General features: G+C 49.7%; 4 protein-coding genes and 1 non-coding gene across 8 annotated transcripts; 4 read left to right on the top strand and 1 right to left on the bottom strand.

Annotated features, from left to right (window-relative positions):
* Positions 1–660: 660 nt before the first annotated feature.
* Positions 661–49063, top strand: ZCCHC14 (zinc finger CCHC-type containing 14). The gene is made up of 13 exons (XM_032195654.1): positions 661–1253; positions 13975–14098; positions 34915–34988; positions 37755–37826; positions 38036–38145; positions 39751–39845; positions 39943–39997; positions 41082–41352; positions 42735–42826; positions 44684–44811; positions 45219–45359; positions 45454–46926; positions 48048–49063. Exons 1-13 carry the CDS (start codon positions 690–692, stop codon positions 48101–48103), a joined length of 3255 nt encoding a protein of 1084 aa, XP_032051545.1. The 5' UTR covers positions 661–689; the 3' UTR covers positions 48104–49063.
* A 3780-nt stretch (positions 49064–52843) lies between these two features.
* On the bottom strand, positions 52844–61166 carry MAP1LC3B (microtubule associated protein 1 light chain 3 beta). The gene is made up of 4 exons (XM_032195648.1): positions 61053–61166; positions 58803–58858; positions 56425–56531; positions 52844–54631 (listed from the first exon to the last, which is right to left on the bottom strand). The coding sequence occupies exons 1-4, from the start codon at positions 61090–61092 to the stop codon at positions 54457–54459; spliced, it is 378 nt and encodes a 125-aa protein (XP_032051539.1). The 5' UTR covers positions 61093–61166; the 3' UTR covers positions 52844–54456.
* A 7515-nt stretch (positions 61167–68681) lies between these two features.
* Positions 68682–68754, top strand: TRNAM-CAU. The gene has a single exon. It is a non-coding gene; the product is annotated as a tRNA-Met (tRNA).
* A 401-nt stretch (positions 68755–69155) lies between these two features.
* Positions 69156–92836, top strand: FBXO31 (F-box protein 31). 2 transcript variants are annotated; one of them, XM_032195345.1, is made up of 10 exons: positions 69156–69531; positions 75985–76056; positions 77816–77902; positions 81769–81845; positions 83174–83341; positions 84029–84103; positions 85353–85462; positions 86225–86378; positions 86945–87312; positions 88483–92836. In XM_032195345.1, the coding sequence occupies exons 1-10, from the start codon at positions 69156–69158 to the stop codon at positions 88703–88705; spliced, it is 1710 nt and encodes a 569-aa protein (XP_032051236.1). In that variant the 3' UTR covers positions 88706–92836. The 2 variants fall into 2 exon arrangements, with proteins under 2 accessions (XP_032051236.1, XP_032051237.1); XM_032195346.1 differs by lacking the exon at positions 77816–77902.
* Positions 92837–101586: 8750 nt separating this feature from the next.
* Positions 101587–114083, top strand: KIAA0513 (KIAA0513 ortholog). Of its 3 annotated transcripts, none has more exons than XM_032195680.1 (13): positions 101587–101632; positions 107422–107861; positions 108231–108330; positions 108688–108761; positions 108866–108936; positions 109041–109248; positions 109531–109571; positions 109863–109941; positions 110141–110218; positions 111146–111175; positions 113185–113265; positions 113533–113627; positions 113720–114083. In XM_032195680.1, exons 2-13 carry the CDS (start codon positions 107533–107535, stop codon positions 113767–113769), a joined length of 1236 nt encoding a protein of 411 aa, XP_032051571.1. In that variant the 5' UTR covers positions 101587–101632; positions 107422–107532; the 3' UTR covers positions 113770–114083. The 3 variants fall into 3 exon arrangements, with proteins under 3 accessions (XP_032051571.1, XP_032051570.1, XP_032051572.1); XM_032195679.1 differs by lacking the exon at positions 101587–101632 and adding an exon at positions 104010–104131; XM_032195681.1 differs by lacking the exons at positions 101587–101632; positions 111146–111175 and adding an exon at positions 104010–104131.
* Positions 114084–115952: the final 1869 nt, after the last annotated feature.

Below are 115952 nucleotides of genomic sequence, written 5' to 3'. Positions count from 1 at the left end.
GTCCATTCCCGCCCCTCCCCTATTTAACGGCCCCTCCAGCCAATCAACGCCGGGAGGCGGGGCCAAACCCCTCCGCTCCACCCCCTCACGGGCCGGGAGGCGGGGACGAGCGTGCCCACCCACCAATCGCCGCCCGCGAGTAGCGCCCTCATCCAATGGGCGGCGCCGGTGGGCGGGGCCGGGCGGCGGGGTCAGGCCGGGAGTGGAGGCGCTCCGCCGCTCCTTTCTCTCTCTCCCCTTCCCTCCAGCTCCGCTGCCGGCCGGGGCCTGCTCACCGCGGGATCCCTCCGCCGCGGCCCGGCGGGGCGTGCGCGTGCTGCGGCCGCCCCCCCCCACACCCTTTCGGAGGTACACCTCCGCCCGCTCGCTGCCTCACCGGCCGGGGACTACTTCCCTTGGCCGCCACCCTGCGGGACGGGGCCGGGCCCGGCCGGGGGATGGCGGCGAGCGGCTGAGGCCCCGCGAGGGATCAGCAACGGGCGGCGGAGCCCCTCTCCGGGCCCTACCTCAGCCTCCAACCCCGAGGCCTCAAGCGCTGAGGAGCCCGGCCCGGCCCGGCCCTGCCCGCCGCCGGGGGCTGCCCCTCAGCGCCGGGCCCCCGGGGCCCCCTTCGGCGAGGAGGGGGCCGGGCGGGGGCCTCGGGCTTGCGGTTTGCCTCGGGGGCTTTGGCCGGGGCCCGGAGGAGCACGATGGTGGAGAAGCGGTGCCCGCGGTTGCAGCGGGACGGGGTGTACCGCTGGTTCTCCGAGCTGCCGTCGCCTCAGCGCGTGGAGTTCCTGTGCGGCCTGCTGGACCTCTGCATCCCCCTGGAGCTGCGCTTCCTCGGGGCCTGCCTGGAGGACCTGGCCCGCAAGGACTACCACTCGCTGCGGGATTCCGAGATCAAAGCCAACAACCCGGCCGACCTGGGCAGCCTGACCAACCTGACGGACGAGGTGGTGCGCAGCAAGCTGCTGGTTTCCCTCGCCCTGCTGGGTTCTGCCCACCGTGAGGCGGCCGGGGTGCTGTTCCGCACCCTGACGCACATCGACTCGGTCATCAACAACTACGGGCTGCAGCTCAACGAGGGCCGCACGGGGGACGAGTTCCTGTTGCTCTTCACCATGGCCTCCAACCACCCGGCTTTCAGCTTCCACCAGAAGCAGGTGCTGAGGCAGGAGCTCACCCAGATCCAGAACATCATGGCCAGCACCAGCAAGAACCCCAGCACCTCCGCCCTCAACGCCGTGGCGACCTACCCGGGCTGCCACAAGGTGGGTGTCCGGCTGGCCCCGTGCCTGCTCGGAGCCTTCGGCTGGGATTTTAAACCTCCCTTCTTCCTCCTGGGGCAGGCGTTTGGGTAGTAAATGGCAGCCCGGGAGGCTGGCAGAGGTTGCTCGCCTGGATGGTGATGGGGGCGGTGGGCTGCGGGTGAAATACAAGGGGTGCGTGGAGTTTTTTGCAGGCTCGTGGCACTCGGTGGGAAAGGGTTCCCAAAATGATGGCCAGGCAGCAGCATGAGCATGAACTGACTGCTGCTGGTCGTGCTGAGGGGGCTGCCCTGCCACTTGTGTGGAAGACCAGCAGTTTATTAGGGGAAAGCCACATCTAATGTCTCTGGACGTTGGAGCAAGCGTCTGGTTAAAACCATTCCCCTCAAGGAAGCTGGAAGGGAGAGGCAGCTTGGGAAGTAGCTGTCCAGGGGCAAAGGCGTCTTGGTGGGGCTGGGTTTTGGTTAGGGGAATGTGATGGCCAACGGTTAGGGTTTGATGCTGAACTTCATGAAATGTGATGGTCGTCTGTCATCACGGGGCTCCCCGTTATTGATCCTGGTGTCAGTGGTTCGCCACCATTAACTTGCTGTTCGCTCATTCAATTGCCAGCAATTAAGCGAGGCAGTAACGAGATATGTTACTGACCACTTAAGTGCTCCTCGCCTGCTACCAATTAGGGAGCCAAACCGGCTCATTGACTGAATTTAACCTGCTTTAAAGTTCAAACCAAGTCCCAAGGCAGTGGGTGCGTGTGAGCAGCTAACGGGCTGCAGCTTTTGAGGATGTCCTGACTCAGCCAGCAAATAACCAGTTGCCCTTCTGTTGGGAAAGGTGCTGCATACCTGGGGGCTACAAAAATCCCCATATTGTAGTAATATCCTAAATAAAGCTGTTGCTGAGGGCTCGGTGTGGGTTCCATTCAAGTTGAGCATCAAATCTGCCTGAGACAAATTTATGCTTCCCCGAATACAATTTTTCTTCCATTTTATGTTTTTTTGGTGCTGCTGCTTTAAGTTTAAACTTTGGATGAGTGTTATTAAACTCACCGTTTCTCCTTTTATCTTCCCCTCCTGCGTCTTTAAGCAGTGCTTGTTTCTGACCCTGTCTTTTAAGGGGAAGGAAGAAGAGGGCATGGGAATGCCTCTCTGTTCAGTTTAAGCCTGCATGCGAATAAAATATAGATGGAAAGACTGCTTCATGCAGGACGTAAAAGGGTATAATTAAAACCAGAGCGAGCTTCCTTACAGACAGCTAACTAACTGCAACTTCCCTAATTCAAAAGATGCGTGGACCCTGGGTCTGAAAGGGAAGGTTGTAAATCACTTCGGAGTTCTCCCAAAATAAAATGAGAAAAAAAAAAAAAAAGATGAAACTGCACGGGCAGCAACGCTTTTTTGGAGTATCCTTTCAAAGCTTCCCAAGCAGCGCTCGTTCTGCGCGGCTGAAAAACTCCGGCGCTATTTAAGTCAATCTAAGATGGACGGAGAATCCATCCTACCATTTCTCCTGCCAGCAGGAAAGTGCACGGTACAGTCACTTGCTTGTTTTTTCTTCCAAGCACGTTGAAGGGTTGTCTCTTAAACACACATTTTTATTTTTTTTTTTTTTAGAAGCTGGTTTTGAAGAAAACCGGTAGCTAAATATAGACCGAGTTCAGAGGGAAGCAGAAAAGGTGATTTTGCTTTCCCTCTCCTGAATGTGCGCTTTGTTTGCACAGATGCAGATTTCCCTCCTTAAAGGTTGTTGAACTTTGTAGATGTTGATAGCTGGGTGATTTGGCTGCTTTTGGAGTAAGTAGTTGGCTTAAAACGCGACTTGGATGAAGTAAGTGGAAAAAAACAATGTCTTTCTCCATTCAGCCCTGCTTAAATATGCACAAATAAATTCCAGCGCCGTGCGCTTGGATCTTGTGATGTTCCCAAGTTCTGTTGTGACAATACTTGTGTTGTAACAGCACCTAGAGAAAAACAATGCAGATGTCAAGAGAAAGTGAGCTGCCCTGGGCTGCCGCCTGCCAAGTCCCGCGCTCTTCGTCCTCGTCAGAGCTGGAGGAGAATTTCTTCCCTGGAGCCAGCGCTTTCTCGTCACTCTTGCTGCTTTACTACAGCTCGAGCTGTGCTGAGCTGATCCCCGCAGCCAGCGCTGTGTGAAGGCTGCTCCTGAATTTTTGAGCGTGAGTCTGTTTGAGCTCAGCCTTTGGAAAGGAGCTGAAGTGGTCCTGAGAAACTCTGGGGAGCTGGATGTGCAATGGCATGCGGATAGGGAGCTCTTTGTGACCGGGGCTGCTCATCCTTCAGCATTTCCCTTGGGCTGAGTGTGGGAATAGGGACTGGTGTGTGTGTGATTACCTGTATCTGTGTAACTAGAGGTCTGATCAAATTCATCAAGAATTTGATCAGACCTCTTGATGAATTACTTGTAACTTCTTTGTTGTTTTTTTTTTTTTTTCAGGGAGAAGTGACAAAAAAGTAGTTAGGTCATTGAACAGTGCTTTTTGTTGACTTTACAGACACAAACGGAAATGTTCTCCTCCTGTGCAGTCCATCCCATTAAAATCTGTCCCAGCTTGGTGTGAGCTACAGCTTTTTTCCAAAGGATTGCAGCTTGCAATCCTCCTTCCATCTCTCAGCTCTCTCGAATATAACAGTAACCTCTCTCCAAAAATACTGTGTATAAGGTAGTCAACTGTGACCCATTGATACAAAATTACTGCACAAATCTCATGATTCAAGTTGCTTTTGGGGTAGGTAACAGCCCTTCGAGTTGGTTAGCGATACAAATCGCTGCTTTTTTGTTGCCTGACTGCTGCAGGTGCTGAACGCAAGGAGACTGGAAACAGCTGCCTTCAATTTTGGGTTTAACTTTTGATTTAACTGCACAGGAGAACATGGCTCTAAGTAGGTCAGTAATTATTAGATTCACGGTTTCTGCTTGATAGTACGAAGTGAACGTGAAGTTTCCCCGAAGTAGGGAGAACACTGCCCTCTGTGCAACAGAGAGCAGCTTTAGTCTGTGTCAGAAAATGACAGCTGCTGCCCCTTGCCCCGTATTTTCTCTTGGTTTTGGGTGGTGTTAATGCTTGCGTGACTTGAGGCGTGGATTCCTCAGACTACGTCTATGTAGGCATAAAATCCAAGGCTGCTGTATGTTTTTTAAAAACTGAAATGGTGCAAATTGCCTTCAGATGCAGCCCAGGCATACATCTCAAGCACCTTTTAAACCCTTTGTTCCTATGATTAACCGTCATGGGTTTATTTTTTAACCGAAAATGATGCAACTGAGAGTGTTCAGGCCGTTCCTGTGCCTCAGAATGTCTTTATTCAGCTGTCTTTGATACCTTTGCCACAAAGGCAGAGTGCTTTTCTTGTCGGCAGTCAAAGCCCAGCATCTGAAGGCTCTCTTCTGCGTGGTGCTGTGGGTGCCTGCTCTCTTCGTAGAGCTGGAGCTGGGCTCGTTGGAGCAAATCACAACCAGGAGCCAAACGTCTCCTGCCACACGTGTGTGCATCCAGCCGCACGGCACATGGTTGCTGCTGAGTTGGTGCCCCACAAAGAGGGGAGAAGTCTCAAAGCTGTCTCCAAACATCTCGAGCCACCCATTCAGATTTTTACCCTGTACAACTTGTCAATGAACGCCTTATTTTTTAACTGTGGGTGAAAATGGAGGGTTTATTCATTCTTGGTTGGTTTTGGGGCTTTAGCAATGCTGTCTTTACACAACCCCTTGCTCTTGTCTTGTAGATAATGATCACCAGGACCTGCCTGGACTCTGGAACTCCTCTAGACATGAGATGAATCTCTGCATGGGCTGATGTTTTCTGTGAGGTCTAGGATCAGCTAGTAACGCTCTGGACATCCCCAGAAAAAAAGAGGGGAAGTGATTTGTGAATCTGCCACCGTGTGTTGCTTAATCCACTCAGTAAGGCCGTTGTGTAAAGCAAGGGAAATAAGATGAAGCTTTGGCCCCTTAGCTCCTGCTCTGCTGGCTGTGAGCTCCCCAGTGCAGTCAGGCAGCGGTCTGGTTGTGGCTTCGGCTGCAGAAGCAGGGTCATAAATAGCAGGAGGTCGGAGTGCTTGTTTGCAGCTGAGAGGAAACAGGAGTCAGTGACACTGCACTTCAGGGCTGTTTCGGGTTGAGGGCTTGTGAATGGGAAGAGGGGCTCCTGCCCAGTCAGCTTCCAAATACTGCACCCACGTCTATTTCCAGTTTATAGCATAAGATGCTATTTTTCTCCTCTGTTAATTCCGTAGGCTCATCTAAAACCTAGAAATAACTGAAGGGTGGGGACTGGAGCTGTGTAGAGCTGGTGGTCTGTTCCCTGTTACCTTTGCTGTTTTCTCGGCACCGTTTGCTGCTGGTGATTCAAGTTCCATCTTCAAAAATCCCCGGATTCCTATTTCATCTGTGGAATGATGAGCTGGAAAAATACTACTTGGTAGGTCGGAGCAGAGTCCTTACAGCCCTCACAGAGTAAGCGATCCAGCTGTTAAGTGATCTGTCAAGTGCCATTATGGCTTTTGTGCTGGCTTTGTAGGGATGGAACAAATTATGGAAAAACTCAATTTTAGCTTCCTGAGCAAGAGAAGGTATTTCACAGCTTTAGTAGATTACCACGTTAATAGCAATTGCTGGCTAGATCTAGGTGTTTATTCATTGATACTGGTGGTTGCTCTCTTAGGAATGATTGCATTTTCAGAAAGAGGTGAAAATCAACCTGGGGAGCTGCAGAGGCAGCTTGCAGCTGGTGGTGGGTCCCAATCCTTCCTGGGTATTTAGTGTTCTGGGTACTTGAGGCAACGTGGATCACACACACCAACTGATCCTCCAGTTAAGGAACGTGAGGTTTCCAGTTCTGGCTCCTTTCTCACCAGTACCCTTGTTTGGAAGTTGGATCCAGCTTGGTTGAAGTGGTTCGGTCTTGGACCCGCGATGATTTCAGGAATGAGCTCAAAATATAAGGGAATCCTTGGAAGACGGGGGTCTCGTGCAGTAACGGTATTCATTACCACCAAATTAATTTTCCATAATCATACGATGTTGTATGATGGACTTGATTTTGAGAATCTAAATGAGCGTGCTTGGAAAATGGACTTCACATCCAAACAGCAGGGACAGAGCAGCCAAAAAACCCCCACCACGCTTGTGTTGAGCTAATAATGTTTTTTTCCGTGAGCTGTTTTCCCTTTTTTTTTTTTCTCAGGCTGAATGAAGTTTTGTTTCAGGCGAGCGTTCCACTTCACTTCTTATTGACTCTTCTCTAGTAATGGCCTGGTGAGTGTCAGTCGTCAACCAGACGATGCTGAAGTAGGCCTCATCTCTTCTGCAACAGAAAAAATGCCTACCAGGAGGTGCTGTGCGCCTTGAACCTAATTGAATCGGCGCACAGGCTGTGTGCGGATCCTGCTGGGAGAAGCAGAGCCAGCAGCAGCTAACCACACCTAACAGGCGTTCCAGTGTCTGACTTCAAAGGTGCTGAACAGCATCCTTGTTTGGGAGTATTAAACCGTATGGTTTAGGGTGTGTTTTTTTTTTTTTTAAAAAAAGCTTGAATTGCTAAAGCTGAGATCCTGTGATCCTTTAGGTAGTTACTAGGTACAGGCAGTGCCTGTTTCCAGCAGGCTGGAGCTCTGCTTGTTCCTTGGGACTTCTCGGTGCTGCTGTACCTGTGATACTTCTCTTAAATCTGCTGTGGCGAGGAGCAATTTAGTCCCATTGCTATGATTATCCCCTAATAAGTGTTTGAAGGGATAAACTTTTTAACAGGTGTGCAGGCCAACATGCTGTTTCAGGCTTTTTGCAAATAGCTCCCGTAGTCCAAAAATAAGATCAATTGCTTAATTAAAATGAAGCTCTTACTCTTAGAGACCTGCCAAATGATGATGATAAATAGTAAAAGTGATCGCTTCTCGTGTGTAATATGAATTCTTGTCTGTGAGCAGTTTTATTATTTAGGTGGATGCTGAGGAGGGGAAGGAGAGAAAACAAATTGCTTCTGCCAACCTCGTTAATTTGGTGATGCTGCAGAGGAGATCGGGGTGGCGATGAAAGTTCTACCGGGGAAATGCTTATGGCCTCGTTGCTTGGACTGCAGTCCTGCAGATCTTAGAATTGCCTCCACCTGTCCCTTTTCCTCCAAATATATGTCCTGGCCCTGTGGTGGCAGCTTCCCATCCCTGCAACGGCAACAGGAGGTCAGCAAGCTCCAAGTCAGCAGTGTTGACATTGTAAAGGTTCATGGCATCAAGGACAGAGGATGTGTGCAGCAGGTTCTGAATCCTTGGGAAGTTTAAGGTAATCTTCCCTTCTGGCGACTGCTTTTAGCTTTTGGGAGTGTTCAGATGAAGAGGCAGGGAGGTACTGGTACGTCAGGGCTGGGATGCCGAGCAGGATGGGTTCTCAGGGCTGACCGTAAGGAGCTCTGTGTTTTGGTTTTGAGGTCTTTTTGATGGTTGCTTGGCTTGTAAGATTCAAATTTGAATTGTTTTCCTTCAAAGCAACAAAGAAAACACCTATCTTGTCATCTGTCTCTTCTGAAATAGGCGAGGTGTGCCCCAGGGCTAGAATTGAAGAGCCCTGTGCTAGCGGTGTGGGTGAGCTGCTTGCACTCACGTCCTGCCCAGTCAGTTACAGCAAACCGTGGAAGATCAGGTAGATGAAACAGGCTGTTTTGTAGCTTACTAAACTAGTTCTTTTTTAAAGTTTTCTCTGAGTTTTTCCCACCAGAGTTGAAGCTTGAACTCACAGAGCATCTCTTCAGCAGGAAATCCCCCGTACTCTGCCTGTTTGGCAAGCTGCTGTGGTTAACTGTTGGAGATTGCACGGGGGTAGCGAAAAATGCTGCATTAGCTAAAAGTAAAGAGTTCTGAAACTACACTGCGCTGCTTTGTTTGTTTGGCTGACGGGGTAAATGCTCATCTTTGCACAAAATAGTTGCCAGGTGTCTTAAGTGTTCCTTATGGCTGCCTCAAATGGCATTCAAACACAGCACAATGTGATTCAAGTCCAGTTACCGTGCAGCAGATTTATAGTCCTAGTATTAAAGTGTTCATAATTCTTTAAGCAAAGGATTTTTTTAGCAGAGCTCAGTCTATAAAGCACAATTCAGACTTTTTCGGTCCATCTGCTCTCGTGAATTTGTAGCGGAGCCTTGTAGCAGGTGCGTGATTATCCTGTAGTATTTAAGTACTGCATGCCTCATTTCATCCCAGTAATAGTCTCATAGGACAAAAGCAACCAATCTATTATCCTGTTTTATTGTGAAGAGCCTCTTCACCCTTTAGAATTCAAAGATGGATACCTTTTTTAACCAGCTTCCTGTAGGAATAGGTGCAGGACCTTTTGTTTCTGTCGAAAATCAGGGACGCGTCTGACCTGATGGCGCCTGGTGCTGCTTTTTTGATGGACACCCTCAGAACTGCATGAATTTCCAGCACTTCGAGCTCTATTTAGGTTCAACAAAGCAACAAAACGCATCCAAATCTGTGTCGAGGACTTCACGAGGTGTGTGAAAAGTTAGGGATGTCTGTGGGAGCTCCTTAAACATTCTTGGGAAGATCAGTAGGACCCTGGAAAAGGCGAATTCCTTAAAATTTTGTGAATTCTGGTGTGAGAGCACACAGGTATTTCTACACAGAAGTAGAAGCAGAACCGGTGCCTGAGGCTATGCTTTCACAGGCAGCTGGGCACACTAATGGCTTGTTGCTGCTCCATCCTGCTCCTTCTGGTTTTGCAGTCTTGCTGTTGGGCTGCACATCCCCGTGTTGCTTGCTGTGCTTTCTGGCTCAGCCTTAATCTATCGAACAGTCTCTTGCGCTGGCAGACTGATGCTGGAGTGTTAGCAATGCAGGTTTGTTTTTTCAGATGGTTTGGGAACCCGAGTTACAGATCTTGGGTTGGCAAATAGCTTATCTGCCTAAGCATGCAGGGGCTGTATCCTTGCCATCAAGCTGGAGCGTTAAAGACCTTGGTGTTAACCTCAAACTAAGCTGCTGTTAATGCTCGCTAATATGAGACTTGCAGGAGTCAGTGGAGTCGACTGTTTTCTCCCTAGCATTCAGTATTCCAACTCCTGGGTGCACTCTTGCGTGTTACCTGCTCCAGCCTCAAACACGAGGGCCAATGTCAACCGTGAAAAACATTTTTGGAAGGGGAATTCCAGTGGCAAGCAGTGGCAGAAGCACCTCTGTTGGACTTCCCCAGTACTTCGCTGGCCATTTTTGAAATCCGAGCACCACGTGAACAACTTTTCCTGCACATTGAATTGGAAAATGTGTTCCTGCGTGGCTTTCAGCTGCAGCCATAACATCTTGCTTAGCTGACTTTGTTCTTAAACCTTGTTCACTCTTTTCCTGTGTAACGCATGACCTAAATTTCATGCCTAAATAGGTATAGAAAACGGTATTTTATCCCACTTAATTTTTTTTGAGCGAGTTCTGCGCTCGGATCCTATATCATTGTTTCCTTGAATTATAGGTCAGGTTACATTGTAGGTAGCAAGCCATGTTGGTTTGTTAGCGTTGGCTCCATTTCAAACTAAGTCAGCAAATACTTTGCTATTAAACCATATATTTTCTGCGTTCTGTTTAGTTATCCTTAAAAGGAACGCCTAATTGTTGTTTTGCTTTAAAAAAAAATAATTCTCACCGCATTAAGTTTGACCTCTATCAATCCTGTTCTTTTTATGAAAGGCTTTCCTGTATTAAATAGCTGCTAGGCGCTGTCCCTGGGGAGCACAGCTGATGCTTCCTGAGTCTGGCTTCAGAGATTTTGCATTTTTTGTATTGACTTCAGCTGTCCTGCTGTCTTGCTGGTGGCAGAGCCCAGTTGAGGCAGCAGTCACTGAAAGAGAAACGGCACCTGCTGAGGTGGCTGCTCCTGGTCGTTTTTGTTATGTGGCCTTTGCTGCCGGCTTTCTGCTGGGTGAAGGATTTAGGAGAGCTTTCCAGAACCTGTTTTCTCTTTCCAGAACCTGCTTTGTCTTTCCGAAGAAAAATCTGTGCCTGTTGGTGCGTCTGATGCCGAGGAGGAAATCGCTGCGCTCCGCCGAGAAGGGCGTTTGGCAGTTAAAAAGGGAAAAGTGTGATAATGGTTGAAAGTCTGGCCGTGACTTCTTGACATATTTGATATCCTCAGCCTGCGAGTCCACAGCAGTCATTTCTGGTCCTGGCTAACTGCTGGGGGCCTTGGGGGCGATGTGATCTGGGGTGTGTGGTGGGAAGGATGCGCTCATCGTAGCTGATTTTGCTAACTTCACTAGTACGGAGCATGAGGCACAGAAGAATTTGGGCTGAACCTCAGCCAGTCATTGGGGATGATGAATTTTCTGTGTTATTTTTGAGCGTGGCTACTGCTTTCTCTTGAAATTCAAGAGGCAAGCTAGCTTTTTTAATCTGGAAAATCAAAATTTATCTGTGAGCCAGGTGCTTTGCTATGGAGAGAGAAGGCACAACCTTAGAGCTGAGTAGAAAAAGGTGCGAGAATCTCTTCTGCACCCATTTGAGTGCATCTTCTGGGTGAGCCCACGGGCCACTGATGTTGAGATAAGCCGTGAATAACCTAATGAAGAAGAGGATGTGTGCGTCACGGGGCTCTTCTCCCCATCCCTTCACAAAACACAGGGCAAAATTTGGAAATAGGTGTAATGAAGAATCTTTTATTGCTTTATCTCTCCAGGATTGCTGTTGTATTTGGTAAGTCTTCGTGTCCCGTTTCTGCTAATGAGCTCAAAAAGAATTTAGTTTGAAAATCTAGAGTCTTCTCTTCAAATGCCTGATGCTGTGACCCCTTAGACCTTGAACGATTTGCGACTGTTTCTGCTTTTATAGGATGTCACTTCTGTAGTTTGTGAGGATATACAGCCTGCCTATTTCTGTCTTCTGTGAAAGTTAGTGCCTTACTGCGGACTCTTACCGCTCGAGAAAACAAGCCTGTAGCAGTTCTGGACCAGCAGATCCTTATTCTTTAATGGCATCCTGCCTTTCTTCAGAGATATTAGATCCTAAAAGGTCCAAAGCTCAAACCCCGAAGCTCACCGGAATGCCTTGCTTTATTTAGAAACTAGTTCCTTGTTAGAAATTCTGTTTTTAATCAGGAGCTGGTGCGCAGCCCAAGGCAGGGGTTACAGCAGCGTTTAGATATGGTGAATATTCCTCCTAGAAGCTGTCTGAAATTGAGTTTGTGCAGCTTGGTTCGGTGAAGTCCTTCCTGGGCATCTACTGTTAATCTTTCACAAGTGTTTCTCCCGGCCCTCCAAGGACAGTAACTTCAGCAGTTCACAGCTGATGGATTGTTCCCGTGTTTTTTTTGGCCTCCTCGTATAAAAAGGCTGTTGCATCTTTGGAAATAAATCTCTGATTTGCGAAATATGTTTCATGAATTCACTTTTCGCAAACAAATCCAAAGCTTTGCGATATTGGTGTGTTTAAGTCAGTGGAAAAAATGATTTGCAGCCTGGAACAAAAGTTCTGAGCAGGCGGAGATTCGCTTGGTTATAACACCATTCAGCTCGCTAACGAAGGGCTCCATTTGGAACTAATCAGAGCTTTGTGATTGTTCTAGGCCAATTTGAAGCTGCTTCGCTTTGATGTGCGCCTGAATCCGAAAGTATATGAGCTCAGTCAGGACATATGGGCTAAATTAATCTCTACCGAGCATACAAAAAATTAAATCTTCGTGGAAAGAATGGGAGGTTATTTATAAACAACATGCAGATTTCCAGCTGCACGTGATGCTTATTGTAGGGACAGTGGAGAGAAGGGAACACAAGATATTTGATAATATATTGGGATGAAAAGTGCTTGTTTAGAGACTTTTCCTGAAACCACGTGGCTATGTTCTTATCCACTTTCAGGTATAATTTCTATGTGCTGGTAGTTCTGAATGCTTGGAATCTGGTTATTTAGGATAACAGAGTCTTGCATGAATCTTAATTTTGAGCTTTCTCCGATATTTAGTTGCCCTTCTGAATCCTTCCCTTGCTGGGAGGACGGTGGTGACATTGCTCAGCCCGCTGGAACTTCCTCTCAGCAGCAATCCGCTGGAGTGAGTTTAATGAGCTCCAGGAAAGAACCAGTGTGAGATAAGCTCTTTGGAAAAGGCTGACTTTGGCAAGGAGACTTAAATTATCTCCCCATTCCTTCAAGCTTAACGTTTAATTGGTCGTCTTTTTAATGCGCAAGCTTGATGCTAGGTTTTTCTTATTGGTGAAAAACTGCTAGAGAAGTGTACAAATAAACTTTTTGGATCAGAAAGCAGACTGAAAGTGCTGAAGGGGGTCAGGTGCTTGTCGTCCTGCTTTCTCCTGACGCTCATCTGTCTTTCTGGATTGATTTCTTTGGTGCACATGTAAGCTATTTTATGAATGCAAGTGTACCAAACCCTCCACTTGTGCCACTGCCTTAAAATGTGCATACAAGTCTATAAATGTCAGCCTTTCAATGGAGCTTACAATAGCTAATTGTATAAAATTAGGAGATGCTATTTTTGACTCGCATTGTGCATTCTGACTGATGTCGATCTGTAAGGCTAATGGCAGGGCGAGGATTGTTTTAAGTGTACATTGTCCCAGCTCCTGATGCTGCCTCAATTAATCAGGGGCTGAGCGAGCCGGGTTGGATGCAGGGAACTAGTCTTGGTCTTAGTTACCATCAGCGAAGGGCAGTTAAATCAAGATGCACTCTTCCTCCTGTGATTTGTGAAAGGCCAAAATCACTGTTTGCTTCTGATCAGAGCTCTACGTACTGCAGGATTTTACATTAATTTGAAATGTGGCAATTGAAATGCAAGCAGTGCATTAGTACGAGTGCTGTTAGTAGCCTTAACTACCTCTTTACAGCACATTTCCCTCTTTCAGCTGCTTACACCCTCCCGTTCGGCGCTGCTAATGTAACTGTTCATCCACTTCTGCTTTTCATTACCTAGAAAACAAGAGAGTAATTGCCTTGCTTATGAGGCAGGCGGTGAATGTTTTGCCACAAGTAATAGATGTTGTTGTGTTGCTGCATAATTGTGAATGGCCTTGTGGACAGCAGCTAAAGTGGGCAGTGTTCAGTTCTGCTTTTTCTAGTGACTTGTGTTTGTTTCTGTATTTTAAGTAACGGTGGGAATAGGTTTCTTATGGTAAACACAGTTTATAAGGTACGTATCAGGCTGTGAAGTCTGTTTTGATGATGCAGCCTGCTGCCCGGGCATCCTTTGTGCAGTTCTTCGTTGAAATCTGATCGTGATAGCAGTCTTTCAAATGGCAAAGACAAGAATTAGCTTTTCTCTAAATTGGACTTTGTTCCTCGCAATCCATGTGGAAACACTTTGAAATGCCTTCAGTCTGCATCTGTGCAGTTGGATGACATAACATGAAAATGACGGCTGCTTTTCAAGAGCCCTTTTTTCCCCAAGTTTTCTTGCCGAAGAGTTAAAAACTGCAGCGCCGAGAGGTTAATGGCCCTGCAATATCTCCGCGATTGACTGCTGTGTGACTATTGTTTAAAAAAGAATTATACTTTAAGTAGCTTTATAGATTATCTTGGCTAATCTAGATTTGTGAATAGCTGCTGACTAAAACAACTTCCCTGAACTGTTACTTGTGGAATATCAATAGTGACGCCGCTGGGTTTTGGAGGCATACATCTCACCGCCTTCAAAGCAGCCCTGTTCACCCTGGAGGAGCGTGCGGGGTGTTTGAGCACCTCAGTTTATTAAACTGGATTTTTGTTTTTCTTTCCAGGTCACTCCAAGGTCCGAGACCCCCATAAACAGTGTCAGTAACAGTTTGGAAAACGTCCTACATACATCAACACATTCCATTGAGGAGTCATTACCCAAGAGGCCTTCAGGGAAACACTCCAAAGGTGTGTCCTTTTCTGCATGCCTGCTTCCCACGGGGGAAAAAATTCTCTCTTTATGGCAACTGGCATTTCTTTAATCAATTGGAGACGAGTTTTGCTACTGTAATTCTGGCTTGGGTTGAGCGAAGGAAGGCAGAAGGGCAGCTTTTAGGAAGTGTTGCAGCACGGGTGAGAGACAAGTATGCTTATTCTGCTGGGAAATAAGCAGGAATGTTGCTTGTGGGTTGAAATACCAGCTGACCTCTCACCAAGTGTTATATTCTCAGAGTGAATCTCTGCCACTCCATCTCTCATCCTCGTCGTAGCAGGTTATATCTTGGATGAAGTGTAGGGCGATGCGTTGTGTTACTGAAGAGAAGGTGTCAAGGCAACAACTAGGCTGCCACTTGTTGCTTCTTTACTCTTGGTTCCCAAGAACGTTTAAATAAGAAACTGGGGGAAGAAGAGGGGAGTATAGCAGAGCTCAAGCCTTTCTCAGCACGCTTTTGCCTCCTTACTTCCAACCTCGAAACCCTGAATGTTGGTACACAAGAAGTTTTTTATTTTTGACATGTTACGTTGCTTACTGACCTGGCTAAAAACGGGGCTTAAATTTGAGTTAAGAAGTATGCATTCGGTTTATACACTCTGAGCTGTGATTACAAATATTAAAACATCTAGGTTAAACAAAAATGCTCTTAGTCACATCGTCATGCATTCAAAAGGCACCGTTCAGTGAGGATGTTGTTGAAACTGCAAGCTGCTCTTTGTGCAGTTGAGCTTCTGTGAACTCTTGGTAGGGTTAATAAAAATAGCTCTATGGTAGAATTAATGCAGGTGAAATCCACCATCACATCAGCACTAGTACTTTGCCTTCAAATGTCATTATAAATGTTGTCACAGAGCACATAAATTGTTCTTAGATTTACGGTTAGTTTTCAGCGTTTTGCTTCCTCGTCTGCCACTGGCTTGCTGCATAACCTTGCAAATAAAAATAGCTTACTACAACTTATGCCTTGAAATTCTTGATCATAATTTGTCTTCCACTTCGTGTGGAAGCAGAGGATCTGATAGGGTTTGGAAACAGTTAAACATCCCAAGGGAATGTCATTAACTTGCCTCCGCTGGACCTCCTTTTGTGACACACTCAACTATAATCCCAATAGCTGTAAGTAGCAATCATTTTTTTTACAGCAGAATAATGCTGTAAGTAGCTGTTTCTCCAGCTGTAAAAGCTATCAGGATAGGAAAAAAAAATGCAACACTAAGCAGAAGCATGGCTAGGATGGTGGCTTTCATCTGATAAAAATAGGACAAGGTTCAACACTGTTTTCATTTGTACTCAGTGATTGCTGTTCCAGTACTATATATGCCAAGATTAGTCATGGTACGCTGTGAAAATTAATTATGTTTTCCTCTGATCTGTTTTTCCCTTATAGGATACCTGCTTAGTTTTCAGGGACCGTAGTTTTTTTAATTTAGAGATTGCCCTGGTGGTAGCTGGTAAAAGGAGCCATGGAACAAATACGGTTGTTTTTACTGCCTGATATTCTGCTTTCTGGTCCACCGGCAGCAAAAATTACTTTTGAGTTCTCCTGGATCTATGATAATCTGTATGGTGGCTCTTCTTAAGGCTGGAGTACAACTGAGGATTACTTGTCAGCCTGGGGCCACCACGGAGCTTCTCCGTATTTCTAATTCTCTTAGCAAATAGCAATCTCTTAATTTAGTAGGATCTGCTAATTTTTTAACCTGGAGTGCATGAAACTCTATTACAAGAATAGGGGTTGGACAGATTGCTCGACCAGTTGCATAATTCCAAAACAAGACTCACTGGCAAATATCAACACATCTTGAGAAGACATTTTCTTGTTTGTGGCCAGAAATAGCGAGCTGCTTGGGTTTGTTGTTCTTGGCCAAGTACTAGAGCTGGAGGTGTCTCGGTTAAAAAGGCTGTGGCTGAAGCAGAAGAAAAATGAGAGGTCTCACTGAAGATGCACTCTCCGTTGCGTTGGATTAGAGACAGAGGTTGCATTAATCCGATGAATGGTTTTAATCCTGACGTGTGGAAATTCAGTGCTATCACTTCCTGTAGCAGAGCAGTGAGTAGCCTTGTAGTAGGCAAGGCACGAAAGCCATCAGTGCTGTATTTTCCCTAATCCACACCTTGAAACTACTTTTTAGGTTCACGTATTTCATCTTTTGCCATGGGAAAGAGCTGGGGAACAGAGTATACTGCTGAGAACCCTAACAAACTGGTGTAGGTCTGCCTGCACGTGTTTGCGTTAAGTGGCTGGCTGGAAACATTCACACGTGTTTCACCTCGAAACTTGTCAAATACTCAACTTCTGAATAATCACACCATCCGATCTGCACAGAGTATTGCTGCCTTGGGAAACAAATATTTAAAATGAGCAGCAGGCTGGGAGCCCATATCCTGCACCTTTCATCTCGAGGCCCCTCTTTGGGATCGCTGTCGGGCATTGGGGTGCTGGTGGGGTTTTGGGACTGGTGGCCCCTATATGGCAAAAGTCACTGATTTCTCTCTGCTGCTCATTCGGTCTCAGCAAAAGCCATTTACTCTTCTGTGCCTTTTGAGATAAGCACGGCAGCAATCTGCTCTATCTGGATTTCATAAAATCAAGTTGAAGGATTGAGCCTGTGCAAGTTGCATCAGTGCAGATGGGCATTGGCGTACAGTGGCGTAGGTCTTAGGAAGGCAATTTGTTGAAATTTGCAGTAGCAATGTGCTTTTTTTCTTATTTATGGTCAGTGACTGGATCATTTGAATTCGTTTTCACAGATGTGGAAGTAATCTTAACTGGAGGTAGCTTTGGGAAGTGGAGCCCTTCAGTCCTCACAGGGACTTATCGCTTTTGTGCTTGTAAGCTGCAGGCAGGTTTATTTACAGGCTTGAAGCTATTGACAGGTCTCACTGGGCAAGGAGAAGTGAGGCAAATACGGATAGACTCTTGTGTTACGTGTTATTGGAATTTCAGCAGGGATGTGCTGCTAGCTCTTTCTCTTTTCCCCGGTTTCCAGATTGCAGTGAGGTTTTAAATGCGCCTTTAACGCTGATCCAAGGGAAGCAAGCAGATCCAAATGCAAGTCGGGCATTTTTTGCATACTGGGCGAGCAGTGCCACGCCGTCCTCCTCGTGTAGCCTGAGGCTTTTCTCTCCGAGACTACAAGAACTGAAGTGGTGCAAACGTAGCTGCAGAAGGTGTCGATGTCTGCTTGATTCCAGTTCCAAAGATGAGATTTCATGCTTGAAATTGCTTGCCTGGTGGGCATGTACGTTCAGCAGCAGTGCAGCTGTGCAGGGATGGGCCTTTCTGTAGGCAGCCTTGTGTTGCTGAGCACAGTGCAATGAAGTAAGTGTTCATGGAGGGATTCTGACAAAAGCACCAAAGCTTGCCTTAAATTCAGGATTTTATTTCCCTTTTTATAGGGAGCTACCTTAAAGCTTCTCTCCGAGTAGCAAGTGACCCAGGTGACTGAAGGAGGTCACTGGTTGAAAATAGGATATTAACGAGCAGCTTTTGTTTTGCAGCCAATCCTGCTACGGTAGGGAATTTCAGTCCCTAAGCCAAAGTCCAGAAAGAGCTCGTTTGACCTATGGGAAGTCCCATTCACAGAGCTAATTTGTAACAAGCCTATGGATCTAAAGTTCTGACCTCCCGCAGTCGTTCCCGAAGGAGAGTAGTTACGGTAATCAAATCTGAATGGAAAATTCAGCTTTAAAAAAAAAAAAAAAAAAGGCAATAGTAATTTCCTGTACACCAGAGATGTTATTAATTACTTGCTGTAATGTTCCGAGCAGAGCGATTTGGCCATTACATGGATAGCACTGTAGGCAAGTAATACTTGGTGCATGTGACATTTCAGCAATGTATTAAACATGGTCAGTGACCACAGCATATTTTCCAAAGGCACAGTGGAATAAAGTACATTACACCAGATGTTGAAGTGCAGAACAAAAGAATCTTTATTAGAAAGGCGACGTAAGCTGTGCAGCGTTACAGTACGGAGACTGCAATCTAGGGATGCAATTCCTCCTAACACGGGGTGAAATTTTGATTTGTCACAGCCCCTGTTCTGAATTTTCTGCAGTGAAAGTTCTCTGTTGGTGTTTTTAAGATGTTCATTACTGTTACGAGGCTTTGCAGGTGGCAGTTACCACCGTTTTCTTCCACAAAACAGACTGGGAGATGGTTTCCTTGACTGAACCAGCCTAATTTTTGTGTGAAGTGACAAAAATTCCCCCATTCTTGCTTCCTGTCGGTTTAAATTATCTTTCCTTTCTGCCGTTGCCGCACAAAACCTCAGAATTGTCTCCGAGCCAGTCTGCTTTCAAATGAAGCAACTGTTGAAACACGATCCTTGTACAGTGAAGCTGAATCAAAATTCTTGCACCACATGCATCTAATGATAGGCACAAACTGCTTTCTGGGGATGGGGAGGAGTCGAGCTTTGGGATGTGAAGTGGGTACAGTGGGCTCTGTGCTCCAATCCCTCCTCCATTTAGGAGTTCTGCTGAGCACAGAAAAACTTCTCATTTAATTGAAGTCGTGCTCCCCGGCCACATCAGGGATCCTGCAGAGCCTTAGCAGTGACCCAGGCTACAATAAATGCACATGGCTAAAAGGAGGAAAAACCAAACTTTCTCCAAATTGCATCTCGCTGATGTATTGATCTAATTTGGGATTAATTTGGTGATGTACAGTGTGTGCTTGCTTGCACTAATCCTCTTGACCTCAGGTGGTGTGAGTTGCAGGTAGGTTAAGCTGCTTGTTAGGTGCAACAAGCTGTGTTATCCAAACTGTTCAATTAAAATAGTTGGCAGAGACGTGTGGTGTAAGCAGTCCAGAACCTCTTACAACTCCTCTACTACCTAATTTATTTCCCTCAGCAAAATGTATTTGATTCTCTTTGTCTCCCACTTCCTTGACTCATCCTTTTTCCACAAGAAACTCAACCGCAGGAGCTCTTAGTAAATGACAGTCAACAGTCTTTTCCTCCAGAAATGTTTGACGCCAGTTGTTCAGCCTATTGGGGGCAGAATGAAGATATTTGGGGTAGGGGAAGCCCTGAGATCCTTTTGGTCCAGGGTCCAGACTTAGCAGTGCTTTGTTCTGTCTGCTGTGTAGCTGGGCAGTTCTATTTTTAAGTGCATGCATCATCTCCAACAATACTGGGTCAACCACTGGTAGGGTAGGGCTTATAGAAATATTTAGGCTATGGTAATCCTTCAGGAAAAATCTCCCTGGACCAACTGTATATAATTTTTCACCTGTTTGTGTATGTCCTCGTTCGTTTCATCGTTGAGGTAGAGCAAGCTCCATTTCTAAACCACAGCAACGTAGTTGGTGCTAGAGCACACGCAAGGCATCCCATCCCCGACTTCTGTCTCTACACTGGTTTAGAGGATCAAGAATTTTGAGTTAATTCTAGCAGTCAAGCCCAAGAATTAGTGTACTTGGGAAAAAAACAAGTTTAGCTGTTGCATATTTTTCCCCGCTGCCTGAAGATGGCTGCATAAATCTTGCAGCTTGCTCTTCTGCCGTTGGAGTTTGACGAAGTTTGGAGGTTTGACTTTGGAATAAAGGAAATAATCGTGTTTTAATTTAGTCTAAAAAAAAATAAATAAATAATATTGCGTTTTGTCATAAGCTTTTGGTGATTGTGCCTTTGTAGTTGTGTGCCTCTCAGGCAGGCAGGCACAAAAACCCACCAAAAACCTTCAGAGGCAGGGCCAAGTGAAGGAGCTCACCCTGTGGCTGCGTCAGAGCTGGGAGCAGGGCTCTGAACTCCTGGGGCTGTGCTTGGGCATGGTAAATTTATGCTGTTAACCATTAATAAGTTAACTTTTTCACCCTAGAGGCTGGAGGCAGTATCTGTCTTCCTTGTTGCCTCCCTTTCCCCATAGCAGGATGTGTCAGGGGATTGAAATTTCAAAACTTCTCATGAGGTGGGGAATAAACGAGTCATGTAGGACTTAAAGAAGACAAAAGTGAGTATAACTGCTGGGTCTGGTTTCCTGGCAATTCCTGCTGCCATCTCATGGCAAGGAGCTCTCTGGGAGAAGACGTTTGTCTGTGCCACTTGAAGACTGAGCAAGGGATGTGTGAAATGCTCAGAAATGCTCAGCTGTTCATCACAGCTCTTTAGAAGTTACCACCCTTTAACATCTGGAAATGTCTGATTGAGTTCACTTATCCCGCTGCTGTGTTAAACAGCGATACAAGAATTAAAAATAATTGGCTTGCTTATTCTAGGTTTATGTTTTCCCTAAACTAAATTGGATTAAAAAATCAATTCAGCGGAGAAAATAGTAATGGTTCACCTGCGTTCTTGAAAAGCAGTCTTCTTGCCTATTTTTTTCTCTCATCGGTGTACAAATATCTGAATAACAATGTTCTATCAACAGGTAGCTGGAGGCTTTAGAGGTACGTGCATATACAAATTAGAGATGTTAACTCTCAGATTTTTGAGTCCAGAACTGAAAATGCATAAGAACTTCAGATTTCAGAGGTTTCTTGTCTTTTGCTATCAGTGTTAGAGCTCTCGTGCTGGAGCATTCTTCTGCGGATGTGGGAGGCTGGCAATTTTCGGAGGAATCTGCCACCACTGCAAGGAAAAGAGAGCAGATACTGCAGGACTTGAGATAACGTTCCAGAAGTCGGTGGTGTGGGGAACTGGAAACAATAAATCCTGGTTTCAGGCAGGGCAGCAAGTCCCAGGAGGAGATGCGTTCGTTCTCCTTGGTACGGAGCAGTGACGTGACACACTGGTCTGGTTTGAAAGCAAGAAGGTGGGTGGAAAGGAAGGATGAGAACATTTCACTAAGTTGTTTACTTTGCCAGCAATTTTCTTTGCTTCCTCTGCTATTACTGCAAATATTTCTCTGCTCTGCTTCCGTTCCCTTTCATATGAAAGTGACCTTATTTTGTACATGACAACGCTGTATTTTCATAGAAGTGATCATGATTTCTCACATTTAGTACTTGGCATGAGGGAACAGATGGACTGCAGGAAAGAAACAACTAATGTAATACTCGAGCTAGGGAGAGACCTTTTGCAAATGGTAGCTGAAGGACATGGGCAGCAAGGGAAAGAAACTGGCTGTGTTGTTTTGTTTTTTTTTTTTTTTTAAATAATCAGAGTTCTGCACTTTGGCTACCAGCTTCATAGGTCAGAAGACAGCGGGTGATTTCTTTTTTAGACTGTAGCTTCAAACTCAAGAGTTGATGCCCCGAGGCCTTTGGGGATTCCTGTGCAAGAGGAATTTTTCTGGGAGAAAACACTTGGCTTTGTTTTTTGTGTGGTCAGACAGGTTCTCTGGCCATGCTTTGTAGATTCAAACAAGTTCCTCCCCGTTGTTTTGCTTGAGTCCTTAAATATTTGTTTCTTAAATATGCCTTCAACTCAAGTCTCCATTAACCGGTAAACAAATGAAAAAATAGTGATACTGACATTTGGTTTGTTTTTGAGAGAAACAAGAAAGAATAAAGCTGAGAACAATCAAAACAGTGCAATTCTGGGTGTTGGGGTGGCCTCAAATTGGGTTCCTCGGTTCAATGCAGGCTTTTCACAAAGTGCATCTGTTGAAAAATGCCAGAGCAGCGCCAGATATTGACACCTGGCTTAAAAGATTTGACAGCTGTATGGGCAGCAAAGGCCTCTAGAGTCGTGTGTGGGTTGATGGCGAAGAAGGAATTTGAGAATAAGATCTCCTTTAGGGATTGCAGATAGTGGAAACGAGGAGAACTGTGGGGTCACTCCGTCCCGGAGCCGTGTGCTGCAGGGCATCTTGTGCTTTCCTTGAGCATTTGGTGCCAGTGCTGCAGGATGCATTCCTGGGATTAGGGGAGCCGTGGCTCCCATCCATATGGTGTATCTGTTACTGTGTCACACCAGGAGCAGAGGAGACAAATGGTCAGCTTTGGCATTGCTGAGATGCTTTGTCAGATTGCACTTCTGATTCCGTTTTCTCTTGTTCTTTTATGCTGGGTAATCACAGGTTGAAACCATGCAAAACAAAGGTTTTAATTAAAGTAAATTGCGTTTCTTTGGTGCGAGGAAACGCGAAGCCAAAAGGTTAATGCTTCTTTTATTTTTTTCCCCGACTTGTTCTCTTATCTCTGGAAAGAAGCAGCGGACTCGCTGCGTTACTGCACCGCCGAGAGTGGATGCATTTCATCAGCGTATGGCGCAGCTGCTATTTTTAGCAGTAACTCAAAGGGGTAGCCCTGCTAAAATTACATCATTAATATACACAGCTGAAGGGAAATGGCACGAAGCACGACAGTGCCTTAGCAGCTTCTCCATTGTGTCTTCCACTTGCAGGGATGAATTATTCAATGGGCAGCGTTCGAGCAGAGGTACGGTTGGGTTTCGTGCTCACAAAGCAAACACTCCTGTGGCATAGGTGAATTTGGTCTGCGAAAACATAGGTATGGAGTAAGTATTAGTGGCTTGGAGAGGTCAGAGTCTGTGTTCCTTCCTTCCTTTCCCTGCTGTGAAACTGTTCCAGGATTTGCTAGATACCCTGCGATTGTGCAAGATGGCAGGCAGCTACAACACGAACTGTGTTTTGTTTCCTTCGGTTCTTCAAATTGAAAAACCTCGTGGCAAGCGTTGGAGAGTCGCAGCTTCAAGATGTTGAGGATTTCAGTGGTTGGGGGTTTTGTTTCTGTTCTTTCTGCTTCAGTTCCTGTGCATTCTCACTGGCTTGGCAAATACTAATAAAAATCTTCTTTGGTCTTCTCTTCCCTTTTGTATTTGCTTCATAGATGTGTTACTGTACAAGTATTACACAATTGTTTTTGTATCTCAAAATAAGCCTAAATGCTGAATTAGAACTTTATTCTGTCTTTGAATCGCTGGTCAGACCCTGTCTGGGATCCAAAACGAAGGAACAATGTGTTGTACCAGAGTGAAAGGAAAGCAGAATATTAAAGCCTAGGACCAGAGACCTGAAAATGTACAAGGACGTAATTGCCAGCAAAAGGAGAACCTCTCCAAAGTGGTTGTGCAGAGGGATATTTTTCTCACCGAACTTAGCACTTGAATGCATTTGTGTGGCTCTTGGCAAGACTGCGTGTACTCAGGGCTCTGCCTCTTCCAGATCAGCCCCTTGCTCTGGTGTTTTTACATAGTATGCTAACAGGGTTTTTAGCGCTGTTAGCATGGTTTTTGTCCTGTAATTCTTTGAGAAAACAACAGCAAAAAATGAAGCCGATACCAAATGACTTTGTCCTTGCTGCTCGTGCTTGTTATTGCTGCCTCAGTCATGAGTTTCGAGATACAGATGCTGCCTTCAAAAATGCAGAAGGGAGCACGTGCCTGTTTATGGGGCTGGAGCAGCTGTGTTCCCCCATAAAACTCCCCGCCTGTATTTGCGTCCCGGTTTGAAACGCAGCCTTCTGCGGCGTGGACGGAGCCGAAATCATTCGGCAAAGGTTGGAGCAGCCGGCCATCTGATCCCGGCGTCCTGGTGCTTTATCACCAGATTGCCCTTCAAGCCAGGGCATGCTGGCTGAGCAGCTGCTCTGCTGGAATCCCACTGACAGGGGCTCTGCTGGATATATGGTTACACCCTGCAGCCCACAGACCTGTAGGAAAAAATGTGTAGGATATGTAATGAGGAAAAAAAAAATAATAATAATGATCAGGTCCCGACTTGCTGATTTTTAAGCTCGAAACCTTGCTGGGGAAATCCTCATCGGATGCAGTTGTGCCTGATTACAGCTGGTATGCAGTAGGGAGTGGGTCCCTAAGAAAGAATTAATAATAGATTGTAATTAAAATATGACACGTATTTAAATAAATAACAGAAACGTATTTAAATAAATAACAAAATGGTGTGAGATGAAGAAAATAATGTGTAGTAGGGATCTTAACACCTCCTCACGGCTCCCCTCTTTGCTCCCATTCTCTTCTTTTCCCCCCCTGATGGTTTGTCATCAGCTGAGGTTGCTCCAAGATGGCATCTTGTGTTATTAGATGGCATCTTCTTGTTTTATTCTCTGGTGGGTCTGGTGCGTTGGTGTGAGGCTCAATTTGTCCATCTGTATTTAGGACCCGGCTCAAAACTTCAAAGCAAATGCCAGCTCAGAAAGATTCCCAGCCGTGCTGACTACCTGAATGTGTCATGGTTTTTCCCCATCTGGTTTCCTTTCCCTTTCTAAGCTCAGCATGCATCTGGTCTGTGTAGACGGACGAACTTCAAAGGCTTCAGCTGTGTTAGTTTTGTTTCCTCTGGTGGTGTTTGAGAGTTGGTGAAGCCTGGGTTTTGGGATTTTAGCACAAACTGAGTAGGGAAGGGGTTTTCTGCAACACCAAAAATGTTTTTCCATGGAAAACCATCTTTGCATCATTGTAGACAAATAAAACATTCAGCTTAGAAATATCTGGCTTGTCTTGAGTTTGGGGGGCTTCAGTGAACCAGCTGCCGGAGAAAATCATTTCTAGGGAAAAATAAACCAGCATGACACTTCTCTGGGGTGAATTAAACTCCTTTTAAAAAATTAGAAACAAAGCCAAGATTTGTTTAAAAGCAATCTCTTAAAGAACAGCATATAAAATAATCAGTTGGTCAGATAAAACCAGACTAAATATACAACTGTGTATTATTTATCCAGTAAGTAAAAATATTTATATGCAAGGTTGAACGTCTCTCTTGATTGCGGAGATATTTTTACTAGCGTGGACTACATAATTAGATATAGACAGCCTGTTTATTTTAATTGCCTAGAGAAGAATATATGCTGGTGGTTACCGAAGCTGCCTCCAAGCCCAGCGTTTGTGCTTATGGTCACTTTTGCAGATGTACTCCTCCAAATGAGCCGCACATTCCTCTGCGAATCTACTCCGGGTACATTGGAGAGGATGAGTCACTGGGCCAGATTTTGAAGTAAAGGGATCCGTAACTTGCACGTGCTTCTCTCGGTTGTATGAAAATAGTTAATCAGATGCAGTTACATGTAGAGTTTACCAGCTCGGGGAATTAGGCAGTAAGGAGGTTTTACAAATTAAAATCTGGAGCTCTTTGAAAATAAGCGGTCTTCCACCCGTCAAGCAACAAAATCTGAGCGCATGCTTCGTCTCAGGCATGGTGACGACTGCCTCCAAATTTGCTGCAGGATACCTCCAAGCCTTCAATGCTTACCTAAATTTGTATCTGGAAATGCCGGGGTGTTTCCATGGCATTAAAAAAATGTAGTTAAGGATTCCTTCTGGATGTGCTCTGCCTGTCGTAAGGAGATGCACCTTCACTTTTAGAGCTACTCATTCAAAACCAAATTACAGAATACATTTTACCTATTGCTAAACTGGCCTTAATGTCACTCTTACAGCCTTTTTTTGTCTCTGCATCATAGCTCTCTTCCTGTCCAGAGCTCTATTATATATATTTCAACAGCATATCCCTGGGAAGTGTGTGTTTCAAGGAACAGCACCTGCCTAGTGCCATGCGTTGGCGTTCAGATTTAGTAAGGCAGCAGAGCTGTTACACAAATATGGCCAATACAGCAGCCCTTCCTGAATAATTTATTCCTTAAAAGTCCTTTCTGGCGTTAGAAAAGAAGAAAAGCATCGTGTAAGGCGGTTTTCAACCCGGTGTCCGTGGCAGACAGTTCAGCAGCAGCAATACAAAAGTTAGCGCTCTTGGCCTAAAGGACTCGGTAAGAAAAACCTTCAAATTAGTGTCTGAAGCTGCATCTCGATTCCGAAAGCAGCTGGCTGATTCTTCTGGGCTTTGCATTTTCCTGTCCAGATGGGAGTCTTCTCCAGCCTGCAGTGCAGACAGCTTTTTGTTTTATTTAAGCTTTTCAATCCAGTGAAGTTGCGAAACCATTCTTTAGGTTGATTGGCTTTTGTGGCCAGCTGAAGTGCTGACAGTTATCATTCAGCATTACCCAAAACAATGCATGAAGTCAATTAAAAATTTAAAAGCGAAGATATACAGATATTTTTTTTTTAGTCTGTCCTTTTTTGGGAGAAACATAAGGTTCCTTAGCTGGCAAGTTAAAGAAGCCAAATTGAGGAAATAGCAGTAACATGAAAACTACTAGTTTGGGGGTGAGCTGTACAGTCGCAGTGTATTATGCTTCCTCAGTGCTGCCAAATGCAAGCTAATGTTCTTGATTTTCTTAAAAAAAAAGCTGTGTAATTATTTCCTGTGGAATATTACAGTTCATAGTCCCCAGTCTTTATAATGCAGTAAAGTGACTTATCGCTTAAACTCGTGTTTTAAGTCTGTTGGTTTTGATATTTAATACTCTTTATGTTGGAAGAAGCCTCCTTTCTTATAAATAAATGCCAGTTTGAAGAGCATTTCTTCCACTTAATGTCCCTCTGTGACACAGCTGCTGTTACAATCCTTTTGTTCTGTCCATAAAGCTTTGATTTCCAATGCTGTCCTGTCCACATTTGTATGGGCAGCAGCCACCCAGAAGACTTGCCTTGAAGCTAGCAAAACTTCTGTTTTGACTTCTGCTGTGACTCTTTTTAAGCAGACATCATGGAAAAGCTGCTGTCTGTTCTTTTACTCATAGTTTTGGGGAATACCAACAGAAAAACAGGCAGTGAGTCCTGTTACGAGGCTGAATTGGGTCCTAAGAAGTCTGCTGGACCTTAAATTTCGGTGTTCTTTTTCCTCCTTGTCACAAAACCACCCGTCTTAGAGGGAAAGCTCATCCTGACTGATAAGGAATCACAAAATGCTGATCTTAAAAGTAAGGACCAACAAGTGGAAGTGCAAGGAGCAGTGAGGGATGCGCCGTGCTTCCTAACTGCTGGCCGCTGCTGGACCCTGCTCCATCAGCCTCAGGTGCTGGGGATGGGGAAAGGGAGAGGCCCCTCCTGGTTCCTTGCTAAATATTCACTCCTTTGTTCTGGTAAATGAAAGCTGTGATGCTAATTGGTCCTGTCTCCTCTGAATTCGTTACCGAGGCAGAATTAATTCCTGCAGGATGCTGCGTATGACTGGCTTGGTGATAATCACAATGACTGCTCCGGTTGGGGTGCTTAAACTCAGAGCATCCAGATTAGGCTTGTTCCTACCACTCCAGGGGGTACTTCCCTGCTCTGCAGAGGCTCTTTCTATCTACTTTTCCTGATTAAAAAATAAAAAAAAAAATTAACCCAGGTTCAAAAGACATTATCAAAGTGAGCAAGGAATGTGTTGCTGCTCCATGCTCATCAGCTTACTGTGAGATTGTTTAGATTAAATGCTGTTGATGAAACTATATTTATCCCAAGTTCAGCTTGAAGAAAGCATTATGGCTTGGTGTTTATCTGCTGAAGCAGTTCTCCCAGGTAATGATATCCAGGGAGGCCTTGTAGTAGAAGTCTGAAGGAAAGGTGTGACTTTCAGTAGTGTTTTCAATGATGTCTGCATTGCTGTGGTCATTGCTAGGTGTCAGTACTGTAAATACACTGGTCTTGCTGGGATAGCCTTTGATTTTCTGGACAGCTCAGACTTCACAGAAGCTTGGAGGTACCTAGTCTGGGACAAAATAAAAACCTTGTTGTGCTTTCATATGAGCCACAGGTCTTCAGCATCCTTTTGGAGAAGGGATGTAAACTGGATGTAACGGATGGTTCGATTTAGGTCTTTCTCAGTAAGAAGGGGCTTTATGCTTGCATAAAGGCTTTGGGATCCCTGAAGTGTCCCTATTATATCTCTTCAGATGATGTTTTCTTAATCCCGAACTGCTGCATTATGTGGGAACAGGCTAACCTCTTAATAAACAACACTGATGAGTTCTGAGAGCGAGATGCCTCATGTCTCTCATTGCAAAAATGATAACGAAAGGTTGATCCTACGTGACAGATCAGGATAGTTAACTGTGAAGAATTGCTTCACCCTTTTCCACATTTGATTTTTTTCTAGAAATAGTAAAGATCATTCTTTGAAGAGAAGCACTCGTTTCCTTATGTCTTCCCTCACTTCCAAGGAATACTCGGAGCGGGTCTCGATGCTCTCAGATGGCAGCAGCTTTCCCCCTGCTATAGCTATAAATAGACAAGCTGAGTGATGTGTGCCTGTCACTTAAGTTAAATTCAACTCTTGATGCTTTTTAATTGTTTAATGTACTTGCATTTGAAGAACACAGCATATAACCTGCCTCTTCATGGCCTTTCCCTCCCCGGGAGCAGAGCAGCTGTAAGTACAGACCTTGCTTTGCATCTCCTCTCTGCGTGATTTGCACTCTGGCCCGTCAATGTTTTGATGCAGATTGGATGTCTTAAGAGGGATAGTTAATGTGTCATGAAGCAGTGCAAGGTGTGCTCTTGCTGGCTGCTGAACAGACCAAAGTTCAGGCTGGATGGTTTCTGTGTCATCCTCTTAGTGCCTGGTGATTCACAGCCAGCTAGGTCCCAGCCCAAAAGCCAAGGGACACTCTGGGACACCCTCCCTTCCTTCAGCCTTCCTCTGGAGACGTTTCAGACAGATCTACAACACCAGCTCTTCCTCACCTTTAAGGACAGAACCATTTCAAGCTGTAGTACTCCAATTTGTTGAAAGGGCTTGTGTTAAATAAACATGAGACTGACCCAACGTGAAGTTCTGGGGCACACAAATAGCAGAACGATGCTGGCCAACACCTGGGTTACTTTGCTCCCTTCTCCCCAATTCCAGCTTGCTGTTCATCTTACAGACTGGGGCCAGCAGTTTCTATATGTGCTTTGAAAATCTAACGTTTGATTCCGCAGGTGCTCTTTGGGCCTGCAGCATTGTACTTAATGCATAATTTAAGCGCTGAAAGGTAGGAGGTAAGTGAAATAAAATGCATTTAGTTGATTAGGAAGCTTAGTCTTGCGTGCTTGTTGCAGAAGACGATCAATGGATTTGCTGGTGAGAGGCAGAATGTATCTTAGTTTTTTCCTACTCCATCACAGCCTAGACAAAAAGCTTTCCAAAAGATCAGATCTGCAAAGGCAGGAAGCTTTCAGGGAAAAAGCAGAGAAAATGCCCTCTTACGCTGATACTTGTGAGCAGTTTCTCAGCTCCCATTCAATCGATCAGTTGTATCACCTCGTTTCGTCTGCCTCGTTGCCAGAAATGTTGTGCAACGAGCAAACAGCTCAGCTCTTTCCCCTGCTTTCCCCTCGCTTTTGCCCGTGTATGTATGAGAGTAAATACTGGTGGCTTTGTGGATTGGGTAAGGCAGCTTCGTGGATTTTAGATCCGAGTTTTTGTGGAGTCACTTGGGATTACTTTGTCTCATGAGCAACAGTAACTTGAGTAACTCTGCTTTCGGAGGCATTGCTTTATTTTCGAAAAACAAGAGGAGATGGCATGTGAAACTCTTGGTGTTGCATTTTTGGTTACCACTTCTGTATAAATAAGGATGTAGAATGAATTTTACTAGTTGTTGGTTTTAGATAGAACTTTTCAGCAAAAATTCAGTGGGTTGTTTATGGTTTTTTTTTTGCTTCTTTCCATAAGAGAACTTCATCAATGAAAATAAATCTGTAGGTGCAGAAGCACCAGTTAGGATTAGCTACTTGGCTGCCTATATAACACAACATGTAGGTTATTTATGATTTTTTCCTGTTTAATTTTGTAGACTTTTTTTTTTTTTTTTCAAGTATCGTATTTTGAGAGCTGCCTGGGCTCAACCCGGTCTCTTGACAGTTAAATTTTACCATCTGAATTCCAGAGAACAATGCTTACCTTTGCACCGCGTGAACTCAACCTACATGCAGTGATTTAGTAAAGGAAAACAAGGAGCTGTTTATGTACGGAACAGAAATCGCTTGCAGAGTGTAGTAAAGTCTTCTTAGGGGTTTCGATGTCTTTAACCCAGTTACTCATCCTGGCGTGCTGGGGTTAGTGCTGAAATACTGGGTATTAAAATGAGTTAGCTTTAAATCAACACCCGTTGATTTAAATTCTGTTGAATTTATCTCATTTTTGGGGTGGAACACACATTCTTAGTCTGGATTGAGACAATCTGTCTGGTCTTTTCACCAATTAAGTGGCATTCTCCAGAAGTTTAAAAAGGGTGGTACAGGTAACAACACCCCTACAATGGTATATCCCTACAAAGGACTACCAAGGTGACTTCTAAGCTCACATCTTCCCAGCTCTTGCCCATGTCCACTGCCTGTTTCATGCTGTCCTTGACCCGCTAGGAGTGCCCGGCTAATCCTACAGCGCCTGAATCCCTTTCCCCTTGCTGTAGCTGCTGCCTGGGGAGGAGAAGGGCTGAGATCACCCTCGCAGAGAGAGAGGCCAGCAGGGACTGGAGTCCTGAAGCTGAGGTTTGGTACGGGGTCTGCAGGGGGAAGGAGGCGGCTGGATTTCTGCCTTCGTGGGAGCATTCAGCCGATCAGATGACGGTGCACTAACCTGCAGCCAAATGGGGTAAAAGTCTCAGGAAAACAGAACTAAATAAAAATGTCTTCAGACGTCTTAGATCTGTTTTACCTGTAACGTGTGGTACAAGGGAAAAGTACCCTTTGGAAAGGTAGAAAGAAGACTTGGGAATCATACCCATACCGTGGAGGAGCGGCTGTTAAGATCTAAGCTGAGCTTTTATAAACTGGCTTTCAGTTTACCTCTGTTTTGTTGTGTGTTAGCATACAAAGTTGGAGTACGTGGGTACACACATGGAGTAAGAGCCTGAGAAATGGTGTGCTATGTACCCCCTCGGTCTGCTCCAGCCCTGTATTGCTCCAGTCTCAAACTGGATGAGCTGGGAAGGGGAGGTTGCGATGCTGGCGTTCGTTTTAACTTCCTTGGGACCCAATCAATCCAAATTGTGTGCTGCTGCTTAGCCTGTTTGCACTGACAATCAGTAGCATACCTCAACCAGCAACGGCGTGCTCACGATTCTGGAGGGCTCCTCAAGACGTGGCTGGGAGCTGGTGGCAGAGATCTTTTCTCTTGCAGGCTGTGGTGTGGTAGAAACTGGAGCATGGCAATACAGCATCTCCTCGGGTCCTGGGCTTCCAGATTTGTGACCACCCTGCGAGCCCTCGTGAGCTGGGAAGCTCCTGTCTTATCTCCCTGGCTGTGTTAACAGCTGTGCTGGCAGGACCTGGCTGTGTGACATGATTCCCACTGCATCGTAACCAAGTGTAAAGGATGTGGACTTAATCGCAGAGCGGTATTTGCTTTGGCCTCGGCGATAGCATTTCGAATGCAAGCTTCAATAACTGATGCAATTCTGGGTGCAGTTGGTAGCCACACGAAGAACATTTCTCATTTGTGTTCAGAGGAAAGTAGCAAAGTAAAACAATCTCCCCCCAAACGCCCGAGGAAATTTGATTGCAGTAAATCTCTGCTAGAGAATGAAGATGTTTCATTCTGTCGGCTGCCCTTTCAAAGCAGAGTTCAGGAAAAGACAAAGGTTTGTGTCGTTCAAAATTAGATTTCGAGTAACTGTGAGTATGTGGGAAGGGCTGTGTGGGTATGTCCCCGTACTCTGCGCTCTTCTGAATGAGACCACAGAAGTCGTACGCAGCCACAGCCTCGATGGGAGCACCTCCTGCAAACCTCCTTTGTCTTTTTTTTTTATCCCTTTTGTGTTTCATTTGTGACTTCATCCAAATCTGTTTTACTTGCCTGTTGTAGTTTCCCAGATAACTGTGGATATAGCTCCATCACAAGGTCTTCTGTGCCCCCTTCCTCGAGCAGGTCAGAAAGCCTAGCAGTGGGTGAGATGCGTCCACACGCACACAAGCACTTCTGTTAGCTCATTTTACAGAGAAGTGCTGGAAGAAAGGAGCAGACAAAAAGGAAAGTATGCCTCCCACAGATCCCCATGTATGACAGTAGACACCCTTCCAAGCTGCTCTGGCTGGTTCCTGCCCCATGCACAACACCTGATGTGAGAGTGGACCCATGGTACTCATGAATGAGTTCCCAGTGATTATTTCCAGACCAGAAGCTTGGATTTAAGGTAGTGCAAACATGCTTGCCCTGGCTATCTCCTGAAATAGAAATATCGACTGTTTTTTTTATACCTTGGATGGGGAAGCTTGAGCCTTGCTGAATTCAGCATCCTGAAAATGCACCAGCCTTTTGGGTCCTGAAGTCTCTTTGGTTTTTCTGGTCGTGGAATCATTCACAGTGACATTGGGTAGAGTCAGCTCTTTGCACAGTTTCCCATGGTTTTGAAATGAATACAGTAAAAATGTTTCTTTTTTTTTTTTTTTTTTTTTTTCCATTTTTAGACAATTTGTTAGACAGCAAATTTAAAATCCACCGGCTCCTGCTGGGTACATGGCAGCTTTTTCTTCCTGAGTTTTGTCTGATTGATTTTTCTGAATAAAGTTAAGCTGCATGGTAAGTTCAGAAAGGCTATTTAATAAAATCAACCACCAGTTAAATAACAATAATAAAAAAAAATTCAAGATCCCACATAACAAAAACATCTGATAACAAATTAAGTGAAAACTTAATTATAAGACTAATTATACATTTTGTATCATTAGCTACTTGGGGCATTTTTGCAGGTCATTAGAAACAGTTTGGACAATTGTCCCTAGCAGCACGTTGCAGCTGCACGATGAACTACATTTCATGCTCTGGAGCAGACCTCATCGTACAAGATTCAGTGCAGGGTCACTGCAGAAACGTGTACCTAATGCTTCACCTTGCTAATTGCAATCATTTTCCAGAGGATAAACTCACTGCAGCAGATGATATTAACTGGGTAAGCTCAGGCAGAACTTTAGCACGCAGAGGTCACGTAACCATCAGCACAACAAAATCTAGGAGTTGAGTTAAAGTTTGTTATTAACCCACAGAGTAAACCAGAAATAGCTCCATTTTATATCGGCAGGTAATCCTGCGTTGCTTGAATTACTGTAGAGGAGTAATGAATAGATAAAAGAGATGGTGTTTGGAAAATGTAGAAAATACAAATAATAAAAAAGTTTCAATAAAGCAACGCTGGATTTACTGTAACTGGCAAGTGCTGAGTAACGTTTGCCACCTTCCTGGCTTTCTTTGTCCTACTCCAAAGCATACTTTGCTGCAGTTGATGCCAGTCTTTTGACGTTTCATTTCCTTGCTCATCCTTCAGCAGTTTCACCAGCAGCATGGCGATACCCCACACAACATCCACCCTACCATTTCTCTTTAATTATAACCCCAAAATGCATATTCCAATCGATATTTTCTATATTTTAACTGATATATTTAACATCACAATTAAGGGTGCCCTGAATTCTCTTAAATCAGTATATTAAGGTGTAGATTTTTCTTAAAATTGCAGGAAAACCTCTGAACTATGTGCATGCTTAAATCTCCGTGCTATCCAGATAGCTCATCAGTATCTGGCATGCCACAGACGTGTTCCCGTGTAACAGCGTGGTAGTACTGTGAAAGCAGCTCGGAAACGCCAGAGGAATCCACTGAAAGCTTTAAGGGGAGCAAATCTCAACAAAAAGGATAAGATAGAGGAGAAAGTAGTAAGTAGTAAATTGCCGTTCTTCGTAAGCATAGGGATTTGTGTCATTGTAATTGGGAATTAGGTGAAGAAGGAATGGCTGAGGATCCTAAAGGGAGTGCTAATTCTGGGTATCAAAGAGCAGCATAAACATCTGCACATCTATTTAAAACTTGGTAGTTCTAAAGATTTTAACTGCAAATAAATAAAACTCAAAGAGGAGGTCGGTTAAACAGCCAAGAGCTAGGTGGTAACGTTTTTAAATGACAAAACACAACAAAAAAAAGTTTAATGGACAAGGTAAAGCCTTGGGATTATTTCATGGGGAGGAAAATCGAGCCCTGGGTTGGAGATGGAGCGCCTTGGCCTTGGGAGTAGGCTGCTTATGTTATCAGGGAAGAGAAAGATATATGTGATAAACGCACCTCTGAGTCATACAGGTGACATAATGCATAAATAGTCTTGAAAACAAGTAAAAACGTTGTCGATTGTAGTTCCCCAGAAACAAAATGTCAGGCTCTGGCTTTCGCTCCTTTGAACTGCTGCGTGGAAATGTAACGCGCACAGCGTGCGGCCCTCCCGGCACCTGTTGTTGGCAGCTAACGTTCCTGTGACTGGTTTTGTCTAATTGCTTTTGAATTTTTAAGCCGATGCAATTGAGATTTTATGAAAAAAAAATAATAATAATACGTGTATCCCCACGGGTGCAGGCACGAGACAGGAGGAATTACAGGAGCAGCAGAAAGGCGGTAAAATAACCTTGGTAATGGTTAGCACGGTGAGAGCTTTGATGTGTGTGGGAAACGAGAGGCTGCAAGGAGGTGGCATTTCAAAGATCTGACGCCGAGGGCTGTGTCTGTAAAGGTTGCACACACGTGGAGATGGAGGCAGCGGGGTCTGGGCTGTGCAGCCCTGCCCTCTGGAAGATCCTGGTTTTGCTTACAACTTCCACAAATAGCAATAATTGAGGCCGAAGTTTCCCGTCAACCTGCACTCAAGGAGGAGCCCTGATGTCAACGGAGCAATAAAAAAGCACTAAACTTGTAAAACCAGCCCCTGAAAACACGGTTTTCGCCGGCGGTGCGTCAGGTTCCCCGTAGCGGGATGCTGTTTGCTACGTGACGTTGCTCAGACAAACCCATCCCCTTGTGTCGGGTCTGGTGGCGTGCCAGCGAGTGCTGTCATACGGCCAGGAGGAAATGAAGAGCTTTGCACTTGGTCTATTGTTTGGGTGGTGGTGGAAATTAAGCCTTTCTAAAGCTGGAATGGAAAGCAGGTTCAATGGGTATCACCTTCCCTATCTGCCCTCCAGTGTGCACCTGAAGCACTGCCGCCAGCCGAGTTCTGGCCCTAGCTCGATTAATCCCTTCTGCATGCAGCTAAAAACATCCTCCTCATCCTTCTTATCTCTTTGCTTTTCCACAGTGAGTGTTGAAAAAGTGGAGCTAAAGGGACTGGCACACAAGAAGAATGAGAGAAATGTTGAATATTCCTTTGAGGTAAGTTCTGCTGATTGTTTTTGTGATTTTTTATTTTTTTTTTCCTTTGAAAGAAGGGAGGATAACACTTAAAAAGGAGTTAAAGCAATTCTCAAACATTGTTAGATCCCAGAAATTGGCCCTCAAGGATAGGTGCTTAGTCATTTTTTTTTAATCAGTGATTTGTAAGTAGTCGTAAATTGCTGTTGATTAGCATATGTAGATGTCACAGAGATTGACTGGTAAGTGGGACACAGGCAAAGAAATAAATCACTCTAATGCAGCCAGTTGTGGCAAATGTATATTTTTAGGAAAAAATCACGCCACACTTGCAGAAAATGGTATCTGTGTCCTGGAATGCAGAAGCTAGCAAGAATGTGAGTCTTAATCTGGACAAACGAGAGAAGTCAGGCACTCAGGGCAGTTGTGCGGGTATGGGAAAAGAGGCAGAATGACCATTTATCTCCGTATTCAGCAGCGAGAGGAGTGTGAGACTGTGACATATGTTTCAGACGTTGCTGGTTTTAAAAGGGGTGTTGTAGAGTACAGAAAATAGCTATGGAAATTATTCAAGGCTTGAGGAAAATGCCATGCAGCGAGAGACTTAAAGAATTCCACCGAAAGATGACTTGAGCATCATAGAAGAGTGTTTTTAAAGGGAAGAAAATATTTTATGGTAAAGGAGTTGTTAATGTAGCAGGAAAAAAAAAAAAAAAAAAGCATAACAGGAACCGTTGTCTGAAAATTGAAGCCAGACGAATTCAGACTGGAAATGAGAATAGTTCTGCTGGAATGAGAGTGGTTAGCCACAGGCTGCTAGGAGAAGTGGCTTTTCCCCTTTTTGACGCAGCTTTTGGGGCTTCAGTTGTTGCTCACGGTTCCTGTGGGCCTATGATTTCATTCAGTGAAACCCTGTGTTCGTAGCGGAGAGCTGTCAAGAAAGAATGACAAAATGCTTTTGTCCCCTCCAGTCTGAAGAACGTATTCCAAAATTCAGAACGCAAAGCCCAGAAAATGTCTTTGGCTTACTTAATGAGGCATCAAAGCCAAACAGTTGGTGAGAAAGGGAAAACCTGAAAGAAAAAGGACAGTTGAATTTCAATTATCTACAACTTTCACTAAAAAGAAAAGTTTCTTTCAAACTGAGACCCAAGCCAGAGCGCCCGTTTGGCGTCTTCGTGTGATGTTGACAGCATTAACCTCTGCTTGTCTCAATTCAGGGATAATGACTGTGACTGGTCCAAGTGTCATCAATATTAGAAAGGGTTTTTGATTTTTTTTAACATCCTTCTGAACAATATCGTCGTCTGGACTCCAGTTGCGTACTCGTATTTTGTGGAACGTCTTTTCCTATCATAAATTCTTCTATAAATACCAGAAATGACTTTTATCGGTGACAACATTTCACTCGACGGCTTGTAACTCAAAGAGCCGTCCATAGTTTGGCTGAGCTAATAAATTGCTCTTTGCTTGGTTAGAAACCTAACTGCTAAATGTTTTGTTGAGGAGCTTGGGACCAGAAGGTCAATAGATAGAGCAGTTTTCAGCCTTTCTTGGCGTTGCTGTTGTTCCCTGGATTTACAGCTCATGTTACTGTTTTGTACGTATTGGAAGATAACGAGATAGCAAAACACCACTTCTAACAAATGTCAGGTTTTTACAAAACTAGAAGGAAAGAGAAATATCTCCTGTATTTCCTGAAGCTTCTCACCAATCTTAAAAAGGTATTAATTCATCGCAAACCTTAAAAAAAAGAGGAGAAAAGGCTTTGCAAAACCAGAAACTGCTCAAGTTTTCTTTCTTCTTTTCTTTTTTCTTTACTTTTGTGTAACAGCTCTGCAGAGAGGAAATTCCTCCATTATGTAATCTATTTTGAAATCCTCTCACCAGTCTTTTTGGCTGCATTCTGGAGGCTGGAAAAACTGTGTGTATGTTTTCAGTTGTCATTGAGACTAGCGTCATGTGAGAAGATGGCTTCCTGCTTCTCAAACACATAAACCCAGCTTCTTCCCATATGTAGCTGCTGAAGACTCGAGTACCTGCCAAACCCTTTGAATTGGGGATATTATGGTTGAGGGGGCTTGCTAGTTTGCTAGCAATGCTGGCCACTTGCATCCGACCGTCTTCGTGCCAAAAAGCCCTGTATTTTGGCTCGTATTAATAACCCACCACCCAATAAATGCCTCTGCATTGAAGAATGTGATGATTTAACGCAGGGAGCCTACAGGAAGAGATACCGAACTGCTTCCTTTTGCTAGGGCTTGTACAAAATGGTGCTGTCCGAAAAGCATAGCTAGGTAACTCCAGGTTTCGTGCTAAACGTTTTGCTTTTTGGCAGCAGGATGGTTTGCTGCCACCTTCAATTCTTCATAGGATATGGAGTAGGTTAGCTCTAGGTAGGCACTGTTGTGAGGAGTTGCTCGTGTTGCCCATCAGCTCGCCCAGAGCAGCTGTTTTCTGTAACCATCACAAGGAAAAAAAGTTCCATTAGTGAGCAGTCTGTTCTAATGCTGGATGTCTGCAGCGTGCCGGGGCTGTGTAAACTCCAAAGTGCTTTTTTAAGAATTCAGAGTAGTTGTTAAGTGTAATAACAGCGCGCCTTGGGCAGCGAGGGAGGACTGAGTAATAGTTACTTGTGCACAGAAAGTTTTTCCTCGCTGATGTCACAGCAACAGGGATGTTTCTTGCAGCCTGTGGCAGTCATCTGATGCCCGTTAGGGATCTTCTGAAAGCAGACTGAAATCCCTGACTGCTAGTTACTAAACTGGATGCTTTTTACTCCTCCAGGTCCTGTGGTCTGATTCTTCAGTGACGTTGGTAACCAAATCATCCACTGAAGTGACTGAATTTATTTCAAAGGTAAAGGCGATACGAGCAACGCTTTGAAACGAAGCAATGTTTTGTCTGAATGTGTAATTTCATTCAGAGACATTTTCGAAAATGTGCTGAAATAATACAGATAAGTTGAATGCCATAAAACGTTTGACTTCTAAATTGCTGTGCCTTGTATCTCATCCGAGTAATGAGTCTTCTTTTCACTTACTATTTTTAATATCCTCCACCTTTAGCTGTCTCAGCTATATCCAGATGAAAACTTGGAGAAATTCATTCCTTGCCTAGCTGGTCCAGATTCATTTTACCTAGAACGGAACCACATGGACCTGGAATCGGACCTTAGGTATGCTGCTTTGTTTGGTTTTCATCTTGATACATGGCCTTTTTTCACCAAATGGAAGAAAGAATATAGATATATTACGTTTATATTCTGAATTACTCTGAAGAAATTCAGGCTTGATCTTAAACATTATTTCTTGATGATTTACCAATGTTTGAGATTGTTGTTGTGTTTGTTTTCCTTCTGTTTCAGAAAGGTAGATATGCTTTTATAAAATGCCTTGTGTATATTTGTAATGGCCGTTAAATTGTTGGAAGTCATTAACAGAAATTTCCAAAGCCCTACATGGTACCTCTGTACATTACCACAAATCACCTGGCTATTATCTAATCTAAAACACCATTTTAAAGATCACCATCTGTGGCAGTTCACATCGGTTCTCTCTTTTTTAAATCCTGAAATAGTTTTGCTCGGAGAATTCAAAGGGCTGAAGGTATTTGCAGCTACAACTGTCTTTACCTATAATAAATATTAGATGACATATTAAAATACTAATTAACTTTTCTTAGAGCTTCTGCTGAACACCTATTTTCCTACATCCAGACAGACTTTTGTCCACCACGGGTAGAGCCCCAGTGGCTATTTTTCTCTAGTGAGAGCCAGCAGGTGCATGCCTAGATTATTTTTCATGGCAAACAGCGTTCACATTTCAAACAATCCCCTCCGCGCTTCGAGAATCACAGCCTACCGAGGAGAATTTGGTAGGGTAAGAGGGAAAGCATGTTGCTGCTGCTGCTGTTTAGCTAGCAACAGTCTCTACAAATCTAGGTTAATAGAGCAGCAATCTGCGTTTACACAGCAACGGCTGTCTGTGGAGCAGAAAAAGAAGCTGTTTTGCTCAGTGCTGCATATTTGAAAGATTCAGAAAGGAACTGGGATTTTTCAAGGTGGAAAGCACATTCATGTGTCTGTAGTTGAATTAATTTTTTACTCAAAGGCTTTAAAAATGAGAAATCCAAAGTACAGTCAAAATGATCTCTATTTTGACACCTCTTTATACATTTGCAAATCATTGGAAGGCTTGGAAAAAGGCAATCAAGCTTGCATAACAATAAGAAAGCTAGTCACGTTGACAGAAGACACTTCATACATTACAAAGTTTTGGGAAACTGCCTTTTTTTTCTCCCCTGAAGAAGCACAGCAATCCCAGGGAAAATGTGACATAAGTTTTAGAGCCTTTTTCCTCTGCACTGCCAGAATCTACATCTGCTGTTTATTTCGAGGAGGAGAAAATTAAATAACCGTAGATACGTCTATATTTTCTGGTCTTTGGTTTCAGGTTTTTGAAAGGAAATTTTCACGTTTGTACTTAGAAACGTGTGTTGAGTGTTCCAGTCAGATGTAATTCTAAATTAAGCATATTTGACTGAAACATTAAACAGAGGGAAAGAAACACAAAACGGTGACATGGGTGTAAGACGTTTTAAGGATGAGGATCTGTGTGTGTTCCAAGGCTGCTTTGAGACAGAATTTCACGTTAATTTGAAAGGGCTTTTATGTTCCTTAGCATCAATTTCAAAATTTCATGTGCATGTCATAAGATTAAATAGACAGCTGGAAATCAATTGTAACAAAACGGGGTTTTATTTGTTTTTGATGAACATGCAGGTATTTGGCACCATTACCTTCCCATGTGGTGAAAAACGACCACGTTAGAAAGTTTTTCAGCACTTCATCTCCTTCACAGCAACTTCAGAGTTCAAGTAAGTTTTAAAAAAAGATTTTATTTTATTTTTATTTTTTTACTGATATGCATTTCATAACTCGATATTATTTTTAACTTCGATTCCTTGTTTTTAGATCCTGGCAACCCCTCCCTTTATAAAGTAGGAACTACGCTGGGAACATCTGGAAGGTGAAATGTTTATTTTGACTATGTTCATTCTGTTTAGTTGTAAAAACCTGTTCTATTAGTAATTATTTGTCTTCCCTTGGAGATTTATTTGAGCTTTTATAGTCAGCTGTAGAAGACTGTCAGAAATTCTATCCTTAGCGTGTGGTCAGCCCAAAAGAGTTTTGAAATCAGCAGTGGCTATCTCATCTTAAGAAATGTGTGTGTTCAAAGACAAACGTAGAGAAGCCTTTTGGCCGGCATTACCTGAGAGATTAGATCAGATGATTGCAGGATTCCTGCTGGCAGTTCAATCTACAAACACATTCTAAGCAGTGTTTCTGAGAATGTTTTAAACTAATAATTGGCATCAGCACTTCAATGTTGAGCTGCAATGTTGGATGACTTTTCTGTGATCTGCTGCTTACTACGTAAGTCATATTGGTCTCAATTATGTATTTAAAGGGAGTGATGATTGTTGAATTGTAGGCACAGATCTGGTCATCCCTAGCGTGAATATTTGTGGACAAAGGGAGAGTAGAGCATCTCTGTCTACAGCACATTTAAACGTTTCCTTGTATAGCAGTTTGTCTGCCAGAGGGAGAAAGGAGAGTGACCTCTTCCAAGTCAGACTTGGGAAAAGAGGAAGAGAAATATTCTAGCCTTTTGTTAGGAAACTCAGAACCCTACTCATTCTTTTAAGAGGCAATTTTCATTTTCTTCAACAAAAAACAGAGAACACGTCAAGGAGCCAGCATTGTGGGTTATTTAGCCACATCCACATGTTAAAAAAAAAACAATTCCATATATTAGATTTGTCAAAGCTGAACCATGGCCATTCTTTCTAGACCTTTTTTTTTTTTTCAGTCACAGAGAGGTGGTAGAACATGTACCATTTAGGATTATGGAAGGAAATGTGCTAAGCTTTTAATGGGTGCGATAGACTTCACGGCTTTTATTCTGCTGTTGTACAGCATAGTTACAAACCTTTAACTTGGATCGAACAGCACAGGTTGTACCAGAACTCTTGCAAGTGGTAGATTTATATTGCCAAAGTAGCTGAACGAAGATTCAGTGTGCTAAATCAAATTCTGTTTGTGTTTTGCAGACCTGTATGTGGCGTGGCTGGCATTCAGTCTTCTCAGAATCATGTCCAGCACCCAGCTGCTGCCCCCGTTGCACTACCCCACTGTTCCCATTCAGGAGGTACTGGCTCATCACTGGCCTATCGCAACCAGATGGACTCCTCTTCACCCATGTTAATGTCTTCCAGTCCGCAGACCCCTCAGACACAGGAACAAAACGGGATCTTAGACTGGCTCAGGAAACTGCGGTTGCACAAATACTATCCTGTCTTCAAACAGCTCACGATGGAAAAGGTAGGGCTGTGTGTTGGGTAAGAAAAGGGAATCAGCTTTTAACTAATATTCTGTAGTGTGGAAGGAGAGGCAGCAAACATCTGCGTTTAGAATCGCAGCAGTTACCAGCAAACGCTGTGAAGGTTTGCAGTCTCTCGAAGCAGTCATATTGTGATGAAATCCTTCTTCCTATTTTTGATCGGCGTGGTGCCCAGGGCCTGGGATGTTAGACAGCTGCTGTATTTCAGAATTCTTTATTGAATGCTTGAAGATCCAATTGCGTGCTGACTTAGGGGCTCTGCTTTGGCTCCCTGTTCATCCCTTTGATGTGCAGTAACAAAAATCTGTTGTTTTTTGTGTGTTTTTTCTGCTTCTTCACTGTTGTTTTTTTTTCCCAAAAATATTTGGTTATCGTTCTTTTTCAAAATAAATCCAGAGAGACTTCTGACATGAATATTGATGTGGGTGTGTACCTGCGAGTGAATGCTAATTTTTTTTCGTCAAAAATCTTTTGGAAAAATAAACGTTTATTTATTTGCATAGTAAGACTCCTGAAAGATCCTAATGTCTGCTGGATTTCAACTGAACAGTTACAAGTACTGTTACAGTATTTATCCAGCTCCAGCTGTAAGGGCTGTTTAAGATTCATGTCCTCTTACTGTATTTTAGCCTTGAACGCCCTCCGGTGGACAAAGTGCTTAGGTTGAGTCAGGTCTAAATTGGGAGAGCTTTGTGAAGGTTATAGTATGGTGTGTGTATTTAACTATAATCTCTTACCAGAGTTTTCTGGTTTGATGTTCTTCATTATGTGAGGGGATATATACTGTGCGTTTTTCTTCAATCAAGTAGGAAAACTATGGATATTTTAGTGTGCTGGCATTTTCCTGTTTAAATGAAAGCATATATAATTATGCCTACTTTGCTGGCTTTCATTTTTATTTATATCATAAATGTATATATTGATTTATCCTATATATTTTATTATAAAATTAACTTCAGAGTGTGTTTTCAAATAAACCGAAGAGATGATTGCACATCGATTTCTGTTTTAACTGACATAACTGGGAAAACTAGAGTGATTTTTAAGAGAACTAGATCCTTAAACTCATATATAGCACAAAGTCCTATTTTCATAAGTATGCAGATTGCTTTGTCTTTATAGTGAATAGTTACTATAAGCACATACCTAATTAAATTTAACCTGCAGATGTTCTTTTTTTCATTCAAGTCCCCCACGCTTTTATTCTACACTGATTCTATAATTTAAAACTGGACTTAAGTTTCCTTAAATTAACATAGATTATAAATGTCTTTAAAGCTGCTTTTCAGAATTGATGATTACTGAAAATTGTAAATAAGAATATTTCAGGCTGTAAAACTAACCACATGTTTTTCTTTCCAAGTTTTTGAGTCTTACAGAGGAAGATCTGAATAAGTTTGAATCGCTCACTATGGGAGCAAAGAAGAAGCTCAAGACCCAGCTAGAGTTGGAAAAGTAAGTGAGGAAAAAATTGTTTTATTAAGGTCATAAGTTATCCAATAAAAGTTTTACAATGGCCTTTTCTTCCAGACCATAAATCTACCAGGATTCCCACCTGTAAATATGGATAATGATTTTTTTTCCCTTAATCTGCAGTAGCGATAGTTGCTTGAAAAGCTCTTGAAGCAGAGGTTTACTAGACCATATTTTATACTCACTGTTCTACTGTTGCCTGATCAGGGTTGTATAAGGATAACCAAACATAAAGAATTTGTAAATTCCATTTTAAGAGGCCATGGCAACCCAACTGTAACAGATATGCATGGTGACAGCTCTTTAAGGAGGGGAACATTTCTGAAATAATTTACAAAAGATACGTGCAGTTACACAGGATTTTTTAAATTTTCTCTAACAGATACTGTAAAGCAGATGCACAAACCACATTTTATATTTAGTCGAGTTCCATTTGAACCATGCCTTAGAAAGTCTTATGAGCTCAGAGCAAAATCATGTCAGTGGAAGGTGGAAGACTGTATATAGTCTAAGCTGAACTTAGGATCACAGAACAGCCCGACACCCTTCTCACCTTCAGGATTTCAGCTCTGTTTCTTTCCCTTCCCCTCGGTTTCTCTGCTCAGTTGTTTGCTTTCTCTGTCATTTCTTCCCTGCGAGTAATTATCAAGTCTTTGTGCCCATGGAACCCTCTCATGTTTTGTCAGATTTAATGATTTGTGCATAAATATTTCTTAGTAACAGTACTGCAGCCGTGACGGTATACACAAAGCCGTGCCTGTGGGAGGGAGATTCAGTATTTTTTATTGGGTTGCTGCTATTAGAGACAAAGACAGGCAAACTTACTGGGAACATAAACCTCTCTTCAGTACTTTTTGGTCTTGTTTTTAATAAATAGCTGATATAACGAAGCGTCCTCATAGGGTGGGAGGGAATCAGGAAGGCAAGTCTCCAGGCTGTCGACTTCGCAGGTTCAGGTGGAGTTGCCAGATGACACGTACACAGAAAATCAGGATGCCCAGCAGGATTTTTTCTTGCTAAGACCTGACAATTTTTTGGCTCCCAGTCAGCTGGGATGAAGCACAGCTACTTCAAGAGCTTTCTCGGTGTCCTGCGGTGACCCGCGCCAGCTGTGGCAGCTGCAGGCGCTCAGGACTCTGCTGCCTGCTGGAGCGGGGCTGCACGTTGCCAGATGAATGCCTGGAGAATTCGGGCTTCTAACACGCTTCTGGGACAAAGGCAGGGCTGTTGCAGTTTTATGAGCACAGCAGTTGTTTTATGTCGTGAAGGTTATACAAAGAAAGGCAGTGCTCTGTGAAATACTACCAGCAACTTGGGGAAACTGATGGAAGAAATTGTCCGTGTTTTTGATATCTCTGCTTAGAGGGAAATGTTTGTTCTGAAGCCGCTGCAGTTACTTAAAAAGCAATTAAAAATCCAAATCCATGCCCATTTATCAAAGCTCCTACACAACATTTTTTACCAGTCTTAGATTTTCTGGCATTTGCAACATTAGAGGTTTGAATCACATTTGGCTTTTCTTTGATTTTGGTGTGCCTGGCTATGTCTGAGACATGCCTACATAACATGTGATAGATGTCACCATTTTGTGACGTTTTACCTTAAACAAATGAAAGCCTTAGCATTATAATCAGATGACAGAAAGGCTGAAGTAACTGCTGGCAAGCAGCTAAGTTCAAGGTTGATATAATTGCCAAATGTTTCCACGTGAAATGAGCATAACTTCTTGAGATTATTTAATGGGCTTTGCCTGTTTCGGTTTCATTCAGAAATTGATTGGTCTGTTGATGTGTTTTAGTCAGTTTTTGTGTCTTCATATATTTTTCTGTTGCCCTACAGAGAAAAATCGGAGAAGCGGTGCCTAAACCCCACAACACCTCCTTCAGTTACCAGCAGCGGTGTGGCGAGGGTTCCCCCTACCACGCACGTTGGGCCTATCCAGAGTATTCGTGGCAACCATGCTGCAGGTAAGAAAGGAGCAGAGCACAGTGCTGTGCTCGCAGGGCTCAATATGTACTTGTACAAGAGCAAGCTCATCCTCTTCCTGCTTCTCCACCAACCTGTCGTAAGCTTCGTCTTCCAAAAGGCCATTGGCTTAACAGGGAGCAATCAAAAGATGCAATTCCTGTGTATGTGGAGTGCAAGAAAAATTATTTGTCTCTCTGTGGCTTCCATGTGAATGGCCAGCTGTGCTAGTCAGCAACTGCTAACACCTCCAGACTCGTGCTTTGTAGCCAGTGCCTGTCTCTCTGTAAATCTTGAGCACCTTTATATGTTAGCTGGTGTTGTGGGACAGTTGTAACTGGGTCTTGCCGAGCAGGACTCACCATTTTTGTTTGCATTCCCTGATTGCTCACGCCCACTTTATCCGCAGAGCTGCGGGTGGACGTGGATCAGCCAGCCCACCCGCTGCCCCGGGAAGGCAGCTCGTCCGAGTACTCCAGCTCTTCTTCCAGCCCCATGGGGATTCAGACGAGGGAAGAGAGCTCAGACAGCGCCGAGGAGAACGAGAGACGTAAGCAGAAACGGCCAGGGAGGGTGCTTGTGTTGGCCAGCTTGTGGCCTAGGGAAGCAGTTGTATTTATAGACGCAATATTTTCTGTCCCTAGGTTTAGAGATCCACTTAGATGGTTCAGAAAAGGAGAAGCCCGTCATGTTACTGAATCATTTCACTTCGAGTTCGGCCAGACCCACTGCTCAGGTCTTACCAGTGCAAAATGATGCAGGCTCCAATCCGTCCGGTCACCATCCTCTGCCAATGCAAATGATGTCAGCGGCCTCTTCTCATATCACCCCCATTCGGATGCTGAATTCAGTGCATAAATCAGAGCGCGGCAATGCAGACATGAAGCTGCTTTCATCGTCTATGCATTCACTTTTATCTTTAGAAGAAAGGAATAAAGTCTCTCCTGGACCGAGAGGCAGCATAAAAATGGAAAAGAGCTTTGGGAATACGGTAGTGGATGTAATGGCTGCGTCCTCTCCCCATCAGCCCTTGCAAGTGCTTTCCGGGGCTGCTGAGAGCAGCTCACCCACGTCTACCATTAACTTCGGTCCTCGAACCAAAGTCGTACACGCTTCGACTCTGGACAGAGTGATAAAAACAGCTCAGCAGCCAGGATTGATAGTAGAAACGAGCACTGCTGCCACGGTAACATCCAGCACAGTCTTCCACGTGGCTCGTCCACCCATCAAACTCCTGGTGTCTTCTTCTGTTCCTACTGATTCTGCCATTGCCGGACAGACTTCCTGCTCCAGTAATATGCAAATAACGGTGTCCCCTGCAATAATAAATCCCCGGACTGCTCTGTACACAGCCAACACCAAAGTTGCCTTTTCTGCAATGAGCAGCGTGCCGGTGGCGCCGATGCAAGGCAGCTTCTGCGCAAACAGCAACGCGGCCTCGTCCAGCAGCCACCCCTCCACCTCGTTTGCAACCATGGCCAATTTGCCCAGCTGCCCCGCGCCCAGCTCCAGCCCCACGCTCTCCTCCGTTGCCGAGAACAACTTCTACAGCAGCAGCAGCAGCAGCAGCAGTAGCAGCAGCAGCAGCAGCAGCGGGTCAGCAGGGAGCATCCCGGTACCAAACCAGAACCACCACCACCATCACCACCAGCAGCAGCAGCCGCAGCCGCCGGGGTGCATGGTGTGCAGCTCCTGCGGCTGCAGCGGGAACTGCGGTTCGAGCGGCATGACCGTCAGCTACGCTAACTATTTTCAGCACCCGTTCTCGGGCCCTTCCATGTTTACTTTCCCGTTTCTGCCCTTCAACCCCTTGTGTAGTAACGGCTACATCAACACGCAGCAGTACAACAGCAGCACGACCTTCCCCGTGGTGCACACCGCCTACAACAGCGGGATAGCGCCGGACTCCGTGATGGCCGGGCAGTCGACGTTTGCGGTGCCGCCGATGCAGAACTTTATGGCAGGGACGGCAGGGGTCTATCAGGCACAGGGAATGATGGGGAACAGCAACGGCTCCAGTCACAAAAAAAATGGGAATCTCTCCTGTTACAACTGTGGGGCCAGCGGGCACAGAGCTCAGGACTGCAAACAGCCTCCGATGGACTTCAATCGACAAGGTAACGGCGGGCGGAGGGGCTGGCACGGGGCGCAGCTCCCATGTCGATGGTGCCGGTGCCGTATCCTCCTGCAGGTTGCACCTGCTTGCATAAAAAAGCCTTGTTGAGCTGCATTCAAAGCGGTGGAGCACACACTGAAGGTGTTTCTGGTGACAGGTGGCAGCAGAATTGTTGGTGCTGCTTGTACCTTGTAATCCAGGTCATTTGGGTTAGAATTGCAGGTTCCCCAGCAAGTTGACAAACTGAACGTCTCTGTTTCCTCTTTCCCTTCTTCCCAAAGCAGTTAGATAAATGAAATGCTCAGATCCTTTGGAAAAGTCTCCTGTAGGAGTTTGCAGCTCTATTTATTCTGCATAGCCTGTTGCTTACGTGGTTCTCCTGCAGAGGTTTGAAATCCTTAATTCTGGGTGAGAAGCAACTGAGAGAGGAATGTTAATTTACCAAGAGCACTTTGCAGCCCCATTTTTCTTTGTTCTTTTGGTTGGTTCGTTGTTTTGAAAGCATTTGCATGTGGTACAAACTTAAACATGAACTTTGACTGGAGCAAACAGCACCAAAGTGCTCAGTTTTACATCGTTCCTTGTCCATAGCAAATGTCTGTATTAGTTTTTATACAGTGCAGGCAGGACCTCAAATATTTGATCATTATAAATTAACAAGTGGCTGATTTTGAGGCAGCAATTAGCAGCAGTGTGAAAATGTAAATAATGAATGGAGTTTCTGGGTCTAATATTTTGATAATGGCTGATGGGGAAGAAGTGACACTGACTCAGGCAATCCAAACTGAGAAAACTTTAGAGACGTGGTCTGCTGTCTTTCAAAGCTGCATTTCATTGTATTGACCAGATATAAACTATTTTTGCCATCCAAACTAATTTTTGCCAGCCCTAAAACTGCACCTAAGCCAGAGAGTTTTACTGTGTAAAGCTGTGCTTTGAAATTCGTTTCTGTTGGCTGGATGTTAGTCTTTTCTGCAGCTTTACAGGGGTGCTGCAAACTGGCGTTACGCTGTAATATTGCATTAAAAGTCTAATGAGAAGCAGGTTCTTTTAGAAAGTTCTGAGATGTAACTGGTTTGAAAAGCTTTATGGTGCCTAATCTTTCTGTTTCCTCTCCCCCAGGTACTTTTAGGCTGAAATACGCTCCTCCCTCTGAAAGTCTGGACTCCACAGACTGACATTTTATCTGGCAAGAAAATACTGTAAGCCATGGAGATATAAGGAGACTGAAACACAAAACTGAGACGTCCAGTTGCTGTTAAGCTTAATGTATTTTTTAATCCAAAGGTGCTTTACTTTATTAGACTAGGTAGAAAATCTAGCTTAGGGGTGCATCGAACCCATATTTGATTGCCAAATTCATGCTTGGATCTTGCTGTTGGAACTTCTGACCACGTGTCATAGGACCGATGCGGACTGGATGGATGGTGGAGCTGGCCAGCTGCATTTTCTGTTGCAAGTACAACATCCTATGTACTTTTTTTGCTGGAGAATGTTGCCATACGTGGACTTTCTGAGGTGAAACGTCAAACTCCAGGGCAGCTACATTCTGAAGTGGAAGCTGGAGGCGGAAGGTAGGAGTGGCCGTTCGCCAGAAGGACTTTGGCACCCCTGGGCTAGGTAAAATGTCTACTTTTTTTCAAAAGTGATCAGGCACTAATCTCTGGGATTTTTAAGGATTGCACTACAGAAGAATGTAAAACTCTTCAAGCTTTCTGCACTTTTAGCAGACAGTGTCACTCTGAGACCAGTGCAAGAGGCAAAGAAGTTCCAACTTTTAAAAATTGGCACCAGCAGGCTATGTGGCTTACACTACACGATACAAATCTGAAGTAAGTCTCTCTCCTTCCCCTTCCAAAAGAACACACGCAGCAGTTTGGGTTCCTTCTGGAAACAAACTTGTACTTCATTGTCTCACTTATTGCCAGGTAGTGCTGGGTTCCCAGCAGTGGAATAAGCTTAGTTTCCAAGGGTCCAAGTCCCAGAGACTCCAGAGTCATAAAGGCTTCAAGGATATTTTCCTGTCATACACAAAACAACCTTTACGTCCTGTTACTGTATATAGGTCTCTTTCACAGAAACCTTATTATTCTGCTTTTGTAAATGAATTTTAAACCATCCTTAAAAAAAAAAAAAAAGAAAAAAAAAGGAACTCTGGCCGCAGAGTTTGTAAGCTTTTGCTTTACTTTATATAAAACAAAACCTTTGACTCCTACCCCGAGGCTTTTGCTACAGGATTCAGAAGTGGTAGAAGTCAAACATGTAAAAGGTAGTAAACTTCATTATTATCAAGACTTTGAAGGATTTATTGTCAGCCTCCTTCGTTGCAATAGATTGTAGATGACTAGCTTTGGTGTTAACTACTTAGCGTACATAATTTGTGGGTGACAAATCTAAATTAGGACTTGAGAGGAAGCCAAACAAATCCTGAACTGCTAATTTGAAACAGTTTGGTCCTGTCTTGTTGAAAGGAGATACTAATCCTCGTGGCTCACCCGCGGAATCTGACACCATTAAATGGGTGAGGCCTTCTCTTGAAAATGTCTGACAGAGAGATATTTGCATCCTGTAATTTGGAAGACACCTTTAAAGTCTGAAGCCTTGTTTACACCTGGAGGTGTTCCTCACACCAGGTCACACCAGGATGAGTAGTGTCCGTGTAGTATCCGTGGTGGTGCAGGGGACTTTCGCTGCAGAGCGAGGGAAGCCCCGTCCGTGCAGAGCTGCTCAGAGATCGACCCTTAGCGAGGAAAGAGCCGTGTGAGGGGGCTGACAGCCGAGACTTTCCTGGAGCCCATCAGTAGGGAAAATGTTCAGGGCCACCCCCAGTCCTGCTCTCTGAGCGAGGACCGAGGAGGCGAGCGATGTTAGCGGGGCCAGGGTGAGAAATGAGCATCCCCAGAGGATGGCAAAAACCCGAGCTCAGCCCAGCTGCCTGCAGCTTGTACTGCTTTTGGCTTCACGGAAACCAAAGTCTCAATTTGCTTAACGTTTGGTTAAAAAAAAAAAAAAAAAAGCTATTTCTTACTCCTATGCAATGAAAACGAACCAGATTTGTGTGTTCTCAGCCCAGCTCACACTACACGCAGTGCCGCGCGCGCCACGGGGATGCTTCTGTTGGCTCTGCCTGCTTCTTGAGGTTACCTGCAGTGGAACGAGCAGCCTTCAGACCTACAACACTAAAGTGATGAAAACTGACAATGCAATTTACTTTGCCTTAATGAGCTTGAGACAATGGTAGGAACAATCTGTCATACTGTATTGCGCTGAGGGAAACGTGCAGTTTTCACTGACAATGTTTACTATTTCCAGCTTTGAGGGTCTCTCCAGTGGCCTGGAACATGTGCTGAAAGCCAAACCTTAACATTTTTTTCACTTTTTTTAAAACAATATTTTAAAACGGAATTGTATTTAAATAATCTGTGTTTCAACACACGTGCAAGTGTTAAAATCCCTCTCAAAACAGCAAAAATCAACAGCAAAAAAGAAAATATTTTCTGTACCGGTTGCATTTTGTTTTAATGCCCAAGGCTGGGAACATAGTCTTGTCTAATACTCATCACAGAGTTGAAACCATAACAAAAGGACTGTAAAACTGAACTTCTATCCAGCAAACTGTTTCATTCCTATCTTCAGAGCTTTCTTTGGGATTGTTTCCTTTGTGTAAAGTTAAGGCTGATGTTTCTTAAAGTGGCTTACGTGTACTTTTAGGTAACGTTTTGAAATGGTGAAGTCTGATTTTAGAGTACGTTCAAATTCAGAAGTCTTGAGTACCTTAAAGCAACGTGAGTGTGATAGAGAAATGTTAGACGAGCCAGCACCAGTTAACGAGCCTTCCCTAAACCACAGCGAGTTGCGGCTTCCGATCTGCTGGCAAACGCTGTCCGCTTTGTACCAAGAACAACCAAAGTTGGTAAGTCTGAACAGAGCACTTTAGTTCCATAAAATAATCCTTAATCTGTTTTTAAGAGGCCCAAGTCCATCTCCCCACCCCATGCCCCGAAAAGTTCGGCAGCTCATTTTAGAGTAGTAGTTCCAGCTTCACTGGCTCAAAGAATCCAGTTCTTAAAACCTATTTTTATATATTGAAAGATGGAGATTTCAAAGTATGCTATTTATTCCTATCTTTGTCCTGAAAGTATAAAAAGAAGTAGTTCTCAAAATGGATTTCACTGTGGAATAGAAATGATTTTAAGCGTAAGGCAGAAGGGAATCCCGAGTCCTCTCCCTGCAGGGGCACAGAGAAGTTGGTGATGAGTCTTCCCTCCAGGGCAGCGAGGGACTTGCCGTGCGTTTTCAGATGTTTTCCTTTGGGGAGTGTTGGTGATGGAAAGAATCGAAATAGAATGGTATTTCCAGCAGACTCCTTGCACTGGCAGTCTCCAAGTTAAGCATTAATAAATACGTCATGTCCAATGCTGAGCAGTGGGAGAGCGAAGGAGGAGGACTCATTTTAGCAAGCAAGGTATGGATCAGATTTTCCATAACATTTGTACTTCAAACAACACGTCACACTTTGCTTTTTGTGAAACGTTTTCAACAGTCTGCATACCAGGGTCACTAAATCTTAGCAAATTAAGTGGCAGATGTCCAGTAGCGGTCTAACACTTTGAGCTTCATTCCCCCAAATTCAGTTCCATGCTAATTCTCGCTGGCAAGCTTCAGGGGGAAGGTACTCAAAATAAAAAAAAAAACAACCCCATAGTGAGTGGTATTTGGCATAGCAACACTCCTTCCCGAAATGAACATGACATCACCCAGAACCCTGCCTGCGGGTGAGCTGGCTATTTTTGGTGTCATCAGAGCCAAAGAAAGTTTATTGGAGGTCACGGACTGAGCGCTGGGGATTCGCGATAGCCCTGTCGGGCGCGGTGGATGCAGGCAGATCGGGACCGAAGCCGAGGTAACGGAGCAGCGGCAAGAGTCGAGAAACTTCTGCTGGTTGAGGCCACGGAAACCCCAACCACCCCCCGCCCCCTCGATCTGTGTGATAAACCCTTGGAACTACCTGTTTGCTCTCTGAAATTCTCCTGACATAAGCAAGGAACGTGTTGGTACCGATGCAGAAAGCCAATCCTGTGTGTTTTCAAGTGCAGATTAACAGCTTCTCTTGGACATAACTTTCCACTAGGAATGAAGGAAACTCCTGCTCCCATTTGAGCCATTTCTTTTACTTCGGTCAATTCTAGTATTACAAATTGTGCATGTAACTTTATAAATATTTTAAATAGTTTTGTAAATATTTAATATTCAGCTAATTTGATTTTGAATTGTAAATGTCAAGTATTCTGGTATTGGGATTTTTATGTTTTATTATACTTTGTTAAAAGTAAAATTGTACATTTTTAGAATGTTTTTATCTGAGTAAATTTAATGTATGGAAAATAAAGAGTTAAACAGAATCCCTCTTTCTTTTTTTTTTTTTTTCCTTTAAACGGGCTTCATCTCTTTGGGGGCTCCTCCAGCTTGGCAGCTACCAGGGTCTTTTTTTATTCCATTAACTTCTGCTGTCTCTCCGCCCCCAGACATCTGGCTGCGAAGCACAAACCCATGACAGCGCTCGCAGAGTTGATGCAGGGAAGCCAAGATCCTCGGAAGCGTTTGCGTTTGCCCAGATGAGGGAGATGGCGAAGAGCAGAAACAGACGCTGGGGGTATGGAAGCGCCCCCATGCAGCCTCTCCCCCTTCCCCAACCGCTTTACGGGGTCGTTCCACCTGCAGTGCCTCCTTCCAGAGGGTGCAAACTCCCAGGGTTGTTACAGGTATCTGTGTTAAAAGGCTTCAGGACGAGTGTGAGCATTGTCAGCAGGACCCAGGGTAAGTCCTGTGCATCCCGAAACGGGCAGAATCACACCTCTGCCCTTCCCAGCAGGCAGAGATTGGAGAAAGCTGACTACAAATAACCACGCGAGGCATGATGAAGTTGGGATGTAATCCATCCATATCAGCACTGTATTAATTTTAAAAAAGCAACATTTGTACAGGAATATCAGTCAATCACGTCGTAATTACAAGTATGGTTGTCAGTTATGAGTTAAACAATTTCTTACACAAACAGAACTAAACATAGAACAAGCTGCATTTAAAAGTTTACGCCGGAATAAAAACACAAAGAACATTAAAAAATTTGAAGTAAGCATCGTGACCAAGATTCATGCAAAGAGGTGTAGGTAGGTACAAATTGTACACCTTATTGAGCTAGAGTGCCAAGACGCAGTAGTATTGCTTCTTTTTCCCCCCTTATAGTAAGTTAGCTTCCAGTAACAGATGTAGTTAGTTCACAGACACAGAATATACACGAGTAATCGCATCCTGCTACACTTCACTTGACAACAACCTAGAGGAAAAACACAGGTCCTACCAGATAGCTTTCCTCTGCACAGGCTGCCTCCCCGCTCAGGGCAAGGAGCGACACCAAGCTTTGCCAAACCCCATGCAAGCGGCAGGAGACGTCAGCGATGGTAAGAAATAAACTCATTTGTTCGTCAGATCTCGACAGCAACTCCTGGACGTCAAAAAAAAAAAAATAATAAAATGCTGCTAGGAGCAGATCTCCCTGACCCCGCCGGCGGTAACATGCAAAAGAAGTGACAGAATGGCTGGGCAGCAAGGGGTCGTCCTTCCAGTAGCACGGCTGAGTCCAGTGCCGGGCTGCAGGGTGTAAAGCAGCCGCGAGCGTTGCGGGCGCTGCCCGTGCTGGCTCCCTCGGCTCCCTGCACGCTCTGCGGGGCGAGGGAACGGCTTCTTTTGGAAGCAAGCCCCTAGGGACATACAGTGTCTCACACAGGCATTGGAACTTCATAACAGACTGGAGTTTATTTCAACGTTACCTGTCCAGGTGGGTGTTGTTTTGTTTTGTTTTTTACAGTTAACACTTCCTAAAACTACAATAAAGCTGTGGTGTTTGGTATGAGTTATTTCAGAAACCGGCACCGTTTCCTAAGTCGGCAGTGCCACAAGAACGGGAGACAAAAAGAGTTGTGCTCCCCCAGCTCACCCCAAGCGCTTGCCTTAACGCGCTGCAGCACTGACACCAACCTCATCGAGCTGCAGAAGACAAAGCTTTGGAACGTTATAACATAACTCGCTCTCATTAGAAGCCTTCCCATTAAAAAAAAAAAAAGAAAATATATTTATATAGCTTTACGGAATCACGGGGAGATTCTCCAGAAAACTGCCACACGCAACACTTTAGCTCCTCACTGGTGCCTGTTTGCTTGTTAAAGTCAATCGAGTGTCCCTTTCTTTGCAATTGTCACATGCACAATTGGGTTCCATTCAGAGAGTCCAGAAATGTAAATGTGCCTGTGTGGAATATTACAGCAGGTTTCAAAGCTGGAGGTGCTCGTCTGTACTGTTTAATAGTCACAAACAAGGCAAGGGAAGATAAGACACCTGCTAAAGCAAGACTATGCTAAGGTACTGAGAGCGGAGGTGACATCCGTTTCTTTCCCTGGGGTGTGTGTGGGGAGGAGTGGGGGTGACGGCCGAGTTTAAACCAGGATCCTAGGCCAGAAGCCGCTCGCGTGTCCTAAACGGAAGGTTGCGCTCCGAAAGTCTCCTGAGAGGCGTACACCATGTAGAGGAAGCCATCCTCGTCCTTCTCGCTCTCGTACACCTCGGATATGGGCGTGGAGACGCTCACCATGCTGTGTCCGTTCACCAGCAGGAAGAACGCCTGGTTGGAGTTCAGCTGCAGGCGTCGCCTGTGAGGGGGAGGCCGGGGGAAAGGGGGTGCAGAGAGGTGGTTAGGTGTTCCCACGCAGGCGGGCAGAGCCAGCAGGGCCCAAACAAAGCCCCCCGCAGACAGCCGTAGGGTGTCCCCACCCAGAGCTGCGCTGCCCTCACCGAATTCATTCAGTTCCCACCCCAGAGCTGCGTTAAATTCACCTACCCGTGAAATTCACACGCATCCCGTGACAGAAATCCTTATTGCACCACAGCAGGAGGGCAGCAGAGGATCAGGGAGAGGTGCTCCCTGCCAGCAGAGCGCTGGGGCAGCAGCAGCAGCAGCCCCGTGTGCCGAGGAAGCACGCATGGCCCGCGGGACGGGCGGCTTGCTGCTTCCTTGCTGGCACCCCGCTGGAAATACAACCCCAGGCTGACCTTGGGGATGCAGGCACACGCTGGGGGCAGGGCCTGAGCCTCTTAAACTCGCTCTGTCAGAGCTCTGTTTAACCTTCGAAGTGTCTTGCTCCCCCCAGGAGGAGAAACAGAGGAAGGGCAGCGAGAAACAGCTTTCCAGGCTGAGTGACGCAGCTGACACCTGCCCCGTCCGTCCTGGGACACAGCAGTTCTGCTGAACCTCCTGCTGAAATCAGGCTCGCAGAGGGGCTGAGCAAGCAATAGAAACTCAGATATGTGGAAGTGCAACCAAGGAAATAAGAACTGCAGATGAGCGGGGCTGCCCCGCCGAGGAGCAGCTACCTGTGGGAAGGACAGGCCCACGTGGCTCGCTGGCTGTGCGCCAGGCAAGGGGCTGGCAGGGGAGCAAGTCCAGCCAGCGCTAAGTCAGCCATCCACAAAGCCAGAGGGAAAAGGAGGGGAGAATCCTGCACCTCACTGACAAACCTCTGGCCTGGGGCCTTCGTTAGAACTCCTTCGTTAGAACTCCTACATCCAAAGCCCCATCTCGCTTTGTAACCCATTCAAGAGCCGGGATTTGCTGGAGGCAGTTTCTGTGGAAGCCTCCAAGGCAGGAGCTGTTTGGCCACGTGGGCCAGCCGTCAGTTTTTACAGCTCGTGTCCTGAAAGAACCTGCTACACCGTGACCAATGGAAAGCAAACGCTGGTTTGCTGCTTGCTTCCGAGTTTACCACTTGAGGACTCGCGCTAACCAAACACTCCTTGACACCACGCCAGGAGAACCGCACTGCTAGCAGGATTTCTGACCTCACAACTTCTCCTCGAGGCTTATTCCCCCTTTGCCTTTTCTTTTAAGCAGCGTGGGGCCAGTCTGTGCAAACAGCTGGGCCACCACGACACCAGAACAGGGGCTTTTTGGGCCTGAACTCTGCCACTGAAGGAAACCTCGCTTCACACTCAGAGGATGCCAACATCAACCCTAAGCAGCAGCTCGGAGCCCTGGCAGCGAGCCCAAACTCCCCCTCCAGTGTGGGAAGAGGCAGGCACTCCAGAGGGCGACTCCCAGGCAGAACACCGAGAAGGCAGCCCAAAATAGGTGAGCAGGAAGCACTGGGGCCCTGGAGCTGAAGCACCCAGGTCAGACAGGGGTTGACAGCCCCAGAATCCCTCCCGCAGCGCTGGGCAGCAGTTATTTCTCTCCTAAGCAAGCTTAACAGCTCAATTCTTTTCAGATTTTTCCCCAGCAATGCCAAAGGAAGCACACCTTCCCAGGAATTTGTCCTGGTGGTGGTACAAGCACTTGTTTACATAATTTTTCCCTTTAAAGGGTTCCCAAATTCACACACCAGGTGGGGACTTAACAGAATCACCCCCTTCACGTGACGCAACGAACACCGAAGCCACAGCATACTACCTGATAATTTTGATTAGCTCGCTCATGTTGACATGATCCGGCACCAGGAACTTGGTCTTATCCAGAACTGGAAGCTGCTTCTCCCCCTTGTACCGTTCAATGATCACCTGGAGAGAAACACGAAGAAAGGAGCAGATGTGAAAGGCAGAAACAGTGCCGGGTCCCCTCACTTCCACCCCCACCTGTTAAACACAGCAAAGTAACGTGACGCTGGTTAGATTCCACTTCACTTCACTTGTAAATGCAACACCTCAAACCCAAAAAGGCAAAGTGACAATTATTGTCACCTGCACCTCTCATTCTGTCTGCAAGAGACCTTCCACGGTGTCTCCAAGGCGTGAAACAAAGCCACTTTTGCAGGGCATAAAGCCTCAGAGGAGATAATTTCCTCCTCGTAATCTCAAGGCTCAGGAGCCAGTAATTCTGCCAGGGCTGCTATGGAGTAACTACTTAATTCATGAGGAAATCGTAGATTTGCCAATTTAAGCAGCACCCTGCCCAGCAACGGCACACGGCTCCTGCTTTTAAGGAATGAGCTCAGAATTCTCGCACCCCCCTTCCCACAGCTGTGGGGATTTTGTTGCTTTTAAATCGAGGGCAGCTACGTGACACCATTCCCTTGGATCGCTCCCATGCTCACGGGGTCTGGCTGTGGTGATATTCCAAAGCTGCACAGGTGAAGAGACATCGAGCCAACTTCATTACCTCAGGGAGAAGGCTTTCTGACATCGGTTTAAATAAATACTGGCTACTTCTGGAAAAATATTCGCAGTTTTTAATGGGGTAGACCAGGAACAACGGATATTTCCAACAGCAGAATGGAAGATGGGAACAGCACAGGAGCAATTTACCTTCTAGCATGGCACTGCCATCCCAACTCACCCAGAACTGCTACTGATAACGCAGCAGTGACCCAAGCTAGAACACGACTGGCAACCAGAACAAGCCCCCAGGGACCCCAAGCAGGCTCGTGCCACGGCTGCCAGCACGCATCACTGCCTCCTGAGCAAGTAGCTTAGGAACCTCCGAATTTTTCCTAGTAGTATCTCCACGGCTGACCTAAAATGAGAGGTTTGCTGTAAATCTGTGGCTTTCCGTGCGCGGTCACAGAGCTGGGGGACTACGGCTGAGCGATCTGTGAAAGGTGGATGAAAAAGCAATTTTCTGTCAGGAAGGAGATTGCTGCAAAAGGGCCTTTTGGGAAGGCTGCAGACTGCAGAAAAGTCAGAAAATCTCTGCTATAAAGTATTAACTGGTCCCCACGCCCAGCAGCACAGCAAAAACAGCAGCGGTGTCTTAAAGATGAAGCAGCTTCAGGTTAAAGCGAAGCCAAAAACTTTTCAAGTTTATTTCACGTGGAGGCAGCAGCCACTTGTTATAACCCTCGCGCTGGAACTGCTGCTTGCCAGCGGTTTGTTCCCTCTGGGGGGAAATTCTGTCACCATCAGCCCTCAGCACTGAGAACCAAAGGTGAAGGCACCCAATTGACACCTTTGCTCTGCCTCCCAAGATCTCCTAAACCCTTCCCAGTGCCACCAAAAGGCCAGCTTGTTGTTTTTTGTCACCCCCAGCCGCAAAGAACTCATCAGTAATACATCACAAAGTCCTTTGCTGCTACAGTTAACGGTGTTCTTGGGGCTTTAGGCAAAGCACTGCCAGCAGGTCGGGAGAGGTGATGCTGCCCTGCTAATCAGGGGGGCAGTGTCCCTTCCTGTGGTCTCCACCTTTTGCTTCCTAGGATGCTTTATTTGCATTTCTAACCCAGAGGATGCCATAAACGAAATAAAATAAAAAGTTTAAGCTGCATTTGGAGCTGACCAGGTAAGGAAAAGTGAGGTGAAGGCCCCCAAACTGAGGTGACCCAACAGTAGATGGAGAGGGTTGAAAACACACAGCACTCCTGCAGACCTCCAAGCTCGTTGCTCTGCAGGCGTTTCAGTCTTTCTCACTACAGATTTATGATGAAAGCCACATCAGTCTCTGAACCACTTTGCATTTTTCTCCATCAGCCTGTGCAGACTCTTCTTTCAGGGAAGAAAAATACATCCACTTCTGAGATAAGAAGAGCTGAACGCTCTGGAGAATCTCAGAGCTCGCTCTGGGCGTGGCTTTCTTTGAAACTGCAACAGGCAGCACAGGAAAGCTCCATTTCCTCCAGTCCCCAGCCAGCACCTTGCTGTAGCGTGCTGCCTGATGGTTACTCGCCTGAGAATGCTTCTGAAATCCAGGCCGAACAACCCTGAGCAGCCAAATGGTAATTCGGACATATCAGGACAGCTCTTTTACAGGTTTCTAACCAGGAAAATTGAAAAACAAAACAAAACAAACAAACAACAAAAAATAGGGTCAGAAATTGAAGTGGCAGGAATGAGACTTACCGGTATTTTGGTAGGATGCTGCTCTCGAATCAGCCGTACATCTTCAACTCTTTGCTCTGGAAGAGATCAAAAAAGAAAAAGGCTGTTCAAATACCCACATTTAATGCTGTCATTAATTTTTCTCAAGCACTGAAGAGAGGACCTGCGAGTTAATAAAGGCCACGGAAGTAAAATCAGGAAAAGCAGTTTTCAAACGGCACAGCACCATCGAGAGCAAAAAACTCTCCTTTGACAGGTGACACTTTGCTCTGTATCCCAAGGTGTCACCAACTGCACGCACGCTGGCTGGGTCTCCTAGAAAGCGTTACAGGACACGGATCCCCCCACACCTCTCGTTTTCTGCCCACTAATGCAGCCACAATCCCATAAATTTATGGCATCGGGTTACACCACCCAAGCTAATGACTACATATCCTGTGTTATTTCTGCAAGATCCCAGAAGAGGAAGTTGTCAACAATTAAAATTTGAGACCTAAGCCTCGCTGAAGCTGGGCAGCATCAGCTTACCTGGCAGGCTCTAGTATTACCCAATTACAGCTTTCTGTTTTGATTATGCTGCCCGCATTGTTGCAGAAGCCGTTGGTGGATTCGTGTGTACCTAGACGTTTCGCTGCTATCTGTGCCAGTTTTCGGGATAAAGTTCACCTCCCCTCAGACATAAATATCATGGCACAGATATTATAAACCGGGCTAAAGTACAACTGGGAGCCAAAGTAAACAGACGCACTTGCTTTCAGAGGCGGTTGCATCTGCTTCCACCCTACTTTCAGATTCGGTGAACTCAAATGTTAACCTCTGCAGTTCTTTTCGGAGCGCTGGGGCTTTCCAGGCCGTCTTCTAAACATCTCTGAGGGTGACGGTGCGGTGTTGCATCACAGGCTGACCACAGCGAGGGAGAGGTGCTGCTCACGGGAGAGGAAGCACGGTGGCATGCTGCCGGCCCCGTCTCCCCGCTCTCCATCAGCCCACATTAACTCCGTGTGCCTTTCACGAGCCCGGCGAGGAAATGCAACTCACGTGAATCACGGTTTGAGGCTGGGCGTGAATCAAGCAGAACTCAGGCAACCAGTATGCGAAGCCTTCAGCAGGCCGAGGAGGCTCCAGAGCCATCCCCAGGCACCTCCCGCTGCTGCGGGCCCTATGCACCAAAGCAACTTCAAGGCTCCACACCTCAGAGCCCGAGCCACGCACGCCACAGAGCAGCATTAATACTCAAAGGGCAGGATAGTAGCTAATTAAAGTCCTTTTGAAAGATGAAAATAACCAGCAGCACAGGAGACACGTGGAGGGAACGAGCCCAGCCACCAAGGCAGCTGGCAGAGAGGAGCCGGGCTGACTTGTCAGCCAAAACAGGTTCGTCGTGGCGATGTTATCCAGCACAGCTCCTTGAAGCAGGGCAGGCACAAGCCCAGGGCCAGGCAAATCGCTGAGATTATTGTACACGGCGTGTTCAAACCCAGGCTTCGGTCAGCCTCAGATAAACACAGTTCTCTGACGACATTAGTTGCAGTGGCAACTGCTTGGCTGCCATCCTAGCTGAACTTAATACCTGCAGCAGAGGCTGTTGACAGGGTCGAGACCAGTTTTGGAAGACTCCAAGAGAAAGGGGCAGCTGAAACACGGGCTCGGCTACACCAAAACCCCGCCGGCTTCAAGGCAGGGAGCAGCTTACGTTGAGCAGAACAACAAAGGCGAGGGTGGGGAGGACAGAAAGCTGTCTTAAGCAGCTTGACTCCAAGCAGAAAGGAAAGAAGGAAGGGAAAACCTGCAGCGATGCCTTTTATCCATTCCGGTTCCCGGAGGGGTGGGTGCCCGGCCGTGTTTCAGGCCACCGAGCTCCATGGTCTCTGCTCTCCCACCCCGGGTGCTGGCAGCGCCCTGTCAGGGCTGTCCTTTCCAGCAAGGCGCTAATCTCCTTGCCCCAGCCAGCGTTACGCAGCTCTTTTCGACGCCTCGCTCCTTCCACCTCAGGCCGCCCGGAGCACCAGGCTCCGGCTCAGCCCCGGCTCCTCAGGCCGAGACCCCCCCCGGAGGCCGGGGGCTCCCCTCACGAAGATGGCGGCAGGCCCGGGGGGGTTCCCCTAGCACCCCACGATACCCCCCCGACCCCTCAAAAACCCGATCCCCGCGGGCCCGGCTCCCCCCGCCTCGGTCTCCCCATCCCTCATCCCGGCCCCTCCGCAGCTCCGAGGCTGTGGGGGCAGCTCGTTGTGCTCCCCCCCCCGCTCCCCGTTCCCTCCCGGGGCTCACCGAAGGTGCGGCGCTGCTTGAAGCTCTTCTCCGAGGGCATGGCGGCGGCTCGGCCTCCGGCCCGGCGGCGGCTCCTTCACGGCAGCGGCGGCGGCGGCCAACTGCGAGTGGCGGCGCCCGCCCCTCACCGCCGCCCCCAGCGCCTCGGCCGTCAGCTGATGGCGGCGTCACGGCCGGGGCGGGCGCTGCCGGCAGCCGGGGAGCCGCCGCCGCCATCCCGAGTGTGGCGCCGCCCGACAACGGCCCCGCGCTGCGAGGTGGAGGGGGGACGAGGCCGCCCGACATGTTGGGGCCGAGGGGCTGTGCCCCCCCCCTCTGGGACGCCTCAGTGATATTGCTATGGGCACCTCAGAACGCCCTGCTGGGTTGTTCCTTGGTGATACGCTGCCATGGCTGCCTCAGAACGCGCCATGTTGTGCCTCAGTGACACTTTGCTATGGCTGCCTCAGAGCGCCCTGCTTTGTTTCCCTCATGGACACACCGCCATGGCCACCTCAGGGTGCCCCCACCATGGCTGCCTCAGAGCGCCCTGCCATGTTCCCCCTCAGAAGCACCTGGCCATGTTGTTCCTCAGCAACACGCTGCCATGGCCAACTTAGAGCACCCTGACATGTTCCCTGTCAGAGACATCCCGCCATGGCCTCCTCAGAACAGACCACCATGTTGTGCCTGGGACACTTCACCATGGCTGCCTCAGAGCACCCTGCCATGTTCCCTGTCAGAGGCGCCCACCATGGCTGCCTCAGAACGCCCCACCATGTTCTGTGACACCCCACCATGGCCGCCTCAGAGTGCCCCATGCTGTTCCTCAGCGACACACCACCATGTCCCCCTTCAGCTACACCCTGCCATGGCTGCCTCAGTGTCCCTTCATGTCCCCCTTCAGCAACACCCCGCCATGGCCACCTCAGGGTGTCCCTCCACGTCCCCTCCCAGCAACAGGCAGCTGCAGTCCCCTCAGAAGCAATCAGCACTGTTTGTTTATCAAGGTAAGCACAGCATTTGCTTTCTCACAGCCCTCAGCAATCTCTCCCGATGGTCGTTGCCTTTAAAAGATCATCGAGAGAGCCTTGCAGGGACATGGGTCGTCTCTGGTGGCACCGTGGGTGTTGGGTTTGTTAAAAACACGGCAAAGGAGACATTCAGTGCTTTGCCCTCTCCATGTCCTTTCCACCTGCTCCCTTTCCTCTGTCTGCAACCCAAAACATGAGCTCTCTTGACCTCCGTGCAGAGGTACAAGTTCAGTGATTTGCCCTCAGCTTGCCACCAGCACGCAGTCTTGAGGATGAAGAAGGTTTCTGTAAAAATTTTAGAGTAAAAAATTTAGAGGCAGGTGTTCCAATCCGCTTTCAAGCCTGCAGCCCAGTCACATGCTATTTGTCAGGAATTGATTAGATCGCCAACAATTTTAGTTGCAAGCCAAGTTTACTAGTGTTCATCCTGCAGACTCCGCGTCTTGATTAAAAATGCCCAACTGTTTCCTCCTTTAGCAGCTTTCTGACACAAGCTGTTGGCTGTAGACTTTCAGCTGCCTTTCCTTCCCCTTCTCTCACATATGTTCGAGGCACTGTGTTTTGAAATATAGGAGTGATTTTGCAGCAATAGTACTACACAGTTGCACTGTACAATCCAACTTGTGCTGCTGAAGGTACCGAGAGCTGCAGCCGGCAGCATCCTTACCGAAACACGAGTACAGGGAGAAAAATTGGTTTCCAACCAGCATAGAGATGCTCAGGGTTTCTACCTTGTTGGAGTGGAACAATACACTGGAGTGACAGTGATGTTGCGCTCACACTCTGGAATGAGGGTTTGTTACCTAATTTTATGATTCAGGGTCAAACATTTCCTGTGCCTAGCTAATTATAGGATGAGGCCATGAAAGAAATGACTAACTAAGGGAAAAGAAAACAGCCCGAAGGTGTGTGAATGCTCACATCAGTGTCCAGAGACAGCAGGTGAGACATAATGGATGACTGTCAGAAATCTGATACATCCAAAACAATCCCAAATTTCTGTTTCGGAAGAAGTTTATTCTTTCTTAATTAAATTGCTGCCTTTTAAAAACTTATTCTTTGGCAAGGACACCCCACCATGCTCTCAGAACTGATACATCTCAGGGACTGCTGCACTCTGTGACTGCAGACAGGTGGATGAGCACTGAAGAAACCACTCAGTGTTTTTGCTGAGGTGTCCAGGTGAGTCCCGGAGGCAGGCTGAACAATACCGAGTGCTATGTGTCACGCGGTTTTCATCCATGCTACCAACTGTTAGTAGGGCTGCAGCTCAGACTGAAAGCATCCATATGGTGCTTAGGAAGAGCCACAATCAGAGTATCTGCTGACAGGCTGGGCTATCACATGTTCAGCTCATGAATAATCTGCAGAGACTGTGAGAAGGGAAACTTAGATCCACACTGCGACTTGCTTGACCTTTCCTTCTTCATTGCAGCCGTAGCCTATGTCTGCATGTCGACAGCACAGACAGCTGGCGAGTCTGGATTTGAGAAAAGTGTTAGGCGCAGTTGGAACGACAGCATGGACATAGCTCTTGGGACAGGCTCTGCCTAAGCACAATTCGACAATGAGAAAATGTTGCTTTTGAGCTGCAGTTGCTCCAAATTTGGTGACTACACTGGAGCAGAGCCCTTTAAAAATCTAGCCAACGGAGCATTTTTATTATTGTCTTAGTACACTTTACAAAGCATTTAGTCTGACGACGAGGAGATGTAGCTGCAAGCAGACATTATATAGTCTTCAAATATGCAAAAGGTTGCTGCAAAGCAGGAGGGAATTAGCTGTTCTCTGCATGCAGTGAGTCTAGGACAAGAAATAATGAGCTTATGTCTTGGGAAAGGCGATATGAGTTAGGCACTGGGTAAGGGTAAGAATAGTTGAGCACCAGAACAAATTGCCTAGGAAAGCAAAGAAATAGTCAGACATTAAAAAAAAAAATAGATTAGTAAGACATCTATTTTGAACAGCTTAGGGAGAATTGATCTCATCTTTGGGAGAGGGCTGGAGTAAATGATCTCTTACGCTACCTGTCAGCCCTATTTTCTCATGAAGCAAGAGATGTGATTTGCCCAGACTTACAAAGCAGGTCAAAATGCAAGCTGGGTTTGGATTCTAGCTCTGATCCTCCTGTTTGCATCCTATCCAGCAGGCTATACTGAATTTTCAGGCTGAAATACAAAAAGTCAGGCTTTTCCAACTGTTAAATATTCAAGATTTTTTTTTTCTTTTTCTGTTATTAAAAAAGCCGTATGAATGGTGGCTCTCTCTTTGAACCCGAGCTGATATTTACAGTGTTTCCCTGGGGAAAAAATCCCACTTACCCCTAGATCCAGAGAGAACTGAGTTTCCATATCAGCTGCTTCCCAACAAAATGAATGTATTTCACAATCAGAATTACAAAACATCCCCTCATTTCTCTGGTAAAACAGTACTGAAAAGGCTTTTTATAGTGTGTAGACGAAGCTATTCCTCTGCAGTGCTACACCCTTTCTGGAAGAAAGCACTTTAGTGTCTAGGGTTGTTAGCTCAGCAGCTGTCAGTAGTATTAAATTCACCAGACATATGGAGAAAGACCACATAAAATAAAGGGAAGGACACTGTGCTGAGAGGAACTTGCATTCTCACCTGAATCAAAATGCCTTCCCTCAGGTACTTTCACATTAATTGTGTTTGTTGGTCTAGCTCAGCTAAAGATCAGCGTGAGACTTTTTTTAATACAATATGCAACTGTTACCCAGCTACTAAGGGAGATTTTCAGACAGAATTGGATCAAATTGTTCGCAGTGACTTAAAATAACTCCTCTCAATCTTAAATTTGTCTTATGACGGTGACTATTTTCCATTAAGACAATCCTAACCTTCAAGTTTCTCTGTAAAAGTTACCCCCAGAGTTAGAAGAATTCTAGCAAGAAGGGATGAGAAAGCCCTCAGAGGCAAAATCTCTCTCTTTTCTGGGGCTATAAAAGTGTAATATGAGAGAAGTGAAACTAAATAAACCACTCACAGACCATTTTCCTGTGTGGTTTTTCTCTGAGGTTTAACAACAGATGTGCCTATTCCTCAGTGGGAACACTGACGCTGTCTCTCTCTTCTAGCTGGGCATCTATTTCACAAGGCTTTTGGAGTATAGCCCTTTTGAGATCATTAGCCAGATGCTTTTTTCGATGGTAAACCCAAAGTAATACACGGGCACATGCAGTGCCATCACAAAAACATCATTTTCTTAGAATCTTGGGCTAAAAACTCATTGCACTCTCCATACAAGAGGTATTGCCCAAGACCTATGTACCGTAACCCTCATATCAGTTACTGCTACTGTTGTTCCAGCAAACATTTCTTGGCTTCAGGATCTAGTTGTCAATGGGAGCTATTGGTTTCAGAAGGAAACACAGTAAAACAGTTGGTGTAAGCAAAAATAATCTGTGTTTATGGACTACCTTTCACTCAAAAAGATCCATAACCTCTTGGCAAGCAGTAAGGACAGTGCGAGGGCAGGAGGAACAGCAGGGAAATTGTAGAATGATACAGCACGCCACAAAATCTTCCACTGATTTTTAGCATGCCTAGGATTAAAGGATGTCCACGCATTTTCAGTTAACTGAGTGGTACACAGCCTGTGGCCTCAGTAAACATCCTCCTTATTTACATCGTGAGGAACCGAGGCATGCAGGGATTCAGAGGGCTGCCTACGATTGCACAACCATTGCTCAGCAGCCGACCCAGTAATAGCACCTCGAACACCTGACTGCCTGTCCTGTGATCTGTCCCGGACCTGATAATGCTTCTGAGAACTGAGCTGCCAGAGGTGTTGGGCACAATGAAACTCTCCAGGCTGGCCCGTGGCCAAAGCAGAAGGAACAACAACTGCTTCTTGTAAAAGTGCCGTAAAGTTTTCGGTGTCCCCAAGCACTCAAGACCCCAGCTGGGCATTAGATGAATACTTCGTTAGGAGGATGGCTGAGGAAAGACCATACCCTCTTTCATAAACAGAGGGCACTGAGCTCAGCTTAAAAGAAGGAGGATGCAAAACACTCCCTGAGTCATCGGCAGCAACATTTTCTGGATTTTCCCTGAAGAGACCTGTCTGTCCACTCTTTTGTCCTGCAAAATCTGGTGAAATCAAAGCTCAGACAGTAAAGAAGCAGGTGGGGAATTCTGAAATCAGGGCGAGAAGAGCTATTTTCCAGCTTAAAATAGCAAGGAAATAATTTCTGGGAATGTATACATCACCAAAAAATATATATATTTGTTCTTTCCATGGAAATATTCCCTCTTCCAGGTGTTCTGCCTCCAGGTACGTATTACAAAGCAGTAATCCCACTGCAGGTTTGTGCCACATAAACATTCTGTGAGTACTGCGTGTGGCAAATGGGGTTTGTTCATCTGGCTCAGCTTGCTCCTCTGTCTTGCCACAGTTTGCTGTCCCTCTTGCCAAATGGAAAATAAATAATTCTCTGCTAGTTGTTCGGGGTATAATTGACTGGATACGCCATCAACTGGCACATCCCTGCTCAGACTGGGAAGGCATAAACACTTCAGGATTACAGAAAATGAGGACACCGACTCTGGGACCAATCCAAAGCCCTTTAGAGTGAGTGTGAAGACTTTAATTGACTGTAGGGAGAGCTGCATCAGCTCCTTAATTGCTGAAGAGAAATGGAACAATGAATTTTCCCTCTCAGCGCATCCTTTTTCGAGAGCCCTGTGGTAATGGCTGAAAGCTGCCTGCCTGAAAGAGCAGTGCTGGAGAGCTTCGGGCTCTTCCCCTGGTCGTGTTTACAAAGAAGGGTGCTCAGACGTTTGGTAGCGCCACGCAGGATGTGAGACGATGATAATGCACCTTTCCTGCGCTCCCTGCTGTCACAAATAAAGCTGATAGATTGAGGTAACAGAGGAGAAAGTGCCAATTTTGTAGTCTGATGGCAGGGCGGTAAATGCTGAGGTTTTAAGCCTCTGCTGGGCTTTGCTCCCTGCAGGCCACATCAGTGCCTCGCAGAGCTGGGCTCTGCCTTTCAGCACAGCTTTTTCCTCTCCTTCCTCCTCATCTGGAGGAAACGGGCATGGGGCAGTGCAGTGCTGTAGGAATTGGTGTGGATTTATGGTGGGTTGCCCTGCTTTCTGCTTTGTTGGGCTGGAAAGGGGTCAGTGGGCCAGTGGGAAACGGATCAGAGGGCTGGAGGGGGCTCAGCATCCGTGGAGCCAGGGCTGTGGAATAAGGTTATATGGACCAGGTAGGTGAGGGGAAGGGAGGGAAGGTAATTAGGCACAGAAGGAACATTCAAAGGAAAAGAAGAAAGCCCGGATAAAAATAGAAAACCCAGAAATGGAAAAAAGCAGGGAGGAAAGATGCATGTGCCGTAGACTGCTGAGTTTCTGCTTGAGGCAATGTCATCAAGGACGTCTTTCGTTTCATGCACGTGTGCATCCTCGCCATCGGTCCTTTTGCTGTCCTCTCCAGGAATCCATCAGTTCCTGAACAAACAGACACGACAGGGCCTGTGAGAGCCGTGTCGGGGAGCTGGAGTAGCAGGCTGAATGCAGCGTAACATGGGGGGAAATTCATGTGATTCTATACAGGTGGAAAACAGCTACAGACAGATTCCCAAGCCGTTGATTGTTTTGGGTGACTCATTGCTCATGTGCCTCGTTTTAGGCCCTCGGAGCAGCTTTTCTTAATTTAAGCAGAATTTGGGCACTCAGCTTGCCCGTCACCGCAGACCCAGAGGATGAACCAAGCTATGCAAATGACAGCCTCATCCTGCACGTGAGCTAACGAGGGGGGCAGGAACTCGGCTCAGGCTGCATGAAGCTGTGTGCTTCCTCCTCTTGTGGTTACAGCAATTTTGTTCCTGGTGTAGCCTTGAAGCCTGGACTCGTCATCTATCACCTGACGGCTCTGGAAACACCAGATGGATCTTGGAAATCGGGATGTGGTGCTGGGGACAACAAGGCTCGTCCACGAGACCCCTGGCAAACCCCTCAAAAATGTTCAGGGCACCTGAGGATCTCTTCTTGTCCCTCAGGGGGGTCTCCCATCCGAAATTCCTCCTCCTCCTCCTCCTGGCAGTTGCTCACTCTGACCAGCCTCCCGGCAGTGACTCCTGTGGGTGAGGCTTGGAGGTTTTCGGCATCGGTTAAATGTCTGCTTTCCCGTCTTTGTCCGATTTCTGTATTTGTAGGCGGATCGCTGTGGTGACCGCAGCTGAGGCAGCCGTCAGGGGCCTCTCCTGCCGAGCACTTCAGTGAGCACAGAGTTATTTCACCACAGAAATCCCAGGTGAACAGCCACTCTTCAGAGCAGAGAGGCGAACGAGGTTGGCGTTAATTTTTGCAATTACATGAGAACACCTTAATTTCCTTGCAAGCGTGGCGCTCACAGCGCATCCCCAGGGAGCCCTCAAACACTTCAGGAACACAACATCAAGGCCACGTAGAAACATTGTGAAAATAAAACCCCAAACAAGGTTTATCTCGTGGAACAGCACGAGAAAACATTTACAAGAAGGGCTCGGCCTTCCCGTCAGAGGGGCTGGCAGCGAGGGCAGCGCCTCACAGCGGCGGGACGGGGCGGGTGGTGCCGCCATAAGGGCTACGGGCGGGGAGGGTGCATCGAGGAGCCTCGTTAGCGCAGTAGGTAGCGCGTCAGTCTCATAATCTGAAGGTCGTGAGTTCGATCCTCACACGGGGCAAGAGGGAGTCCTCCTTTTCTACCCCCATTTCAGCAAACAGAAGCGAAAATACGCGTTTTGATTTATTTTCGCGACATTTTATTTCTTAATATTTTTTAACTTTTAATATTTTTATTATTAACGTTGTTATCATTTATATTTTTTATATTTTTAACCCGTTTCTCCCGCTCCCCCCACCCGCCAGAGGGCGGCCGACTCCCCCCCCTCCTCTCCCCCCCCCGCCCTACACCTCCCTGAGGCGATAACGGCCGCCGCGCGCCCGTTACCGCCGGGGGGGCGTGGCCACACCCGGCGATCCCCTCCCCGATTGGCGGATCCGCGCCGAGTGGGCGTTGCCCTTTGTCCGCCCCGCCCCTTCCGGCGCTTCCGCCCCGGGGCTCAGTGCGGCGGCGGCGGCCGCCATGGCGGTGTGCGCCCGGCTGTGCGGCGTGGGCCCGGCGCGGGGCTGCCGCCGGCGGGGGGCGGCGAGGGAGCAACGGCGGGGAGGGGACGGCGACAGCGAGCCCGACACCGACACGGAGCCCGAGGAGGCCTCCGGGGTAGCGGTGGCTGCGGAGGACGACGAGGAGACGGAGCGCATCGAGGGCTCGAGGCCTTCGGCGGGCCCCGCTGAGGCGGGCCGGGCCCCGCTGTCGCTGCTGGAGCTGCCCCCGGAGCTGCTGGTGCAGATTTTCGGTTCGCTGCCCGGTACCGACTTGCCCAGCCTGGCTCGGGTCTGCACCACCTTCCGCCGCATCCTCCGCACCGACACCATCTGGCGGCGGCGCTGCCGTGAAGGTACCGCCCTGGGGAGGGGGCTACGGGGGCTGGGGGGGCTCGGATTTGGGGGGTAGGGGGTGGGGGGAGCACGGTTTTGGGGGGTTGAGGGCGGGTAGAAGGATGTGGGGGGGTGAGGAGTTCGGTTTGGGGGCTTTGGGGGGGGCTAAGGGGGGCTGGGGGAGCCTGGTTTGGGGGTGGGGAGTTGGGGGAGGGATGGGGGGTACGGGGAGGTGGTTGGGGGGTTGTGGGGTGAGAATGGGGGTGTGGGGATAGGGATTGGGGTTTGGGTTTTGGGATGCAGCCCCCGAGGAGCAGCAGGCTCCCGAGAAGGTTGGGGGGGGTGAACCCCAGGGGTGCATGGGGTGTGAGGGGCTGGGCAGCAAAATGGGGGGGCCCTGGGATGGCAGTGGATAGATCCAGGCCCTGGGAGAGGTTGCCTTCACCCCTACACAAATCCTGCAGATGGGGGAATTTTGGGTTAAAGGGATAGGGAAGGAGCAGTCTCTGCAGTCGGGCTGCGCTGGGAAGAAGGGAGGCACCGGGCATGCAGCCGGGAGTCTGAGGAGTGGGGGCTGCGTAAAGGGGATGTGAGGAGCCCCCTGTGTCTGCAGGAGGTGGGCAGGCTGGGTAGGGCTGCTTGTCCTGCCCTGGCTCGGGATGTGCTGTGCTGGCATCCCAGGGGCTCCTGGTCCGCATGTTCGTGTCCTGGGGAGCATCTCGGAAGGGTGCTGTGCTGCATTAACACAGAAATTAGGGGATGTGTTGTGTCTTGGTGTGTCCTGCTACCGTTAGGCTGTGATTCTTACTCTTTACTCCTCACCTTTACCTCCCGTCAGCATGACTCTGTCCCATTCTTTAATCCAGTGGCTGTTAATCCCACCTCCAGGTCCTGTCCTGCTGCGCTCATCCATCTCTCTTCGTAGCCTGGTCCTGCCAGGTGCATCTGCTGCCAGCTCCTGGAGTCACACACATTTTCTTGTCATTTCCTTTCTGTTTTTAACACCAGGAAGGGCATGAGCATGAAGAATGTAGGTATGGAAGAATGGCTGTCTGCTGTAGGCAGTGGAATGTGCTCAAGTGCATTAAACCTTGCAGGGATGAGTTCTTGCTTTATCAGCACTATCCAGGAACCCTTGGGCAGTACAAAGGCTCTGCCTAGAAAATGTGCACCAAAGCGTTCTTATTTCTTCGCTCAGCATGGGGTGATCCCAATAATTTAGCGTTTTGTGGAGGCAGGCTAATAAAACAGCATCGTTCTCTCCTTGTACTCCTCTGCTGATGCAGGTTTGTGCACTTGATGAAGGGTTTGCAAAAACTTCACCAGTTCTCAGTGCTTTGCACAATCCTGCACATGTGTAAGTAATTACCATCGTGGCAGTACTGTGTCTTTGGATGTGTGCATTTGTAAATATAAAATTGGTCACCATTTCAGGGACCTATTTTGTAGTTAATTCCTGTGCTTGTGTTTCAGTGGTACTGCTGCATACACTCAGCTAATTTGTGTTCAAATGTGTGCGACTACCTGGTGAGATCAGTTACCTGGGTACATATCTGTACATATCTGGGTACAGATATGGACTTATTATAAAAATTTAAAATATTATATAAATACCCCTTTAAAATCTAGAAATTCTGACCTGTATTTCCGTATAGCAGTACAGCACTGACTATGTGATAGTCAAACACCAGATGTAATTAATTACCTTTTATAATCTCTTTCAAAACCAAGGCACTTCCTACCTAAGGACAGTTCTTAATCACATCCCTGTTTCTCTCTGAGTTTAGCATGACGTGTCTCGTTGTGAAGCTGCAGGTCCTAGAAACAGAGCGAGAGCACGAGTGCCAGCCACCTCGTACCCTTGTCTCGGGCAGGAGCAGCGCTGGGTGCGAGGGAAGGCCTGGCTGTTGCCCAAATCTGCTGGGGCACTCAATCCACTGAGAGTTGGTGTCCTCCTCTTGTGCTGTCTCAGTTTTAGAATACTCCTGCAACCGTGTTGTGGCTGCTGCAAACACCCAGAGGGCTCGTCTGGAAAGGGAAGGAGTGGCTTGTGCTGCTGATTGTAAACCAAGAGAGCGCTGGGACTAACCAGGAGCAGTTGTGTAACACTGGCGTGGCTGTGTTGGGACTGTTGTCCTTTTATCATTGCAACTGCTTGGGGTAAACAATGTCTCTGAATTGCTGCTTTGGCAGGAAGAGAATTGCAGCGGCTTTCATGCGTCCTATAAATAGGAGGCTGCTGATCTCTGCAGTGGGAGCAGAGTTAAAGCACGCTTCACCCGTGCTCGTGGCCTGACCTACCTTGATTAACATCTGAGAGTCGATTTTAATCAGTAACCATACCTGGAAACAGCCCAGCTGTTCACAGTAACCAGATCCAGAACTTGCCTGAAAAGGCTTTGGATTGTCACAACCATCTCCATTAACTTCTGAACCTGCTGACAAGTGTCAGCCAAAGGTGTTAGAGACGCTAGCCTTCAGCAAGCCTTATAGACAGAGGTTCCTGGGCAGGAGCATGGGAAATCTGGTTTGTATCCTCAGAGAGGGCGTTGCTGGATGGAGTTTAGCTCTTACAAGACTCCATGAATCCATGCAGGAGCGTAGCATGCAACTGCTCCCACAACAGAAACTCTTTCTTGTGGCCTTAGTAAATAAGAAAGTGGCTTTTATGAATCACAAGGCTTTAAACTCCCTTCGTGTGAGGTTAGCGCATTGCGTGGTGTTTCCTTGGTGAACCGTGTAGGCTTTTCTTCCTCTTCTAACATGTTCTTTGTCAAGGAGCTGTCTAAAAGCCAGAGGTTTGCTGTTTCTCACTGCCATGGCAGTGCACAGCAGTCATCCTGCAAAGGGTCTCAGGTCTGTTGCAAAGTTGTAGATCTGAAGCTCCCTGTCTCTCTCCATTTTCCACAGATGCTGTTGTTTGTTGCAGGTCATGACTCCTTTTGGTCAGCTCCTTGTTTGCAGTTGCAGAGCGTGTCAGTGGTAACTACAAGCCTTCCCCTGGGGGAAGTGTTTGGGAAAGCATCCCGTGTATTTTAATCCGATAGTTCAGCCTTTGGAAACAAGAAGCCGGTTCCAAATTCGTCCCCCCGGTATTTCAGGGATGCTGTCCTGAGAATCTCCTGTTTTCATGGTGGCTAAAATAATCCTGTAAGTTTCTGTGCCTTCTGTAAGCGCGCATTTATCCGGGGCTAATTAGAGTACTTGATTAGTCAGGGCACAGTTGAAACGTAGCAGTCCTAAGTGTGTCAAGCCCTTGCAGACATCCTCATTTCCTCTGAGCTACAGATGTCCACGTGCAGTGCTCGGGGCAGCTTTCTGGCATTGCCATGCTGAGAAGACACAAAGAAAAAGCAGTGGTTTGATCTTTGGTGTGAGTACAGGCTTTCTTCCCTACACTGGTTGACAGTGGTTTGTTTTTTTATATAAAAAGAACATGTTTTTGGCATCCAGGGGGAGAGAACTACTTGTCCAACAGCTGCTCTCAGAAAAACTGTGTATTTATTTATTTTTTAAGATAGTGAAAACGCTCCCTGTGTCCAGAAGATTGTATCAGCTCGTTACATGTGGGGGCTACCTTTCCACGTCCTTTAAATTCCAGCACACGTGGCTGTGGAAGCAGCACCCTGTCACCACGTTTGGCAGGTCTTCCAGGAGCTCGTTGCAAACCTCGTAAAGCAGACTTTGCAGCTGGGCAAGCAAGGACTTTAAAACCAATTTCCAGCCCCATTTTTGAAGCAGGATTAAGCAGGCAGTTTCTAACCGTATAAAATCCATGTGTGAATTTCTGTGGCTGTTAACTCCTTAAAATACTCAGTGAGCTGCAGCACCGAGGTGTTTCTTTAACAGAAATTCCTCTTCAGTGCAGTTAAGCATTAGGAAGCACGAGTCCTTTGTGGCTTTCTGGGAAAAGGCTTTCTTCTTTATAAAGAAAACCTCACCAGTTCTATTTTTCTGTAACTCTCGAAGCTCTACCTACCGGTAATTCCACGTCCCTCTTGTCCTCTGGATTAAAAAGAAAGGGCCAGCTTTCTTGCTGAAGACCTTCAGAGTTTTTGTAGGCGCTGGGAGCCGAGAGATTTATTTTTCTCATCAAGCAGCTATCATGATGTTAACAGCTCATGAGTCAGAAGCACTGAGCTGCTGCACTTAGCCAGAGTTAAGCCATCAGTCTGGGGTTTCGGCTGCTTGCAGTTGGGTTTGCTGAGCAAAACAGTAAGGCAAGCCTTGGGTTTAATGTCAAATAGTGTGGAACGATATCGATGTTTGTCTTTTTTTCCTTGAAGGGAGCTTGAACAGAACAGCGAATCGTTCCAGGAAGGATTTCAGCTGCAGAACTTAGCAAATGCACCTTTATCGGGGTTCTTGCTTTCAGAAAATTTCCCTGCAGGTTGTCAAGGGCATGAGGCTGGGGCAGAGCTCTTCCATCAGCCCCATTCCCCCTGCAGCCAGTTGTTTGGAGGTGCCTGCTGGAAGTCAGTCTGTCCTCGAGCTGCGCTGGGACTGCAGCCGAAGTGATTTACAGCTCTAATCGGGAAAATGCTGCGAGGAGTCAGGACCTTCTAGAGGAAGGCAGAATGTCACTGTGCTGGTACTGCTGTCGGCAACGTGGAGAAGTGCCATTTGGGCAGGATCCTCTGCGTGTCTCCTCCCTTTCTGATGCAGTATGAATACCTTCAGTGACGCTGACTTGAAGCTAGCTGCAAGGCCTGCTGCAGAAGGCACGCATCTCGCGGCTGCTGTGGCCAGGTGAACGTTTGTTTACATGGAAATTGCTGGCTGTTTACAAACAGCAGGCTATCACCCCACTGCTTCTGTCACCTTAGAAGATCTCCGACTTTCTGATCAGCTGAGGAAACATACTGTTCCCTCCATCCCTTTGATGTAATTCCCAGACACATGCCTGCTTGTGTCCAGAGGCAGGCTGGCAGCTGAGAGCCTCGCAAAGCCCTGCAGGAAGGGCAGACGGGATGACTGCAGGCTGGGTCTGAATTTCCAGCCTCCAGCAGAGCTCTGCTTTCCCAGATCTGCAGAAGGGCCGTGCAGGGTCAGCTGGCAGTAGCCCAGCACTAAATAGCTTGTTTGTGCTGGGCTGGATGTGCCTTCCTGCAGGCTCGGCTGTCTGCTTGCTGCCTAATTGTGCCTCCTCAGCCCACCTTGGGTTTGGTGCACGTAGAGCTTCCTCTGTGGCAGTCAGCAGGACTTTTGCAGTGGCCTTGTGCATCTTTTAATAAAGGGCAGTGCTTTTGTGCCTTCTGCCTGCTCTTTTATCGAGCTTGCTGCTTCCCCAAAGCAATGTCACGCAGGACACACGTTCCCCGGAGGCAGGCTGACAGGGAGCTTCGTGGGTGCTTTATCATCGTGTCCCACAAGCAGGGTATTTATAGACTGAATGAGGTTGAATTCATTCAGGGAAACTTCTGCTGTGCTCATCTGTGAAGATGAAGTCCCAGTTTGCAGCAGGTTAGTGGTGTTTGGCAGCCCTGCTGGGTGGTTGTTGATTCAGGGCGGCTCAGCTGAGGATAAGCTCGGTGTTTAATGGTTTGATGAGGGTCTTTGCAGCCCTGCTCTCGTATCAAATGTCTGACAGGTGTTTGGTATTGCTGGGGGAAGCTGCTGTTTGATCTGGGGCGTGGATGTCTTTGATGTCAAGGAGGATAGCTCGCTGTACAGAGAGCTAATGGGGTTGCTGCAGCAGCCTGCTTTTTGTTGCTGATGATTTTTTGGGATCTCCCTCCTCTCATTTCCTCCCTCTGGTCTTCTAACGATTTCTTGCACTGAGTGCTTGCTTTTTTTTCTTTCCTTAGAGTTTCTTAGAAGTTCAGTGACTTCCTGAAAACAAAACGAGATGATCTCATTTTCTGCTTCAAAGCTGCCTTTAAGGTCTCTGGATTGCTTTGTTTTGAGGGCGTTCTGTAAGCAATCAAAGCCGTTCGAGCGTACAACAGACCCATCTCAATCTGATCAGCTTTCCAGTGTAACCATATCTGTACACGCTGATGCCTGTTTTATGTCTCCGTTTCATTCTTTTTAAAGGCTGTGACCTTTTCCTTAGGATCCTAATAAGCTGTTTTCTCTGTTGGGTTCCTCGGTGGAAGTAAATAATTACTACACACCACCATGATTTGATCTAAATGAGCAGACATTCCAAGCTATAACGAGTACGTCTTCCACATTTCACACCCTTCCCAGACTAGGTGTAAGCTGCTGTAATTTTGTGGTGTTTGTGCGTTCCTTATGGTGTGTTTGTGGCGAGCATTGCTTGCAAAACGTATTAGGCTCCCGATCCCAAACTGCAATGAAATTACATCCAGCTTTCCATTTTCTCTGCAGAAGAGCAACAAGATCCTGGACTCAGGTTGCAGCTTTCAAGAATGTCCTGATAAGATCCCATTTTTGCTCAAAGAGTAGATGTGGAGGTCCTGGGTAGCAAACACCTTTGTGCCTGAGCTATGTTACCTGTGTCGTTGCAGAATACGGCGTCTGTGAGAACCTGCGGAAGCTGGAGATCACCGGGGTGTCCTGCCGAGATGTGTATGCCAAACGTAAGTGGTAGAGCTGGCACAGATCCGCGTGTCCTTGCTTAGTACCAACTCTGAAACCACAGACTTGTTGGGTATTTAGTAAACTTTGACAGAATAAGCTAGTCAGAATTACCTTCTAACAGCAAGGGCGTCTGTAAAGTTAACATCTTTGGGATTTTATTTAATGCTGAGAAATGGGATATCTACATGTATGTCCCCCACTCCTTTAGTAGGGAAAAGGCATGGAATTTAAGTTCCCTATAGAGCATAATGAAGGTTTCTCAGTCTTTCCAGTTTGTTTTATCCTTTTCAGATCTTGCTAAGGATTAACTGATACTTTTCATAGCTGCAGGCTGCCCATGCCCTAAAGTACCGAAGCCTTGCTCTCAGTGGAAGGATGCCATAATGCTAGCAGAGGGAAAGAGCAGTCAGTAAAGGGGTTGAGCGTGACTTTGGGCTGCTCCTGAAGGAAGTGTCTGTGTTTTAGGGATGGCTGTGAGTGGGACCCCAGCTCCTTAGGCCTTCTGCAAGATAAATACACAGTCCTACAGTGGGGAGCAGGGTCATCAGAGAGGAGAAACCATCTCCCCATCCCCAAATCTGGTCCTTTGCAGTCAGAAGCTGAGCTGATGGCTCTGAGAGCTCCCGTGTCAGCACTGTCAGGCTGTGTTATCTTGGTTGCGCCACCACGAATTTTGTAAGGGTCTGTGGTCCTTGGGATAAAAAGAGAGATTTAACCTGTGGCACTTGAACTGTGGCTTCTGGCTGTTGAGATCAGGTCCTGTTTTATGTAGCAAAAGCAGTAACTGTCCCAAGTTGTATCACGAGAAGTCTCTGTGGGCTTTTCAGAGCCAAAATCCACTTCCACATGTGCTTTATTTGCTGAGCCTTGAAGCAGCGATGACTTCAAGCATTGATCTTCATGCTGGGAAGGAAGAACTTCTAGGTTTTAATCCCATCTGTGTTAGACTCGCTGAGCATCCACAGGCAAAATTACTTCATCGCCTACTGCCCTTCTTTCCCTGTCTGTGCACGTGAAAGGGAGCTGCCTGATCTGTCTGCAAAGAGCTGCACTTGACACGAGGACCACCTCTGCGATAGATTTCATTGCATTTCTGAAGAAGAACCGTGCCCTTATCCGTTCAGCAATCCTAACTAGCTTGGCTGCTAGCTAGGAATGGCCAAGCACTACTCAGGGTGCTTGGCAGCTCTTTCTGGCTTTTGGGGGATGCACTGTCTTGGCTCTCCTGCTCAGACTCACCATTTTACCTTGTTGCAAACAATTAGTGGTTTCAGAACAGCTTCCTGCTGGTGTGACCCCATTTTCTCTGCTGTCCTGTAAACCTCTCTAATTGCAGAAGAGTTAATTTGGGGCTACTGGCAGAACTCACACAAGCTTTTCTGCCCACTGAGCGTGCTTCTACAGGAAACAGTGTGGGAAATGAGGGACGGAGCTTAAGTGTTAGAGGGCATGATTAATGCAACACCTAGGTTATCATCCATGTAGCTACTTGTCCTGAGATGAGACTGGAGGCCCTGATTTCACTTTTACTTCCCTGGATGCCAGTTGTAAATGTTGTCTGAGGGAACCTTGAACATGCTAAATTGTGTATAAGCAATTCTATCTGTCTGGGCTTGAGGCTGGGGCTGATGGAGACAAATTGGTGCACCACAGCTGGAAGTAAAGCCAAAAGGGAGTTGGCCCAGCCTGCTCACAAGGTTACGTGCTGGTTACGGTGGAGCTGAGTTCTCTGGTACTTACCCTGCTGTGTCTGTTCAGGTATAAACCCACGGGTGAAGTCGGGGCGTTTTATGAAAATCCTTCCCGACTACGAGCACATGGAGTACAGAGATGTTTACACCTGCCGTACGTACCTCCTGCTGGTTGATGCTTCCTGCACTGAGCACACACGAGATGCTGCATGGAGTGTGACTTTTTGCTTTAAGCAGATTATTTTGGGGTGGATCTTGGGGCTGTACGGAGGGCGTTGTTAGTCAGCTCTTTCTGCTGCTCATGAGTGGAGTGGTCTGACCCTTTGGAGTGAGGAGGGTACACAGTGAGGTCTTCTTTTGAAATGCTTCAGGTTAAAATATTGTCCTGGCCAGGCCCAGAAAGAAGGGTCAGTGAAGAACACTCAGTCAAGGAGCACTTGCTCTGCTCTTTGTGCATTGCCCCTTTCTTAGAAAGCATTCAAATACCCTGGTCAGGACTTCTGAAAGCAAGCCTAAATAAACTCTGGACTGGCAAAAAGCCTCGCCTCGATCCAGATGAGCTGCATTCAGGCCCACAGCCCTTCCTATACTAATTCCATCCCTGCACAGTGAATCCTTTCAGCCACCACCCCCTCTCTAGGAAACACTGTTGGTATTTCGGAGATTGTGATCTGCATTCTTGATCTCAGTCAAGAAACTACTCTGGGTCAACTGTTCTTTGCCTCCTGATTCCGTGTTTAGGGCAGATTACCCAACCTTTCAGTCTGATGCTCAGTCCTCTGCAGGAGTTGGAGGGAGCAGTGATCAGACTAAATCCCTGAAAGAGGCCTGGAGTGCTTAGAGGGGGTGTTCAGCTGTCCCCTGTTCCGCAGGGGGAGGGTAATTAATAAGTTCTGCAAACTCAGGTTACTAATTCACTGCTGCTTAGGAATGGAGTTTTTCCACACATGCTAACAAGCCGAGTGGATGCTGCTGTTTAGACTTGCCTGTGCCAAGGACAGCTGAGCATGGGCCACACAGATGATCTCCAGCAGCCCACGATGATGGTGTTTTTCCTGCAAGTCACAGCAGACGAGCAGCAGCAGTGCTCAGCAGGAATTTGGAGTTCTGGCAGTCCTGCCCGTCAGCACCAGCCGTGTTCAGGAGCTGGGGGGGGTGGAGAGGCTCCTCCAAAGCTGCCCCTCGGGATTTGGGCTTCCTTTGTAGGTTGCTACCCGGGTAATTGCTCTGAGCGTGCAGTTTGTGGTGGCCCTGAAATGGCATTTTGTGCTGTTCCCTCAGCTGTGAATCCTTCAGCTGCAGCCCCAAGCTTCTGAAGTCTGACCCTCTTTCCTTTAGGGGCTTGATGTATAACTTGGGGAACAGCCAGTGCGTTTTACGACGTGGTTGCCTGTTTCCCTCTTTCCCCACCTGTGTGTTAAGTCTGCTGCCAGGATTTGGCGTGTGAGTGCTCCCCAGTTTGTGCTCGTGCAGCGTTAGGTCAGCTCAGATCACTTTCCTCGGGGTTTTCAATGAGGGCTGACACTTTGCTCCTTCCACTAGCAGGGCAGTTATTGCTGGCTGGGGGGCTGTAACTGCTTGTCTTGGTATCTTGCTGCATCCCGGGAGCCTGAGTTGCAGTAGGTCAGGTCTTCTCCAGTCAAAGCAAGCCACCTCTGCTTTAAAAGCTGCAGAATTCATTGAAAAACCCTGTTTTAATTTTATTTTATCACCCTCAAACCTGGAGACAGGTAATGTAATAAGATCTAATTAAAACAGTAGCATATGAAAGCATCTACTGTGCTGCTGTTTTAATAACCTGTTCTGGGGTTGCAACCTGTCTGTTCATCCCGCTGGTGTTTGTGGTGTGCCAGCTCTGTGCTGCTTGCTTGGACCTGCTCTGCATCTGCTCAGTGTCACTTCCTTGCCCTGTGGCTGACTCTGGTGGCCAGCACAGGCGTCAGACCCTTCCTAAGCAGCCTCCTGTGGCTGGGAGCTTGGGCATTCACTGCTTTTTTTTTCCTAAGCCCTTCTTCCCCAGCTGGATTCAAGCTGCTTTTTCATCTGGAGAGCTTGCAGGGCTGTGCGGCAATGTGGATAACGCCCAGGCTGGGTGGGGGTTGCACTGAAGCTTCCCGTGGATGTATTTTTGTTCCATTTGGCAGGACGTGGGCTCAGAAATTTGGATAGGCGAGAGGCTCCTTCAGGACTGAGAAGAATTGGAAGTGCACATAGCAGAGGAAAGCCTTGGAGAAAGACCCAAGCGCTGTTTTCTTTCGAGGAGTGGGGAGGGAAGCAGCTGTCAGATCCATCCATCTCCTGCCACCGAGTGCCAGAGCTGGAGCTCGACGGGTTGTCCCTGCTGTGGATAGAGCTGGAACCCAGAGGCACTACAGCAGGAAAAAAAAACAGCCAGAAAAATGGAGTCAGGCTTTTGCTTTCCATTTGTTCAGGCCTTTAGCTAAGTGCCAGCCCAGTAACTTCTTTCTTCTGGAGGTTGTGCAGCTCTTTCAGCCTCCTCCACAGCCCCAGGCTTGCAGGTGACGGGGCAGCTGGTGAGTTGGGCTGTACATGAAGCAGCCATGGTTCCAGACCTGCTGTAGCTCCTGGAGCTGCCTGTTTGCTCAGAGGGAGCAAAACCAGGGCTTGCCTTGCTGGGCAAACACTTCCCTGCTCCTGCAGAGCCTGCTGGCAGCAGCTCCCAGGGGGTTTCAGGCAGGAGCTGGGGGAGAATGAGGGAAATACTCCCTGCTTTGGATAGCTTAGCATCGAGTTTTCTGCCCTAAAAATAAAAAAGCTGGGTTTTATCAGCTCCACGGACAGGGTGGAGCAAGCAGATTGCGGCGGGTGGAACAGCTTTTACGCATACCAGTTATTAATGTGTAACTGCTGCAGCGAGACCAGGAGACGGGGAATGTGGTTCGCCTGCTCGCCTCCGTGCTGTTTGTGCTGCAGTTGGCTCGCTGAGTGAAACCAGGCCATCGGTCCTAAATTGTTTACTGCACTGGAAAAAGTTTGCTGCGGGCCAGTTGGCAGCAGCTCCGGACAGCCCTCCCTGCTGTCCTAAACCTTGGTGGAAGTTCTCTGCTTCGGTGCAATAAAAACATCCCCACGGTTCTTGCTGTCCTGGGTAGTTAAAGGAACAAAGCTGCACTGAATCTCAGTTCTTCCTGTAAAGTGATGTGAAACAAAACCCACTGCTCAGCCTCTTCTGTAGGTTAAAAGTGGTTCTTGTGGCTTTCTGAGTTGGCCATGAGCAGCGTTGTAAGGTCGGTGTGGTGTCTCCTTGCTGTGTTCTTAGAAATTACATGCACCCTGCTGTCCCCACACAAAATGCCAGGCTGTGCATCATCCTGTATGGAGGCTGCTGGTCGTTTTATGGACAGAATTCATGGCTGTGGTTGTAAGGCATGGAGGCAAGCAGCATCTCCAGGCTTTTGTTAGGGTAGTTCTGTAACAGGCTTTAGATCCTGTTTACTGAAAACTTTCATATTTGACCTTCATTTTTGGCTGCTTTTAAGGACACAACCCTACAGACAGGTTTGTCTCTGCAAGGAGGGGAAATTCTTTCAAAATACTTGAGTTTCCCTGTCCCTTGCTGCCTTTGTGTCCTTATTTTCTGTTGTTTTGCAGTCTGAGACACCGAGTACGTTTTTGGTAGCTGGAGGTGGCAGATACTTTTTGTTCTTAGCTCTGGGTATGGCATGTGATTTGCATCAACAGGACCGTGTTGCAAAAGCTTTCTGGTTGTTCCTGCTGAGGTATCTGGTTGTGTCAAGTCCTGGAAACGAAATCCTGCCCCTGCAGCGGGGCAGAGCTTCAGAGAACCTCAAATCCGTGTGAACCTGTGGGAGGCCTCAGCTGAGAAGCTCCTCGCTGCGGCTGGGTGCAACCAGCTTTCACTTCCTTCGTCAGGGCTGCTGGGGGGGTATTTGGGCAGCGTTGTGTGCGGTTTGTGGTAGCCTGCCTTTTTCTTTCTTTTCCCCAAATGCCGATTTCCTTAGCTCGATGTGCTCACGTCAGTGTCTCGCTGTTCCCTAGTGCTGCACCGATACCGCCACATCTTGGGGTTATGGCAGCCGGACATCGGGCCCTACGGGGGACTGCTGAACGTGGTGGTGAGTACCTCCCTCTGGGGCTTGGGAGTAGAGGACTGGGAGCCTTCTGTGTGCCACTCTCTAGTCCTGTTTGCCATCTGCATGGTAGCAAGAAGCCTGAACAGCCACCACTCAAGCTCATGACGTGTTCCCAGAGGTTGCTTCTCGGATCCTTTGATCATCACCACCTTTATGCATTCAGTCCTTTTGTTTTTCAGCTGCACTCCAGACAGCCACAGGAACAAACAAAAACAGGAGGAATGTTTCAGGGCAAGGCTTCATTTGGTCTAATGCTGATATTCCAGAGGCTGGCATGGGAAGCCATTCCTTCTGCTTTGACTACAGCAGAGACTTGAGCCCATCACTTTCACCTACAGCTGAGCATCGTGCAAAGGGTTTTGCTCTTGTGTTCCTGTGGTTTACCTTATTATTTTTTTAACCAGCAGTGCCTAAGCCTAATGCATCAGATAGAGCAATACTGGTGCAAGACCTGTGGAGCCTGCCACTTCTGGTGCTGCTGGGGAGAGCAGTTAATGAACATTTCTCTCTGTATTGTTGAGAGCTGGGCAAGAAGCTTGTCTGAATCCCTTATACTTTGCACCAGGGCTCAGTAGGTGACAGGTTGAACCGTAACATAACAAGGCCAGTGCAGCTGTGGGGTTTTGCAAGGGTCAGTTCTGTGAGCTGGTATAAGAGTGGCCAAGTGCACCAATGCTTACATGATTTTGTGACCTTATAAAGGCAAGCGTGCCTCTGTGGCACTGCTCTGCTTTTGTCTCATGTCTTGTTCTTTAGAAAACATCTTTTTCTCTGAAATTGTAGGGCTGGAGGGGAAGGATTCTGTTAGGCATGCAGGAAGAGGGCTGGCACTTGTACCTCTCAGCAGAGGGGATTGTTGCTTCCTGTGCTGTCTGTGAGTAACGGAGCCAAATAATTCCTCATCCAAAAAGCACAGATAATCATGAGAAGCAGAACTCCATGTGAGTATCTGCCAGCATGAGCTCTCAAACCAATTAGAGCTTGACTTGCTGTGTGGTCTCTTCAGTGCAGTCTCCCTCTCCGGATCCTGCGCTCCAAGCATCCGTCACAAAGTCCTTTGCGGTAATAAAAGCCTGATCATTTTCCGGTGGTGCAGAAAGCCTCGTAAAGAAACCCTCTCCCTCTTCACCAAGGGTGTGCTGCGAGTGCATATGGTCTGGTTTAATTGCTGGAAAGCAGTTTGGAAATGCAGCAAGCTGTTCTGCAGCTCCTGCCCTGATTGAAGAATAGACCCCAGACTTGTTTGCTGCAAATGTCACAGAACGTGGGCAATGCTGATATGGTGTGACTTGTTTTATGTCCCTCTGCAGGTAGATGGCCTGTTCATCATCGGGTGGATGTACTTGCCACCTCATGACCCTCACGTGGATGATCCGATGAGATTCAAACCTCTCTTCAGGATTCATCTCATGGAGAGGAAATGTGCGACTGTTGAGTGTATGTATGGTCACAAGGGGCCTCACAATGGTCATATCCAGGTGAGCTTTTCTAGGATTTTACACCTCATGTGTCCTAGGGGCAATGTGTGTGCACACACCTTGGATCTAGAAGTAGATTCAATAGAAAATACATGTTTTTAAAAGGATGTGGCCTTCAGCACCTTGTTTTATGTGTGGGTTCCAGCTTTATCCTCATTGTGTCTTCCAAGTTGTATGGGCTGCTCCCTGTTCTGAATTTGTCCACTGTCCATTAAGGCTGTTGTACTTTCTGCTGTAAGACTGGAGCTGGGTGGGGGCATTGATAAACGTTCTTGCTGAGATAAAGGATACACAAAGAGGCTTTGTCCAAGCAGGGATGCAGACCTGGTTGGTTTTGCAGCACTAAGATGAGACTGTGGGAAGGCGACTTGGCATCATCCATTCAGTACAGTGAATGCTTTGAAAAGCTTCCTGAGGGGTTGTTTCCTCTTCCTTAAAATAGAAAGCTCAAATAGAGAAGCAACTTGAAACTAAGGAATTTCATTAGAATGCGCTGGGGTTTTATTGCTTTTATTTCTCTATCCTGTAGCTGATGCACTCGATATCACTTAATGGTATCTCTCCTGTGCCAGAGTCAGTAACACCTGTTTTGTAAAGCATGTACTCTAAGCAGTCTTAGCTACATCATCCCTAGGCATCTCTAATCAGGTCTGTAACCTGCTAAATTCTCCTCCGTGCTAACTACAGATCGTAAAGAAGGATGAGTTCTCCACGAAATGCAACCAGACAGATCACCATCGGATGTCAGGGGGAAGGCAAGAGGTAAGAGTGCTTTGCTAAGAGCCTGGCTTAAGGCTGCTTGTATGCCTCCTCTGTGAAGATAAAGCACTGCTGCCTTATCTGAGCTCTTAGCTAATATTGGGATCTGGGAGATGGTCTTCAGGGTTCCAATTTCTGTTTATCTGAACACATATGAAATTTGAAAACCCAGGCTCGTAGCCTCAGGCTGATCTACTCTGAGCTTTTTTGTTTCAGTAGAATTGTTTGTGACTTGAATCAAAACTTAAATCTGCCACACTTAAAGAATTGCAGGGTCTTGGGGAACCCCTTCTGTTTGTGCCAAGGGGCAGTTTAAGGTCACAATTTATGAGATCAGTTCATTGTTACACCTGCAGAATGCCTGGGTGGAGACCCTTGCCTTACCTCAGTGCATGGCAGGGTGTCAGGATGGAAACTGTCAGCTAATAAAATCTTCCAGGTAGCAGCATTTTCTGCCAGGAGCCCAGCTAGCTAAACATGACACGTCAGTTCCTCCGAAGATGTGCTGTAAGGTGTCTGCCTGCTAGCAGGAAGCAGCTGGGTGGAAGGTTTAGTTCAGCGTTTGCTGGTTCTGTAGCAGATGAGAAATGCGTTAATACTTCCAAAGCGCTGCGTTAAGTATGTGTGGCGTTATGGTAATTGGAGGATCTGGCTTTAGAAGATAAAGCAGGTTTGGGATATCACTCGGCAGGCTGCTATCTTAGCGTAAGCTGTTATCATGCTAACTCATGTCAGGGTATTAACTTGTCAGAGCTGGTGCGGAGGTACTTTGGGAGACTTTTTCAAAGGGCCCTTTGGATTTAGATGCATTGTTATTATATCAGCAGGATTTAACCTCCTAAATCTTCAGTGCCTTTCAAAAGCTGCCCCTTTTATGTTCAACGTGCCAGGACAGAGCATGGGAGTGGGCTTCTGGGCACACAAATGGGTTTCTGCAAGGTAGGTCAGGACATAAACAGTAGATCAGCTGCTTCGCAGTAACAGATGATGCTTATGCTTTTATTCTGAAGAGACACACTGGCTCTACCTGAGATTTATTTGAAGGGAAGCATATCTTTATTGTGTAGGGCCTTGCAGGTGTAGGGCAGTTACCCTAATGGCTGTGTGTTAAGCATTTATTCCCAAATCAGGCACGATCTGCTGTCAGAGCATGTGCCCTCTCTGTGGCTCAACTCTTGAGTTGTGCTGCTGTGGTGAGGTCACGCTGGGGTACTGCCCCTCTTTCAAATCCAACACCTCTGTCGTCCTGCAGGAATTCCGGACGTGGCTACGGGAAGAATGGGGTCGGACTCTGGAAGACATCTTCCACGAACACATGCAGGAGCTCATCTTGATGAAGTTCATCTACACCAGCCAATATGAGTAAGGGCACCAGCTCTTCTTAGGTATTAAGGCTGCTGCGACTGCGAGACCACATTAGATCACTTCTTCTGAAAATGGGGTGCTTGCAGTGATCTTTAACAGCCAAAGGAACATCCCTGTGTAGTTTCTGTGTCTGCAGGCTCTGTGCAGACATACGGTGAAGCACAGTCCTCTCTGTTTGTTCAGAGAGATGAGATGTAATGAAAGCAATACTAATAAAGTTCCGAGTTCTTTAAAATAACTATGTGCAGTAAGATGGTTTTGAGCCATCTAACAGTGCTTAATTTGAAGACAGAGAAAATATCTGTGATCCCAAGGGGCTTTTTGCTTATTTTCCATGTTAGTAAACAGCGTGCTTGGTAGTGCACTAGACAGGAATTGCACAGTCCCTGAGAACTTGTTTTATCTCTGACTGTCACGCCAAACTTCTAATAGCAGCCACCTCACTGTAGCACATATTTAAATATGCTTCACTCCTAGCTTTTCCAGAAATGCCAGGGAGTGGGGAGGTTTGCCGTGACCTTGCTGCAGAAGCATCCTGGTGTGCTAACAAGCGCTGATAGAGGGAAGCGGAGGGTTGGTGTGTTTGCATACATCTGAGTGCAATCTGTGAAGCTCGTTGGCAGTGCTGAAAACACAGATCCCACCTCTGACTCAGTGACGACCCAAAGCTGCATAAAGGAGCAGACTGCAAACACATTCTTCGTTTCCAGGGGTGCTCCTTTAACCTCCCTGACCTTTTCTTTTTTTCTTTTTCCACAGCAACTGCTTGACGTACCGACGCATCTACCTCCCTCCTAGCAGCCCTGATGACCTTATAAAGCCAGGTCTCTTCAAGGGGACGTACGGGAGCCATGGGCTGGAGATTGTCATGTTGAGCTTTCATGGAAGGAAAGCCAAGGGGACTAAAATCACCGTGAGTACATTTTCCTTTCTCTCAGCTGCTGACTAAAATGTTGTTTTATTGATGCCAGGATCCACAGGAGAGAGGTCTCTGGAAGGTAATCAGGTGTTGCCGCCCCAAAACCTGTTCCTCATGGGGGTTGGTGGCACCAGTGAATCTGAACATGTGCAGCATAGCTAGAATGAGCTCTGCAAAGTTTTTTCATGCTGCTACCTGGCTCTCTCTCCTTGTTCTGTCCCTACCAGCTGCTTTCTGAGAGCAGCTGGTAGCAGGTCGCTGGAGATCACTTGTGCATCTGAGGAGCAGGTACCAAATGTTAGATGCTCTTCACTGAAGCCAGCCATGCTAGTGAGCTCCTTCCTCTCTATAGAGGGGATTTGTGACAAAATGCAGATGCTGCTTTGACTTTTTCATCCTTGCAAGTACAGCCAGACTTGTAGCATGTGATGTAAAATTCTGTTTCTGGGAGATGCAGACAGTTCAGGGAACAAAGAACGAAGCCTGATGCCTTTTCTTGCCGATGTGACGGTTGTGGAATAGGGTAAGGCTGCAACCATCCTGCTGCTCCCTTTCTCCAGGGAGATCCCAACATCCCAGCTGGCCAGCAGACCGTGGAGATTGACCTGGCACACCCTCTGAGGCTCCCTGACATTGAGAACCTCCGCGATTTCAGCGAGCTCTCCCGCATCGTCCTTGAGGTCCAGGAGCAGGTGCGTCGCGAGGAGCAGGAGGAGGAGCAGCGGCAGGAGGGAGAGGACCGCACCCAGCAGGCTGCCTCCCAGCCCGCTGCTCAGCCCCAGGGAGGAGGAGAAGGTGCTGAGGGAGAAGAGACTGCAGCTGGGGCCGAGGGGGCAGCCCAGGACAAGGCACCAGCTTCCCAGCCTTTTGTGCTGCCCATGGGAGTCATATCAAGGAACGAAGACTATCCCCGGACCTGCCGAGTTTGGTAATACATATAAGATAGCCTACTTGTGCCAGTTACTTCTTGAAATGGAAAGAGTGACCTTTGAGGCATGTGCTGTATTTGTTTGTGCTTTACCTGCACACAGATCTCCCAGCCTGTTATGCTCAGGCTTTCCTCCTCCGCTGTCTTATCTCCTATGCTCTTGTTTGATCCTTTCTTATCGTGCTCTCATCTCCAGTCCCGCTTCCTTGGTAGATCTTTATCCTGTTAACTTCTCAAAATAGCTCCTCTCCCGTATTTTGCCTTTTTTGTTTTCCTCCAAGAGCCGCCTGGCTCATCTGTTTGGAGATCTGTTGGAGCTGCTTCCTGTTCCTGCGTGTCATTTGTGTTCCTTGGCTGTGGGAACACGGTGCTCTCTCCCACCCCTCCCTGGCGTCAGCTGCCGGCTCTGGAAGGTGCTGAGCACCACAAGCAGTTGGTGCAAGTACTCAGAGAGCCTCGAGGAGTGAGACCTGGAGTCAGGGAAGCAGCACACTAAATGAAGTGTGGAAAAAGAGCCCAAAAGCTGAGGCTCAGGCAGGTGACCTTCAGCCAAACATCTGTGCTGGTGGAAAAGCCTACCAAGAGCTGGTTAATCCCAGCAGGCCCCTGCTGTCACAACCAAGCTGTGTTTGAATAAAACCCAGCTCCACCTGCTGCTTGCTTGGAGGTTAGACTGACCTTTACTCCTCGCCAGCTCCTGATAGATTTTTCTTTTTTTAGATTTTCTTTCTCTCCCTTCCCCTGGGTTTGTCACAAGGCTTGCCTCTCTGGTCACCCTCTCCACATGCGTTTCCTTTTCTGTGAGGATTCTCTGGGCCTAGGTTGAATTTTGAGTCCCAGAAGTGAATCTCAGCTGGAATACTGAGCTGAACTACAGAAAAAATCATCCGTGGGGTGCAGGTGCTGATCAGAAGGCAAAAGCCTCAAGAAGGCACAGATGAACGTACATAGCAATGCAGAGTTTTCTTTTCTTTGTATGATTCTGCAGTGTCTTTGTGCTGTGTGATAGAAATGGGTGATTTTATAAACTCCCTGCTCTGTAGCACCCGTCAGCACGTTTGTCAATAGCTTCGTCTTAGTTTTTATTAATTTATTTATTACTATTTTTATTAAATGTTAGGTATTCATGGCTGTTGTCAACTCTTCTTTGCTGTTCCTCTCTCCCTGCAGCTTTTATGGGACGGGGCTTATTGCTGGCCACGGCTTCACCAGCCCCGAGCGAACCCCGGGTGTTTTTGTTCTCTTCGACGACGATCGCTTTGGATTCATCTGGCTGGAGCTGAAGTCCTTCAGTCTCTACAGCCGGATCAAGGTCTCCTTTCAGAACGCCGAAGCGCCTTCCCGGGAGGCTTTTGATGAAATGCTGAGGAATATTCAGTCGCTGGCTACTTGACGGGTGATGTGTGATGGACAGGGCTAGGGGTTGCGAAGGCTGCTGCACTCCCCAGCCAAGATGGGATGGGGATTCCTCGTTCTCGGTACCTCTGAAAAAAAAAAAAAAAAGCATGCACTTTTAATAAAGCCTTTTTACCCCAAATGTACACATCCCTGTTAAAATATCCGTGACTGCCCTTTCCTCCCTGTCACCCCACACTGCTCCCCAGCAGTCCTTGGTACCCAGTCTGTAACGTAGCTTTGTATAGCTGAAGGGATCCTGCAGAGGAGGACACAGAGCTTTGTTACTGCAAAAAGAATGTGCTGCAACAAAAATAACTCACGGTCAGGGGTGGATCAGAGAACATCTAATCGACTGGATGGACACAAACCCTCTGCTGTGACCATTAGCAGTCTCCCATGAACGAGCCCTCCTTCAGGGAGGGGACTTTTTGAAGCCTTTGCTGTGCTCCTGGCCAATCTGTCCTGCTGGGAGAGCTGCTTTACCCTCCTGACAACCTGCCTGGTCCCCTGCTGCAGGCTGGCTGGCTGCCTAACGAGCAGTTGCATCGGTGGTGACAAAGCACATCCTCCTCTCCAGGAACCTTTCTCTAGGTGCAGCGTCATCAGCAGGGGCTGCTTTAGTGTACCTGCATCCGTGGCTGAGTTATCAGAGTGGGTATTTTCCTTCTGAGAAATTCCCCCAGCGTGGCAGCGAGGAGGTTGGCAGTGCACGTGGCGTTGCTCTGGCTTTTCTGGAGCTTGGTGGCCGTGCTGTCCCTGCAGCTGGGGGTCTCCCTGAGCACAGAGGAGAGGATTCTTGTTTCTTGGAGGTACACAACTGGAAAATGAGTGTAAGCTGCAGGAGCTGATGCACTCAGAACTGGTTTTGTACCTGAAAAGTTCATCTTAGATCTTGTAAAATGGGGCTGAAAACCTAAAGGAGGAAAAGTAAAGTGAAGTGAGCCCAAATGCAGCCTTTTTGACTCCTGCCTGCAGTGGGTAGCAGCAAGTGCCAATGTCACTGGTGCTGACATGACCCCAGTTTGGTGTCATTCTTGTGTCAGGTTGCCTTGCACAGTCTGAAGGAAAGATGAGGCGTTTGTATGTTGCTGTGGCTCGTTCTGGTGCTTACGGTCGGTGCTGACAGGTTGGTGCTGCTGCTCTGCTCACAAGACCTTTCTGTTCCCTTGCTAGTTGTGCTCGTTTCATCCCCGATGATTGCTCCTTGCACAGAAAGCTCCTGGGCTTAATTTCTTTCCATGATGCCTGTGTTCTCCGTGGCAGATCTGAGCTCTGCTGGGAGCTGTGGGCTGCTGCCGAGGGAGCCACGTTCCCCACAGAGCGGCCTTTGCAGCAGCGTGCTGTAGGAAAATCCTGGCTAGTGCTAGTCTGCAAGCTGTGAGTTGTGCTTTAAACCATCTCAGTGCGTTCTGTTGTTAATCCTGTGCAGGAAGAGGTGACGGGGTCCTTGTGTGAGAGCAGCTTGGAAGGAAGGTCGTGGGTGCAAGTGAGAGAGAAATCCTTTGGAGTTCTTCTCTGGCTGTGGGGGTGAACTACACGTCTCTTCCTAATACCAGCTGCATCAGTTTGTCTAACAAAACCCCGTCTTTACATCTTCTGCAGGTTTGGGTTTATAAATGTGTCTGTACACGCCTTGTGGTGAGGATTTGGGCCCCCTCTTACGGAGAGGCTTCGGCCGCTGCCTGGCTCTGCAGGCTGCGAGCAGCTCTTTATTCGCGCTCTCACAAGGGCTTTTTGCCATTTCTGGCTCTGAGTGTTCCCTCAAGCTGTGTGAGAGCCGAGTCTCCAGCAGGGGTTTTGAGCAGAAGGTCACGTCAGTCACAGGATTAATTCCTGTCTCTTTGGATACGGTTTCACAAGCCTCTGAGAATCTGAAGGTGATTTCGGGCGCTTTTTTCTTTGCTTCCTGCTGCCTCGTCAGTAGCAGAAATCCTGCCTCTGTGTTCCAGGTGAGCAGCTGAAGTGCTATTGCCCTTCTGGTGAACAAGCTCTGAGGAATTGGTTCTGAGCAGCCTGCTGGAGGTGTTCCTGGTGGTGTCAGCAGAGGGAAGAGTCGGCTTGGATCTCAGCCCAGCCCCACTTGGGGCTAGGAGAGCTGCTGGAGGGAGAGGCAGGGTGGCGGTTCTGAGCCTTAGCACACGGGCAGAGGTGAGCTGAAGCTGAAATGGGGCACCTCAGCCTCTTGCTCTGGCTGATGAGCTGTGTAAGGGAGACAAGCACGTGCTTAATGCTGCAGACACAAGTTTCCAGCTTCGTTATGCAAATCAGCGATACCTGAAGACATTAGGAGCCTGCTTAGCACCCGGGTGGCTGGTTTATCTTGGAGCTCAGTGTCAGGCTGGTGCAGCCAGTGAGAAAGCTGTTTTGGGCTCTCCTAAGAGAGCCTCTGGTGATGAGAGAGGTCCCTTGGGCAGCCGTTTTAATCACTTGTCCTAAAACCATCTCTGCTTCCATTGCTATTTTATCTGTGGTCCTGATTTGTGGGTTCCTCCTTCCTTCAACATCCCCGCTCACCTGCAAAAAATAAAAATGAAAATGAAATTTTACACCACTGACTTAATTATTAAGGTTTTGGCTTTCTCAGCTTGAAAACCCAGCCTGTCCTGATGCACTACAGGCTCTTGGCCGGAGCCCTGAGTCCCAGCCCTGTGAGTCCAGCTGTTTTTGTTGCTCTCCTCCCTGAACTTGCTGTGTTGGGTTTGCTGAGCGTGCAGAGGTGTAGGTGTGAATCCCCGCCGTGCCATCAAACGCTTCTCGAAGTCGCAGCTCACCTTTTTCCTTTCTATCAGGAACCTGCTGGGGCTGCGAGCCCTCAGGCAGCAGATGGCAGGAGTGCTTTGCTCAGGTCTGGTCAGGGGGAGGACCTGTTGGGCTGCTCTCTGCACGTCTTTGTGCCTCTGCTCTGCTTCTAGCTCGTCACTCCTGGCCCTGTTTGCTGGCAGAGGTCAGGATCTGCCTTCTGGAGGCCAGACCTGCTTGTCTGCCCGGGGAGGAGGCTTTGCAGAGGCAGGGAGTGCTGCGGGAGCCGCTCAGACGTCAGCTCTGCCTTTGTAGGAGCACCTTTGTGGTGCGCCGACTGGCCTCAAAATGTCAGTGTGCCAGCCCTGATTAGAGGCAGAGCTGCTAGTACACGGTGGCTTTATTCTGTCTAGAGCAAAGGCAGATGAAAAGAGCAAATTTGGTATTAATGCTTCCCCGTTCCTTTCCCTTCCCCTCTTCTACTCCTCAAAGCCTTGCAGGCTTTTGTGTGGGGTATTTCAGGAGCGGATTTTCTCCGCTTTGAGCGAGGAAAGCTGGCAGGATGGTGAATCTGGAGAGACTGGCATAAATATTGTGTGCTCCTGTGCCTCTGATGGGCCCTTTGGATCTGTTTGTGTCAGAAAAGCAGAATGAGGCCACGGGGAGTCCTGACTTCAGCTCTGAAGGCTTTGGGAGAGGGGAATGAGCAGGAGGAGCAAAATTTTGGCACTTGTAAGTGAATTGTTAAAATGGGCAGGATTAGCAGTGTGCCCAGGTTTGTGGTGGATGCTGCCAGCTGAGCAATTCTGCAATTCCAGCAGCAATTTCCGCTGCTGCTGTGCCCTTCTGTAGAAAAACTTGGAGACAATTGTCTTTACATCTTGATTCCAGATGCTGGGGAAGGTGGAACTCACCTTGTCAGGGTTAAGAAACCTCTTGGTGGAAGGATTTGGGAATAAAAGCCTTTACAATTAGGTTGCAGAGCAGCCTTGCCCAAATAACCACAGCAGGACCTAGGGCTTAATTCTAATTTAGGAGCATTAAGCAAGTGACTGACGTGCTGGAGCTGTGCGTGCCCTGTTGCCAAAACACGGGGGTTTGGCCAGCTGGAAAACAGAAGCATCAAAGATCCACCCAGTTTGTTTGTGCTGGGGCTGATTTCAGAGCTATAAATACGCCGTGATCAAGCGCTGTGGTTGCAGGAGCCCTATTTCAGTCTGCACGGGCTCGCCAGGTGTTTGTTTGGCTGGAGGAGGATGGACAGAATTACTTCAGCTTTGGCTACCAGCCTCCACGGCGGCCACTGGGATGGCAATGAAGTGGGAAACTTGTGCTGGGGAGAAAGCAAATCCATGTGGAAGCTTGCTAGGAGGTGTAAAATATAGGAGGAAAAAAAAAACCCAGGCAGCTCAGTGTTTGCTTTCAGAGAAGGACGGCTTTGTATTGCTTTTTATTAATTAAAAATGAGTGGGACTTCATGGGAGTGTTGGGTGTTGTGTGGAAATGGGTGGCATAACCTCGGCTTGCTCGTTTAGGGGGTGATGATGTATGGACTGTCTCGTGGCTGATTGCTCAGGTGGCCAGCGAGCTGCTGCTGCGTTCAGCTGCCCGAGGATGCCCTGCTGGGACACGGAGGTGGTCGAGGTGCGTGGTCAGGCTGTGCAGGGGGAGATAAGCCACCACCACGTGAGTGCCACCGCCCTTTTCTGTGCTGAATTAAAATGTAGGACTCCGGTTTTCGCTTGGATTGCAACCTTTTTGATTTTTCAAGGAAAAGAGCGCTCGGATCAGCTGCGTTCGTTAGCTCCATTAAAGCAAGCTGCACTTTTTTTTTCGTGGACTAATGCTGCTCCTTCCTCTGAGCAGGCGTGCCCTGTCGGTGTGTATTTGCACTCAGCGCTTCAAAGTGACACCAAGGGACTAATCTGGGCACCTCCAGCAGGCTCAGCGTGCAAACAAGTCTCTCCGAAGTGGCTGTTATTAAAAACGAGGAGGAAAGAGCAGAGCCCTGCCTCGCACAGAGGGCGGTGCAGGGGGAGAAGGTGAGCTTTTCTTTCCCAAATGCCATTTGACATCCAACACCTCCGCTTTCGTGCCACAGCCCTCTGTGTGGAACACGATAACAGGAGTTTAAATAGCTCGCCTGCCCTGCTGGTTCCCCCAGCGGAGGGCTGGGGCTCTGCCTGCCCTTTTTTTTTTGTTTGTGGGTGTGAGAGGAACGGGGCCATATGAAAGCCAGACGGGACTTTGCAACGCTGGGGCCTGCTTCATCCCAGCTATCAGAAAGCTGAGCAAAACGTGTGTGTTACTTTTACACCTAACCATTATAACCCCAGGAGCCTTTTCCAGTTTCAAATAATAATAAATAAAAAAAAAAAGGTTTTGTGAACTCATTTGTGTGCTTCTTTTATTTTTTTTTTTGTTATTCCAAATAAAGGTTTCGGCTGAGTTGCGCCTTCCTGCTGTGCAGCACCCTGTCTTCTGTCTCCTGATGAGTTAATTTCTTCCTTTTTCTTTTATTTGGTGAGCAGCTAACCTGACCTCCAGCATATGGAGGGCACAAACCTCAGCTGCAGAATCCCACCTCTTTCCTAGTCCTTTTTCTCTTTTTACCCCTGTACCTACCACATGCAGCTCCTGTCCCGGGGCGCATGTGGTGCCCAGCTCTCCCTCCTTTTCCAAAACAGTGATTCTGCTGAAAAAGCAGAATTTGGACTTGCTGGGGAGCCGTTCACCCTCACGCTGTGGGTCTTGTGTCTGGGTGTTCACAAAGCCATCTGGAGGAGCCCCCAGGTCCGTGCATGTGGCCCCAGCGCTGCTGGCAGCGTTTTTCGGAAGCTGGGAGTTGTGCTTCCAGCCTCACAGCTTGCCTCTGCCAGTGAGTTTCTTGGCAGAATTGTTGAGAGCAAGTTTTGGAAACGGAGCACCAAACTCTCAGCTCTTGAAGTTCACACGTGGGCTTTTCATGTGGAACTGGCTCTGCCCTCTGCAATGCCACTGCTTAAATCCAGGCAGGAGGGCTGGGCTGCGGGTCCTTGAGTGCAGTCAGCTGTGCCTGTGACCTCTTCCCTTTCATTTTTTGGACCCCATCCTTTACATCAAGTGTTCGAAAGGCGACCCCGCAGCCTTTCAAGCCTCAGCAGAGGAAAACAGTAAAACATTTCTAATAAACATGCCCTAACTCCCACCAGATGTTTGGCCTTTGAGGAGCGCGAGCGTAGTTCCTGAAGTGGCAGCGTTTGAACGCCAGCCCCACACAGCTCCCAGATGCTGGTTTTTGTGACCCTCCCTCCCCTTCCAAGGCAGGTTTGAACATTTGGTGCTGAGCACCTCAGCTGGCAAGGGGCAGTGCTCCCAGCTGCAAATAGGCTGAGGGAGGGCGAATTTTCCCCTCCCTGGGAGGGCGATGGATGTGACAGCCACGTCCCACGCTGGCGTGGGCGCTGTGTTTCCAGCTTGTCTTTCTCCTCCTCCTCCTCCTGGGGCTGCCTCTGCCATTCGAGGTGATTTGTTTTTCCTCCTTGGCTCATTTCTAAAAACAAAGCTTTATTGTTGGAGCCACCCAGAAAGGTGGCTCTCCCTCCTTCACGCTGACAAATGCATGGCCAAAAATCACTTCCCTGCGCGAGCCCCGCTGCTGGCAGCGGCTGGAGATCTCACACTGGGGCCAGAAGGGCACGTGGAGGGGATGCGAGGGCAGCAGCAGGCTTCAAAGCTCCTCTTCCATGCGATGCTGCTGCCCTGCTGCCAGCTGCCTGCCTCTTTGTGTGTGTGTGTGTTGGCTGCGGGGAGGTGCACGCTGCAGCACCTGCCCTGCGAGCAGAGAGAAATTCGGCCCTGGTGCCCTGCAGGCTCACCTGGAGCATCTGTGTGAGCCCAAACCTCCAGCCCTGACCTCCCTGCTCCTTCAGGAATCAGCTGGAACAGAGGCTTTGATCCTGTGTTGCTCGCAAAGATTTGAATTTTTCACTGTTTCACAGTAAAAAATTTCACACCTCTCCCCCCCAGCCCTTTCCCTCCTTGGACAGGGGGGCACCCTCTGCCCTGCCTCGGGACAGACCCCCGGGGGCAGTTGGAGGCCCCACAAAGGGTTTGGGGAAAGGAGGAGGAACCAGCCCCGCATTTCTCCTTGCTCCCAGGGCTGCTGTCTCCTGGCTGCAGGCCTGCAGAGGCACCAAAATAGGGAAATTTCAGCTGCCCAAACTCTGCTCTCTGCCTCGCACCCTGCTGCCGGGAGGAGGATGAGTAATTTGGGGCGGCTCTGCCCGCACAGCTTCCCAGCAGGGCTTTGGGTTTGTGTGTTTTTTTTTTTTTTTCCCCTCTTCATCCTAACGCGAAAGGTTAATTAGTGGCAAGCTCTACACGGCTAATTAAAGCCAGACGAGATCTTTCTTTGGCTCCTCGGAGCTGTCAGCCTTTTCCTCGCGCGCCGCCGTCCCCGCTGACGCAGCGTGCGCTAATTAACTCCTGTGCCAGACCCGGGTAATTGGGCTGCCCTTGGGGCCGGGCACTGAACACCACAGCCTGACCCCCCCCCTCTGCCCCCCAAAACCCCCCCATGCTCCGTGGGGGCTCCACGCGTGGGCTGGGGGCGCAGCAGGAGCCGCGGATGGGGGGGGCGCAGCGCTGTGCGCCCACCAGGGGACGCCCTAAGACCGGGTCGGTGCTGCGGGGACCCCTTAGGACTCAGCACCTCCAGGACCTGGCCCTTTTGGGACCCGAAAACCCCAAGATTTGGCACCCCGGGAGATGAACACCCCTGGAAATGGGTGCCTGGGAGCGGGAACCCCCGAACCTGGCACCCCCAGATCTGGCACCCCCGAACCTGGCACCCCACAGCCCATGGCACACGAACACCCCCCGGGAACACATCCTGGTACCTGGCATCCCCAAACCCAGCATCCCAAGACCCAAACACCCCCAAAACCTGAGCACCCCCTGAGCCTGGCACCCCATGGCACGAGCACCCCTGGCTCCAGCCACCCCACCGCACGGCCACCTCCGGCACTTGGGACCCCCGACACATCCCCAGGATGCTTTGACCCCCAGGGACCCCCAGCTTCCACGCCTGGAGGATGCCCGGCCAGGGCCCAGGGAGGAGGAGGACGGTGCTTTCATGGCTCCCAAAGCCACTGGGAAGGCTTGAGAGGGGCGATGAGCTGCTGATATCCCCGGGAGCGCAGTGCGAGGGCAAACAGAGCGCAGGCGGTGAAGGTCAGGGAGGTGGATGGAGTCTGCCGCTGCCAGCATCAGCTCCCTCTAAATTATTTAATAAGCGGCTCGCCTGCCAGCCTGATGTGTTTCCTTCCCTGCAGCCCCAGCGAGGCAGGGAGGGGACGTGCCTGCTTCTTGCTCCACCACCCTCTGCTCTGTCCCGCTGTCCAGCCTGCTGGTTGCAGTGGTACTGGGGGGTCCCTGGTGCAAACTGGGGGAGACTGGAGGGGAAATCTTGTTGTAAACTGCTCTACATTTATACTTGAAGTCACCTCAGCCCTCGTGTCTCACCTCTCTGCGGTGTTTTTCTCAGTGGCTGGCTTCTTCCTGGGGCTTTTTCCCCTTTTCTCACCCCCTCTCCCCTCCAGGAATGGGAATTAATCCGGGAGGTTCCCCCTGCAGCCGCAGTGCCTGGTTTGACCCCACTGATCCCACCTCGTTCCCCTAACACCATCCCTTTCCCAGTGACCTTATTACCTGCTCCTGTGCGTTCAGCCCACCCTGGCTCCCCGCATATTAGGGGGTGGTTTGCCACCAGGTGCCCCCCGTCCCCAAATCCTGCTGGGGGAAGGAACCCCCGTTATCTCCTGCTGTACCAGCAGGGCTGGTGCTGCCTGGCTCAGCCCCTGGCTGCAGCTGCTAATTAAAAACAAACGAGGAGGGGACGGATGGCAAGCGATGCACTCCATCGCTGCGCCCGAGCCACTTGATTTAAGAGCGCTGCGACTCGCTCGGATGAGTAATGTGGAAATTAAATTTTCTGCGCCTCTGGGAGGGAGAGATCTTGGCCACGATTCCCGCTCCTTCTAGAGCACCTCGCTCGCTGCCTTGAGGTGCTGGAAATGGGAAATGCAGCCCCGCGGGGACCCTTCCCTAACGCGTTTATTTCATCCACGGCCACATCTTGGATCGAGCCGGTTCGCCGGGGAGGGGGGAGAAGGTGCCAAATTGGCCCGCGCCCCGCTTGGTTCCTGACACCAGGGCAGCTGGAGGCAATCAGCGAGCGGGGGGAGCCTTTTCAGCCTTTTCCTCTCCAAAACAAGCAGCTACAGCAGCGAGGGGGGGAAATTGGCTGGGAGCAGGCAGCCAGCTCGGAGCCAGGCGGCGAGGCTGTGCCGTGCAGTTGTACGGCTCCGGCTCCTGCTTTGTTTTCTCTAATTGCACAGCCAGGCCTCCAGGGCACAGCCTGTTTCCAGCCGTGCCTTGGGACAAAGCCTGGTGCTGCGGGGCTGGGACTGGGACGTGCTGACCCAGGAACAGCGGGGAGGGCGTCCTTGGAAGGGGGACCCGGCTGGTTCGGGCTTTGCTGGGTGCCCAGCGAGCTGGTGCAGAGCCCCTGGGCAACCCCAGCTCCTTTTGCATCTGCTGCCTCGCCTGGGGCACCGAGGTGGAATTAGAGCCTGGCAGGCAAAGCCTAACCCTATAATCTCCCCCATATGAGGGAAGGAAGGCGCAGGGATCGTTCTGCGGGGCGGGCTTCAAATGAGGCGAGCCGGGGATCGGGATGCGCGCCGAGCGGCTTCATCACCCTCAATTACTGACCCCACAGTTCTGCAGGGTTTAATGACCAAAAAAACCTCCTTTTTGGTGCATTCAGTGCTCGGGTTTGGGCACTGCAGCTGACGAGCTCTGGAAAGGGGATGTGAGGGGGGGACGGCAGGGCTGCAGCTGGTGTCCCCCATCCTGGGGAGGTGTCACAGATGTGCTGGCAGCGGGACCCCGCTGCACGGGGCTGTCGCCAGCACCCGGCCAGAGCAGCTGTGGCTTTCCCCAGCCGAGTCCCCGTGACCTTGGGGGACAGAGGAGCCACCATCAGCCAGCTCTGCACCCCCACGGCGCTGCAGACCCCTCGCTGTCTGTTTGCAGGTGCCCTTTGGGTGCCTCCGAGGGTCCCCTGGGATGCCAAGGCACCTCCCCAGCCCCAAATTGGCACCGAGGGCACGGCAGCTCCCTGCCATGGCCAGCCCCTGCTCGCAGCTTCCCCCAGCCCATGATGGGGTCAGACGAGAGGATTTCAGAGCTCCCTTTTGACCTTACCCATTCATGACTCTGCGATGCCCTTCGATGGATGCATTTCACCCCCCTGGTTCAGTGCCTGCTGCCAATTTCCCCGCTCCTCCAGCTGGAGACATGCGCAGGGCCAGCAGCTGTAACCAAATCTGCAGCTTTAACTAAAATGATCTCGGGTTTTACCAAAAATTTGCTGTGAGTTTGGCAGCCGGGGAGGACCCTGCTCCATGGGCTCTGGCCACCTTCCAAACTCCAAGACAGGGCAAGGGCAGTGGCATGGCCCTGGCACAATAGAGGGGCCGAAAACAGCACCCGAAGGTGAGCGCAGGGGGAACAAAGCCTGTCCTGAAGCCCTGCAACAGCCTTGAGGCTGCTGACGTGCTGATAAGCAGGTGTTGTTTGCCTGCGCTCTGGAGCAAGCCCATTTTATCTCTTCCTTGTTCCAGCTGGGGAGAAAACGCCTGGCAGTTTTGCTGTAATCCGGCACGGGCCCGCCAGGCCTGTTTTTTTTTTTTTTTTTTTAATATTATTTATTAATTTATTTTCTTATATATATTTTTTTTTCTTTATTCCTGCAGCACCCAGAGACCTCTGGGAGGTGCCAACAGGATCAATCCCAGCTGGGACCGCAGCCCCCCACCCCTCTCCCCAGACCCTTTCCAGCAGCACTGGTGGCTCCGTGCAGGACCAGCCAAGGCGAGAGGTGTAAAATCAGTGCGTGGGCGCTGAGAAAACCTGGCTGGCACCCACCCCAAGCCACTTGTGCTGAAGGAGCCAGACACCGAGCTGATTTCAGCTGTTTTATTAGCAGGGCGATAGCACCTGTGAGTTCAGGGGCCTCGGCCACTCGCAGGGTGTTTTTTTTTTTTATTATTTTTTATTTTTCCCTTTCCATAACTAACTGTAGATCCCCTCCTTTGCCTCGCCAGTGCCCTGTAGTGCTGCTGACAGCACAAGACCCTCAGCAGCTCCTCCGGAACGACATTAAACTTAAACCAAATCGCGTCGTGCGCTACAGTGCGGATGCTCGGCTGCGTTTTCCTCTCCTAACGATGGAGGCAGTGGGAATTGCAGCACCATTAATTCCTCCCTTTGCCTCCCGTGAATCTCCACAGGCTCTCCCCTCGCCCTTTGCAGCGGGTCGGAGGCTGCTGCAGCCCCGTCCCCTTTTTGTAGGGGCTCGGTGCTCGCGGCGAGGCTGGGAACGAGCCGGAGCAGCCTGTGACCAGGCTCTCAGGGTGGGAAACTGCTGCTGAGCGGGCAATAAAGGTTATTAAATGTCAGGGAGAAATAAAGCTGCCTTTTTTATTATTCTCCTCCCCCCTGAAATGGTTTGGAAGTGCTTTGTGCTGCAGCGGGAGATGAGGACCGGGGCACGGCACGGCGATGAGGGACACACGGCAGAGCCGTGGGGGTGCTGGGGCATCGCCTCTGGGGGTGGTGGGGGGAAAGCAGCACCATGGGGTCTGGCCACGGCCCAGGGACCTGCAAAGAGAGGGTGAAATGCTCGTGGTGCCCTCCAAGAGGGCAGCTGGCTCGGGGATGTGCCTGGGAGCTGCTGGAGGTCACCTCCTTGGTGGCACAGGGCTGGCACCCGGCATTGGCACCTCCTCAGTGGCACAAGGATGGTTCCTGGTGTTGGCATCTCCTTGGTGGTGGCACAGGGCTGGCTCCTGGTGTCACCTCCTCGGTGGCACAGGGCTGGTTCCTGGCGTTATCAAGGTGCAGGGGTGCTGGGGATGGCACACAGCCCTTTGGGGAGCTCCCGGCCATGGCGCACGGTGCCTTGCGTCGGGGCTGGCACCCGTGGAGATGGAAAGGCACCGGTGGGGGCTTCATCACCAGCTCACCTGGATTGTTTTCTGCTTTTCAGATTGTTTTCTGGGGGCACCATGCAAAATGATGTTGGTTTGCATCAGTTTGGTGAATGTGAAGGAATCTTCACCCCCAAAAGGTGGATATGGGGCTCAAAAGGTGGCTGCTGTCCCTGTCCCCGTCCCTGTCCCATCGCCAAGGGCTGCAGGAGCCCGAGGCGAAGCCGCCTTCCTTGGCTCCTGGAGTTAATTTAATTGCTGCTCTCTCTTCTTGGTTATAGTGCTCATGAGTATGGAAGCTCTTAATGCAGAACAATTAGGGATGCAGTTCCCTGCGGATGGAGCAATTTCCTGTTTTGCTTTTTTTTTTGTTCTCTATCCAAAACCAGAGGACTGTCTGCATCTTGTGCCGAAGCCAGGGCCTCCTGAGCTCCTCTGAGATGGGAAACGCAGACAAAAAACGAGCACGTTTTCACAGAAACGGCACATCAGAGACCCCACACTCATGGGCAATTCCACTCAGAGCACAGCTGAGCTCTGTTTGCTGGGAAATATCAAAGTGTGATTAAAAAATAGCCTGTCCATAGCCCTCTCCACCACGCTGCCGGCTTTGAGCCACCTCGGTCACCTTCCCCTCGGTGCTGCGGCTGCCAGCGGCGTCCAGGGGGACACAAAGAGCCCGTGGCGTGCCCAAACACCCCGGGGCTTTGCAGCCAGCTCCTGGGGAGCCTCCCTGCCTCCTGCCCAGCCCCGTGACGCCGCGGCTCGGGGAGCTGAGCTGGCGCTCGCCGCCGCGACCTTTGCGCTCTGCGCTCCCGCGGCTCCCAGGGGTTTGCTCCTCGCCGTGCTCCTGCGATTCGTGTTGGAAGTGGCCGGGCTTTACCAACAGCTCTGGCTGCTCTTCCTTGCCAGGGCACAATTTTGGGTGCCCTTCGGGTGATGGGGAGGCTGCGGGGTGATAGCAACGCCTCCGCCCTGCCTCGCGTGCGCCTGGCGCGGCGCTGAGCCCGTCCGACGCACGTGGTGCAGGAGGGGGTCAGGAGCTGAGAGGGCCCCGGGGGACTCGTGGGGGCTTTTTCCTGCATAAAGAAGGCAGAGGTGAGGATGGTGCATCTCTGACAGCCCGCTGCTGGTTCCACGTGGAGGTAAGTGGTGATGCGGCCGTGCCCCTTGCAGCCACAGGGTGGTCCTGGGGGGCTGAGCACCCCTGAAATGAGGTGTGGAGAGCTGTGCTGGGCACTGCTCTGTGCCAAATCGCAGGGGCTGCTGGCACGTTGCTGCATTTTCAGGCTCCTTTCATCTCCAGCATCCCAGCTGTGATCACCACGCAAGCGGGAGCTCAGCGCAGGCCTTGCCCCCTCCATCTTTTGCGCTTTGTCTCGACGAGATAGAGAAAAGCCCGAAATTTAAACACACACAAGTGCCAGCAGAGGAAAACGTGCGGTGGTGAAAGAAGCAATGCCTTCCACCCAGCAGGGGCCCGCAGCACCTTCCAGCTCTCTCAGATTTGGTACAAACCCCAGATTTCCATCCCCACGCCAGCGGAGCGCAGCGTGCCGAGGCACCTGCATTCCCCCAGCCCTCTGAGAGCAGCAGGAAGCTCCGTGGCGGTGATTCAGCCAGGAATAAGGAAACGAGAGGGATTTCCCAAGCGCTGTGCAAACAGGGGCGTTCAGCATGGGAGGGCCCGGCTCTCCGCCACCAGCAGAGATTGGATTAGGAGGGATTTGCGGAGGGCCAGCCTGGCAGGATGGCTTCCTTGGGCGTTTAGCAGCCAGCTCACAACCTTGTGGGGCGTTTTATGGTGTTGGTTGGGTTTTGTGGGGTTGGGTTTGCAGGGCTGTGCGGTGACAGCCCTTCCTGGAGGTGCTCCTGGGCTGGGGACAGAGGGGACGGAGCCGCCGCGGTGCTGCGTGGCGCTGGGAGGGTGCCGAGGGAAAGGGCATGGCCGTGTGCGAGGAACCCGGCAGCCTCCTCGCCCTGCAAATCCGAAGCAAATCCCTTCGCCCGTGAAATCTTGAAGGTGAGATGAAAGCGGGGCTTGGATGACCACGTAGTGCTGTGGGATTTTCTCCATGCCACGTGCTTCTGAGCTGCTCGGCTGTGGCTGGACACGGGCACGGCCACGGTTAAGGGGCTGCCCCTCTTCTATAGGGCTCGGCTCACAGCTTGGGGTCAGCCCTGGCCCCGTGGTGTTTGCGTGCAGGGCTGGATTTGGGGTTTTTGTGCCCTTGAGCAGCACGGATGCTGTCGGTGCCAGCTCACTGCGCTCCTCCCTGCGCTTCCTCCGGCCCCACTGTTCCCTGCAGCAGGATTTTGCATCACATCCTGCCCCAAAAACCTCGGCTCCTTTCCGGAGCTGTCGCCACCTTCCCCTGTGCTTTGTGCCATGTCCTCGAGGGCAGGCAGCGGGGCTTGCCCAAGGGCCCCTTCCCCAAAATGGAGAGGTCCTTCCCCTCCTCTCCGCTCCTTTTTCCTCCTCCCTGCCCCTCTGCGGGTGCCGGGGAGCCCTGGGGTGATGCGAGGGAAGGGAAATAGGGCCGTGTTTTTACATGCCGCCTGCAATTTCCGAAGGCAGAGTTAATTATAATCATCGCCCTCAGCGGACCGCTAATTAGCGATGCTCTCGGCTTGCTGCTGAGCTCTGAAATTTGTCCCGGCCCCGTGGTCTCCGTCAAGGGGGGATGATCCTTATTTTGCTGCCCCCCCAAAAACAGGGGATGCTTTAACTCATTGCAGGCAGGTGATGGGGTCCCAATGCGAGGGCTGAGAAGTTTTAGGGTGTGGGAATCCCCCCCCCGCTGTGAGCACCCCAAAATTGCCACCTGGGCACGTAACGCCCCACCAGGGACCCCCTTCCCACGGGTCCCACGTCACCCATTCCCTGTCCCCCACCCCTCACCGGGGATTTTCCCCCCCCTGGTGCTCGGGGCAGACACCAGGAGGGGTCGGGGGGAGTGGGGCCGGGTCACTGAGCGTGGGCAGGGGCAGGCGGGGGGGGACCCCAACCCCACAGGGCTCCAGCCTCATCCCACCTCAAGCTGCTTTTCCCCCGGTTCCTCCCCCTTTTCCTTTTCTCCCCCTGCCTCCAATTTTTATTTTTCCCTGGGGAGGAGCGAAGCAGGCAGCTCACAGCCCTCAGGAGGGGCTTGAAAAATGGGGGGGGGACACCAAAAAACAGCTGAAGGGGATGGAAAGGGTTGGGAAATCCCTCCTCGATGGGGAGGAATTTATATTTATACGCTCCGTATTTTGGATAGCTGCGTGTATGGAGAAGCTGGGGGGGGGGCGAGCAGCGTGGGGGGGTCCTGTTTGTAGGGTGCCCACCGCAGGGCACGGGGAGGGGGCCGGGGCGGCTGTGGGGGAGCCGTGAACCGTGGCGAAATTGCACAAAGGGCTCTTCCTTCCCTCCTTCCTTCCTTCCTTGCTTCCTTCCTCTTCCTCCCAGCCGGCGCCGCAGCAGCCGCTGCGCTGTGTGCGTGCCTGCGTGGGCGGCCGGGGGGGGGGTAGAGAATGGGGACGGGGACGGGGATGGGGACAGGGACGGGGCATGCGTGAGCCCCTCGGGCCCCGCATCGTGCCCAAGGTGCCCACCACGCCGATGCTGCTCACCCCGGGCGATGTGACGCTGCTCCTGGGCGCAGGTAAAGCGATTTATTTTTGGGGGGAGGATGCAAGCTGGGGTGGGGGCAGCTCTGCTGAGACCCCCTGCGAGGACAGGCCTCGTTGGGGTGATGTGAGGAGGGTTTAAGCCATCGTGTTCCCCCGTTGTGTGCCGGGTGAGGGGCTGGAAATGGGGGTTGTGGGGTGGATGGCTCCGTTTTGGGGCTCCCTGGGGTGTGCGTGCATGGGGGGGGGGATGTCCTGGGTGCCCTTTTCATGGGGTGGGAGCTGTGCTGTGCTGAGTTAGAGCTGGAGCCGCTGCTGGGCACAAAAGGCTGCCTTAGGTGCAAGGCAAGGGCTGCTCAGGAGACATTTAATCCCCCTCCCGAAGCATCAAAGCCCCGGGGAGCTGCCGCCTGGTGCCCGGAGGCAGCGGGGCGAGCGGGGATTTTGGGGTCCCTGGGGCAGTTTGGGGTCCCAAGCTGAGCGAGGGGGTTTTGGGGAGCCAGGCGCAAAAAAGGGAGCCCAGCAAAGGGGCTGGGCAAGGACGGGGCAGGATTAAACCCCGATAACACAGCCCCTGTCCTTGCTGCCCGCACGGGGAGCCGAGCTCGGGGAGGGGGAGTTTGGGCTCTGGCGAGTCCCAGGTTTGTTTCAGCGAGGAGGGGTCTGCGCCTGGAAATATCCCCGGGCCACTTTGGGAGGAGGCCCCCCGGATCTGGGGCATTTGCGGGGCATTTTGTGGTTTGCTTGGGGCTACGGGGGCGTGAGCGGGGCTGAGCAGGACCGACCAGTTCCCAGGAGGAAACAGGACGTTCCCTTACAGCACCGGGAGCTTTCCTTGGCAGGAGCCAAGCTTTTTGGCCACGGCACCTTCCCGCAGCCCAGCTGGGACACCCGGCTCCGGGACACCCAGTTCTGGGACACCCTAATGCAGGACACCCCCATTTTGGCTGCCTGCTGGGCTCGGGGTGCGCTGCGGGGGGCAGCTGGGACCCTAATGCAGGTCCCCGATGGGCTGCAGCGTGGAAAAGTGCCAGGGCTGAGCAGTGCCAAAATATTTCCTCCTGTCTTTCCCCTTCACCCCGGTGCGGGGTGCAGATGGGCTGGGAGTCCCCAGCGGCTTCCCGAGCTCCCTCCTTGAGCTTTTGGGAGCAGAGGGACCCCAGGAACACGTCCCCGTGGCTCCAAGAGGGCAGGCAGAGGGTTTCCAATTTAATGACAGCATTGAGCTGGAAGTTTCCCACTAGGAGCAGAGGCTCCTGCCCATGGGAGAGCATCGCTCCCTCGGCGGGAGCACCGGCAGCCTCGGTGAGGCTCTGGGGCTGGTTTTCTCTCTCCTGGCGTGCCATTTCTTCATTTTTTTTTTTAGGGGGTGAAGGAATTTGGCTGCACACCCAGGTTGGGTGGTCCCGGCCAGGAAGGATGCGCTGGGAGCAGGCTGGGGGCGAGGAGCGGTGCGAAATGTCAGACAGCTTCCAAGAGGTGTGGGGGACAAGTCACAAGCTTCCAACCTTTTTAAAATTTAAAATTCAGGATAAATTCAGGATATTTCCTGCAGGAAGCACCTTCTTCCAATTCCCCTGCCCCTCGCAGCCGGAGCCAGGCGTTAACCTCCCCTCCTTAAACGCTGCTCACGCTGGCGAGCCCAAATCTCTCGGGAAAGCTCCCCCTTTTCCTCCTCCTCCAGAAATCCAGCCGAGCAGATCCGTGCCTTGGGATGGCTCCTGGAAGGAGGGACAGCTCCTGGAGCTGCCTTTCTGCGCCTGCAACCCTCCCCCGGACAGCTTTTTCTTGGTTGTGGTGCTCCCTGGCTGCTGTGCCCATGGGGAGATGCAGATTAAACGTGTGCCAGCTGCCCCTGGGGGATAGGGATGTGCTGGAGGATGCTCGCTGGGAGGAAGGCTGCGGTCTGCCTCGCCTGCCTGGCCGAGCTGGGTGAGCAAAGAGCCTGGGGGCTGCCGGAGCTGGGTGATGCCTCTTTGAGCTGTTGCAGTGCTCCTGAGCAGCCCCAAGGCCTCTTTTTATCCCTTCTGCTCCCCGAATCAAAGCAGTAATGGCTTTTATAGGAGAGTGAGGCCCCAGGCTGTGTGTGACGGTGATGGGAGCTGGGGTTTTGGTCCCTATTTTGGCTGTTTTCCTCCCAGATCCGTTGTGCAGAGCAGTGGCAGCGCTGCGCAGCGGGCACGGGGAGGCCTTTGGGCTCCTGGAGCTCTTCTGGGGGGCTGGGAGAAGCAGGATGGGCACCCGGCACCTTAAAGCACCCTTTGTGCCCTTGGTTGGGTGGCAGTGTTTAATCACGGGCTGCTGAGAGCGTGGTTAAAGCCTTTTGGATGTCCTGGAGCAGAGAGGGGCTCCCAGTGCCACCTGCAGCCCCGGGCAGGTCCCCGCTGAGCTCGTGAGCTGCAGGTACCCGCTGTGAGTCCTGGACATTGCTCAGATCGCACCCCAAATTCTCCCTGCTGGAGGGCCAGGGTCTGTGCGTGATGAGGATGCCAGGAAAAAAAATAAATCCATGTGTTTTAGAGGAAAAGCCAGCTCCTGGAGCCTGCGCAGGGGCTGGCAGTGGCAGTGGTGCCACCCGCCTGCTGCACACTCCTGGCACGGCTTGGGGACGAAGGGAGGAGACTTTGGGGACAAAACAAGGCTCTGGACGACCTCTCGAGGAGGTCTCGGCTCCATCCGTGCAGAAAGGACGTTGCGGATGCCCCGGGAGGCCGGGCTGGGGGTGGATGGATGAGGCAGGCAAGCGGCCAGCTGGTTTTTTTTGGCAACGCCTGCTCTGCTGCCCTGGGAGGACGATGCTGCCGCTGGTTTGCTGCCTGCAGCAGTGTCCTTGCAGCTCCTCCTGGGTCCTGGGGCACGGAGACACCGGTGCCAACATCAGGGAGGGTTGGAGAGCAGGGATTTGGGTTCTCCTGCCCCCGGGGGCCGGTAGCAGAGGCTGTGGCCAGCATCCCCTCGCCCCAAAGGGGCCGGAGTCTTCTCCAGGGATGAGGCTCCGGGGGTGATGACGAGCGTGTTTGCTGCCTGCTGGCTTGTGCCGGCCCAGTTTCACCCATCAAGCCGCGAGATGTCACGTCCCAGAGGCTCACGTTGCCTCTTTTCTGGGCTAAAGGATGAAAAACCCTCCTAAAGGGTGTGGGGAGCACGTGAGCACCACGGGGGCTTTACCGTTTCTGTGGGATGGGGAGCAGCCCCCTCTGGCCACCCGGGGTGCCCCTGTCCTGTCCCTTACAGCTGCTGATGGGCACCCTGGGGACCTGGGGGCTCCTCTCCCTGCTGGTTCCTGGGGTCGTCCCCTCACTCTGGTCCTTCCCCCGTCCCTCAGATGCCCCGCGGTAACCCGTCCCCATCGGCGATGGCCTCCACACCCCGCTGAGGAACAAGAGGACGAGCACCCAGCCGATCCGACCACCACCACCCCCTCCCCGCGACAGCCATGGAGGCCCCCCTGGAGGTGCCCGTAGGGAACCTCATCGACTTCGACACCGAAACACCCACCCGTGCCCCCTCGGAGCCTTCTCCCGGGGATGTCCCCAGCGGCAACGGGCACGTGGGGGACGTGGCCGGGGAGGAGAGCGATGCCACCGAGTCTGCGGACAGCGACCACGAGGCGGGCGGCTCGCCAACGCGCTGGGGCGGCCGCCGCCGCTCGTCCTCCGCCGAGTCCTTCTCCTCCAGCCAGAGCACCGAGTCGGCCAGGGACGAGGCGACGGCCGAGCGCCGGGATTTCATGCGGCACTACGTGGAGAAAATCTTCTCCGGGGGGTGAGGGAGAAGGGGAACAGCCCCCGGGGCCCCTCGCCGCGGCTCGGCGCACAGCGAGCGTGAGGAGCAGCAGGGGCGCTTGGCTCAGCTCGGGGGCTGAGCGGCTGTCTCTGCTGCTCAGCTTCTCCTCTGGCTGTTGTGGTTTTTTTCTTCTCCCTCCTCCCTTTTGGCCTGCCTCCTGCCTGGGGGGGAGAAAAGAGCAGCGTGAGTGGGAGGATGGCAAAAAGGATGCGCCCCGTGCCGGCCCCTTGTGCCAGGACGCTGCCAAAAGGGTGCTGGGTGGGAGCTGAGCCGTCACCCTGCCGTGCAGGGGGTGCCGGGCACGCCCTCAGCTCTGATGGTTTTTATTTCCCCCTTTTCCCGTTTCAGAGAGGATCTGGACCAGGAGGAGAAGGCCAGGTTTGGGGAGCTGTGCAGCGGCGAGGACGGGAAGGGCAGGGAATGGTTCGCGAGATACGTCAGCGCCCAGGTGAGGGGGCAGGGGAGCCGCGCGTGCCGGGGGCTTGGGCAGAAAGCCGAGTCCTGGGGGATCTGTCGGTGCCCCGGAGCTGTGTTTTTGGAGGGCAGGAAATTGGGGAAAGGGAGGACTTTCAGTGCAGAGTGAATAAACCCATCTCAGACGCACGATCGGTGCGAGGTGGGAGAGGAGCCGCCTGCTCGCCTTGGAGCCAAACGCAATCAGCACCCAGAAACTCCCCGCTCCCTCCCTCCCAAACCAAAGCCGAGGTGCACACCGCGCTGTCTGAGCTTTCTGCCCACCTCCCTGCGCCGGGATTTGGGGGGCTGAAGCCGCCCGTGCCAAACCCAACCCCGCTTGTGCCCGCAGCGCTGCAACTCCAAGTGCGTGTCGGAGCCGACCTTCTACCGCCTCATGCAGTCTTTCGCCCTCGTGCTCTTTGAGTAAGTCCCGGGGGGATTTCGGCTTCGCTGTCATCCCCCCCCCGAGATCAGAGCCACCTGGTGCCATCGCTGGGTGTCCTCCTCAAATCCCCGCTCCGCTCCAGGTGCCACCAGATGGACGACTTCAGCCCCGCCAAGAACCTGATGACCATGTGCTTCACCTACTTCTACATCGGTGAGGGGCACCCACGGGTGCCAAGTGCTTCGGGTGTGGGTGCCGAGCCCGCTGCCCGCTCTTTGGAGGTGGAGGCTGAGCCCCCGGTGGTGTTACCCCCCCAGGGAAGAGCCACGCGTTGCCCCTGGAGGCCAAGGAGAAGCCCACGGGCAGCATCGACTCCTACCTGAGGTCGGCCAACAGCTGGCTGGCCGAGAAGAAGGACATCGCCGAGAGGCTGCTGAAGAACACCTCGGCCAGGACGGAGAACGTCAAGGGCTTCTTCGGGGGCCTGGAGACCAAGCTGAAGGGTCCCGCGGCCAGAAAAAGCCAGTGGGTACCCCCGGGGCGGGCAGGGGGCCCGGGGAGGCGGAGGGACACCCGAGGTGGGGTCGTAGTGGCCACGGGGAGGGGGTTTGGGGCATGGTCCCGTGGGTTTTTACGCTGGGCGCCGGGCACCCGGTGGCCTGGGAGCCCCGCGTCCTCACGGGGATGGGGGTACGTGGGTTCAGGGGGCGGTGGCACCGCTTTTGGGGTCTCCCGCGTGGCCTGGGTGCAGGGCTCTGCTCCTCTGGCTGCTTTTCTCGGGGGCTGACGCTGGTTTCTGTGCCGCAGCGAGGGTGAGGACAGGCCGAAGGAGAGGCTGAAGAAGACGGGTGAGTGGAGGCAGAGCTGCGGAACGGCGACAGCACCCCCGGGGCGAGGGCTGGAAGCTGTGGGGTGGGCAGAGGACGGAGCTGTCTGTCCCAGAGTGCCCCAAAGGGGCTCCAAAGTGCCCCAGCACCCTCCTGGGACAGCCGTGTCCCATATCAGGGCTAATTCCTGCCCCCAAAACGCAGCCAGGGGCTCACAAACCGTGCCATCGGGCACCGAGGGGGGGACACGCAGGGTTTTATGGCATGGTGGGGCGGGGGGTGCCACCCGGCGTGACTGCCCTGTCCCCACAGTTTCCGTGCAGAGCCCGGAGGAGGAGAAGAAAGGGGAGAAGATCTACCTGTACATGCACCTCAAGCAGCAGCCCATCTGGTAAAGCTGGGGCCGGCTGGCTCGTGCCCGCCTTTGCCCGTTTGCCCGCGGGATGGGCAGCGCGGGGGTTTCCCCCAAAACGGGGCCAAATTCGCCGGATTCGTTTCAACACCTCCCAGCCCTTGGGATGGGATGGGATGGGAGGGAAATGGGGGAAGGATGTGGGGTGGCCCCACTGATGCCCCGTCCCTCCCCGCAGGCACAACCTGCGCTTCTGGAACGCCGCCTTCTTCGACGCCGTGCACTGCGAGCGCAGGAAGCGCTCCCCCACCACCAGGTAGGACCCTCCACCCCAAAAAAAAACTCCTAAGGATGGGGATGGGGAGGTTTTCCAGCTCGTTTTGCATCTTTGTTCCCCGAAGGAAGGCTTGGATAGCCCAGGCGGGGTTCAGCCTGCTGCGGCTCGTCCTGCCAGCAGCTCCTGAGCCAGGGGAGGGGACGCCCTGGTCCCCACAGTGTCCCCAAGGGGGCCGTGCAGGGGGCAGGCGTGGAGCACCCAGCGTTTTGGCAGCCCCTTTCCCAGCAGTGAAGGCAGACCAGGGAGCAGCCAGCCCTCCTGGCCCCAATCCCCGACCACGACAACCCCTCGGGATGCTCGGCCGGCTCCATCTCTCTCCTCTTTTTTTTTGCTTTCCTTCCCCAAAACGACCAGAAAAAAAAAAAAAAAAAAAGAAGCTGTCGAGCGGCGACGCAGCTGGAACCACATTTGCTTCGATTAAGCCCCAAATTAGCAGCAGCAAATGTCTCTTCCTCAATTAATCCCAGGGCTGAGCCCGGTGAAGGAAGGAGCTTTGGGAGAGCTCCCCGGGGACCTCCGAGCACCTCGGGGGGGCTGAGAGGTGGTGGCCACAGGGGGAACGGGGCTGGGGGTTGAGCCCCCAGGGGGCTGGCACCCTGCAGGCTGGGTTTGGGGTGCCAGGTTTGGTGTCTGGCCACGGCAAGGGGCCGCGGGGCGCTCGGCGGTGCCTTGGTGGCCGTGTCCTGCCCTGCAGGAGGAGGTTTCTCCCCTGGGGAGGGAGGGCAGGGGCCGGGGTGGGGAGGGAAGGCGACAGCACTAAACTCCTTTTTTTCTCTCTTTTTCCCCTCCCTCCGCCTCTAACCCCCTCTCTCCGTCTGTTCTTCTCCCCCTTTGCCCTGCGCCCGTCTCTCTTGCATGACCCGTAACACGCGACTTTTCTCGGCCCCGTTTCTGCTTCTGCTCCAGAGGGGACGCTGGGGAGGAAGAGGAGAAGAGGTGCGTGCCCGCCCGCATTTCTTCCTCGCTTTGCCTTCGCCCCAAACCCCTCCCCAGCCTGGCTGCTTTCTCCTGAACGCTGCTTTTTGGGAAGAAACCCGGCCCCACGCGAGCTGTGCCGCCGCAGCCGGGGACCCCCTGCTGCTGGGGACCCTGGGGAGCTGCCACGGAAAAGGGGCTGTGTCCCGGGCAGGTTTGGGGCACAAAATGGGGAAAATCATCCCCCTGTGTGGGGAAATCTGCCCTCGCTGCAGAGGAGGCTGCGCGTTGCTAACAGGAGCACGGCCTCCGGGATGCAAACTCAGATCAGAGCCGGGCGCTGGGTGCTGGGATCGGGGTGTCTGCAGCAGCTGATCCCAAAAACGAAGGGCCCCGGGCCATGGCAGCAGCAGGAGGGTGAGGGCAGGGGGATGTCCACATGCCGAAGGCGTGCACAGGTGCTGGGTGGCTCCGATTTTGCTTGGATAAAGCCTGGGGAGCCGCAGTGCCGCTGGGGGCGAGCGAGGCTGAGCCCTGCCAGCCCGGTGGGTGCGAGCCCAGGGCACATCCCGGGGGTCTCCTGGGCAGGAGCTGGCAGGGGGCAACCCCTGAAGGGGCTGAGAGGCTTCCCTGGGCCAGCACAGCAAAAAAAGAAAAAAAAAAAAAAAAAAAAAAAACAACACAAAACAAAACATAAAAAGGCAGGAAAAAAAGTTTCAGACCTGCTGCTTCTCACAGCGGGCCAGTGAGATCTGTGAAGTTCCTTTGCCAGATCTCAAAGCCCCTCAATCTGATTCTTCTGCTTTCTTTTCAGCCTCCAGCGCTGAATTTGATTTCTTTTTATTTTTTGTTTGCTGTTGTTAGCTTTATCTTGGAGAAACTACTTTAAAAAGATCATTTAAAACATCCCATATGTGCTTCCAGAGCTGTCCCAATACCCGGCTCAGCCGCTGTGACCAAAGGCTCAGCTCAGCAGCTTTCTGAGGCCGGGGTTGGGCTGGCTTTGGTGGCAGGCTGGGTGAATCTCTCAACCTTTGGGTGAATCTCTCATCCTTTTCCAGTTTCAGCAACAAAATTTTGCTCAATCTCCCCTATCCCTCTCCCTGGGGGCCATTCCCACCTGGCAGCACCTCGGTCCCGCTCGGCGTGCGCTCCTGCTCGGTCCGCTCCTGCTCTCCTCCTCCTCCTCCTCCTCCTCCTCCTCCTCCACATTTATATATTTCTTCTGTCCCTGTTTCTCCTTGCCTTTCCTCTTTTCCCTGCCTGTCCCCTCACCTGGTTTCTCGGCGGGGGGCTGGCTTCCCCCTGGAGCTGGGCTTTCCCCAGGGCGCATGCACTGCGCTGTGCCGGCACCGCCTGAGCCCCGCCGCGGTGCCCCTGCTGCCCTTCTCAGCATGACTTTCTGCCCCAGAGCCCCCCCAGCGGGACCCCCGTCCTTTCAAACCCCCCTTTTCTTTAAGGAGATGATGCTCCGGGTGCGTTTGCCGGGGGGCGCGGCAGAGCTGGGGCACCCTCGAGGATTTGGGGATGTGCTGTGATTTGGGGACCTGGCTTCAGCTGCTGAGCGGGGATGGGATGGGGACAGGTACGAGGGGTACAAAAACCCTCCTGCAGCACTGCAGAGGGGTGGGGGTGTTTGGGGAGCAGCTTTTTGGGGCGCTCTGGGAGCTGGAAACCCCACGGCACTGGGGGGAGAGGTGCTGCAGGTGGGGCTGCTCCAGGATTTTGGCCCTGCAAGCCCCCTGCTCACCCTCCCATCCCAAAATGAAGGCACCACGAGTGCGACGCGAGCTCGGTGCTGGAGTGGCCGTGCTATTTCCTAGCTGAAGAGGACCTCGTCCCCGGGTACCTCTTCTTTTGCCCCAAAATAACAGGTTGGGTGGAGGCGTGCGCACCTGAGCCCATCCAGCACGGGGCGCGCTCCGGCAGCCAGCGGGCCCGGAGGTGTCCCCGTGCCCTTGGTGACACGGAGAGGGGGATGCAGGGGGTTCGGGGGGGTCGGTGGTGCCAAAGGGGCTCGTTCCTTGCAGGGAGAAGTGGTGCCACATGACGCAGGAGGAGCGGGACGACAGCCTGCGCTTCAATGAGAACATCACCTTCGGGCAGCTGGGGTGAGCGGGGCGCGGGGACAGCGCCGTGGGTCCTTGGCAAGGGTGGTGGGACGCTGTCCCCTCCCTCGGGGACATCCCGTGTGGTGGGGAAATGGGGCAGAGCATCCTCGGTGCTCCTTGCTGGGACCGGCTCCTGCCCTTTGCGTTGTCGCGCGCCCGAGCATCATCAGCCGGCAGCCGGGGAGGAAGAGGAGGGTGGCGGGGAGGGAGGGAGGGAGGAAGGGCAGCCTGGCCCTGCCCTCGCCGAGCATCTCCGCCCTTCCTCAGCACCTTCATCCACAACATGCTGGCGTTCGGCCTCAACAAGAAGCTCTGCAGCGACTTCCTCAAGAAGCAGGCGACGATCGGCAACTTGGACGAAGGTAGGGGTGGGATTTAGGGGCGGGGAGACACCCGCTGGCCTCGCTGGGACGCTCCGGCACCACCCCAGCTCCTCTTTCCTTCTCCTCCCCAGAGCAATACAAGCTGCTGAGCGACCACATCGAGCAGATGGCCACCGAGTAGCCGCCCGGCCGGCACGGCACAGCGGCAGCGAGACGGCGGCCGGAGCAGTTGGGGAGAAAAAGGGGCCCCGAATGAATCTGGGCTGCTCGGGGGTCGCGCACGCACTCACAGAGCTGCCCCCCACCTGCATGAGCATCCACCAACCCTTAGAGCTGCGCCGTGGGCAGCCCGTAGAAGTAGGAGCCAAACAGCCCCCGTCCCTCGCCGGAGCCTCCCGCGTCTGTTTTCGGAGCAGGCGGACCCAGAAGTGGGGTTTTTGTCGGGTAAAAACAAGCGGACAAAGGGAGAAACAAACAAAAAAAGCCTAAAAAAAAAATAATAATAATACAAGAGAGAAAGCAAGATGAAAAAGAAAGCAGCTGCTGCAGCCCCCCTGTGCCTGGGGACTTCATTGCTGTGTCCTCAGCCCCCTCCAAAATGCTGCTTGGGGGCTTCAGTGCTCGTAGCAGCGGGGTCTGGAGCAAAATGTTGTGGGGTGAGGAGCTGCTGAATGCGTTTGCTGCTCGATGCCTTCTCGAGGCTGGTGTGGATGGTGGAAAATCCGGAGGAAACGAGGCTGCGAGCCTCCTGCATCCCCCCGCAGCGAGGCACCAGGTTGGCAGCACCTTGTTCCAGGGGGCTGTTAAAGGAATTAGGGGTTTTTGGGCACTTGAGGTGCTTTTTGTCCAGGGATTTGGGGTGCGGGGCACGGCAGGAGGGGCTGCTCGGGGCGGGCAGGAGGTTGTGCTGCGCTGCACAGCGGGGTGGCACTGGTGGCTTCCCTCGCTGTGTAAGGTTCCCTGGGAGGTGTGGGGAAACTTTTCTCTTGGGAAAACCACCCTACAGTCCCTATATGGCCCTGTGCATGGAGAGCAAACAGCATTTGTGCCACACCATCAGCCTCCACCCGCAGGACACCAGCCATGGCCTCAGGCACGAGCGCAGGGCGAGGGGGCAGCGGTGCTCGGTGCCAGGCTGTTTGGGGGGACACAAGCAGCAGCTGGGGGGTTCCCTGTAGGGTTTTTCCGCTCAGATTTGCTGTGTTTGCTTTTCCCTTCACCCCACACCCTGCTGTGACCTCCAGCACCGGGGCAGCCGAGGGCTTGTGGTGTTTCCCCGAGGGCTGAGCCAACAGCCCCGCACCGGCTGCGCCTCCCCCGACCCTTTCCCTTCCCCATCACACCCGGAATAGCCTTTGGGACCGCCGCACCCCAAAGAGCCCCGTCCAAACACGTCTCCTGCTCTGCTCCGGTGACTGCAGCTGCCTGGTATGCAGCCCGGCAGGTTCTGCCCAGAGCCTCCTTGGCACGGCTGCTGCGGGCAGTTCGGGGACGCGGCCACAGCGCCGCTTCGCTCCGGGGATCCTGAGCTTGGGCTCACCCCAAAACTGCCCTCAAACATTGGGGTCCCACGGGAATGGGTTTCAAGGGGCTGCTGGTGCAGGTTTCCCCGTGCTGTGTCCCGTAGGAGCAGGGTTTTTCCCCGTAGCTCTGTGTCCCCAGTGGCATTTCCTTGCTCTCACCGGGGTGCGGCGAGGGGGCTGCGGTTTGATTTTCCCTGCTGGGATTTTGGGGCTTGGGCACCCGTAATTATGGGGCTGGGCTCTGCTCCGTGCTGGGTCTGAGGCAGGATCAGTCCCAGCGCTGCTTTCCCTGGCTTGCTGGCCGTCCCCAGCCCCAGGACCTGGGCAGGGATCCCCAGAAGGGTGTTTGTAGGGCGAGTCGCTGCCCCAGGGTTTGCACTTTGCGCCTGATGGAGAGGAGAGGTGGGGGCGCGTCTCCACTCGGGTCTCCCCTCAGTCCCGCTGTGTTTATTTTTTTTTTTCCAATGTAAAAAAAAAAAGTTCAGCAGTGAAAAATATATTATTTGCATGTGTATTTTTCTAATAAATAAATAAATAAATGAGATATTCTCCCCCCCCCCAACCCCCAAGACCATAAACCTGTCAAGACCCTCTCGCTCCTGGGTGCCTGCAGGCTCTGGGTTTATTGATTTACCCGAGACATTTCAAGGCTGGGGGTGGAGTGGGGTGACGTCCTTAAACCCATCCCGACTGGGACTGCGTGAAAAATAATGGGGTGAGAGGGAAACTGGGATAAATTGCCCCAAATTGTCCTTGCTCAGCCCTGAGCTTTAATCCTCCGGCTCCTCTCCCCGCCGCCTGCGCATCCGCACGGTCCTGGCTGCCTTCCCCAGCTCGGCTT

Source organism: Aythya fuligula, chromosome 12, assembly GCF_009819795.1.
Source record: "Aythya fuligula isolate bAytFul2 chromosome 12, bAytFul2.pri, whole genome shotgun sequence".
In the NCBI taxonomy this organism is placed as follows: domain Eukaryota; kingdom Metazoa; phylum Chordata; class Aves; order Anseriformes; family Anatidae; genus Aythya; species Aythya fuligula.
Note: the sequence above shows the minus strand (reverse complement) of the source record. Positions and strands in the feature narration are given on the sequence as shown.

Bases quoted from the DNA above. Each gene is read 5' to 3' on its own strand.
- ZCCHC14 (XM_032195654.1), top strand. From the start codon at position 690: ATGGTGGAGAAGCGGTGCCCGCGGTTGCAGCGGGACGGGGTGTACCGC. The intron at 1,254-13,974 runs GTGGGTGTCCGG...TTTTCTTTCCAG, and splicing joins CCTACCCGGGCTGCCACAAG to GTCACTCCAAGGTCCGAGAC. The intron at 42,827-44,683 runs GTAAGTGAGGAA...GTTGCCCTACAG, and splicing joins ACCCAGCTAGAGTTGGAAAA to AGAAAAATCGGAGAAGCGGT.
- MAP1LC3B (XM_032195648.1), bottom strand. From the start codon at position 61,092: ATGCCCTCGGAGAAGAGCTTCAAGCAGCGCCGCACCTTCG. The intron at 58,859-61,052 runs GTGAGCCCCGGG...GATCTCTTCCAG, and splicing joins CAAGCAGCGCCGCACCTTCG to AGCAAAGAGTTGAAGATGTA. The intron at 54,632-56,424 runs GTAGTATGCTGT...TCCCCCTCACAG, and splicing joins GAGCTAATCAAAATTATCAG to GCGACGCCTGCAGCTGAACT.
- FBXO31 (XM_032195345.1), top strand. From the start codon at position 69,156: ATGGCGGTGTGCGCCCGGCTGTGCGGCGTGGGCCCGGCGCGGGGCTGC. The intron at 76,057-77,815 runs GTAAGTGGTAGA...GTGTCTGTTCAG, and splicing joins CCGAGATGTGTATGCCAAAC to GTATAAACCCACGGGTGAAG. The intron at 85,463-86,224 runs GTAAGGGCACCA...CTTTTTCCACAG, and splicing joins ATCTACACCAGCCAATATGA to CAACTGCTTGACGTACCGAC.
- KIAA0513 (XM_032195680.1), top strand. From the start codon at position 107,533: ATGGAGGCCCCCCTGGAGGTGCCCGTAGGGAACCTCATCGACTTCGAC. The intron at 108,331-108,687 runs GTGAGGGGGCAG...TTGTGCCCGCAG, and splicing joins CGAGATACGTCAGCGCCCAG to CGCTGCAACTCCAAGTGCGT. The intron at 113,266-113,532 runs GTGAGCGGGGCG...GCCCTTCCTCAG, and splicing joins ATCACCTTCGGGCAGCTGGG to CACCTTCATCCACAACATGC.